Source organism: Zosterops lateralis, assembly GCF_965231275.1.
Source record: "Zosterops lateralis genome assembly, chromosome: 6".
In the NCBI taxonomy this organism is placed as follows: Eukaryota; Metazoa; Chordata; class Aves; order Passeriformes; family Zosteropidae; genus Zosterops; species Zosterops lateralis.
The window spans coordinates 54,796,730-54,938,648 of record NC_139761.1 but is presented as its reverse complement, the minus strand read 5'-3'; the positions used below and the strand labels follow the sequence as shown (position 1 = coordinate 54,938,648).

Genomic DNA, 141,919 nt, shown 5'->3' with positions numbered 1-141,919 from the left:
GTGAGCTGGTACATTGATTTCTAACAGTTTTTCCTCTGTTTTTGCAGGGTCTGGACGGAATCTTTTCCTCTGTTTCTTGCAGGGTCCCCCTCTTGTGCAGAACGGACCAGGTATTTATACATTACCAGCAAGGCAAAATAAAATACAGAACTATAAACCACAGGATCATGCTGCTGGTATTTCCAGTTTTAAGCAGTAAAGAAAAACAAAACCAAACACTCGATTTTAGTTCCTTAGAGCATCCAGCTGGTGGTGCCAAATAGTAACTGCAAAGGACATTTCTTCTGCATTTTGAATGCTTGGAATACAAACTGTTTGGAGAAAGGCTTAGATGCTTTTTAGCAAGTGTCCCTCTCACTCGCAGTGAACTTAGCAGGTCAGCTTCTAAAAGTCAACTGCTGTGTGTTTATGCCTCACACCAAGGGACGTGACCCCTTCTGCTCTGATTTATTTGGAAGCTCACTCCCTGCACGGGCTGTAGAAGATGTACATAGATGTGCATGATCATAAGCACTGGAAGATCAGGCCCAGGACATTTTGGCCTGGCTTGATGTTTAATACTTCATAAATCACAGGAAAGCTTAAGAACACATACACCTGTTTCCCTGGGTGGTGAGTGCCTCAGTACCTGGCATTTATAACTTACGTGCCCTGATGTCCTGTCCAGGCTCTTTACGAGTCCAGCCTGCTGATGAGTCAGCTTGTGACCTTCTTTTTCTGTGAAGTCCAGTAGTTAAAAGTATTTAGCTTGGAAGAAGATACCTGTTTTCAAATTTAAAAAAGGGGTGTGAGGGGGAAGTGGCAAAGGAACGCCGTGTCATGTTTCATTGGCCCAAGAGTGACCTATAAAATGTGCTGCTGAGAACAGAAAATGTGATGCACCATTGGCTGCAGCCACGGTTTGTTTTCATTCTTTTTGATATTTGATTAGAAGGGTTAGAACAGGGGGGAGTGAGTAGCCTGAAGTGCCACCTTTCCTGTGGCTCCCTGCCACCTGAGTCAGTGCTGAGTTGAAAGGGTCGTGTTCTTTGCTGCCAGGCACGAGGCAGTGAGGAATGAACCCCAGGAGGGCTGGTTTTTACAGCAGGTCCTACTGGCAGGTATTTCAGGGAGTGTTTTGCCCTGTTCTGCAGGGTGCCACTGCTCCCAGGGGGCCTCCTGCTCCCTGCTGAGAGATTGCAGCAGCCTGCTGCTTGCACAAGGCGTGTTTTGCTGAGAGAGGCCAAGCAAGTGGCAGAGTGTGACCAGGCAGGGCAGGGAAAGGGTCAGAAGGGTGACTCAGGCAGAGAGTGACATGCAGAGTGATGCAATCCAGCCATGCTGCCTTCACCTGCACCCCAGAGCTGCTGCACTCGTGGCTGATGCAGTTCATGCAGGCACAGTGACAGTTGTTTTCCAGAGGGCAGTTGCCACATCTTTGGCCACTGAAACAGAGTAAGAAAATTATATATGCTGGGGGAACACTGAGAAGGATCTGGCTCCAAAGGCATAAGATTCCCACTTTCCAAAGTAATTCCTTACTTGATTCTGGGAATGAAGGCACTTCAGCATGGGTGTTTATGGTAAAATCATTACATGAAAAGCAGTATCAATTATATTGTAAAGAAAAAAAATCATGTAGCATTTCTGATGCAGTGAAATCAATCCATGTGATTGGTTTGCTGGGTATTTTGAAAGCACCACAGTGCAGCAGAGATACCAGAAGAACAGCTCGCCCTGTTCTGAGCTCACGTGTCCAACAAGGGTGACTTTGTGTTGTGCTGAGGCATGCCTCACAAAATCTCCCAAAGTATTCCCTGTGCCACTCTGGAAGCTGATGATTTTACTCAGACTCATTAAGAAAATTAAATCCTCCTCAAAGAATTAGGCCCAAACATTCTGCAAGTGTTTCGAAAGCCAGTGGCTGCGCTCTGCCACAGTGGCTCTTGTGAAATCCAGCTGTGAGGATGGGGCTGGAGCACAGCTGGATGAGCACTCACAGCTCACCTTTACAGCAGCTCTTCAGGGAATTGGGGAGATCATTTAAATCCCCACAGAATCACTTGTTCTTCTCTTTACAGAGCCTTGAATGTGTCTTACAGTAATGGGATGCAGCAAGGAGGAAATAGAAGACAAACACTGCTGATTCTCACATCCACAAGAACAGGGAATGTGTTTTATTGGTTTTTTAGCTTCTTTTCTGTTAGAGCCAGGATTAAATGCTCAAGGGACGATTTTTTGTGTTTAGATTCAGATGTTTATTAATTCTTCTCTATGTTACAGTCTCACAAGCTGTGCGTTCGAGATAATAAAGTGAAAAATGGCTCTCACTCTATCTCTCTACAAAGTCTTTTAAGGAATAAGCTGTCCAATTATGAAATGACAGCTAAATTATTTTTACTTTTAATCCAACAACCAACCACCTGTGGCCTGCAATGTGGACTTTTCTATCCAATTACAAAATCCCACCCAGACCCATGAAGAAGGTGAAAAAGAACGACTGGCCTCTGCCCTAAACCCTCCATGTTGCCCCATATATATCACCATGCACTAAAATCTTAAATTCTAAGTTTTCCACCATGTGATATTACACACTTCTATTCAAACTACACACCCATGATCCCAGTGCTATCATTCAATTTTGGAAACCTCTTCCAAGGCCTCAGGTCAATGCAGTGTTTTCTTGGGGGTCAGTGCCTGTCAGCAGAGAAAGCCTAAAATTCTCAGTGCCCAGGATTCCAACAGGGAATATCATTTAAATCCCCACAGAATCGCTTGTTCTTCTTTTCACAGAGCTTTGAATGTGTGTTACAGCAATGGCCTGGGATGCAGCAAGGAGGAAATAGAGGACAAACTCTGCTGACTCTCACATCCTCAAGAGCAGGGAACATGTTTGGGTGCCGGGAGGGAAAGCAGCAGTGCCTGGTTCAGCTCTGGTTCTGCCTGGGCTGTGTCACTGCAGCAGGGACCAGAGCGTGGCTGCCTGTCCTCGTGGGCATGGCCACTCAGGCACCATTTGATGGAATCAAGGGGATAAATTGGACCATGGATGCAACTTCTCAAGCTCTGTATGCGCTGCCTTTTCTCCCGGGTGTTTAGTTAAATGAGGTTTTCCTTTTCCTGCAGGCCAGCAAATAGTTTCCTTTTTTCCTTTTGATGTCTCAGGACTCTGTTTTTTAGCCTGCCTGTCTTACCTTAATTCCTTTTGATAAAAGAGCCTTTTATCATGCCTGCTAAAATTGTTGGATAGGTCTATTTGCCGTGCCAGAACAAAACTAAATAAGGAGCTTTTTTAAACTTGTGTCTCATCAGTGGATTTTCACAATATCATGGCAGTGCCATGATTTTTGGTGGGGTTTTTTGGTTGAGCTCCAGCTTCCAGATTTTTTTACCTTAAAGGAAATATGAAAATACCTTACTTATTAAGCTGTTGTGTTGCTGAAAAGCACTTAATAACCTGCTCAGTTTTATGTGAAAAGCAAATTACAGGCACATTTATTGTGAGACAGCTTCAGACTAGGGCCATGATTATAAAATGCTTGGGATCAATGATATTTCATGCACAGTTGCTTGTTGTTTGTCAGCAGGCAAGAAACAAGACAGGATTACTGGAACATTTTGGATTAGGAATTTAATGACTATTTAGACACACTGACTGACTGTGCTGTCTTAGGCACATGGTGGTTTTCAACATATCTAGAAATGTGACTAATAATTTAGCCAATTACTATAAAAATTAAATGTATTTATGGGTGGGTCAGATGATCTCCTGCTTATGAGTTTTTCTAAACCAGGAATATCAGAGCTACTTAATGAGTGTGGCCTTTAGTTACTGGGAGACACCTACAATGAACACTGTATTTTAAAGGATGACTAGGAAAAAAATAGGGTCTGTATAGGTTTTTGAAAATAATTTTTAAATTAGATATAGAAGTGTAAAAAAAACCCCTCAACATTCACTGTTTTGCTTGGATGAGCGTTTTTAGTTTTTATTTTCCAAGCTGTTGTGTGGCTTGAAAACAGCAATCTATTTTTATACCTTATCACTTTTATTTTAAACAAATATCTTTGCACTCAGGTTTTCAGTTCTAACCTAATTAACACAGAATTCTGTGCAGCAAATAATGGTAACATCTCCTTCCCTTCAGACAGAAAGTACAGAAAGATACTTCAAGTAGTGCCTTGATTTTTTTCATTTGTCTAAATTTTTAGGAGCTTTTTTGACACACTGGGAAAGAACTACTATAGACAGTCTGCAAGGAATTAAGTACATATGGGATCCTGATGGGCTCTAACAATGCAATTTAGCAAGGTCAGTTCTTTTATTATATTATGACATTTTTACTTTTAGCCACTGCTCCTGTATTTCTGACTTGTGCAGCTTTTCAGGACCTTAGGATTGAAGCTTTTAATAAACTACTTTCATGTGAAAGTTTGTTCAAACCCTTGAATTTTGCACCAAAACCTCCTGAGAGGGGGTAATTTTATTTGTTTATCAGGCCTGAAATCAATGCACAAGCAAGCACAGAGGACACATTTAGCTGTGAATCTGCTGTGGCAGCAGGGACATATTGTTGTAAAACAGTTTTCATTTCATCAGCTCAGTTTTACAAGCCCTGTATCTCTGCAGCCTGGAAGAAAAGAGTTGACTCATTAGGCAAGAATTGGAAATGAGCTAAGAAGGACAACAGGAAGTGATGACTTCTAAAGAAACATCTGCACCAAATATTTCCCTCGCTGGGGCAAACGTGTTTGATTTGTGATTTGTAAAATAGATGCATTGATTTTATAAATAAAGGACAGATTCTGAACAAAGTTCAAAATTCTTAATTACACCTAATTAGGTTCTTAATTACATGATAAAGCTTGTTCCTCTGTACTGTGTTGTTCAGTATTTGAACAATTACACAGTTTTCAGACAGGCAGGAACTTATGAACTTACTATTCATACTCTGGTCTTGCCCAGTTTTCCTTCCTCTAGTATCTGAATCCTAATTGCATAAATTTACAAAACCAGCATTAATTACTGTTGGGCTTTTTTTTCCTGGTCTCATTTTTATTACAGTGAAAAGGTAAAAAAATATTTGTAAAGACTGGCATTCGTCCCTCATGCATAAATTGAATAAACCAGATTCCAGGTCCAAGCAGTTGTCTTCTTTCTCCTTTATTTCTAGAATACTTTTAATTTTTCTGTCAGTGTTTATTCTCCCTGTGAGAGAAGATGTGTATGCAACAGGGCAGAGGCTTTTTAATGACAAACACCAGCCTGAATCCAGCAGGGCTGTAGCAGATCTCCAGGCAGAAATACTCATGGAAAATAAGATAACCTTCTTAATTATCCAGCATCAAACCTAGCAGCGACCAAAAAAACACTTCTCACCTGACACTTCTATAATCTGCCCAATTTTTTTAGAATATATTTTGTCTGGACACCTTTTCCTGCTCAGTTTCCTCTTCCCCCCAACCACCTGCATAACCACACAAAACTTGTTCAAAAAATGCAACTATTTCCCCTTAAATTAAACTTCCAGTGCTTTACACAGAAGGTAAGAGGGCAGAATTTTTCAGGTGGCAAGGGCAAGGTAGCTTGGCTCAGCTGAGGGCTGCAAACACTCATTACTCAGCTTTTAAATTAAAGAGCAGCTTCTCTCTTTCACCTCTCCTATTTCTGGTGTTATCTTGATGGTTGTTACAGGTAAAAGCATCAGAGTATTTGCATGCTGAGGTGTCCAGTTTGGAGGACGAAGGTTAAAAAAAAGGAAGGTTGGAAACAAAAGAGGTAAAACACTAAAGTAGGCACTGGGTCAGGGCAGAGTGAAGAATATTTGTGTCAGAAGAAAGACTGCTATAGCCCAGTCCCTGTCTTTTGCAGATTTACTTAGTTTAGCATGCTGATTAAAATCCTTTGAGGCTGGTAGGAGTGAATAGTTGTGGATGAATTTAAGCTGATATCTGAGTTCTGAAATGCTGCATATTTCCAAGAGTCAGGTTCTCTCAGCAGCCACCCTGACTTTTTTCTTGTTTCCACTGTATCTTTGATAGATATAGCCAAAGTTAGAATTTGTTGAATATCCCAGTTCTGACCCAGGTCCTCCAACATCCCATTTAACCACTCACATGATAAAGTTATTTGCAAATGTTAAATCTTTGCAGGATTATGATCTAAAGGAGTATTAGAGCCTGATCCAGCTACTTCAGTGGCCTGCCCTAGATTTTGGTGATCAGTGTACCAGAGCCATACTAAGGGGATTAAGATGCTGCCAGTGCTTACTGAAAGTCTGGTTTGCCCAAAAGCACAGTCCAGGGTCTGACACATCCAGGGCATGTTTCGTGGAGCAGCTCACCCTGCTGGGGCTGGCACCCCTCTGATGGGTTACAGAGGCTTCAGTAGCCTCTCCTTTGCTTATGCTTTTGTAATCCAAATGCTCAGCAGTGTAAATATTTCCTCTGTGTGGCTGCACACAGAGAGATGGATTTCTCTGTGCAGTGTGTGTGAGGCCATGCCTTGGAGCAGTGTCAGGGGTTTGTGACAATGCCTGTGTGACACAAGTGGTTCACCTGCTGCAGTGACATAGGGCACCACCTGTGTCCTGTCACACTGTGACCTCCAGCCACCTGTGTCCTGTCACTTCACCTCTCTGCTTTCCCTGTGTCAGGAAAAACTCCCCTTCGTTTCACAGGTGTGGCAAGCACAACTGGGGAAACGATACAGGGAGAGATTTGGCTCTTTTTTTCTTTTACCTGCTGGCAGGAGATACAGGATGACCAACAGTGGGAGAGGGATGTCCTGAATGTCCAAGAACCCAGTGATTAAAGACTAGGCAAAAAAAACCCCAAATCTCTTGTTGTTGTGGTGAGTCCTTTTTTTTTTTTTTTTCCTGTGTGTTGTAAATCTGTTATTGCACCAGAAAGGCTGGAGGCCCAGAAAAGGAAAACAACATGCTAGATTGAAAGACTTTATGTGCAGAAAAAAAGACTTCTTTTTCCCCATGTGATTTGCCACTTATTTCTTATTTCAGACCTACAGAAATGATGTTGTCTTGTCTGATAAAATGATAGTCCTGTTATGATGTGTTATGTGGTGTGCATGTGTATCCAAGCACTTTCACACCCATCACAAACACACATTAGTTGTGCTAAGAACACTGAAGGGAAAAAAACACCCTTTTATCACTTCTCTCTTGTGGTCAAGGTCTGTGATGGAGCTGTGCAGCATATGGGCATGAGAACTTTGTGGCAGCCAGAATCCAAATTCCCTTGCCAGACCTCAGTGTCTAGTTTAAGAATACTTCCTTTATTATGTTACATCATCAGGAACAAATGATATTAACTGGTGTAAAATAATCATTCTTGCATCATACCTTTACCTTTCATCTTGGATTTCAAAGCACTTTGCAAGCATTAATCTTTACCTCCTAACCCACTAATCACATGAGTAAAGTCTTCCTCACAGAGAAGAAACATTTCTAAATACTTTTACATCCTGTTGAAGATGGGAAGAGAAGCCAAGTTTACCCAGACAGGAACTGAGATTAAAACTCAGCACATCTGCTGTCCTTGAGCATTTTTCTTCCTTTCAAATGTATCTACAGATCCAAAAGACCAAATAAATATTGATATGTAGGTGGTTTTGGTGCATATCTGCAACCTGATGCTCCTGGGTTTAAATTTAGGCTGTCCAGCTGACACAGCTCTGTTGCTGTGCAGGGACGTAATTCTGTCGTGTCACGAGTGTCACCACAGCTGTCCTGTTTGCTTGTTCCACAAACAGCTTTTCTCACAAGCTGGGCTTTGTTCAATGTGCATTACCAGTCCTGGCATAGCAGTCCAGCAGTGTTTGGAACAAGAGTAAGTCTTAACCAGAGGAAGAATCTTCTCCCACGTGGAGAACCAGCGGCTTCTAATCCACTCAATCACTCTGGACAAAGTAAACAAACAAAATCTATCAATGGGACAAGAACAGAGCTTAGCTCAGAACAGAATATTAACTGCAAGTTATTACTGGAAGATTTAAATTCTTCATAAAACATAAAATATTGCTGTGACTTTTCAAAGTCAAACATTATTTGTCATGTTCTGTGTGCTGATTTTGCCCTGATTATTGGTGTCATACTTGTTTTTGTTCAAGGGTGAACAGGCTTAGGGCCAGTGTAAATGTGGACTTACTGTGTGAGAGCCAAGAGTGTCAACCCTGTGAATGAAATTATTTCTTCTCATGGATGTAACTCTGCCACAGAAATCCAGAATATCAGGGTTTGATGCCTGCATATCCACTGTGTGTGATCCAGAGCAGCCTTTCACTATCTGCTTCTGCAAAGCCTTGACAACCCTTGTGTTTGTTTCTGGTGACCAAAAGCTGCCTCTTTGATATCATTTATCTTTAGAAGGAATAGGGTTGGCAAAAACTTGTTGCCGGAAAACCATCTGGCACTGAGGCCTTCTAAATATAACCACTTACTGAATTTACTGAGTTTATGTTTTTTTTTCTTTATATGGAATTACTTTTCAGCTACTGTACCCTTTTGGGCTCAGGCTGTTGAGCTGTTTTTTAATCTTCCCTTCACTGAAGAACAGTGTTTCAAGCATTTGACCATTTTCTTTTCCCCACTTGTAGGAGAGCCCCAGGCTTTGACCCTGGTCACCACCCAAGATGTTTTGAAACTTGCCCACACCTTTATTTACTTCAGGCTGGATTACTGTGAGCCCTGACAGGCTGCCTGCTCAGATGCTGCTGTTTTACCACAGTCAACACAATGAGAACAGAAATTCATAGTATTTTTAATTTTCAAGTCATTTTTTTAATTGATTCTTTGCATTGTGTGATGACATATGTCCCTCTTGTAATTCATTTTATACACAAAAACATACTTTCAGCTTTGATTGTAGTCCAATAATTCAGGGATATAGCTGGGATGGTTAAAGAAGTTTTTTACCAAATTGTAGGATAAAATGGACTAAAACCAGATGATATACCTGTATTTAAACTGGGAAAATGCATGGATCAGGAACTTCAGCATAGTTACTTTAAGGCTGCCAGAGGTAAAATCAGACAAAATTCGAGATGGTTTGTGAAAGGAAAATAAATAATTGATGGTAACATAAACAGTATCAGTTGACAAAGTTTTAAGGGTGATAGAGCTTGACAATGGACATGTAACCTGTATTTGTAAATGTGGCTTAGAAACACACCTGTGTTGATTGAATAGATGATTAAATTGTCCTAAGAACATTGGACATTCTGGTTAAGGAAAAAAAAAAGAGATAGAAATAGAATGTTAAATACCTGGTTAAGTGATAGTAAAGGAAGGGTGGCTGTCAGCTCCATAATCAAGCAGAAGAAACAGCCTAAATTTGGAAGTAGAAACTAGATATGTTCAAGCTACAAATAACCTGCAGCAGTAGGAGGTTTTTTTATTCTGAGGCAAGCTAGCTCTTAGTGCAATTTTTTTTTGGTATTTAGAAGCTTCTTTAATATTTCAGGCTTTTAAATTAAGGCTAAAATACTTCCAAAAGGGGTGCTATAATGCTATATACAGGAAGTACATAGTTAAAAATTAACAACCCGTGTTAGATAGGAAATCAAATTAAGATAAAGTTCCTCAGGTATTCATTTATGTATGTATCTTCCTCTGAATCCTCTTTTCCTTCTGATTATCTCTAATCTCTGCTATCAAGGGTATATTCAACCTGTATTGAACTGGCAGAAGACATGGCTCCATCCCTGTTTTTTGCTATTTCACACACACATAAATCAATTCACATCGAACTTTATCAGGGCTGGTAAAGCAGGGAATTGTTTTAAAACAATTCAATACTTTGAGTGGCTTAACGTCCAGTTTCAGTAAAGAGCATGACTTGAGATGATCCATTTACTTTGCATGGCAATTGCATCACTGTGGGATGAGGGGCAGCAGCAGCTCCCAGCCAACAGGACATAAGTGAGCTCAGAAATCATTTAGCCTGTCCTACCTACAGCCTCACCCTTTTGTCATATGTGACCAAAGTTCCCCAAAGAGCGCTGAAGATAGGGTTTTAAGTTGTTGTAAGAAAATAAGTGATTTTTCTCCCCACCCAGAGGCAGAGCTGATCCTGCAGTAGTGGAAGTGGGATGAGGCTGAATGGGTGTTAATTGAATGTGTTAATTAGTCTGGTGAACTTTTGGTGTGTGCAGAAATGTGCTCAGGCTGCATCCCTGCAGGGATGGGGACAGAGTTCCCTCTGGGGACAGTGAGGATCTTTCAGGGCAATTCAGGCACGAAGCTCTAATGTGACTTGTCACTACTTCAGTAAAGGCTCTTCTCCTGCAGTGTTTGTGCTTCTTTTGGAACTATTTCTGCCCTAATTGGCAGATTCTTGCTTCTTAAGCATTTCTTACCAAAGGCCAGCTGATACATTGCTCCTTGGGGAGGGGCTTAATTGTTCTGTCTGACAGGAAATATTTACACCAACAGCAGTTTGTTGTGTATCCTAATTTGCCTTGTCCTAATGAAGTTTGCTCCTGTGATCTCCCAGGAAAGGGGCACGGAACTACCAGTGGAGGAGATGTGAGCAAGCTGAACTCAAGCAGGTTTGCTCTTTGCATCCACATCCAAACTCAGCATATCAGGGCATGGGGAAAGTGCAAAAGAGAAACTAGACAAGTTACCCTGCACAGAGGAGACTGAAGGACTTTTTAAGAACATGAGAGAAAGAGGGGCCTTGGAAAGTAACACTGGACACCAGTGTAACTTTTTGTTCTGCACACAACTCATTTTGCTCCATCTAATCTACAAAAATGCAGTTGTATAATGACTTTTTGTTAAATAAAAGGTACACTGTTGAACTGTTTAATTATACTTTGGCTGACTTGCTTGTATTTCCAAATCCTTATTTCCTAAGAACTTTAGAGGAAATGGAGTTTTCCAAGATCTCTCTTTAATTACTTCACCTATATTTACTTGGGGAGTTTTGTTTTAATCCAGTTTCCTCCCTCTTTCCCTCTTTCCTTCTTCTTTGCCTCTTTCCTCTCTGTTGCAGAAGGCAGCACTGGCGTTCAGACTTAGGCAGTTTTCCAAATCTATTTTAAAACAAAATTTTAAATCAAAACTTCTTGCAGCTATAGGGGGGAGGGTCCCATGTCCTTGCCCTGGGTCAGCTGCAAAACTTGTGATGACATTGCAGACCCATCTCTCTGTCCACTCCCAGTAAATATGTGCATAATTCCAAGCTATAAAAATGTTCTTTTTCAGAAGTCAAGGTCACCTTGTCCCATATAGGACCAGCTGAAAGAACTTTGGCTCGGGAAAAAAGAGGGAAGGTAGGTATATCTTACCTAAGAAACATAGTTTTCCCTGGTTAAGAGAAAAGATTTAGCAAAGCATATCTAGAGTTAATGAGCAGCTTCATTATTACCATAATAATAATATCACTGGGTATCCGAGGCAGAAAACTGCTGAAATGCCCAGCAGAGATGGGAGAAACCTCAGCCTTCTGAAGATACTGAGACACACAAAACTTTTGTGAGAGCAAGTCATTGCTCACCCCTGTCAGTTTTCCACACTGAACCCCCAGGGAGCCTGCAGGGTTGTAGAAGGTTTGGTGCTTGGGACAAAGCTTGGAGCAGAGACAGGGCTGAACACATCAGAAACTGCACTTACAGCTGAAAACACGCCGGTATTTTGATTTTCCCCCTGATGTTTCTATGGTAGTTATCCTTGCACCCTTTCCATCAGCTCTGGAGCTCTGCTTTGGGGCTGGCAGTGGCACTGAGAGCAGCTCCTGCAGATGAAAGAGCAGCAGCGATAGCGCTGGAATGTGCCCTCGGCCGTTTATCACGGTGACATTGTCAGGCAGGCGACACCGCATCCTTATTTTTCCGACTGCTCCTGGCAGGAGATCAGGGCAGGGCAGGATGGGGGCACCCACTGCCGTGCCAGGCATATGCCCAAAAATGGCCTGTGAACAGTCCCAACGTGAATGAAGCTTAGTTCATGTGGAAAAGGTTTGATTTCAAAAGCCCTTCTCTCATTTGTAGATATTTACTGTGTTCTGCCACTTCTGACCTGTTTTAAGGATTTGCTTGAGAAAATGACAGTAGGATTAGAGAAAGGCTGAAAAAAAGAAAAATAAATAGAAGTAGATATCAAATCAAGGTATTTTTCCACCTGTGGATCATGCGTGTTCTTTTGCTTAATAAACACCACGGTCTCATTAACTCCAAGACGTTATTCAGGTTCCAAAGGGTCAAGGATATTCTGGGGATTTTTAGTGCAAACAGATTAGGACAAGAGGTGAGGCTCTCTTTAAGTTAAATGCCTGAAATGCCAGAAATACAGTGCTTTTACATCTGGACAAAAGGAAATACTTCTCTTTTTCTGTGGTTGTAGCCACGATGAATCATGCAGACTGCAGTTATGCATCAGTTCTTGTTTTAGGATGGAACTCCATCCTCAGTTTTTGGTAACGCTTCTGCTCTTGAAAGGAGAATTGAGAATGCTGCTGCTCTGTATTCCAGTTCCAGCTCAATATTTTTTTTTGCAGATAAATGTGCTGGAGGAGGCTCATGGATGATTATTTAAATAGCATGCATTTTTGTGCATTGAAAATGTAGCATCTCTCGTATTCTAGAGCTGCAAAATTAGCAGCGGGTTAGTAAATTAGCTGAAAATTACAATTTTAGCCAGTCATCTGTAATACCAAGATAGTTTCTTCCACAAGTTAAAAATATCAAGTACTTCTTTCTAATAATGCCCACCCCAGACCAAGGAAGGAGCAGGAGACTTGTCCATGTTACAACTTTTGGCCATTTCTTTTGAAATGTAATATTGTGGTAATTACAGATAGAAAGCATTTCACAGTGAGTGAATGAACAAAATATTATAATTCATGGGGAACAAGTACCTAAGTGCTCCCAATGACAAGGTGAACAATTTCTAACATGTACCTTTAGAGAAAAAAAAATAAAATCAGTTTAAACAGGATTTTGACTCATCAGTCAAGTTTTGAGCATGCTCCTGATTTTCTCTCTAGTTTTGAATCCCATGTTTGGGAAGTGACTCGACTGATTGGCTGAGTCATTTTCTGCTGTCTGAACAGGAAACATACTGCAAAAGGCTTAGGGGGTTAAAAATAGAACATGTTCTGAGGGAAAAATTGTTACTCAGAGAGCAGAGTCTGTTGATACATGACTGCACAGACCTTGTCTGCTGTGCACCACCAGCATTTTTAACAAAAAAATTTCCTTTTTTAAAAAATTTAAATCCCTGTAATTACTTAACACTATTACTTTACATCCTTATATTTTTTTTAGATGAATGTGTAGGAAGGGCAATCACTTTGTTCTTCTGCATAGGTAGGATAACAACTATTCCCCCATTTCAGGATGATGAATACAGAGAATAATGGGATTCCGGGTGATTCCCCTAAAGCCAATGCCCACAATATTCTGCCCACAAACCCAGAATGAGGCTCTTTTCACCCTTTTCCATCCAGCAGCAATCTTAGGATGCCTCTCTGGTCATATTGCAGTGTAATTTACTGACAAATGGATCACTTGACTGGAAAGAGCAGTTCTGTCATTGTTTAAAAAAGGAGCTATGTTGTTAACACAGGCAAAAAAAATTAATATTGTGGACAAGTAATGGAAATAAAATGAAACTCCCATAATTTACAGCTGGATCTGAAGCTAACCCAAAGCCAGTAGAAGTCTTTCCACTGACTTCATTAAACTTTGCATATTTGTGCTCAGAAGTGCTGGTAACAGAGCCCAGCCAGGCCCTGGGAGATGCTCCAAGCCCTTGTTCTCAGCTGACCCCCTTTGGCCAGAGCTGTCAGGGTGAAAGTGAAGCTACACACAGGATCAGGGGCAGGAATATGAAAATTTAGCATGAAAAAATACTGCAGAAACTCTAAACCAGAAAAGGCTACGTATAAATAATATGCATTATCATGGGGCTCTTCTGCCTCCAGGCAAACACCTACACCTTTACAAATAATGACATGCAGACATTAGTTTAGTTTAAGATGCTTATTGCTGCTTTGTAGAGTAATGTTTTAAGAAAAGCAAGAAGGCAAGACCTGGCAAGTTTCCAAAGTCTGGATATGTTGTGAAATACAAAATACAAAAATATAAACTTTCTCTCCCTGAGCACCAGGAGAAATGTACACTCTTGCTAAAAATCCTAACATTGTGCACTAGGGAAAAATGTCCTGCTCTGTCACTGCCTGGAGTAAATGACAGGAGAAGTGGCATGAAGGAAACCAGCCCTTTAACTCGAGTCATTAAAATGGGAGCCTGCTCGAAATGCAGAACTTTTTTTCTTTTTTTTTTAATAAGGAAGTTTCATCTGTGAAGTTTCACAATAAGCCACTCTCTGAAAGAGCCTTGGATAGCATTCATCTTGTATTGAAGTTCAATATGACTTGTCCATGTACAACTGAACTTTTTTGTTTACCATCTCATAACAAATATTTGCCTCTGCGAGTGAAAGTAAAAGGCCAGCGATCTCTTGATCCACCAGGAAGCAAATAAAACATTTGAATCCCGTGGAGATACTTCAAACTGACTTATTTTATTAATTCTGAAAATGCCTTTTAGTCTTTATCTCATACATTGCTGAACAGTGTGCTGGTGAATGGGTGATGGCAGATCTTGAAAGAGCAGCATAATTGCTGCTCATTAAGGAATTGCAAGGATGCAACTGAGAGAGTTAAAAAAAGGAGCACTTCGCATGCAGAAAGAAGCGCTTCCTGCAAATCAGGAAGGCTGAACTGCAGAAGGGTTTGGAGCTGCTCTGAGTTTCACAGGTCCACCCCACGTGTGAACTGCAAATATTGCCAGATGAAGAACACTTCAGCTCTGTGAGCCACGCCGAGCAATCCTGCAGCGAGCTGCTGGACCGAGTTTCTGCTGAGCAGGATTTCCCCCGGGAACGTGGCGTTGTCAGTCTTCATTTCAGCTGCTGAGGAAACGCACTTGTGCCCAGGCTTTGTTCTCTCCCCAAGTGCTGCTGGTGCCATTCCAGGCACTTAGAAGTGCTTTTGCTCTCGGTGTTCCGGCTCTTCCTCCACTAGCTGAGAGCTGTTATTTCCAAACTCTGGGTGTTAAGGAGCAGGAAGGGATACCATCCACCCTGCTGACAAATTTGCAGATGCATGACACCATTTTTTTTTTTTTTTTAATTAGAGAATACTATTTTTTTTTTCATGCTGGCACTGACACAGGAAAGCCACTGGCAGATGGTGCAAGTCTGAAAAGGTCTCCTTGCGAGCTAGGCTTGTTTGTTTGAAGTTGCTAACATGACATGTTTAAACACTAAACGGTGAAGTTCATAAAAATATTTTGCAGGTTGTCAGGAACAATATTGCTGGTGCCGTGATCCCGTGAGATCGCGTGTGCTGAGGACAGCCAGGGAAGGGACTTTTGAAAACAGGCTTGTATGTGCTGATTGTCATCATAGTTATTGTGGTATTTGTGCCTTGTCTACCTCAGTGTATCCAACAGAAGTTTGACAAAGCTGTCAAAGCAGCCTTCTTGGTTCAAACAAGATCTTGAAACCCTGAGTACTGAGAATTTTAGGCTTTCTGTGCTGACAGGCACTGACCCCCAAGAAAACACTGCATTTCATCTGAGGCCGTGGAAAAGTCTCCCAAAATTGACTGATAGAACTGGGATTATGGGTGTGGAGTTTGAATAGAAGTGTGTGATATCACATGGTGGAAAAGTCAGAGTTTAAGGTTTTAGAATATAGTAATAGATATAAAGCAACATGGAGGATTTAGGGCTGAGGCCAGTCCTTCTTTTTCACCTTCCCCTTAATGGGTTTGGGTGATATTTTGTAATTGGATATTATCTGCATTGTGGGCCATGGGTGGTTGGTTATTGCATTAAAAGTAAAAATAATTTAGGTGTCATTTCATAATTGGACAATTTGTTCTTAAAAGGCCTTGTAAAGAGATAGAGAGAGGGCCATTTTTCACTTTGCTAGAACTCACAGCTTGTGAGACTGTAACATAGATGAGAATTCATAAACATCTGAGTCCAAACACGATATCTGTCTCTCGAGCATTTAATCCCGACTCTAACAGAAGAGAAGATAAAAAACCCACAGAGGCCATTCAGCAAGCCCTGGTGTAACCCTAGGAGCTGTGGTGACAATTTGTGGGGTGGCACCTCTTTGCCAAGCACAGAGCTAATGGTCAAGGGGTGGCAGAAGATATGGTCCTGCAGAGCCTGGTGTCCCTGCAGGAGGCAGCTGCGACATCCTCGCCATCCCCAAATCCCCAGCAGGGAGGACAATGACCGTGGCCTTATTCCCTACATGGTCTCAAATGCTTGCTAAACCCCTTGCTGGGCTGTGCCAGGTGGGCTGTGGCACAGTGGCACAGGCTTTCCCTCTCTAAGCAGCGCTGAAGACGATTGTACCCTCCTGAGCTCCTCTGGGTGAGGCAGAGCCCGTGTGTGTGCACATCACCAGGGCAGCACTGAGCTTCCCTGGGAGCAGGGATTTATGTAAACCTTCCCCAAAGGTTTATGGAAAACTGACAATGCTGGCAGGGGGCCAGTTTAACCGGGAAAACTGAAGTTGACTAAGCTTGAACCACTTAATTATCCCACAAGGTTCAACAGGTAAATGGCTCTAGGCCCCATTTAAGAAACCTGGGATGAAAGGGTGGAAGCAGGAATAAGCTGCCTTTTTTTTTTCTCTTCTCTGCGATCAGATAAAAAAGAGAAATCTTCAGTGCTGCTGTAGCTGGATACAAAATTAAAAAAGAAAAAAAGCCCAGAGTTGCAGTGAGTAGTTAAAAAGCAATTAAACTTTGAAGAACATATTCCTGAGCAGCAGGTTAAGAACATGGTTGTATTTTTACCCAGCAAGAAGTATCTTTTGAGGATAATTTTCCCAAGTTTAAGGTAGTGATTAGAGAACTATAGCTCTCAAATTTGTAACACCAGGTTTGGGGAAAAGTCTCTTCTGTGTCTGTAGTGTGGGCAGCCTGGCAGTGCCAGGAATATCTTCAGGTTTAGCAGTTGTGTTGCCATTTGTTGTTCTTTTTTCTTTCTTTTTTTTCCTTTTGTTTTTTTTCTCTTTTTTTGGCAGTTGAGCAAGTTCAGAAGAAAAGCTGGTTACTGGTTTAAATAAGCATAGCATTGACTCCATCAAAATGTAGGAGGCTGGATGAGTTTCTCTTTTAATAAGAATAGTAGTGACAAATATCAATATGCACATTTCACTGGGCATAGTCACTCACCTCCTGGACCATGACAACTGATCAGTTTTGAACAAAGTTTACATATCCAATTATTTGTAACATATTTGAACCATACTAACCTATAGGCAAACCAAGTTTTTATCATTACCAACACTTCTTGCTGAAGCATGTTCAACTATAATGAACAAAACTTATGTGGAACCTATAGGTCCTCAGTTATTCCCCTCCTATTGACAGGATCCTCTGACCATAAATGGCATTAAACGTGCACAACTCTTGTTTCTTAGCAACCTTATTTTTTAAACAAAGGGGGTTTGGATACATATAAATTATTAATTTTATGCTGTCAAGACAGACAATAATGTATAACAGACAAAACTCATGCCCAGCAGTTGCTGGTTGTTTTCTATTATCTCCATAGAGCAAGTGAGAAACATTTGTGTTAGACAATTTTAACAAAAGACCAAATCCTCTTCCTGGCCATTCCTTCCTGGCTGAGCATGAGAAATGAGGTCACATCTCCTCTAACAGAGTGTCATGCAGCACAGTAAATGATCAGTCACCAGAATCTCCCAAAGTGAACTCTGGCATTGCCAAAGAAAGCACCTCCTTCCCCGAGATGCAGCACTGACCTTCTAACAAGGCTTTGCTCCTGTGTATGGAGTCACTGCAATTAAAGAAACAACTTCAGCAGCACAGACCAACTATAAGTGTTTAGCTTAAAAATGAAGGATCTGTGAGACCTGAAGGATGGCACTGAGGAGTGTTGTGGTTTCATCCTTGAGTTGGGCAAGTATGTTTGAGTGTTCAGCTGTCTGAGAAGTGGTGATTTCCCTAAAATATCTCTGCATTCAGATTTATCTTGATGGTCCTCCCTGGTTCAAACCCTCTGTCATTCTTCCATTAATGACACTCAGGGAAGTCTTTGTTCAGTAACACCCACAAAACATAAATAACATTTAATTAAATAAAGTCTCTGCTAAGATTTAATATGCCAAGATCAAAGCATGTGGAAAGTGATCTTTGTCTCTGACAGAAGGTTTCCCACAGACAAGAAATATTCTAGGTTCTTGCTGACAACACATACAGAAAAGTTAATTTGTATTAAGAATGTGTTTACAGAATGTTCCCCTTACTCACTGACAGTCACATTCTAGAAACTGTTTCCATGCAGGTGTGTGAGTTGTTTCCATTGTTTGTGTGTTTGGGTTTTTTTTTCTTCTTTTCTCACAAAATTTCCCCAACGTGTCTCTCACAGAGCACTGTGTTTTTCTCCTGATACAATCACAACCCTCTCTGCCTGTTTTGCAATGTGACAATCCCTCAAGCAGCTGGCAGTTACTGGCTCAAGCAGATGTTTTAGCACCCCAGCAAAGCAGAATCTATTTCCCAGCTGCACACAGCCTGGAATCACTTGGCTCGGAAGAGTCTACATGAACTTAAATTCCTTTATCACTTTATCACATTGAAGTCTCATTTTTCTCTGCAAAGCCTTAATCTGAAATCAAGTATGGCCGAAGCCAGAGCACATTTTCAGGGAAGGTGTTAGCACAGCAGTGCAGGAAGGAAATCTTATCAGCTTTGCTGAGCTTGGTGGGTTGGTTTTACAGAGAGTCATTTGTCAGCACAATCCAAAGCAGCAACGCTGCAAGCACTAGCTGGGGCAACGAGGCCTGATCCAAAGCCTATTGGAATCCATGCAAAACAACACTTAATTACTTGATCCTTTTCTCTCTGAAGTCAGTGACATGTTGACATTTATTTCAACAGAAGCAGCTCCATGGCTTTGATATCTGTCATGTATTTCTCAGAGTACTGACTTCTGCAAATCAAAGCAGAATCAAAAGCTTCTCTTTTTATGTTCTTTTGAGCACACAAACCCAAGCATCAGGAATGAAAATATAAAAGATCTGTGGAATAAACTCTGATGACTTAACATTGATAAAATGAAGGCTTTTAGAGGTAATCCCAAGGGTATTATAAAAACATTTCCTTATGAAAGACTAAACCTTTTAACAGCTGACTAAAAGACTGACTACAAGAAGGAAAGAAAAAGATGCAACTCTTTGTAATAAAGGTTTAGTCTACCCTTCATAATGTCCACCTTATTTGATTATCTGTCAAATCTCAAAATTCAAATACACCTTACAAGATGATACGTGCCCCATGAGGGGTTTAAAACTTCTTAGGCTTGTGACTGTTGCTTTTCAGAACTCAGAAAATGTTTCCAGGATTTGTAATTACAACATCACCAGAGCTGACATTATCCCTTAACAAAGTAAAATGACACTGAGACGTGACTCTGTTACAGGAATAAATACAGGACCATAATTTCATGCCTTACTAAAATTAAAGTGATCCTAGAGATTCTGATTCATTTTTTCTGCCTTCAAAGAATGACTTTTTTGATTCATGAGCTGAAGATTTTGAAGAGGCAGGTGCTGGCTAGCTGGTCTGTCTCTCCGTGAAATTGCATTTAGCAAAGTGTCTTAGGAAATGAATCAATTAATGCTGAATGACACAGGAGCAAGAGATCATTCTGTGCCCATACTTGGTATATTATTAGAAATTTCACAGCAGTAAAATCCTTTTCAGCCTCAGGGAGATTTAGCCAGCAAAGATGTGTCACCCAAAGAGTGAACTTTTCTAGATTTGTGTCAGTAACACGCATCAAAAAAGCTCTAATTCCTGTTTGTTAATAAAACAGAGAAAATACATGTGCAAAAACTAAAACCACTCCCTCACGTGCCCAAAACCCAAATATTTGCACGGAGGGAAGAAGGACTAATGCTGCCGGCCTGGGGGTGTGTTACTGACCAGGTGTGCTCAGGGATGGTTTGTCAGAGCTCTCAAAGGACAACACAGGGAAATGCAAACCCTGGCAGCTGGGAGGGCTGGCACTTGGAACAAGAACCAGCAACACCGAGTGTGTGAGAAACTGCTCTCAGGAGGAAGGCAGGATGATGAAGGACCCATCCCCAAACTTCCCTAACAAATGAACTGGGAGCCTCCCGTGGGAAAAAGGCTAGAAAATTAGCAGTGTATACTTCACAGGTACTTCTGTCTGCTTTTTCTTAATGAATCAAAGCGTTTGGAACTCCGCCTCAACAGACTTGTACAAATCTGTTAATGTGCTTGGAAACTTGAACAGAAATGTTGTTTAGAAGGTGTCTCACACTGGAATAGTTCCTTTATATGCTAAGGGTATTATCTGATACACCCAGGATTGGGTAGGAAGGGCTATTTCCTGCACATGTGGTAAGAAAATCCAGCTATTCCAGGCCCCAGGAAAATTACATGCTCCCACGTAAAGAATCCAGCTTCCTTTCTTCAGATCTGTTTTCTTTTCCTCACTCTCTAAAGCAAAATTCCTTTCAAAGAACCACCCTAATTGGCTTTCCACGTTGATATAAACCAAAAAGCATTAATGAAGGAAGACAACACAAACATTTGTACTTAACTACTGATTCTCACCAGAGATGAGTATGAGGAGCAACTTCAAACCAAGAGCAGGAAAATACCCATAGTGGCTTTTACATGATGCAGCAGAATGTCAAAGTTTCAGCCTCATACAAGGGTTTCATCCTCATAACCTCCATAAGGGAAGGAAGTCCTATTACCTGCACCCTACAGATCACAAACTGATATGTGATGAATTCTCCAAGTCATCAAGAAAATAAATGATTGAGGAGGGAGCTCAGCATGGTCTCCTGAGAGCCAGGCTACAACCAGGCCATCCCTCTTGCACAAAAAATTCAGTTAACTTTGAAGACATCCACAGTTCATCAAAAAGGATCAGACAAGTTGTTTGAATACCACAAGAAGGGCTTTTATTGTGCTGGATATGTAGATAGGAATCCATTTACAAGAATTTGAATAGATAGGCTTGTACATCAGGAAAGGGAGTGCTGCACATCACCAGCCACACAGAGAGATCAACATCCTACAGCAGAGTTAGCAGGCACAGCTTTCTACCAGTTAATAAGGCTGGATTGTTTTTTGTAAGGACCATTCTTTCTCCTCTCCTTACAGTGGAGGAGGACAGGCTAGGATTGAAAAAAAAATACCAAGCAGCCACACTGTTTAAAAAAGGGTTGGGAACTTGGTCTCAGGGGAAGGGGAGGCTGTGCAGCACCCAGGGAAGATCCTATTTTCCTTTATGCTTGTGTGTCCCACACCTCAAAGAAGAGGGAGTGGGTTAGGATATCTCACAGAGCCCCATGTAATGCCAGATTGGTGGTTTAATTAATGCTTCTTAATCTAATCTTTAACTGATGTGTGTTCATCTTAGCCCAGAGTGACTAGACTGTATCTCAGTTGTGCTTTCCTTTGGAGAGAGGTAGGTGTGACTGTGAATAAAGAATTTCTTAATTCTGGTTAAGTAACATCTAATGAAATATAATTTTTAAAGATGGTTGTGATAATAGTTTAGTGTGAATTATACAGTCATCTTTCAGCCACTTTCAAAGATAAAACAGTTAAGGACAATGAGTAAATAAATTAATTATAGTTACTAAGGTTCCTGCTGGTCTTCATGAAGCCCCTGATGATGCAGAGAAGTTTTGGAAGAACTTGGCAGGAAAGGGTTATCTTTTTATGGACTTATCAGCTTTTTCTGAGAGGCATGGAGGGAAGAGGACAATTGTGAAGGTGAACAGACGTGGGAGACCACTGCTGCAAGTATTTTTCCTAACCGAAAAGGAACATCTATCCTAAAGAAAGAGGTTTTGGAATATTTCCCAGTAGGAGCTAAATTCTTTCAGACTTTATATTTTCTGGGTTCTCTGGCTCTCAGTGGTGGACTGCAACTAGCAAGACTTTGTAAAAATCATATAAATATGATTTCTTTCATACACACATCCCCCTTTGCTAACTACAGATCACTTTTTTTCTGGAAGTTTGCCCAAGAGGGTTTTCTCATTTCTTGTTCTTGCCTCCTCCAAGGCTGCTAAAGATGGTAGTCTTTTAGATAACAAGGAAATGGCATGTGCACCATTATTTTGATACTCTTGCTTTTAGCACTTTGAGGAAAAAGTACAGTTAATCTCCTGAAGTTAAATCAGTAGACAAACATACTACAATTCAAAGTTAATCATTGAGTAAAACTTGGGTTCAGCCAAGCACGATGCAAAACACTAGAAGACAAATTTCAACCCAAACGAGAGGTATTTTCTACAACAAAATTCGTGCCTTAAGATCAACAAATTATTTTAGAGAGTTGGCCAAACCACTTGGGTCACTAGAGATTATGTTACATTCAGCTGTGGATGGATGAAAAGGGCCACATTCAGACTTGCTTTCTCCCCACATCATACAGAAGCTGATTCAAATTTGGCTCAGGTGTGAAAGGGTCAGAGCTGAGTCAGGGCAGGCCGGGGTCCCGCTCCCTCTGCAGCCTCGCCCAGGCCTGGGCACGGCGGGGCACAGCTCTCGATATTTATGGCTGGCTGCGGTCATAAATATTTAGGTTATCATGTCGTTAGGTGAGCCGATATGGCATCAGCTCATTCGCCCTTCCTGTTGCAGCACTTCAAGTGATTCCTGGCTGGTTTTCTTCGTTCGTTTTTCGTACAACTTCCCATCTGCCGCCGGCACGATGTTACTGGGGGAGCCACACTGTTAGCCGACCCTGAACTTTCCCCCCGCTGGTTTTCTGTTAGCCCGCTGACCGAAACCTCCTTGAACCTGCTGAGTGTGTGACACCCTTCACTCTCCCTCACACACAGAGCGCTTCAGCACCGAGAGTGAGCGCCCCGAGCTCCCCACACCGCGCTGTTCCCTCAGCGCTTCCGTACCCAGGGCAGGTGGGGCCGAAAACACCGGAGCGTCTGTGGGGAAAAGCCTCACAGGGGACACGCACCTTGCACGGGGCCTGGCCGGGCTGGGGCGGGATTGTGACTCTGCTGCGGCCGGACCGGGATGAGCTGGCCTGGTGCCGGGCCGGGAAGGGGCCGGGCCGGGCCGGGCCGGGCCGGGCCGGGGCTGGGGGCGGGCAGGCCGCGGGCCCCGCCCCGAGCCCGGGTAGGCGCGCCGAGCCAGCGCCGGCAGCATGAGGAGCGGCGCCGCCGCCGCAGCCGCCGGGTCCGCGGGACGGGCGGAGCAGGTGCGGCGGGGCCGGGAGCGGAGCGGAGCGGGGCCGGGCGGGGGGACCCTCAGTCGGGCGGGCGGGAGTGAAGGAGCGCCCTGAGCCGGGCTCTGCTCCGCGGGCGGCGGCGCTTGGGGCCGGCCGGGCTGGGGCGGGCAGTGCCGAGCCGAGCCGGGCTGAGCCGAGCTGGGCTGTGCCTGGCTGAGCCGGGTAGTGCCGAGCCGTGCCGGGCAGTGCCGAGCCGAGCCGGGCTGTGCCGAGCTGGGCTGTGCCGAGCCGGGCAGAGACGAGCCGTGCCGTGCCGGGCTGGGCTGTCCCGGGCCGGGCTGTGCCGTGCCGGACAGTGCCGAGCCGTGCCGGGCTGGGCTGTCCCGGGCCGGGCAGTGCCGAGCCGAGCCGTGCCGGGCTGGGCTGTCCTGGGCCGTGCCGGGCCGGGCTGTCCCGGGCCGGGCAGTGCCGAGCCGAGCCGTGCCGGGCTGGGTTGTCCCGGGCCGTGCTGGGCTGGGCTGTCCCGGGCCGGGCAGTGCCGAGCCGAGCCGTGCCGGGCTGGGTTGTCCCGGGCCGTGCTGGGCTGGGCTGTCCCGGGCCGGGCAGTGCCGAGTCGAGCCGTGCCGGGCTGGGCTGTCCCGGGCCGGGCTGGGCTGGGCTGTCCCGGGCCGGGCAGTGCCGAGCCGTGCCCCACCCCAGCGGCAGGTCTGGGCGCGGGGCTCCCGGAGCCCTCCCGGGGGTGAGGCCGCGCTGGGACGGGACAGGACGGGACGGGGCGGCCACGCAGGAAAAGTCAAAATAATCTTTTTCGCTCCCTGCGATTAAGGCAGGCGAGCGCTCTCCGAACGTGTCACAACAGCGGAGTGGGCTGTTGGTTCGGACGCGTCCCGGTGAGAGTGCAATCAGCGTTAACATCCTTCTCCCCGTGCCTGTTGGGCTGATTGGGGATGGCATCTGCTTCAGGTTCTCTCGGTGCTTTGAAGTGTTTGTTAACCTGTGATAGCGATTGTCCTGCCGCGTTCGCACCGGTTTTCATGTGTAAATTCGGCGTGTGACTGGAATTCAGACAGCTGGCGTGTGGATTGGTGACTGTAGGTTTATTTGTCCCTACGCCTGTAAGGTTGAGCCGGTATCAAAAAGTTTTATGTCCTCTCTCAAACTTACTGAAAAAGATCTGGAGGTCTCTGTCGACTTTGAAAACTGTTTACCAAATGAGCCAAAATGAGATCTGAGCGTGGAAATGGGACTTGTATGTAAAGACGGTCCCTTGCAGGTCAAAACGCGTGTTGGCATGGCCGGGAAACTTCATGGGAGCGTGGACTTTTTTTTTTTTTTTTTTTTTTTTTTTTTTTTTTTTTTTTTTTTTTTTTTTTTTAATTTCTTTAGAGACTCTAAACCTTGCAGTAAGGTGGAGCAGCGCAGTTAGTCTGCTGCCAGTCCCAGCTGGGGTGTAGCTGGCCCCTCTCTGACTCTGCTTTTGGTTTTGAGGAAGTTCTTAATCTCTCTTGTGACTCAGTGTCCTAATCTTTAAAATGGCTTAATAAGACTTGTCACGCTTGCCTCCCAGGGACATTAACATCTAATTGATGCTCACGGAGTGCCTTGATCTGGGAGAAAAGAGGGCATCCTGCTTCCCTCATTTCGCCACTTTATTTTGGGTGCTAATTACATTACACGAGTGGAAAACAGATTATCTGACAGCCGAACTGGAATTCATGTCTGTTATCACTGACACAGGCATTCTGAGTGAGTGTGTATGCCCACTTAGGCTTAGTTGGAGGTGTCTGGGTGTTTCTCTAAAAGCAGCAGGGTTTTTCCTTTCTGGAGGGTGCATCTGAGAAATTGCACTGAAGGAGCAACAGACTTTTGCTCCTAACTCTAGAGACACTGCACAGTTTTTCTCTGTGTATTATGAGGTCATTAAAGGCTTTAAGAATTAAAACTGTGTTGACTCAACTCTCAGCATGTCCCTGATCTTAAATTGAATCTTACGTCAGTCTCGGTTTTTGTCATGTTTCACTTCTTTAGAAATAGAGAAAACCTACAAATTTGCATCTCTCTGCTTGAAAACACAAGCTTTAGAATAGCAAGTGTATCTTTTTAAACCGTTTTACTTGCTGCTCATAGGCGAAATTAGCTACTTTACCACCCTGACTTGAATCCGTGGTATTTTTCACCTGAAACTTGGGGCTGCTAAATTCTCAGTCCTTTCCCTACTTCTTGGTTCCCCTGTACTGCGGGTCTGGGAGGCTGCCTTGTCACACAGCATTTGGCTCCTATGTTGGATTGAGTTCTCCTTTTCAGCCATAGTATTGTCCTTTCCTGTGCTAAACAGACCTGCAGCGCTGATACCTGACAAATAGACCTTTTAAAACAAGTTTGTTGGTGCTGTTCTCTTCATGGTGCTAGGAAAAAATACTGCAGATGCATCTTAGAGTGTGTGGTGGAGAAATGAAGTTCTGAAGGGAAACTGAAGCTTCCTTCATTCCACTTGCTCCTGCCGTGTGGTCTGCAGCAAGTGATGAGACTTTTCCTGCCTCGCCTGTAAAATCAGGTGAATTCTTAACAAATTAGTGTAAAGAAAAATGTGCAGAAATGGGAAAATGTTTCACTCTGAGTTTCTTTTTGTTTGTTTTTAGTTAGTTGCCTCAATGTTTCTCTGGAGTTGTATAGCATTACCAGATCCCTGACATAGGGGTGGTGCTGTTTGTGGGGAGATCAGTTTTCCTTCAGTTTCGCCTGGAATCTAGAAGTATGATCTGGAAAAGTTTTGTTTTTATTTTACTAAGAGATGCTGAAGCAAGGTTTTCTAGTCTCCTGTTGATATCCTGTTCCTCATGGAGGTGAGAGAGCCCATGTTTTGGCTAGAGATGTTTAAGTGTAAGAAACCATAAAACAGGAGAAGTGCTTGCTCTCCTGTTTCTCCATGAGTATGCTTTAAGTCTTTCACCTCTTTTCACACATACCTTGTATCTGCTCCAGCTGTCTCAGTGCTCTGCTGTTTTATAATTAGTGCCTTGAAAACTGAAGGGAAAACTTTGAAATGCTCTGTGTTTCCCATTGGGACTCTTCCACATGGCTGTGACATTTGTTGTGGGTGCTTGGTAACCTGTGTCTGTTCCTTCACCTCACTCTGATTCCCCTGGCGTCAGCAGAAAAGCTCTCTTTCCCAGTGGAAGAGGCTTTGCTTCTTAAGGGCATGGTGCGTTTTGATTCCTTTAAAATGAAGACATTTTCAGGTGTCTGAAACTGAGATCTGCCTCCCAGTGGTCCTTCTGTTTTCTCAGCTTGCTCACTTATCAGAGTCAAGGAGCTACAAAAGGGCTGAGGGGTTGCTTTCTGTGCCTGTGCTGGCAGCCTGGCTTGCATGCATCTCTATAATAGATGTGTACCTCTAATAATCCTAATCATAGGAGTTTGGTGTGTGCATTTGGTGTGTGTGAGCAAATTCTTGGCTGCATCTTTCCTGTTCAGGCTCTTTCTGTGTGAGGAGCCCGTGAACTTGAGAAGCGCAGCCTCTGCTCTGTGTTTGGCAGCTCAGCTGTGCAGGGAGGGCACACTGCTTGTTTCTCATCACTGGGACCAGTTCTAGAGGTCTTTATACAGTAAACTGACTCTTTCAGAAGTGGTATTAGTAGTTCAGGGTACATTAGACTGATTCAGGAAAATATAGGTGTTCTAAATTAAGGCTATTAAGTGTCCACTGATTCAGTGACTGTGCAGATACGCAGTTAATATTGTATTGTGACACATTCTGGAAATTGCTGTGTTTATTTTTGACCTGGAGAAGATGACTAACTCTTTCATGTATGCATAGTTACATTTACAAGCAAGTAAAAACTTACCCAAAATTATCTTTAGACTCCTAGTGCCATGAAAGGAAAAAAAATTCAGACTTGTCCCTAAATCTGAGCGGTGTGTTCTATCAAGCCCTCTTTCTGCTCTGGGTTGATAACCTTGTGTTCAGTGGGAGTTATGTCTTCAGGGGTTTTATTATCTCCTCCGAATTTTTGTGGGCAGTTTACTGTGTGGGGAGAGGAATAAGAGCAGCCCCATTCTATGTTGGGAAAGATAAGTGGTACCACAACACAAATTAGAGGATGCTACTGCCATAGCTTATACTTAGTTAAATTCTGATGGTTGTTATTTCAATGTCCCAGTAACACTGATGTAATTAGGAGGAAACTTGGGTTTGTTTCTTCTTGCTTTTGGCCCCCTAGAGCTGCGATGGCAAAACCTGGTGAGGCAGGTGGTTTGTGCATTTGTGTGATGGAAATATGTGGACTAGATTTAAACTTTTGTTCTCGGCTCTGGCACCTCCTCTGGAGAAATAATGGCAGCACTTTCTCCAATTGCTGCATTCAGCCAAGGGGACATTACCAACTCAGTTTCTAAAATGACTGTGCCTGGTATTGTATGTTGTGGAGTTTGGCTTCCTCAAAAGCAGTTTCTTTGGATCCGTTAGTCCACCATAAATCCTTCTCAGACCTTTTAAGCTCACAGCTTATTGCCTGTTTAGACTGCAGTAATGCCCAAAGGGGTGCTGCAGTTCTTCCTTCCCTACTGCTGCCATTGCCAAGCATCAGAACAGAGTTTCTGAAGCCATGGAAAAGTTTTGTTGGGAATAAGCAGGGATGCTTTGTAATCAACTTTAAATAGCCTTATGGTAATTCAAGAGATGTTAGACCACCCTTCCAGTACCAAAAGTGGCTACAGGAGAGCTGGAGAGGGATGTTGTACAAGGGCAGGTAGTGATAGGACAAAGGGTAATGGCTTTAAACTGAAAGAGGGCAGGATTAGACTGGCTATCAGGGAGAAATTCTTTGCTGTGGGGGTGGTGAGATGCTGCAACCATGATATTTTTATTATATAGTGTTGCTTTTAGAAGACCAAGGACATTAAAATACCCGATTCTGATAAGATCTTTTGTCATTTTCTTACCTGAATAGGTGGCTCCTGTAGCTAACTGAAAGGCTTTCAAATCTGCCAAGATTTTTTTCCTAGCCTATGATGTGCAAATACTGTATGATGGAGTCCAGCAAAGAAAAAAAAAACAACAAAACAACAAACCAACCAACAACAGTTTTGTAAACAGCAAAGCAGGAGTTGGAGCAGAAGACAATTTTCCCCCTCTCTTTGAGAAGACTCATGTTTGGCAGATAGTGGAATTCTTTTTTGTGTGTAATCGGATAAGAGTGTATTGCAAAGACCATAATCTGTGTTATTGGCTGAGGTGAGCCCCATCTGTTAGTGGGGATGTGCAATACCCTTGCCCTCTAAACTCATGCACGCAGGGAGCAGCACAGAAGGATTTACAGAAACAAATGCAAGCTCTGAAGGCAGTTGCTAAAAGCAGAGGGAGGAATTCAGAACGGAATGCAATGTTCTCTGCTGACACCCTTTCTAGCTGAGGAAACCCTCTGGTTAAACAAGAACTTTATAAGATACTGGGTACTTTTTGGTTTCTGCTTGTTCATAGTTTGACCTCCTTTCATACATGTTCACCTGTTGTATGTGCTTGTTATGAGGCTGGTTTTTGTTGATTGTCTTTATGGCACCTTGCACTGATCTGGGGAATAATTTCAAGTAGCAATCTGAGCTGATTAGAGGAAAAAATGGGGCTTGTGTTGGGCTTGACTTGGAGGTAGTAAATATGCAGTCAGTGCTAATCACCCCCATGTCATCATTCAACCCAGCTGTGGGTCAGACACAGGATCTGCTTGTGCACTTGAATTGCCATTGCTTTTCTCCTTTCAGAGGCAGTAAAGGAGTGAGCATCCTGACATGAGAGCTTACTTCTGCAGGTCTCATTTCCATCCCAGGTGAACTCAGAACTTCTGATGGAATGTGATATTTGGGCTTGGATAATTTATGTGAACGAGTTCTCATTCAGATAGATCTGATCTCCTGGCCTTCTGCTTGGTATTTGATTTTCCCCTTTCACTGAGTGCTGCAAATTCCTATGGTTGCTACCTATGCAGCCAACTGTTTCTGTCAGTTCAGAAAATTGTTTCAGTAATTACATGGCTGTAGGGACAGAAGAATATTAAAATCTGGTGATGGAACCCTGGGTAAGATGAGTGCAACAGTCTGGAGCCGTTTTTAAGATTTCAGAGTGTGAGTGCAGTGTGTTCCTCCCGTTTCTATGTATGGATTTTTAAAAGTAACAGCTGACACCCCTGTGTTCAGGACATTAATGTAGTTGAATGAATGTCAGAAACATGCACATGGTTAAGGCTTGGACACAAGGTCCACAGATATGAACTCTGGGTACATTCAGAAGCTGAGTCTGTGGATGTAATCAAATACCTCTTGCTGTATTTGCTCTCTGAAACTCTGCTGTTGCACCAAGTCAGCATTAGGTGTCCCAAAAATGTGTTGGGAAGAGTAAAGCTTGTGTAAGGAGCTAAATACATCGCAATGAACCTGTTCAGACAAAAGAAACCATCTTTCTGTTGTTCTGGTGGGGAGGCTGTGAGGGGGAAGAAGCATTAGGGTGGTTAACTTTATTTCTTGGAAAAGATTAACATACATTTTTCAGTGCACAAAGCAGATATCACTCCATTTGTGACCTGCTTCCTCATGAAAGTGTTGAGGAGCAAGGTTTGTCTTGAATTTGTTGCCTGCACTGCCAGACACAGCACTGTGTGATGCTGCCCTGTCCAGAGGCATGCTGTGTGCCATGGTGTATAAATAACCCTGTGTGCAGAGGGACCTGGAGACAATGTGCAAATATTTACTGATGTGCTGGACCTTGTCCTGGGATATATCTGGGGGGAGGTATCCGAGCTGCAGCTGCAGAACAGGGGTGCTGGTGTTGCCTTGGGAAGGCTGACCTGAAACAGAGACTGGACAGAGCTAAAGTAGATATTTATTGAAAGGCCTCCAGGATACACCTTGGGCACGACAAGAGCTTGACCAGGGCTACACCCACGGTGGACTAAGAATGGTCACAAAAGGGACAAACAGTTACAAGGTCTTACACTTCTGTAAGTTTTGGTCCATTTGCATATTGGAGTTTAATTGTCCAGTTACAGCTTCAGATTGTGAGGTCCCATCCTTCTTGTTCCTCCCTTCAGCCCACCCGTGTTTGTGCTTTTGGACCTGAAAGTTGTCCTTGGTCTTCAGCAGGAGAAGGATTTGTTTTGTCTCCCTGCTCTGTGAAGGGAGCTGACTGACACTTAATATGAGGCTCAGAACTGCACCCCTTGGCAGCACAGAATCTGAAAAACATGAAAGCTAAAACTTAAGGCATCACTGGTTGATGTAGCACTCCCCAGCACCTACTGCAGAGCTGCTCTGCAGGGTGCAGGGAGGCACAACCATGGAGTGCCCCAGCTCAGCCACATCTTATTTGTAGCTGGGATGCTTAGATAAGCAGACAGGAAAATAGGTTAGTGTGCAACCAGGCCAGCTCTGTGCATGTCGTGGGGGAAAAAACTGCCTTTAGTATCCCCTGTGGAGTAATTCTGATGACCAGGGCATGTATCAATTTTCAGTTTAAAGATAGAAGAGAACAGAGGGGAACAGCGTTATTCCTCTGGGATCATCAGTTCTCCCCTGGAGGTGGGCTCAGTGGGATGCTGCCCTCGGGCAGGGCAGGTTTGTGCTTCAGAGCAGAGTTAGGGTGTCCTGGCCCTGGCAGCCCTGGCAGGGAGATGTGGCTTTGGGAGATGTGGTGCAGCAGGAGCTTGGCAGAGCCGGGTGCTGGCCCCTCTCTCAGACAGAAGGGTTTCTCTCTCTGTTTCCTCCCCACCTGGGAATGAAAAGTCACTGTGGAGCGTCCAGCTCTGTATTTATGTGGGAAAGGAGGGCCATGAGGTTTATATCTCACATTATCTTACATATGCAAAAATGCAAAGGGCAGTTTTATTTTCTCTCCTTCTGTTTTCATTTTGACTGAGGAAAGACTTGTGGTTGTTTGCTGAATACATTCTCACAGAGGGCTCCAGCACTGCTGAATGCATGCACTTGGAGGGCTCCAGCAGAATTTCTGATGCTATTTCATGACAACTGCAGAAGCTTGTCATCTTAAGGCCCTATTTATGCACTTAGATACAGACCACCACACCTGTCTACAGCTACTTCTTCAGCTACTACCTGACGTAATGATTGATGGTATTAGTAACTTGTGTGTGGAAGCATCTTCAATCTCAGTTATGGAATCAAAGCATGTCTCCCAATGATTTTGTTTATCAGGCATTCATAGAGACCAAAAATAACTATATGGCTGTTTCAGAGTGAGGTGAGATACTTTTGTGTGTTGTTCACAATACTCTTCCCTTACAGAGGTTAGTCCAAGGTTCTGCCTGACACTCAGTAAAATACATTAATAACTTGATGCTGTGTTTGACAGGATTTCTTGATGTACCTTTTTCAAAGGCATCACCTTTATGCATCCTTCAGTATTGGAATCCTGGAACTGCAGGGTGGTCAGGTGGTTCTGCAAAGCAGTGTCAATATGAAACTTCTGCCTTTTGTTTTAAAGTTTTGTGCATTCTGACCCACAGCTTGATGGGATATATGTTTGTGAGGCAATTTGGCTTGTTTGAAATCTCAAACCAATAGAACTGCAAACACTGGCTTCTTAAAAACAGCTGTGTAAGTATCTGAGTGTCTCTCTTAGTTCATTAAATTACCAAGATAAATCCAGGAATGACATACAAAGTATAGCAGATTTACATTTGCACAGATGGTTTAATTTAGAGGTAAATATTAATGCGGATATATCTCAGGGTTTTGTTTTTTTTTTTTGCTTTAATAGTTCTAGTGAGCAAAGAATGTGAACCACTAGTTTTCAGTTTAATTTGCTCTGCTGAATTAGCAAAGGATGGCAAGGTTTTCCTTGCCTCTCTGCCTAATCAGTTGTTATCCAGCCAGTAGGTCAACCCACATGCAAAATTTATTAAAAGTGTGGGCAAGAGAGAGTTACTAGGATTTCTACAAAAGCCATCTTAGTTCATGACTTTGCCCAACTTTCCTGCTGGTTTTCCACAGGCATTGTAAGGTTGTGATCAGTGCTTCTGATGAGTTCATGGAAGCCATCACTACATTTAGTTTTAATAACTGTTTCTCTAATGAAAAAAAATACACCTTTGTCATACTAAGAAGCACCACTTGTTTTGAATCCAAATTTTCTAAATTTCTTTTGGGTTTGGGTTGTTGTATAATATTTAGCTGGGATATTTTGCCAGTTGCAGGGCTGAAATAAGTGTTTCTTTAATTTTGGAGGAGGAGGTTAAATCAGTGTTTTCTTCCTTTTGGCTGATGATTCCGTTGTGATTAGAAATATGATTCTGATTTCTTTGGGAAGAATATTTAGAGGAGTAAGAGCTTTTCTCTTTTCTGCCATGTCTGGGGAATTTAAACTGAAAACTCAGAGGTTATTTTGGATGTCATCACTAGAAACTAGCATTGGCAACATAAATATTACCTCTCACAATTAGAATGAAGCAATAAAAGGTAACATTTACATTAATTATTACCAAACAGATCTGTATTCACATGGACAGTCTCTGCTACATGTAGCTGCATTCCCTTTCTGTTTTTGGCAATGGGATCCACATTTCTGATATTTCTTACTTGATAAAGTTTAATCTTAAAGAGAGTATTTGTAGGCACTGTCCTGTGTGAAGAGTTGTTTTGCATCTTGTGATACGTTGGAGTTTTTTTTTTTAATCGTAAGGCTTCTCAAACTTCATTTACAACGCTCCGCCTTTCCTGTATTCACCAAAGGGTGGTAGGGGGGAGGTATGGAGAAATTTTCTTTATTTCCAGCTGGGTGGCTGGGTAATGGCATAGCCAATACGTGCTTAGTCATGTGCTGAGGGTGAGTTTCACTTGGCACACCCCGGCAGGTGCAGTCCCTCCCCTGTTCTCAGTAGAGCCATCCTCTCCATGGTGCAATTGTAGATGACTGGGTTTGTTTTACAGCAGTGACACTCTAATGATAACCTTACCAGTGCTCAGGGGAGGTGGAGACAGCTGAGCTTTTTGCTTGTATAGCATGTTTAAAAATTTCACTCAAGATACTGTGACTTAGAGGTTTTGGTCAGCGTCACTTACAAGGCTGTTGTGAACTTCTGTCAGAAAGTGTTGGAGTGGCAGTGAGATTTGGGCCAAAGGTGGTTCTTTCTTCCACCAAAATTGTACTTTAATTGGTCATTCAGTTTCTTTGCCTTTACCTGTTTCTTTTCTCCTCTAAGCCTGTATTCTAGATTATATTCTTATGCTTTTGATTTAAACTTCCAGCAGTAAAATTGTCAGCTTTGAGCTGTGAGATGCACTGGTGTGCGCAGCCTCGCAGGGATGAGAAAGCCACCTGCTAATTGTGTAGGTAGATGTTGCTAAAATCTGGCGTTTCTGTCTGGGAGTGCAAGGACGTTGTATTTATTGTATTTGAGCTTAGAAGTGGCTGTGCCTGTGCAGTCACAGTCTGTCAGAGCTGGGTGCACTGTGCCCAGGGTGTTTCCTCTCTTGCTCCACTGCTCTGCAGACCCGGAGTGGCAAAGCCACATCAGCAGTGCCTGTGCTGCACGTCCTTGTTGTGATCCTTGCCCCTGCCAGCCAGGCTCTGCCTTAAGCAGATTTGCTCAGCTGACCTTTTAACTCGCTGGGGATGATGAGAGCTGTGCCAAAGAGCTGCCAGACGAGACGGGGTGACTCTGGAGTGACTCTGCCAGGAAAGGTAAAAGGAGCCAGCCACCTAAGTGCAGCTGCCCCAGCAGCAAGGAGATGGGCTGAAGGGGTCTGTGCTTCTGTTTTTGGACAGCAAGGGTTCTCTCTGCCTACTGCTGCACTGACCTGAAAATACTGAGGTGAGCTGTTTGTCTATTGCCAAAATGCTGTGGGGGAAATGGGCTCTGAAAAAGTTGATTTATAATTAGTTGATATGCTGGATATTAGGAATCCAGTGAAGCGCTGCCTTCTGCACTTTTTTCCTAGCAATCTCCCTTAGACTCTGTTTATATATTCAAGGGCAACATAAGGAGAGTTGTAGCAGCAAACTCAACACCTGTAACCTGTACCTCTTCACAAATTTTGTAGTCTTCTATGGCAAATCTATGGCACCTTTTGTTCAGTGGAGAAAACAAGATTCTAGCCCTATTAGCTTGTCCTGCCAATCACAGAAAGCTAGGAATAAACTGTTCTGGATGTCATGGACTTACCCATTAGGGCATCTGGGAAGGAAACCTTGGTTACCAAGGCTTTTGAGGTTTTTCTCAGTGTTACCTTGTGTTGCTCCCCCAGGCAGGGCACTGGTTGTGTTCTCTGGCAGGGCTGGTGCTCAGCAAAGGGCAGAGGTGGAAGAGCCCCTGCTGTGTGTGGTGGAGGGAGGTGGAATTTGGATCGTGGAGGACAGATAAACCATCAAATGAAACACAGCAGAAGTTTCTCCTGGAAGGCTCCACATCATTAGTGGCAGCAGAAGCTCTGGAATATGTGCTCAGAAGCCAAATAACTGTAATATTCCCTGGATCTGTGTAATCTGGCTAGAGAGGAGCCCATTTTCACCAGACACAGGTTGGTCTGTCTGATGGGCCCTGTTTGAATTGCCTGAAGTTGGCAGCATCAGTGAAGAAGTTGTGCTTTGGTAGGAACAGGAGATGTGAGAGCCCTGCCCAGCTGCACCAGGAGCAGCACCAAGGGGACAAGGGGTGCTCCCAGCCTGTGCTGGGGAGGTCTTTGCTGCGCACAGGAGGTGCTGGAGGACTTGAACTTCATTGCACTGGCAGGAATGAGGGCAGGGGTAAAACCTCTCATGTTGTACCTTAAGGAAACTGACTCAGTGACTGTTGCAGTCACTTCCTTTCATAAGGTTTTCTGATTTAGAAATGCAATATGGAAATACCTGGCCTGGCATATGACCTTGCTTTTTTTTTTTTTTTTTGCTCTGGCTGCCGGAGTGAGAGTTTTAAGTAGCATCTGAGCATCTGGCTATGGTATGACTTGCACACAAAAGAAGGCACTGTTTCTTGAAATTTTTGCTTCCAGAGCTGATATAAATACCCTTTAATCTTCACCTGAGATTTAGTTTTTATGTCGACTCAATTTTTTTGTTTTTCCCTTGATGGGGGTGAGATCATAACATGCAAATTGTATCCTTTTGGACCTGGTGTGGAACTGTCCCAAACTTTTTTATGCTGCTTGTTCTCTTTGGTAATCCAAATAGCAGTTCCAAGCAATTGTTGAAGGGGATTATATATATATATTCCTGTCTATGTAGAAAAGCTGAGTTTCTATGCTGTTTTCATGGGCTTATGACCTCCCCGAGTAGTAGTGAGCTCCAAGGATGTCCTACTTTTGAAAGATGCTGCCACAAAGCCTGTTCTGTGCATATGGCTTTTGGGGCACTGGTTGTGTTGCTATTTAATCACACTGGTAATACAGTATTAGGGCATTAGCCAGCTCCTTATTCATAGTAAACTAAACCTTGATAACTGGAGCATAGATAAAGAACCGTTACACATTTCAGTGAAATAATAGTGATACTGTTTACCTTTATGCAGATGAGAGGGAGAAATCTGTGCTAATATAGAAACAGAATGAAGTCCAAGCCAACATAAGGTCTTGGTATCAGTAACAAAATGTTTTTTTTAAAAAAATTGTAAAGTGGAGAGCTAAACAGTATTTCCTTTGTGAATAGTTTAGATTCACACATTTTTCTCTCCATTCTTTTTCTGAAGATCAATTCTCTGTTTTCCTTCTTGGTCTCTATAAATTGGGGAATACTAAAGCTGTTTGAACTATATATTAAACATCTTCAGTGTCTTTGGTTGGTCTGCTCAGAGTAGGCACATTGGATGAATGGCTCCTGGGTTTTCTGATCAGCAGTTGGGTAAAAACTTCCAATGTTCTGACAGTTCCCATTCCATTCCCCAGTCCCTGCTCTTGGCAGAGCAGGCACAGTGAGGGAGGACGTGGTGCCCAGGGGATCAGAGCTGTGGGCTCAGCTAAAGCAAAACCAACTTGACCCAAGATGTTTTCTGCAAACCACTTGCCTTCCCAAATTGTTGTTTTCTCTGACAAAGCCAGTTCTAATCAGCACCTTGGGTACCGGGCACTCCGTGAACCCAGAACCAGTTAATCCCTTTCCTTTCTGAAAATGACAGGCTGCTGGAGAGTTGGGGCACCAAAGCAGCTTCAGCTCTGTCTTCCTGTAGCTGTAGGAAGAAATGTGATGCCTCTTCTCTCCTCTGCCCTGAAAAAACATGCTGAAGTGAGCCCCATGCAGTCACCCATGGCAGCATTTCAGGATCCCCAAACAGCTGTGACTGCTCCACGTAACCTCATGTCGATATATGGGAATGGAGCTGCAGCGCTGCATTGAAACTTCCTGGGTCTGTGTAACATACCTGTGATGTTTTGGCACTTAGGCTCAACTCTTTAAATGCACTCTTCACGTTGCCTTTCAGGTATGTGTGTGTTGATGCTGGCTGTAGATCATGCCTTCACTAAGAGGTTTCTGTACAGTAAAATGGATGTTGGGACTAGATGACAGTGAGAAAAGTAACTTCTTAGAAAAAATTGACATTGTCCTTTGCCTTGGCACTTAAAAAATGGTTGGATTCCTACAGTGTCTGCCCACTTACATGCAGTGAAATACAGGTACATGATAAAATAAGTTTTCCAAATGAATGGATGACTAATAAAGAGCATGATAACATCTGCATTTTACAGCATAGGTCATTCAGTTTGGGAGATGGCAGGAAGCAAATGACCATTGTCACATAAAATGGAGAAGGTGCAACCACCTCTGACCTTCAGTACTGTTCACAGGACTTAAATAGAGAATTTAAACCTTAACCTTCTGGAGTCAGGCTGTGTGATGAACAATTACTATTAAGAAGTGGTTTTTTTGGTATTTCATGGTTTCTGGTAAACTTTGCTGTGCTGGAGAAGATGAATCATAATTTAATCCTGACCATATCTCAGCTTGCCTTGTGAAAACAGTGATGCATTTGTCATCCCTCCTGTTGTTGGTTAATGATGTTCTGCCCTCAGAGTTGTTTTTTTTTTTTTTTCATTTTCTTGATGGAACTATTTCCTAGGATATTAGTCCCATGGGTGGTTTTTTTTTCTTTTTCTGGTGGATGTCCCAAAACTAATATTTCAGGATGTATTCTATAGTTCGACTGTGAGGATTTTTCTGCAGCAGAAACGGATCATGTTTTTGTAACTCTCTTGGCATCTTTATTTGGGTTTTTTTATACTTTGTTTTTCTTCATTTTTTGGGAAGTCTGGGCAGAGGGAGGGTAGAAATTGTCCTGCACATTTTCTTCCAAAAATACTGTTTCTACTTTCAGAAACTGTCTTTTCCAATCTCTTCTGGTAACTGCGGGTCCAGTTTACAAGGACAAAAAACATAAAACAGATACAAAACTAACACAGTAACTTTCTTTCTGTTTTTGTCTTTTTATGTAAATACTCCTTGGAGCAGTGTTTGGTGTTTAACCTAATCTTCTGGTTTCCCATCACCCTCTGGCTGACTTGTCTGGGTGTGGCTTCTCAGTTCCCCACTGCCATTCAATGGCTGTTTTTTGGTGGTGAATTGGCATTGCTGCTCCCAAGGAACCTATCATTCACAACTCAAAACTGCTTTTGGGTTTCTTTGATTCCTTAACTTTGTGGTTCCCATGGATTTCAGTGTGACTGATAACATTAATGCCTCAGTAAAGAGGGAAGAACATCCTTCCACAGGAAGAACTGTGTGCTACCTTGTGTTGGAAAAAAGAAAAAAAAAATTGCAGCAGTGGAATGTGTTGATTCCTAAAACTGTGTGTGTTTGCGTATGAAGTACTGCCCAGAATGTTTCATTTCTTTGATCATTGGCAAAGCAATCCTGTCTGTGTTTTCAGTGGATTAATCCTCACTACTGATCCGGAAGTCTGATGTCTACAGATGAGGGCAACTCTGCCAAATGAATTATTGTGGACTGGAGCCCTGAGGGTCTTGCAACCCCAGTGCCAGCTGTTTATTCCTCTTGGGTAATTGCCACAGCCCCAGTAACCAGAGGGACACATGCTAGAGAGCAGATATCTACAGATGCATGCTTGGGAAGATGGTCTGAAACACAGTTCTGAGAGCTGGCACATACCTGTGAAAACTAACACTGATGCTGTTCTTTTTGTCCCCCAAGACATAACCTGGAGTGTTTGCTTCAGCACAGTCATAATTCCATTTTTTTTGCTTCAAAAAACCCCAAACAAATATTAATTTCCTTTCTCATAGAAATCCTGAGGAGAAACAAAAGGCAAGCTTGCTTTAGCATCCAGTGTTCTCTGAGGGCACTTTCTGGTGTCTCCAGCTGATGTTTTTGGGCAGCTCTCAGAGAAGCAGCATCACTGCTCCTTTTTGCTTTATGGCTTGGGAAAGAGAGAGTGAGGGAACAGACAGGCTGTATCTGGGCATCAGGTGGCTTCAGGGATTCAGGACTGGTGCACTTTTTGCCCCTTGCTCCCTGCTGGGCTCCACCAGTCCTGGGCACTGCTGGAGGCACTGGCAGTCTCACGTTGCTGTGTCAGTTCATGGCCCATCCTGCTGCCCCATCCTTCTGTATTATTCCTATTCTCAAAGTGCCATAAACCAACATAATTTCTGTGATTGCTGACTAAGAGAGTCTGCTTTTTACCGCTTCATGTGTTTGTTTTCTTTTATGGTGTATTTACCTCCGTAATTATGTCCCCATGCATACAAAGGGAAAACTGTCCTAGAGGAACCGCTGCCAAGTGTGGCTCAGTTTTGTTGGTATAGCTTTATATGTACCAGGGATTTTGCTGACAGGGCTCTGTCAGCTACAGGGTATGCTTTTATTTGTCTTCCTCATGGTCACAGTTGTGCCATCTAAGTTATGCCTATGACCTGAGGGTGAGGAACAGAGAGGAGGGGACAGGGCTGTGAGAGAAGTGGGATGTTGAAGTTCCCACTGGCAGCTGGGCAGGAGTGGTGCCAGAGTTCCCTCTCCATCATCCTCCTGTGTTGTCCATCCCTGCTCAGTGTGTCTGGCCCTGCCATCTCCCTGCTGCTGTGATTTTGGGAATGGAAAATAGGGTTTTATTTGATCTCCAAGTTAGTCTGGCTCAGTGTTCCAAACATCCTATTGAAAGTAGAAAATCTTGTGCTGATCAAAAGACAACCAGCACTGCCTATTCTGTGAGTAATATCTATGCTGTTCCAGCTTGTGAGCTTGAAATTATAAGTGTTACTATAGGAAAAGAAAGGCAGGAGTTTCAAAGAGCTTAAAGATTATCCTTTAAATTGTTTTCACTGGGACTACATCTATAACATCTTTCTAGCTTAAATAACAGGTGCCTTTTCTTAAGAGGTATGCTTTCTTGTAGGCTGATGTTACCCTTCTGGTATACTGTCCTCCTTTGTTCTTGTGATTCTAACCTAGGTAAACATCAGCATAAACTTTCTACTGTTGTTTATACTGTGTTTCTCATCTACTACAACAGAGCAGAAAAAATGTTCTTCCTCATAACCAGTCTAAACAAGAGTCAGGTTTTAATATCTTGTTTATGCATAGCATTAACCCCAAATGCCTGTGGTACAATCATCTACAGTTACCTTTGAAGATGTAGACTACATGGAAACAACTTTGCAGCAGAGCTTTTAGCAGCCCTGTAAAAAAGAATTTTTAAGTACTTACTGTAACCTGCACTGTGTGTTTCTGTGGATGGAGACGTGGGGAAGCTGCTGCCTTATGGGGCTGATCTCATTTCACTTGCCCGTGTGTCTCAGTGCATTCCCACAGCGAAGCTCAGGCCGGTAACATCAAGAAACAAACTGGACTATTTTTAAAGCTTCCAGCTTTAAAACGTGTGGAATGTGACTCAGTCTGTGTGGCAGATAAAATCCTACAGATAGGCCATTCTATTTTATGCTTCCTGTGAACACATGTGAAATATCTGGTGCCAAGCCTTAGTGTACTCGTGCACATGTTTCCAGCTGTATTTTGTCGTGGATGCTTCCAGCTGCAGCAGGTTAAACGGGCACAGCAGCACTTGTTGGAAGGCCTGTGTTTGAAAAGTCTCATATAACCACTGCAAAACAAGCTGATAGTGTGTATTGTAACCTTGTGAGTTCATGGGCACACAGTGTCTCAGTAGGAGCTGTTTTGAATTCCATACTTGGCCCGAAAAGTTATTTTGCAGGCGTTCTGTGGAAGTTGGCTTTTTATAAAAATACAGGAGAGTGATCTGGCTGTTTACAGAGACAGTTTGTGAGGCTTTGCTCAGAGGCAGCTTCCCCTCATTGATGTTTCTGGTAGGACTGTGCATCTTGAGGAATGGGTTGTCTCTTTGTTGCCAGCACAAAACTAGTATTTCAGACCTACGTGCTTTTAACTAGTTTTATAAGCAAAGCAAATGAGAGCTTCACTTTTACCACAATCACATAGAGTTCTTTTTTCCTTTTATGTCATTTTTAGGACAACATGCAAAGAAACCAAACCACCAAAAAAGCTGTGTTTCCTCCAGATAGAAATGTTTACATTTAAAATGGTCTCCACAAAAACAAAGTGCATCACAGTAGAAGCTAAGCTGAAAAACTCAGGAGGTCCTGTAACATGGCCAGTTTCACTTGCAAACTTCACTTTTTGTGATGGTACCGATCTGTCAGACAGTTCAGTTGGGGAAAGAGGCAGCAGAAATACTGTATTTTTAACTGATGATATGGAAGGTCTGGAGTAGATGGCTACTATGATTACCAGACATTGCAGAACACAGTCTTCTCTTTCTGTTGTTGTTTCTAACCTTAAGCCAACAATAAAAGTATTGCGTCCTGCATGCCAAATAAAAGAATTTGTTCTTGGTAAACATAGCAGAATTAGGGCTGTATTGAAAATGGAATCAGAATTAGTGGTATTGAAATGCTAGGAATTTAATCCTTTTCCGATCTCCCCGAGGAATATGTTCTCAAGTATTAGAAGCAGCGCATTAGGGACTAAGGCAGAACTTAAGTGCTTCAAGTTTGAATTAAATTAGGGTTGTTCTCATTCCAGTGGGACCAATAAGCCAAAAGAGGTTTTTAATTTTTGTGGATAGTACCTCAAGATCTTGCTGACAAGCAATTTGTATGGTGCTGCTGTCAAAAAGCTATGTTATTTTCCTGTAATGACTCATATATGCCAACTTTACTGCTTGCTCAGCTTGCTGCTGAGAGACTCCATGTGCAGATGTGAGGCAGCTCCATACATCCATCTGACTAGAGATACTTAATGGAATTGCCCTGACAGTGGAGCTGCTTTTTTCAGTGTACTCAAGATTGTCTACAGTAGCCAAGCTTGTTTCACTGGCAGGAAATATCAGCCAAGACTGGAGACATTAGCTTTCCTATGGATACATCTGTGCCTGTGCCATTGCTTCAGCTCCTGCTTTCTCTCTGCCCCTTTTGCACTGCTTTCCTTTGAGTTGTAACAAGATCCTCACTTTCTTCTTGGGCAGCCAGCAGGCATGAGCAGCACTTCTCAGCTTTCCTTATCTGACATTCCTGTTGGCCCTGGCTGGAGGCAGAAAGGAGGCAGGGATGACTCGTGACAGTGGAGAAACACTTCTCCCCGGTGTACTCTGTGCCCTGGAGCCCTCCAGAGACTCCTGCAATGCCATGGGAAGGAAGCTGTGTGGAAGGCCAAGTTCTTGTGTGTGCTTAATGCATCATGCAGGGAACCTAAAATGGCAATTCTTGTGTCTAACCCACGGATGCCTCAGTTCTGACTTAAAAGAACTGTTTGTCCAGACTATTTCCTGCTCTCTCCTTTTCCTTTCACTGACCCAAATTTTTATTGGGCTCTGTAGCACTTCAGTGAAGTTTCAAATAAAATGCATTTTATTTTCAGATTGTGCTACTAGAGGAAGTTCAAAAGTCACTTTAACAGCATAGTTTGTGGTTTTAGCATCAGTGCTCACCTTGATGAGATTCTTGGCTCTGTATTTCATCCCTAGAGTGATCTATGTGATGAAGGAAGCAAAAGGATAAACGATAATACTCTAAGAGCTCAAGTACTTTGCCAAACACTGTTAATTTTTCTGCTGCAGGTAAGCAGTTAATGCATTGCCTCTTAGATCTTTGAGACAGTTACAGAACAGGAAACTTTAATTATAGTCAAGAATGACCCTTTTGAACTTCTTGTCCTTATTGCATTGTTTCTAGTGAGTTATATACAGTACTGCAGTAAAATATCAGTGACTCTTCAGAAAGAAATGCATACTTTTCCATCAGCTGCATATACTTAGAGCACCATCTTCAGCTCTGTCATCTGTCAACACAGTGTTGGTGCCAAAAAAAAAAAAAAAAGGAGAAAATAAGTGATGTTTCCAGCAATCCAGAAACCTCAGTAACCAGTCTCCTGTCTCATCCTGCTTTTTTGACCACAAAATGTTACTTTTTTGGAGATTATGACCTCTGACACAGCAAGGAGAAATGCTTCACTAGTGAGCAAATGTCTCTTCTGAGATGCCACTCCTCAGTTTTTTCAGTATAGGCAAGATGGGAGTGTGTTGGAAGTTCACAAGGAGAAGATGTTGTGCCCAGAAAAAATAGTCTCAGTCTCGGCTTCGTGGTGTTGAAAAAGGGAGGTTTTGAGGCTGGAGAGGGTGCCCTGCCTGTTCTCCCCAGTGGAAGATAGAGGAAGGCCAGGCCAGGCCTGTGTGTGTGCAACACCTACTCCACTCCATGCTAAAAATGTTTTTGTCCCTTCTCTTTGCCTGCAGTGGGTCCTGCCTTTTCCTCGCTGTTATCAGCACTGCCACATGCTGCTTTTCTTCTTTGCTTGGTTCAGATACTGCTCTCCTCTCTGAGCTTTGCTCTTCCCCCACTTCCCTGCTGGATGGCAACAGCTGAGGCCATAAAACTCTCCAGTCTCTGTGAGCAGAAAAAAGCACTGAGTTAACAGCTTGTGATCACACTCGCTCATCAGTTATGCCAAGAGTTTAAGTTTTAAAGGTATTTGTGTTTTATGAACACAACAGTCTGGGGGTGAGCTAATAAAACAGCGGAGAGGAAGCACTGTTTTATAGCCCTGGTGTCAAAGTCTCTGGTAGGTCTGGGTGAGGCAGTAGAATGTGAGTTGATGGTGACAGAGGAGAGCGTGTCTGGCTGCCACTCCCTCCCTCTGCCAATGTGTCCGCGGTGGGACATTTCACTGGTGCGTCCCTGCTCCCCGGGAAGCTGCACGCAGTTATTTTGAGAGAAAAGGAAAATAAATACTTTCACTTCTCTCTTACAGAAATATCTCAGAAATAAGAGTTGGGTAAAGTAAGTGTTTGTCCTTGATTTTAAGTTGTTGGGGTTTTTTTTTTAATGAGCCTCACATCCTTAGGCACATGTATATCAAACTGTTCAAGCCTTGTCGTATCATCTTGCATTGTGTTGCACAGTTATTCCCTGTCTTTCCCATGGAACTTTTGGATCTGTTGGTCCTTTTTGGACTAAGCTAAACCTGTTGTGTAGCTCTACATGGCCAAAGGCAGCACTGGTGAGGGCAATGCCAGGGTGGCAAAGCCAGGCTCCCTCCTGCTGACACACAGTTCTTGGAGGGGTTTGCTGGTTGAGCATTGAAGGCTCCCGACTGGGAATGTGCACCATATCCTGCTCTCCTTCTGAGTCAGTGGGAGTTCATGGCACTCAGCTGCTTGAAAAATTAGATCTTCTGGAAGGTGGGGCATGTAAAGCGTTTGTGCTTTTACCTTGCAAAGCTCTGCAGAAGAGAGCATGAAGCGTCCTATAAATGAAGTATTCAGAGGGGAAAACAAAAACTTCCTGACTTATTCTTGGCACCAAATATTTAATCATGACATTTGGTCTGTGAAAATGTACAAACTCTCAACATTGCCAATTTATTTTACCCACAAACCCACAACAGACTGATGATGTGCATACAAAGGTTATTTATTTTGAGCACAGACAGGGAATGTGAGTATTCCAAATTCTTCCTTATATCTCCCTGTGGAATCTCTTTAATAAGTTGCATAATATTTTTCTGTATTAGAGGATGGTAAGATAGACATGGTAGGTCTCTATTTAAATACACTGGTTATATTTTCTTTTTTCTTCTTTGAAGGAAATGCAAGCAGAGAATGAATAGTTTGTGAACTGTGTTAAACTGGGAAGCATGACTTCAAAGACCTTTCTAACAATTTATTTTGAAACTATCAGCCAACAGATGACGTTCCAAGTAAAATAACTAATTATGTGGGAAGTTAGGCAAGCATTGATTTAGTTTTTGGTTTCTTGGACTGGGAGATAATTCTTTAATAGCAAGAAAAAGATTACATTACTTAAATTTCTGAACTTGAGTCCAGGTAAACCTTCTTCTGAGGACAAGTTTATACATAACCTGTAACAATTTTCTTGGAAGATGTGAAAGCCACTTGGATACTTTCTGTGGACCTTGGCTGACTCCAAGATGCTCCCCATTAGAGATGGAGAACAAGGTTAAAGAAGGATAAGGGAGTGCCGCAATGAAAGTATTTTAGTTCTTTGAAACTTGTGTTAATTTAGAATAGCATTGCTCTTGCAGAATGTAAGGGTATTTATCTGGAATATCAGGCACAGTTTGACAGTGATCATGTTACTAGGAAAAGCCAGTGGGGCTTAGCAGGCCAAACATCATTTCTTTATATCATCAGCACATGACAAGGTGAGACTCCAAACACATAACTTCAGCATTGAGCATGTGGAGACCTGGAGATAAAATTCCTTTCTGTGCACTGGAGCACCAAACCCTTTCTTATTTTGGCAAGAGTGTTAGGAAAAGGGAGGCTCTCTGTGATTATTTGTTTTCTGATTTCTTCAGTTCTGGTGTAACTTGTAATGGTGTTTCTGCTTAGCCTGTTTTGTGCATCTACTTGTGGCAAGTGATTGTGCCAATTCTAAATTACTCTGGGTAAGCTGCACCCTTGGCCCTAACTTGTGCAACAGCATTAAAAAATCCATCAAACCGTGTTGACTTTTGGCTGCTAGTTTCCATGAATGCTTAAGACCAAAATGTCATTTGTTGTTACATAAATTCTGCTTGGGGAAAGAATCTGGACATTTGGGGTTCATTCGTCAGTTATCTAGGACTGAACCAAAAAAAAAAAAAAATAAAGAAATCCTCGAGCTCTCAGTGAAGCTGTTTTTTCTTCTAGCAGTAGGCTTGAGTTAGCCAGGTTTTATAAGTTTTTGTGAGTACAGCTCGTGACAGCACCAATGTGTTATGTTTGTAACACTTGGGTATTAATACCAACTTTTTGTGCCTGCTTATCTAGTCACCGTATGCTGGGGTTTTATGTTCATATTGTATATGCGGTTTGTGGGTTTAATTTTATCATGCAGAACCTGCTTTAATATGATCTTTGTGTTTGTCTTTTCTAGGAATAACATGTGTGGAAGTATTTGCTATTGTTGATCACCTGTACCCTGGCAGAAGAGCTCCAGCTTAATCATTCTCCTCAAGCTCTGCTCTCAGAACATGGGGGAAAACGATGATGAAAAATACAATCAAGCTGGCCAGATATTTGAAAACTTTGTACAAGCATCAACATGCAAAGGCACCATTCAGGCCTTCAATATTCTCACTCGCCAACTTGAATTGGATCCTTTGGACAATAGAAACTTTTACACCAAACTGAAATCGAGGGTGACCACATGGAAGGCCAAAGCTTTGTGGAACAAGCTTGATAAAAGAGCAAGTCACAAAGAGTATAAACGTGGAAAGTCTTGTATGAACACTAAGGTAAGTGGAGTTCAGTTTTGGATTTCATAGCTTGGGAGTTTTTAAACTTGTTTTTCTGCAGAAGCAAGGTTTCTACCATCACATACAGTGTGCGTCATCAGTAACATTTCCTTTAATATGCTGAAACTGGTTATCAACTGATTTGGACAAATTTATGGTGTTTTTCTTCTGAAAGTTCTGTAGAAATTCACAGTATATAAGAGTGAGCCTTAAAGCATCCTGTTTTCCAGTCTGTCTCAGACTTTGTCCTTTTTATACCTCATCACCAAACAGGTGTAAGATGCAAACTTCCAAAGTAGGCTGCATTCATTTCAGGCTCTCAAGAACTACTTGCTTTGTTAAGCAGGGATTTGCAAGGTACAAACTGTAACATACTCAGCAGGTTCCTCAGCTTTGTGCATTCTGTAGGAGACCTGGGCTGGCCAAATGTGTTTCAGCAGCAGTTCCTAAGCTCCTCTCTGAAAGTGCTGCTTGGAGGTCTGGGGATGTGTCTCTGTCACCTGGCATTGGCTCCAGTGGCTAAACAACAGCAAAAGACAATCCTGCTCTGTTTATGGATTGAAGTCCTTTTCCTGGTAGTGCCTTTTCACAAGCAGAATGTGGATAATTGCTCTGTGTAGTTACTGAGGGAGACGGTCTGCTTGGTTGTGGAGAGGACAGGAAATAATCTTCTTTCCACAGAACATGCAATACATATTTTGATGGAGTGCACCACTGGTGTAAATCTTGCTGACAAAACTGTACAAAATATTCTAATTCCTGCCAGTTGTTTCATCTGGCTATCACAGAATATTTCTACTAGCTTTGTCCCAAGAGCAATTCATTCATTTACTGCCAAGTGATGGCTAAGTGTTGCCCCAAGAAGGGTAACTTTTAAGAAGCTATTGGACTGTATACAAGTAGAACAGAAAGAAGGGACATACTGGGGGATAATTAGACACTAAAATGAGCAGATGTTTTTAATTAAAACTATCACTGAAGTGTTCTTTCATGGACTCGGTAGATAGGTGTAGAAAGTCTATTTCTTCTGGTTTGCATTGTTGACTGAAACTTCTCAAAAGCATGAGGGAGAAGGACAAGTTACTTCCAGTACATAGAGAGTCCTCCAGTTTTATTCATTTTTCATAAGCTCCCAATGATTATTAATGCTTTTTAAGGTCATAAGGGTCCTTAATATAGTTTTATTTAGTAAAGGAGTGTAATTGCAGCTATTTGCACTGTGTTCCTGGCAGGCTCTGTTTCTCTTCTCTCCTTTTTCCCTTCATTTCCCTTTTTGACCTGTGCTTCCTTTCTCCCCTTTTGTTCTTTGGAAAAGTCCTTGAACATATGTCATGGAGCATCTTTGTAATGAGAACAGACAGGAAAGGGAAGGAATGATAAAGTGTCTGATGATTAACAAATCATTGGAAATATTCCACATGGACCTCACCATACACATACAGCCCCAAGTCCAAACTTCCAGGGTGGCGAGTTTGACGAAGTATTTGCAACACAAAAAAGCAGTTTTAAGACCCATTTGAAATGTGAAAACTAAGTCTTCTCTCAAATGGTGGCATTACAAAACCAAGGGCTTTGTTCTGTAAACTTCCTAAGCAAAGCGATTAATTTTTATTTTGTGAGAAGACTGGTGGAAATGGGTTGGTATATAAAATTTATAAGCTGTGTAATGCTTTACAAGGTTGCCAAGGAGAAGGCTAATCAACACCTTCCACAGTGTTGAAAGTACAGCATTAGTGCCCCTTGAGATTAAAGATTTATTTTTAGTGGCATAGTGTAAGTATTTGCAGAAATGAGTGGACATTTCTATGATGCACACAGGACCGACTTGCAAATGGCTATAGAACGTCTGTATGTGAAGAGTGTGGGTCTAGATACTCCGTGAAATTCTTGGAGATGTTCATCACAAACCTGGCCCGTGCCCAGACCTGCACTTCAGCGTGTCATCGCTGATTTAACGAGAGAAACATGAATCTTCAGATTGCCGGGAATGAGAGCAGCAGCCGCAGTCTGCGGGCTCGGTGGGGATATCTACCAAACATTCCTGGGGTGTGAATCACGGGCTGCTGCAGAGCCTATCTGAGCCTGTCCCTGCAGGAGGGGAGGCTGCTGTGCCAGGAGAGGAGCGTGGACCTCCATCACTGCGGTGGTGGGCTCTTACTGCCCCATCACAGATAAGGGCTTCTCAGAAGGGCTGGCAGCCCAGCCAGTGCAGAGAGATTAGCCTGCAGCATGCACAGCACCCTTTCCCTCCAGTGCAGCTGGTGATTTTAGCCTTCTGCCTTACTGTGTGCTGTGCCAGTGCAGTTTGCAGTGGTGAAACAGGAGTTTCATCCTGGCAGCCGTGCCCAGCGCTCACCTCCGTGGGGATGCCGAGCACTGTGCAAGGCAGATCAGCCTGCAGCAAAAAACCCTGCCTGTTAAAGCAGGATCACAACTGAGGCAGTCAGCTAAGTGGATTTTTGCAGCTCTGCAAGCAGAGCCAAGGTTGCTAGTAGGCATCATTTAAAAAAAAAATAAAAATACATGACTTCAAGGCTTTAAATGAGGTTATGGCCTTGAACGCTGTAGCTGAGCCTGCAGCTCATGGTTCTTAGATAGGGCTTTGCAATCTTCCCAATCTTTGGAAGAGGTAAAGAAGATGCAGTTGGGTTCTAAATGACTCATAGGAGGGTGGGTTTTTTGTTGTTGTTGTTGTTGTTGTTTTTTTTAACAAAATGAAAATCTGCTGCCTCTTCCCAAAACCGTTTGGGTTTTTTGGTGGTTTTTTTTGCATGGTATTTAAGAGCTGAATGCTGTACTTGTTGATTTTTGTGCTTGTAAACTCTTCAGCCACACTTAAGTTACTCATTGCAATATACACAAGTTTTATACATACAGAACATTCCACTCCAGCTAAATAACAATAATCCTGTGTCTTAACTGCTCTTGAAGAACATTGCCAAACATGGCTTTCAAAGTTTCTACAATGATACAATTTCAAGCTGGATGAATAAAACTGGTTGAGCAATTTTCAAGTTGTTCAAACCCACTGCCATTTCAGAGTTGTCTTGCTGGGGCCATTATTTTCCCTGAATTCTTTGCAGAAAAAAAAACCCCAAAAAACAAACCGAGAATGCCCCAAAATAAAAGCAGAGTGCTGGAGAAAGACATGCACGGAATTAGGGCAGAAATGAGCGTTCTGAAACTGTAGGAATCCACCTGTTTACAAAACATAAACTTCTTTCAATCTTGAACTTGTAGGTTGGGAATGAGTCCTGTTCAAAGTTTGTTTCTGGGGCTGGCACCTGCCCAGTTCACCAGCATTAGAGAGAAACACAAGTTTGTACTAACCAGGCAAAACTGTAGATATCACACTGTGTTTTTTGCAAATATGTTCAGAAAAAGCACAATTTTTTTATGCTGACAAAATTTCTCTCTGTTTTTTGTCTTCTACTCATTAATGCAGAGGAGCATGGTTGGGCTCTGAAGTGATTATTTGTTTTTCAGGGTATGAAGCTGGACAGTTGAAGAACATTTAAGGTTTAATGCAGGTTGCTTTCTATGCTAGCATTTTGAATGCCAGGCTAAATTTTTGAACATGCAAAACATCATGCAATAATGAACAAGAACTCATCTAGCTAGTGTTAGTATGTTCATTAGCCTTTTTAAGTCATCTGTGAATGTTGCCTCTCTGTATGGAGCAGATTCATTACTTGCTCTTGATTTACATTTACTTTCAGTTTACTTGTGTAAATGATATGAATATGTGCATGCACATATAAATGAGGCTCCCACTGATGTTTGAGATAGGGATGAATATGTATCAGGGGGTAGGACCTGGCTCATGCTGTGCACCTGAAATTCAGGCTCTCCCATGCTTCAGGAGAGCAGAGATTTCTGCACATGGAAACATCCCAGGCTTACCCTGAGAGGAGGTGTTGGTTCTCTGAAGCATGCAAATGTAGTGTTGCCTTCCCCTTCAAAGGTGCATGCTGTTTTTGCAAAACACAGGCTTACACTTGAGAACTAACAAAACTTTGCTTAAAGTGCTACCATGTAATTATCAGCTGCCTTGGTAGAGACTGGCATTTCTCTCTGGATGTATGAGTTTTGGGAGAAACTCCCTGGTGGAGGAGGGGCAAATTCCTGGGCACAGCTTTGGTCTTCTGAGCGTTGTCTGTATTTTAGACCCCACCTTGGGCACAGTTCCTGGGCAGGAGGCTTGTACAAGCTGAGCTGCTGTTTGGAGGCTGAACAATATTAGCATAAAGCAAGGAACTAAAGTTAAGTGAAGAAGTTTTGAAAGCTGTGCATTTAAAAACATACATACGTATACTTGTAGGTATATGTGTATATGGAATGGTGTAAAATCCTAAAAAATAAATGCAATGATCTTGAAGCCTATCATAGGATCTTTTTGGTTGGAAAAGGCCTCTGAGATTGAGTCCAGCTGGTTAACCCAGCACCACTGTGTTCACCACTAAACCCAGTCACCAAAAGCCTCTCTTTCTACTCATTCCTCAACTCAGCCTTTCAGATCTAGTTTTACAATAGATGGGGTTTCCTTCCAAAAACTCCAGTTGGGAGACTCATTAAGAGAATGACTCTGAAATGGTTTTTAACCATGTTTTCAGGACTTAGGTAAGAATGGAGTGGCTCTTTTTGGTGCTCTCATGTGCTGTCAGGCTGGCTGGGACTTGGTGGCAGGGGTGTCCCTGCTGCAGGGAGGGCTCTGTGGTGATGCTTTAGCCGACAGAGAGTGTGTGGTTTCAGGGAGCTGGGCCAGGGTGAGTCAGCAGAGGAGGAGCCCTGGGTCAGAAAGTGGTTGGGGGTTTTCTGACTGAATTCAAGCTGTGTCTCCCCATTCAATCCACACTGGTGTACCCATAAAAGTGGGGGATGCTCTTTATCTGCAGACCCCTTCTGTTCCTTTTCACCTTGTCTCCATTTCTAAAGGCTGCCAAGTGAATGCCTTGGGAGTTAAGAACCCTGCTTTGCTGGTGCTGTCCTTCCCAGAGAGCTGAGAGAGGGAAGGGAGCTCCTGGTGTCGTGGGTGCTGCCGTGTTCCATAGCTGCAGGGTGATCAGCAGGACGAGCAGAGGGTGCCGGGTCTCTTGTTCTTAGGTACAAACTGGCTTCTACCAGTCCTCAGCTGTTTACAAACATCCCATGCTGCAGCCGTGGTACATCAGGCAGGTTGGATTCCACATGTCTTCTACTCCCCGCCTTCTTCTGACGTGCTAAACAAATACTTGTCTCTTAATTAAGCAAATCATCCAGCGTGTATGAACCTGCAGGTAAGGTGGCCAGATTTCCTCCCCAAGTGCTGGCATTTGTTGAGCCTTCAGAGGCAACTGGGATTTTCAGCCAGGTTTCTCCAGGGCTGTACATACCAGTACAGAAGCCAGGGAGTTTGAGTGTTCAGCTGACCTGACTGATTGCATCCCTCAAGACAAATATTTGGTTTTTAATTGAGTAATTGAATTGTAAGATGAAAGAGGGGAAAGCCAGTTATGTTCCAACAGAAAAAATATCCATATTATAATGAAAGCTGTAACCTCTTTACTCCCTAAAGAGTGAATATCCATCCCTTTAGCTGAATTTACTGATTTCTTTGAAATAATTATTGGAATGGGGAGGTTTCCAAACCTGATAATCAGGATTTATAATGTACACGCCAAAATTGTTGCGGTTATGTTAGATAGTGTTGCTATCTATCAACTTATTTTAGCTTGCTTATTTTAATAAAAAGGCATTCTGGTGAACTCTACAAAACTTGAACTAGTCAGCCAGAAGATGACTGCCAAGTTAGGAAGCTGAGTGAATGAAAGGTTGTGGCTTTTTACAAAGAGGCATTCAGCTGCTTTGTGTGTGTGTGTGTGTGTGTGTGTGTTTTCTTAAAAAACAAACAAACAGAGCTTGGATAGTCGAATCTAGAAGCTGTTGAGGTTTTTGGGAAGCTGTTGAGGTTTTTGGGAATATTAAAGGCCACATGTTCTATGGACTTTTTAAGTGGCACCTAGATGTGTTTGGTATGCTTGAAAGACAAGCATTTATTTTGATATTGGTGTTTCTTTGCTTTTGCCTTTTAGGAAGAGGCTTCTAAAGCCTTGCACTGGATTTCCATTGTAGATTTATTTTTAAGGATTTTAATAAGCAACTTCTATTTCAAAGCTGTAGAAAAATGGAACTAATGAGGATGAGTAGCAAGGAAGATTTGCTTGAGATGAGTAGAGAAGCAGTAAATCACCTATGAACATGCAGTGGAAGCACAGTTGTTGAAAAACTGCATTTGCATTAATTTCTCTAAGGATTTTTAGAGAGGGGATAGGGAGAAGCTGGCGTGATGACAGGACACACAGCAGACAGTTCTTTGAAAACAAAACCAAGTATTTGACTCTTTGTGATGTGTTTTAAACCTGAGATTGGGCCAAATTACATCAGCAAAAGCAAATGTTTGGCATGTGATTTGGTAATGAAATCACTTTATTTTCATTATCCTGGAGACACTTCCACAAACACACAGTTTTTTCAGCTTTATCAGTCATGAAAAGCCATGAAGCCTGGCCAAAGCAGAGCAATCAGACAGTCTAGATAAGGCTTTTTAGGCATGTGGAATTTCAAATTTTTTTTGCTTGGAAGGTAACGGTAACTTGACATCTGTATTGTAACAGAACTGTGCTGTTTCCCTCTCTTAATGGCTTTGCAAGTAATCGAGAGAAGGGAACTGTCCCACCCTGACCTGATTTCCTAGGTATTTTATAAAGATTCCCACAGGGAGTGACACGCAGTTACTTTCACACAAACCACCACTATTGTCACCGCGAGTGGCTTAATTATGTCTGAATGAAACAAAAGGTTCTGACAAGGTGTGTTCCTGTGACTCTGGCTCTGTAAGGCTTTGGAGCTTGGTTCTTTGGAGCAACTGGGCTGTGTCCATCCACCAGGCAGGCTGGTGTGGGAGCAAGGGGAGCTCCAGGGCAGGATGCTTTGCTGGGATCAGGTCTTTCTTCCTGCCTTCCAGGAGACCTGTGTGGTTGTTACGGGGTTGGTGCCAGATGTGGTCGCCAGGGGTTTGTTGTTAGCTACGCTTCCAGCTGCGCTCTGGTAATGTTTGTGTACTGATAAGTGAGGAAATACATAACTTTTGCTACCAAGAAGTGATTAAACACTTGGCTGCTAAACGCCAGATTTCAGACAATAAGGCAATTTCCTGTCTCCTGCAGCTGAGGTCCTTCCCGAGGTTCCCATGTCTGCCCTGAGAACGGGGGCTTTGGGGATGTGGTTGCTCTCTTTCTGCTGACAAGCAAAATTCTACATTATCTGCTGTTCAGGCCTCAGTGCAGATAGCTTTGAATGCACTTTTCATAGAAGGCAAAATACCACAGTTCTAAGATGCTGGGCAAGAAGAGAAAATGTAAAATATGTTAATAGAAGATAATTTTCTTAAGCAAACAAGAAAATTTCTGTTTGCGTTTTCTCTCTGAAATACCATAACATTGATAGCATTCATGGTGAAAAAAAGTTTAGATGGTATCTGTTGAGAAGAAAGTAGAAATTCCCTTCTAATGCCCTTGAAATTGGTTTAATTTGCTTTACTTTCTCTGCTACACTGTTTAAAGGGGGATTATTTTGTCAGACAGTGCTTGAAATTTCCACATGCTCTACAAGTCTGTACTTACATAATTTATTTCTACAAACAGCCAGGTTTCTGCAAACTTTGCCATCTTAGGTCTCCGGGATATTTGTGTCATAACCTGAGATCAACAGGGTAAAATTGCTAGAAGCTACTGAAAGATTATGAACCTTCCAGTAAAAGGAGAAAATTTGGAATATGCTGCAGAAAATGATCTGGTGCATGTAAGAACTCACACATCCAGCCACCTTGTCGGTGCAGGTGAAACCCCAGCTAAAATATTCTGTCAGATAAAGTGGAGCAAGTCCAGAGCAGAGCAGCAGGAGTGGTCAGAGCTCTGGAGAATGTGACCAACAGGAGAGGCTTCAATACCTTCACCTAATCTGTGTTAAGGAAGGCCCCAAGGGGAGCACCACGGAGTTACTTGGAGCACAACCAGAACTGCTGTGGCATTTCACCTTCTGTCTCTTGTCGTCATGCTGACAGATCAAGTTCTGATTAGCTTTTCAAAGCTTGCATTTTGCCCTGGACATTTGCTGCTCCTGAAGAGCAGCTCGTGTTTTTCCAAGGGCATGCTGTTTTTAATTGACAAACCAACCAAGAGATAGTGCCTGACTTGTCTTGCACCACTCTCTGGATTTGTTCACCTCTCTGAGATACTGTCTGAGCAGAAACCAAGTGGTTCTGCCTTGCTGCAAGTCAGCCTTGTGTTGTTTCCTTCTCCTGCCCCTTTGAAAGATTTACGAGAGCGGCTCTGAAAGGGCCTGAGCAACAACATCAAGTGTTCCTTCCTCCCGGTCCTGTCCTGCCTGCACTCTGCCTGCCATCCTTGCAGGATTTACAGTTTAGATAAAACAGCTGCTCCGGGGTAAATTGCAACTCCGATTAGAAAACATTGCAGGAGATGGCAGCGAGCTTCCTGCCAAGGACTACACACCCAGAGCAGTAATAACAAGTTACACAGATCAGCAAGCGCTCGGTGGAAGGCAAAAAACATTTCTCTCAGGTTTCTTCTCCCCCTTTTTTCTCTTCCTTGTGCTTTAGCAAGGTGGGAAACAAAGGGGTAGGATAGTAAGCCACTCCTGGCTGGTGGGGCTGCTGCTGGCTCTGGCCCAGCCATGGTGCTGCATGCCCTGCCTGGCTGGAGGCACCTGGGCTGGGAGGCTCACTCTGCATGTCAGCCCTGGCAGTGGCAGAACAAGCGTGGCCGGTGCCTCCATCTGCATTTCACCCTGCCTGGAATGCGAAAACAAACTCATTAATAGGTGTAAATAAACACCGGTCTTTTGTGTGTGTTTATCTCCCTTCTGTTGTGTCGGATGTTGGTGTGAAAAGAGGCTATTACGTCTCATGATGTACAATTTGCTGCCAAAGTTTATGTCTCCAGCTTTCTGCCCCTCTTTTTGCAGCATGCTTATTTTTGTATTTTTTCACCATTTTATTTTTTTTTTTTTGAGACTGTTTCCCTCAGTAATAAGGATTATTATAGGATAGGATTATAGGATAATTATTATTATTATTACCACCTTTGTTTTCAGGCAGAAAAGGTTCTGGAAATAAGAACTAGAGATGCTGAAATTTAACTTTGACTGTGTGATGTGCTGCTAGCAGCCTGCTTTGTGGGTTCTGTGAGTGCTGTTAACTTGCCCCCTATCAGAAGCCTTCTTAAAAATGTGCTAAAGGTAAATATTTTTAATTCTGGTTGTTTGAACAATGCAAGTCCTGCTTGCTGGCACTTTTGGATGCTGTGTGACTAAGAAGTGCTGGTTGATAATTCATAGTGTTCTTAAATTGTAAGGAAAACTGTAAAAAGTAAAGGCATTGTCTACCTGTGGTAAACTGGTTTGTGCGAGCCACCACTTAAACTAGAAAAAAATCATATCATCACTCTTTTTGGAACTGTATTTAGATTTACTAGTTAAATGTCTGTGAGTGCTAGCAGTGGAAGTGCTGTGACTTTGAAGGCTGCATGATGAGCTGGAAAAAAAAAAATATTCCAAGAGCCCAGAACTGTTGCCTTCTGGTAGAGTATTTCATTTTGAGCTCTTCTATAGCTGATGTACACTGCTGTACAGTCATTCTGCTTAGGAGAGTTAGGAACGATGGGATTAAATGATTAGGATCTTTAAAAATAAAAAAATTAAATAAAATTTAAAAATCTAGATTCTGACTCAGTCTTGATATCTAGTTCTTGATATCTAATTATTTACTCAGACTGGCTTCTAACAACTACAATTTAAATGGGTGTTGGTTAACAATTCACGTAATAGAAAAATGAATTTTAGAAGGCATTTTAAAATATTCTGTGAAATACCCTCAAAGTAACTTGACTCCCCACTTAGTTGAAAAAGCTAATTCTCAAGTGGGAGCTCAGCTTGTGTATTAGATTGTTGTGATGTTTGGTTAAAAGTTCCAGGTTTCTCTGTAGATGAGCCAGACTGAAGCAACAGGGGTGTATTTTTAAAGTTGTGTTACCAAGCTCTTGCTGTAATAAAGCCATGGTTGTTGACCAACCTGCCTGCGTGCTTTAGATGCCGTAGAGCATGAGAAATCCTGTCCTCTGGGCACCCAGCAAAGCCCCTGCCCCTGCAAACCATGTAGAGAGGATTAACCATTTTCTCTATCACTGCTCACAAGGCTCCCAAGACTCGTGGCTTGGTCTCTGCTGTGCTCAGAGGTGAGGCTCATGATGCCTTTATTCCTTTATCTCTCTCCATCAGTTCTTTATTTCTGGATGAATTCTTTGTTTTGTGATTTCATTCTGGGCTCTTTTTTGCTAAGTTTTTAAGTGTAGCCTGGGAGCACTGTCTCAGTGTGACAGACATAAGCCTACAGGAAAAAGGCCAGGTACATGCTGCCAACCGTGTTCACGGCTGGGATAGTCAGGCAACATTCTTTCTGCAAGGTTTATCTTGTTTTCCTTTTGATTGTTTAAGCAGCTGGCCAAAAAAAAAGAAAAGAAAGCAATCTCTTCTGGGTTTTGGGTGTGGGCTTGGGTTTTTTTTTTGGTTTGTTTTTTTTTTTTCTTCCCTGTGTTTTGGTTACAATGAAAGGCAGGTAAGAAATCAGCAAACACACTTAATTCCAAAGGATATTGGAGGGCTTATTTTGTGCTTTATTTGAGGAGATTTTTGGATTAAAGCACTTGCCTGGTTTCTGGAGGATATGTTTACTGAAATCAGTGTAACTTTTTTTTGTTAGTAATGTCTAGGGTTTTTGGATAACTGTAACTGGTGTAGGGCAACAGAAAGTTTCCAGGCATACTTTGATGTATTATAACTGTCAGTTGCAATTTTTTGAAGAAGTATTTTTGCAAATTGTTCTAAAAGATCTGAGATCAACTCAGCAGATTTAAATACAACAAATGCCACCTGAGAGAGCTCTTCAGAAGAGCTCCAAAGTCCTGACAGCTCTGATGCACCATGGAAAGCGCTCTTGACTTTCTAACCCCCTGAGTGCACACAGCCCCCCTTTAATGTGTGGCATAGCAGAATATGAGTTTCAGACATCTTTCATACCATTGTTTCAATTTCAAACTATGGAAAGGGTTTGGTTTTTTTAATTCACAGGTCTAATATTAGAACATATATCCATGTGACACAGAGGATGGATGGACAAGCGTGTCCAAATACATCCAGGAAAAATGAAGGCACATGCTTTTTTCCACGCAGAAGCTTATCTTCCAAAAAAGAGAAAAAAATCCCAGTAAAGATGAGCCAGATGAATGCAATAAATGTACTAATGTTTCACTTGTGGCATTTTGACTCAGTAAAACAGGAGGGCAGTAAAGATAGATCCTCTGATCCCTGGATTGTGCCGCGTCCAGCTGCGAGCGCAGCAGCTGCAGGGCACGGGGCTGGGGGAAGAGCTCTGGACAAAGTCACCCTGCCTTGGATGGCCTCAGATCCGTGGTACAGTCTTAGAAAAGATAAAAAAAAAATAAGGCCGTGACTCCATTTATGCCAGTCACTGATCTGGGAGAGGCTAAAACTGCACAAGTCTGAGGTGCTCAGCTGGAGGTACAAAGGGTAAAATGCTGGAGGGATTGAAAGCAGAAGTGGGCTCGTAGTGAGGCACTGAATTCGTGCATTGACGCAGGGCTTTGTTGCAATTAGGGATGTGTGAGCCTCTCTCTTCTCAGATGCCTCTGGACTTCCCCAAGTGTTCACTCTCCAAAATGGCCCATTCAGCAAGATCCAGCTACTCTTAATAACATTTTAAGGTAGATTTTTGGACCTATGTGTAGTATATTTAAGCAGTGTCCACATATCCCTTCGGAGAATTAGGATCTCTCATTAAAATACATCTAAGTGAATATTGTTTTTGTCAAATGACACATTTTTTAAACCTTTCTAATTCTATAAGGAGCTCATAAAATAGTACAACAGGAAAAAAATTACCCTTTTAAAGATTACATGATCTTTGTAGTCAAGTTTAATTAGCTCCTAGGTCTTCTCCACACCCCCTTTCTTGGGGGGCATTAATTTTTATTAAAAATAAAGCTTCAGCCTGTGACATTTTTAACATTGTCTGAAGTGGCATACAGATTTTCATTTCTCAGCGTCTTCCATGAGGATGTTTCAAACTTTAAATTGATTATTCAGTGGGTTCAGGGTGCATTTGGCTGCAGCGTTGTATCCGGTGGCTGTCAGTGAATTTATGTGATAAAATCTGAGGCTGCAGATGGGAGATGATGAACTGTAAGTCACTAAGTCAGGAATGTCCCACTGAGCAGGCCTATTTTTGCCAGAAGCATTTTGATAATCTAGTAAAGGGGGTGGTCTCGTGGTGGAGAAGGCTTCTGGTGGCCGTCTGCCTTAGCTGCTTATGCAGCTGTTTTTCCCTGGAGCCTTTCCAGGGGAGCTGTCGCTGCTGTTCCAGAAAATGTATTGTTTTGTGCCTGTCCTGTGTTGCAGTGCATTAAGCCCTCTCACCAATAAACACTTGTCCAAATCCGTGTAGGATGTGACCCTCTGGAATCAGCCAAATTTGTCCTTGGTGTGCCCCTGACACTTTGGCTGTTGCGCACAGGCCTGGGGCACTGTGAAAATTGTCTTCTCTCATAGTCCCAGGTCTGCTGACTGTGGAAATGAGTGTTTGCTATGGGAAAGCAAAGCACTGTTCCCTCTGTGTCCTCCTGTCAGTGGGTGGGGAGGCCCCAGCTGCTGGAGACACCTGTTGTCATGAGGATCAGGGGGCTTTGAGGCTGGTGGGGAAAGCCACCCCTTGCTGCTCCTTTCTGGGAGTGTGATCTGTGCCTGCAGGTCGACTTCCAGCTGATGGTCTGCCTAAAGGCAGTTCAGTAACCTGGGCAGATGGGTTTTGCTGATTTTTCACCAGTATGTTTGTGTATTTCCACTGAAAAAGTAGCAGTGGTGCTTCTGGCTTGGTATGCCACAGGACAACAAAGGGTGTGCCTGTCTGTCCAGCTGTTGTTGAGCTAGAGACTAAAAATAATCTTCTCTTTTTCACCTCCAAAACAACTGAAAGGCAGAAATGAGGAAATATGGGATTCCTGAAGTGATTGAAGCTTCTATCTTCATCCTAAGGACATACAGGGAGTGGATCATCATTTAACACCCTTTTACTTCCCAGGATGAATTTAATGTTTGGGTACCTTGGGCAGGAGAGGAGTTGGGGGGTTTGGAGTGGGATGACAACAGTCAGATAATGCACTGGGCTGCAACAGGATTTGTCTGCTCTTAGCTATGCCAAGAGATGCTCTTTGGTGCATCCCCCACCCCCGTGCTACTACAGATTCCTTGAGCATGGAAATGCTGAGAGCTAATGCTTTTTAAACTTTCATCAAGGTCAGGGAGTAGATTCAGCCTTTCAGTTATAGTGGATGAGATTTTTGTGACTAGGCTTTTGTGGAGTGGTATTTTGAGGTGATATTCAGCTGTTAAACTGCATATGATTTTTCCAGAATAGGATGCAGGTGCCTGGATTCAGAGGCTGCTGATTTAATAGTGGGAGAAAGAAGGGATTGCAAGAGGCCTCTACATTATCTCTCTCTCCCTTTCCTCCCCTCCTATTTTGAGTCCTGTATTTAGACATTATATACAGGAGATCATTTCAAAATCCTGTGCCTGGCACAGACGACACTGTGCTATTGGAGAGGTGACTTGTGCTGCCATTTAGCTCAGCACTAGGAATATTTCCTGGAGATTTTCAAGGCACTGCCATTCCTAAACGTACTCAGAGAGAGAAAGTAGCATCTCTCACAGTCAGACTGACCCTTGAGTGGAGTCAAGCTTAGGGGACTTACCAAATGCTGTGTGTGTTTATATTAGTAAATACAAATGAAGGTTTCTGATTCATCCTTTTATTCATAGAAGGAAGAAATCCATGAAGTTCTGCACTGTTTCAGTCTGAAAATAAATAATGCATTGTGTACTGTGCTTGGTTGTAGTGTGGGACGAGATTTATACAGAAACAATTATCTTTTAAGGAATAGCACAATACTTTTTAACAGTATCATAGATAGAGAGTATTTACTCAGCAACTTGAATAAACAACTTTTAGAAAATACACATGGGCTTATTAGTGTTTTATTGTGAAGTGCAAAAATGTCCATGCTTTACTTATTAAGTATGAATTTAAACTGAAATAGTCCTAAGTTAGTCACTAGGCAACTATTACTGCCCTGGAAACTTGCATTAGTCTCATTAGTTCAATGGGAATTTTGTAACTCGTGTTCTTTCTGTAATTTTGCCTTAACATAGGTGATGTTCTTAGGGAATGTGTTAAATTCAGTGGAGCTTCCCTTTTGACAGAAAATATTCATGTACATCTGCAGGCAGAAGATCAGCCATTTGTTCTAAGAGGTTTTCACCCAGAAAAATGTCTTCTCTCGGTATTATTATCTTGCACTAACATGGTGTGCTCTCAGTAGTAAAACAAGATGTAACATCCAACACGATACTGATTCTTCAGGCAGGTCACAGAAGTCTGGTCATGGTGTTATTCTTTCATAAGCTGCCCTGTAAAACTGTACAAGACTTTCTCATTTCATTTCCAGTGTTTGAGCAAGAAACATGCAAAAGCCCTTTGTCTGTTTTTCAGCAACTGACACTTGGAATAATTTGTAGAAGATGCTTTGAAAAGTCAAGTTGCCCTTTAGCTTTGCAGGGGATGGTCTGGCACTGTTAAAAGGCAGTTGATGTGTGAATGGTGATGTGGGTGTCAAGAAGAAGCCGTTGGCATTTGTTCATTCAGGATTGATTGTTCGAGACTCCCTTGTGTGATGCTGGCTGTCATGATCTGTCTTAAATTGCAGGAAATTAATTCCAAAAGCAGGCCCTTGTGAGCTGGGAGACTGGGATAATAGGAGGGGAAAATGGGATGCCATTCAAAGTTTGTTCTAGGCTGGCTGCAGGAGGGTTTCTTCTGGGACTCTGTTGGCAAGCAGACCACCGGGGAGTAGCATGGACCCTTCCCTTACTTAATAAAGATAGGAATACAGATGTAGTAATAATTACTTTTGCAAGAGTTTTGTGCTGATTTTGACTCCAGAAGTTTCAAAATTAGATGAAGAAGTGTTGAGAGTTAGTTCTGCACCAGCAGGAAGTGTCCTCAGTAAATCAAAGAACAAACAGCTCTGTGATGTAGATAAACGTGTTTCTGGAGGTAACCATGGGTAGTGGCAAACATACACCCATTTTTCATGGTGTCTCTAGGCAATTATGAAGATAATCTGTCAATGTCATAGGAGGAGGGGAGAGGGCAGAATTCTCCTTAAAATGCTAACCTAGTGTGTTGCAAAGCACCAAGGGAAATGGAGGGTTTTCTGTGTGGGTTTTGTTACTTGGCAGGGTCCACTATGACTACATCTCCAAAGACTGCTGTTTCTTTTTATTTTTTATTTTCTTTAAAGTTGCATTTATTTATATAATACACAGTTTGTAAGTGAAACAAACAGCCTCACCTTACCAGACCGTGTATGGGCTTTATTTGTAAAATGTTTCTAGCTGCCTGCTCAGCGTGACTGGAAACTGTGAAGGCTCAACTGAGTCGCTCACTTGTCAGAGCTCAGAGTTCCCATGTTAATCACAAGAAGCATGTGCAAAATGTCTGACCCAGATCCACCAGAGATCCTCTTCAGCTGGGCTACATATGCCCTCAGTTTTGTTCTTTTATATTGTTACATCTGTTGATTTTTAAAAAAATATTCATCATGCAGTGAAGAGTGTTCTTCTGAAATTGTGAATTAAATACGTTCTTTTTAGAGAAGCAGAGCCAAGTGGCCGAGGCAGCAGCCTAACTTTAATATCTCTGGTTAACAAAACACTTGCCTAAAGCGAAGCCAAAGCACCTCACAGGAGTTCTTCTTTCAATGGGAATTTATTAGAATTATTTATTAAATTCAAAAAAAGACATTTTTGCACTTCTATGATTTGGGTTGGACAAAAGTCAGCACCAGATACTTTTTTTGCTTAAGTTGTTAAATCTGAAAACAAATGATGACTAACCCAAGATAAATAAATGACTCTATTTTCCTTACATTGCAATGTAAGGGGGGGAAGCAGACTGGAATCCAGTGAAGCTGCAGATAGAGCCTGTGCTTGCTTTGGAGCTGCAGTCAGTGCCTGGCTCTGTGTGCAGGACACACAGGAGTGTGTCTGACCTCTGACACCATGGCCTTGGATTTGCTGTGACAAATTGGCTGTGCTGGAGCTCTCCCATCTTCCCAGACCCACCTCATCCCTCCCTGCTCTAGCCATGAAAGAACTGGAATTCATCCTGTGGGCTGTGTGAAATCTGGGGGAGGGGGTTTGGAGGAGTGGAGGGGGTTCCTAGGAGGTATGGAACAACAGCGTTGTCCAGCTATAGGACTGCTTCTAATCGGTTTTTAGTAATCACTCAAGGAAATGTAAGCATTAGATATACTTGGGGTTTAATTAGTTTGCTTTCTGGAAATCCTCTGCCTGTTAGTCTGTGAAAAATTACAGCTGTCAGCTAAAATTTGGGCAGGGATCCTCTGTAATTGTTCTGGAAGCAATTCTTCCAAGGATGTCCAAACTTAGATTTAAGCTCCTAATATGTGATTGTCCTGAGAGTGAGGATGTTTAGCTGAGTGTAATGGACAGGATGAGTTCCTTGGCCCTGGCAGAGCAGGGCACATCTGCTGAGTTCCCCTAGCATGTCCTGTTTTACATCAGTAGGTGAACCAGGCTGTTACATCCACCGTTGAAAGAGAGTAGCTAATACCATAAGGCTACTGGCTTATCGTAGGTTTGTCCAACAAATCTAGTAAATGTACACCCATTTCCTCTTTAAAATAAAAAAAGCATACACTGAGATCACTTATTTCCTTTCCCCTCCCTTTTACACAACTGTTATGCTGTTTACTGCAAGCACTTGAGAAATGCTAAATGGGGGTTAGAAATGTGCAAGCAGATGCTCAAAAATGCTGGTTTTTTCTCTTACTTCTCTTCATGAAATGTTTTTGTGTTTGCATTAGGCACAGTTTATCCTCTTTTTTAACTAGACTGAACACCACATGCAAAACAAATTTCCTTTTTGCTGATTGAAGTAAATTATTTGTTCGTGCTCTCAGTAGTGCAAGTCCAGTTGTATTTCAAGTCACACCAATAAAGTAAGTTGGAAACTGTGTGGAAGTAAAAGAAAACTCTGTGTCACACTCCTCCTTTTCTCTCTTGCCAGTGTTTAATTATTGGAGGTGGCCCCTGTGGCCTGCGGACTGCCATAGAACTTGCCTTCCTGGGGGCCAAGGTTGTTGTCGTGGAGAAGCGGGACACTTTCTCCAGGAACAATGTGCTGCATCTCTGGCCCTTCACCATCCACGACCTCCGTGGGCTGGGAGCGAAGAAATTTTATGGAAAGTTCTGTGCAGGATCTATTGATCACATCAGTGAGTATCTGAGGGCATGGGCACTATTTGGGTACAAGGTTACCAGGGTCAGAACGTTGGTGGAGGTGTTCTTGGTTTGGCAGAAAGTTCATCTGCCCTTAACCATGTGCTAGTGCATGTATGCACACAGAGAGGAAAATAAATGGTCTTGTTTAAGCAAAGTGGCAATAGAACAAGTTACACTCTTATGGAGCAGATTTTTTTGTTAGTCTGGTATGGTTAAAGAGCATGTTTTGATTATGAGGTGTGAAGAATATTGATATTTATTCCAGTATGTTGAAAGTAGACACAAATAGCGGAGTGGACTGTTATACAGGGAAATACCCTGTAAAATTTTGTGTTCTAAAACATGCTGGTTAGCAGATCCTTTAAATATCATTAAGAGGCAAACCTCTACAAAAGCATTCTAAGAAAATTAACTGAGATAAGTTTTGCCCACTAGATTGTGCTGCAAGAGGAAAAGGAGGCGGAAGGGAACAACATCCTGTGGTGGTTGCTATGTTTGTATTCATTACAGTATGAGAAATAGAAATGATACACACTTGTGCTAACAGTGAGTTTCAGTTCTCTAGCAGGCTGGTGGCAGCTGGAGTTGCTTATTTACCAAAAACACCTTTGTCACTTGCTCCCCACAGGTATTCGGCAGCTTCAGCTCATCCTCTTCAAAGTTGCCCTTATCCTAGGAGTGGAGATTCACGTGAACCTGGAATTTGTGAAAGTCCTGGAGCCTCCTGAAGATCAAGAAAACCAAAGTATTATTTATCATAATAAAGTTCTGTTCACAGCAACTTCTTTTTTGTGCCAGGTGTTACATCAAGGCGTACAAGGCAGTCAAACTCTGTTTAAAGAAGTCAGAGTTTTTTGCCCTTCTTACTCAGCCAGTGCAATTACTTCTTATTCTGTTCTGTGAGGTTACAGGCATGACAAGTATCAGTGTGACAGAGCACTGATAAATCTTTAAAATACAACCCAGGCTATGAAGCTGAGGTTTTGCACTATGCCTTCTGGCATGTGTTTGAGGCTTTGTAGGGAGTCTGGTGTGGCTTCTTGGGATCTTCTTGAAAAAACAGATTTTGATTGATAATATAAATATTGAGGATGGATTAAGTGCCCAGGGCCTCATTCTGCTTTCACATTTGATATAACTCCCACTGGCACCCAAAGTCTTATCAGCATTCTTATGCAAGTTTTTTAAGCAATAGAAAAAGATTTCTTATTTTCTATTTTTTTAAAATATTAATATTTAGGATGTAGTATCACTAAAATATTTTAAAATTCTACTGTAACTAAAACACTATGGTATTTCTCAAAGGGTCATATAGTTACAGTAGAACAGGTATATTGGTTTAAGTAATTAAAATGTACATAATTTTAAAATATGGACAGTACAAACACACAAAATCAGCTTTGTAAAATGATTAAATTTAGCTTTGTGAGTATGCTTCCATTTAATTTCTACTTAGAAGACAATTAAAAGCATTGATGATGGAATGGTATTTTTCTTCTTTTAGTAGCCAGCTCTTCCTTGCTGTAACTACATATATATACTGCCCTGTTAAGGTGGCTGTGGAGTTATTTCTGTGAGAATCAAATGCTTGATCTTGAGCATCTTCTTGTGGTGTGGCTCTGAGAGGAAGTTACTGCATTAGATGATCCAGAGAATGAGAAGTGCACCCTTTATCTCAGGGCCCTTTCCTCAGACTCTGAAATCACTTGTCCGTCAAAAAATTAATAAATATTATTTGTGTTTTCAGAGACAGGTTGGAGGGCTGAATTTCTCCCCATGGATCACCCTTTGTCAGAGTATGAATTTGATGTTATCATTGGTGCAGATGGCCGCAGGAACACCTTGGAAGGTGGGTGAATGTGTGTTATTGGCCTTCTTAGTGGTCTTTAGGGTACCTTGAAAGATCTGATTCTCAGAGGAGAACACAAAGCAGTAGGTTACCTTTCAATCCATGCAAGTCTGTGTGAAAGCTATTATTTTACGTGGTACCTTTTGGCGGTGTTGTTAAGTCATAGCTCAACTTAAAAGACATTTAATGTCATTTCTGCCTCTGAGCTCTGTGGCTCTGCACTGCCTACAGAATGCATCGTGGTGCCATTGGGCTTGCTTCAAGGTTAACTAATTATATGATGATTTAACTTGAAGGAGGCTGACAAGATACATGTTAGGAATTGCACAGCCTTTGCTGTTGTGCTGTGTATTTGCCCAGTGCTTGAACTCATGACCAAAAGGTGACTGCCAGGTATTTAATGAAGGCAGCAGAGGCATTGCTTCTTGGTAAATGAGACTGAGCTTCAGAAGCAGTTCCTTTAGAAACAATAGCAAAAGATAATAAATAGCTCCAAGGTGTGTGGGAGGAGAGGGGGTAAATGTTTCCTGATGTTAGTCACTGCTGAGAATTCAGACCACCTGAGCTGTGTTTCTTAGAGACACACCAGATAAGCTGCTCCTGCATCACAGGATCACACCTGTTAGTTAATTATGTATTTCCCTTTTAACTCTAATTATATCCATGCTAATTTCCGTTTTCCAAGTACACTTTTTCTTTTATTAGCTTCATAGTTTGTCTGCTTATTCTTTTATCTGCAAATACAGTTAATTCCTTAAATGCTGTGCTGGAAATTTCCCTACATTGTTGTCCAGCTGTCCCTCATAAAAGACTTTTAAATAGGTACTAGCAAAACCTAATTATTACTATTATCTTAGCTGCAGAGTCTGTTGAGAGGTTAATGTTTATCATCATACCAGGATCTAGAGGAGTGACTGGTGCAGTGAAGATATGTACAGGTGTTGTCATATCAAATCTATCCCAGTGAAATAATGAGAGCATATCAAGAAGCACAGAGACAAAAATTGATAACCGGTTTATTTCTTGTTGTAAAACAACATATTCTCTGAAGTCACCTGCAGTGGGCTAAAGATACTCTGAGGATACTCTGTCCTACTTCATAATTTAGTTACAGATAAGGGGAACAAAGAGATGGAAAAGCTTCAGTGTGTGATTGCAGGATTGTGGCTTAGAGGGCTTTTTTCTCTGAAAAGTGGAAGCAAAGATGAAGCAAGGCACTTCTCAGTTGGTCTCACTCTGGAAATATAACAGTTAAACCACTGAATATTTTTCTATCACAAATATCTGTAAAAAGTCTTACTAGCTGGTAGTGTGTGCGTATCTAAACACTGATACAGAGGTTTCTGTTTTCATATCATTCTCTGCTGCTTTTGACTGCTGGTCTCTTCGGTCTTTTTTCATGAGCTGTTTACCACCTATATAACAAATACCTAACTTGCCATTTAGCATGTTGAAAATGTCTCCCTCCAGTGAAATCGACCTATTCTATTTCCAGACATACCGAAAAAAATTTTCCACGTTTTTCTTTAGTCATAATTTTTCCTTCTTTTCCACCCAACCATTTTTTAGTGAGACTTTATCTTGAATGCAGTGCACCTCTAGTTTTGCAGCTGAAAATGGGGAGAAAAGACTCTTCACGTTCAAGGGAATTTTGGAGGCATGGTAGAATCTACATACGGCATATTGTTTGAGGAAGTGTAGGAAAGATACTGAGCTGCCTTGAGCTGACCCCCCTTGAAAGTCCAGTCTGAAGTTTGCAGTGGTTTTAATTCCTGTCTTTGCTCTCCAGGCTTCAGGAGGAAGGAATTTCGTGGAAAGCTGGCTATTGCCATCACTGCCAATTTTATAAACAGAAATACAACTGCAGAAGCCAAGGTAGAAGAAATTAGTGGGGTTGCTTTCATCTTCAACCAGAAGTTCTTCCAGGACCTGAAAGAAGAAACGGGTGGGTGCATCCTCATTTGTTCCACTACCAAATACAAGAGGCAGCAGGGGTACTCTGTGTGCCAGGTCACCCTCTTGTTACTGGTAACATCAGTTCTAAATAATGTGTATAAAAAATTTCCAAGTGATAAAATGTTGTTGATGTCAGAAGCTTGCAGATGGAGATGTCCATTTATGGTACAGTGGGATAGTTTTTTAGCTTGGGTGTTGCCACATCATGGCTTGTTTTAGTGTTTAAATTTTTCTTAACTGCAAAAATGTCTGCTATGTTGAACAAATTTGGAAGAGCATTTTCAGGGCCTAGAGATTTTCCCTTAAGACATGATTTGTTTTGTTTCTATCCGTTCACATGCTGAACAGCTTAAACCCTTTGAAAAAGTCTCTGCCCTTCTGGGAGGAGTTTATTCTTGCTTTTTGATGTGTGGAGCTGATAAACTGAGAAGAACTAAAATCTGCTATAAATACTAAAAATATAAACTGTGAAACACATCTAAATGGAAAGGGGTTTCAGAATAGTTGCATTCACTGTCAGTACACTAAATTCTATTCTTGATTTACAGCTGATTTTTAAAAAATATTATTGTAATTGAAACCACACCCCCTGGTCAGACCCAATGCCAGAGCCCTAGCAACCCAAAAAACACTTTGTTGCCTTGGCACCCTGTTCTACCTCAGGAACTGTTAATGCTGTGGCTGACTGGCTGTCCCTGAAAGAATGCTGAATAACTTTAAACTGTGCTGAGAAAAGCTTCTGTTGGGTGGGACCAATCTTCTCTGTTGTTTTGTTTCATAGCATTTTGCCCACTAATCCTTCATCTCAGCTGGGAGAGTGAATGCATCCCAAGAAGGAAAGGCACCTGCCGGGATCAATCCCATGTCGTTAGTAAATGACACAGGCTTGGTGACAAATGTGTATCTCTTTTCAGGGATTGACCTGGAGAATATTGTTTACTATAAAGACAGCACGCACTATTTTGTGATGACAGCAAAAAAGCAGAGTCTTCTGGACAAAGGAGTGATTATTAATGTACGTAAAAATGTTGGTTAAACTCTGTTTTACTTACTTGGCACAGAGTAAGTGTGAACATGCATAAACATTGCTGCATGTTAAAGAGGGTGTTTATAGGCTTAAACTCTTCATTCAAGTTCAGGTCGCTTGGATCTTACTCTGACATTTTTAGAATTTGCTTTTCTCTTCAGTCAGCTCAAAGTTCCTTTAGAGAACTAAAAACAATACTTCCTAAATTAATCACTTTTGAAACTGGCTGAAATGGGATCTTGACTCACCTTGTAAATGCATGGTGGGATCATCAGAGCAGAAAGTAAAAACCTCAGTAAGGGTGAACTTAGCACAGATATGTCCAATTTTATCAGGCAAATAAGAAAGCATAAAAACCTAACCTAAGCCAAATTATAAATTCTCTGAAGTGGGTAAAATGTGATAGAAGAAGGCTATAAACATGGTGGCCTGACCCAAGGGATACTTGGGATTTTGAGGGGTTTGTTTGTTTGTTGGGTTTTTTTTGTTTGTTTGTTGTTTGTTTGGGGTTTTTTTTGTTTTTGTTTCTTTGTGGGTTTTTGTTTGTTTATTTTGCTTCTTCTGTAAAATATAGGGTTTATTTTCTTTTGTTTCTAAAAAGTGTTACAGCACCACTTAAATTTCCCTTCCTGGAAACCCAAGAGAGGGCAATTTTTCTTACAAAGTAAGACAGTGCCAAAGCAGCCAAGTGTAATTTCCTGAAGGAAGTACTTGTGGGGAGCTGCCAGAAGGGCTCTTGGCTTTCTGATGGGATCACTTAGCTCATTGCCATGATTCCCTGCCCTTTTGGAGGCCAGGGGCTTCCAGGGCAGAGCTGCTCTCCATGAACAACCAGGGTGGGAGAGAGGAAGGGCAGAATCCCCTGGGGGAGAGTGGCTGGTGGGCCCTGGGCTTGTGGGGCTGGTGTTTGTAGGTGGGGCAGTCCCAGGGCATCTGTGGGGAGTTTGGAGCAGAGGATCAGCAGCTGTGGCTCATCAGAGCTGTTTTCCTGACCTACTCAGCTCTGAGTGTAAAAAAAAAACAACCACCCTCAGTGTGTCTGGAACAACTGGGCTAATAGCGGTTCTGTGGTATCATCTGTGATTAGGGGTCTCATCCATGATTAGGCTGGAAATAGAACCTGCCTTATTAATAATCACTGCCTTTAAGTAGAATGACCTGTAAAGACAAGGTCCTTGACCACTCTGGCCAAAAAAAACCCCAACCCCGCCCAAAAATGAACAACAGAAAAAGCTGCTACGATCCAGTTTTGAATGTGATGTTGTTACTGAGATGTCGAGTCAAACCTTGAGGCTGAGCCCCACATGTTACAGCATCAGTGTTCCTGCTCTCCTGTGGTTTCAGATGTCGGGTGCATGTGTGCAGAAAAGCCTTGCAGTGATGTGGATAACATCTTTTGATATGAGGGGAGTAATGTTCTGAAAACAACACATAACCAAGGGAGGAGCTATAATCTTCTATTGCAAGCAAAGCTACTTGTGCAGTGTGGGCAAGGAGAGTTTCTGTTCGGGGCAGTACCTGTGTTAGTGCATTGGCTTTTTGGAGGAGATGACAAATGTCACTTGTTTCTTGTTGCTGTGAGGTGTGTGGCTCTCTGTCCTGCAGTGAGACTGCAGTGTTCTAATTCAGACAGGATATTGGAGCCTCTCATCCCACATCCTTGTCTCCTTGCAGGACTCCATTGATACCGAGCTGCTGCTTTGTGGGGAAAATGTGAACCAGAACAATTTACTGTCCTATGCCAGAGAAGCTGCTGACTTTGCAACCAACTACCAGCTGCCTTCCTTGGATTTTGCAATTAATCACTATGGCCAGCCAGATGTAGCAATGTTTGATTTTACCTCCATGTATGCATCTGAAAACGCTGCGCTGGTGAGAGAAAGGCACAGACATCAGCTCCTGGTGGCACTTGTTGGAGATAGTTTGCTTGAGGTAAATCTTGGAATGCCCTCCAAGTAGTATTTTCAGGTTTGATCCAGCCATTCAGTCTACCCTCCAATATAAAATGTCTTCTTTTACATGCCCTGATACAGTGGTATCTTCTTTGGAATAGACTTTTTTTCCCCTTTTTTTTCTTTGCTCCTTTTTTTTATGCCATAGTCTGTCATCACTAATGCTTGGCTGGCAGCCTCTGGCTGAGATCCCATATTGCTTTGTGCAAGTTGTGTTTCTGTCTGAAAACTGTGAGCTCCGTGTCCTCAGCTTGGGTGCATGGCATAATTTTTACTGAATTCCATCATAGACAAAAACTTGATCCAAATTATTATTGCAGTCTCTTTGCCTTAGTATATTCCCTTTTTTTTTTCTGAAAAGTGTATGGTGCAACTTTTTTTTTTCCTAAACCCATGCTGACAGCCTGAGGCATTTGAAAAGAATAGTCCAAAACAAATTTAGGAGGTGAGAAGGGCGTAATTTTTTTTCTTTGGATAATTCTTGAGTCTTCTTTTTTTTCTCAGCCTTTACCTTTTGAGGCTAAGAAATTTGTTTTTAAATACAGAAGTTAAAAAAATGGAAAAAGTGAAAACCAATCTTTTTTCCCCTCTACCTAAGACTTACAGGAGAGGCACATGTAAAACCTGCAACTGTTGCCTGTATTTTATTTTGACTCTTTCTGGGCTATTTTTCCAAGACGATGTGAAGCCCTAGACTCCAAATTTGCATTGAAAGTTACTTTTTCAGTAAGACCTTAAGAAATAGAAGGAATTAAAGGGTAAATTCTTGTTGCAGCCCTTCTGGCCGATGGGTACTGGCTGTGCAAGAGGGTTCTTGGCTGCCTTTGACACGGCGTGGATGGTGCGGAGCTGGGCGCAGGGGAAGCCCCCGCTGGAGATCCTGGCTGAACGGTGAGTGCTGCTTTGCTCCCCAGCATTTCTGGTGTTTCAAAGGGCCACTGCAGTGCTAGAAAGCTAGAAATCCTGCAGTGCATTTCAGAAAGCTATCGGGAGAAGAGTTATTAGGGTTTAAATCACTGATTTATGTCACTTAACTCTGATCCTTAAAGAAGTAAACCAAAGAGACCTTGTATTGAAAAACCCAAACCAAACCTCCAGCCATCTCAACACCTGTTTTTTTAATAATAATAAAAAAAATTCCTAAAAGTAGTCTAAATAAATTCTTCAACACTAACAGCTTTCAGGGTTGGTCTCTGTGGTTTTAACTCTGCAGTTTGGCTTAGTGGTGCTTTCTTTAGGCTGATAAATATGTGGCAAAAGAGAATTGTTCTAATGCTGCAGCAGAAGCTTTTTTTGGCTGGAACAAGAAGATCTGTTGCTGAGTACAGCAGCAGACCTGGTGTCACCAGGGTTTGATAGTTGAAGTTGCTGACTTAGGTCCTGCTGGCAGCCACCCTGCTCTGCTACAGCTGTCCAGGCTGTTTTGGGGCAGATACGTAATAGGAAGAGTCATGGTTGTGGGAATGCAAGCAGGAGCTTTACTAACTGCAGCACTTTGATAAGTTTTAAGATAAAAGCCTGTGGGATGACTCAAACACAGACTGGTCCCAAATGGAAAATTGAGCAGCATAGTAAAAAAAGCTGTGGTGGTTATAGGAATTGCAGGATGACAGGATTTAGTCCTGTTATGTGGTAAAGAAGTTACTCCTTGAGTAGATGTTAAAGCAAAACCAGATGACTGGATGATGTAACCTCTTTTTTTTTTTCTTCCCCCTTCTTTTTCTTGCTCACTTCCTGCCTCAGGAAAATATGGGCATAAGCTCTACGTGTCCATCTTGTTGTCCTTTTTTTGTCTGGCATCCTTCTGTTGAGTGGGGATAAGAAATGGGATGGATGCATTATGCATTTAGTCCATAACACTTGTCCTGGGAGAACCAAAGTAAGGTTTAGGCAGCTGCAAAAAAAACCCCAGTCTCTTTATATAATAAATATTTATTTTAATACATAACTCTTGCATCTTTTTCCTCCTCAAGAGAGAGCATTTATCGACTCTTGCCTCAGACAACCCCTGAAAATATTAATAAGAACTTTGACCAGTACACCATTGACCCGGGAACAAGATACCCAAACTTGAACTCGAGCTGTGTTCGACCTCACCAGGTCAGTACTTAAAAGGCTTGCTTGTGAAATCAGTTCTTTTTTTGTCAAGGGTAAATAGAGCTACAAGGAGTGTATAAACAAAATCTCCAGGGGTCTCCTTAATTTAGAACCAGCTGCTGATAAAGTTAACCTGGAAACAAAACTGGGTTTTTTTGTCTGATGTTATGCTGGTGATTGCTTTTCTTTGTAGGTGAGACAATTATATGTTACCAATGAGCTACAGCAGTGTCCTCTTGAAAGAGTGAGCTCCATTAGAAGATCAGTGAACCTCACAAGACAAGGTGAGTGGCATCTCCTGCTTGCTGTGGCTTAACATCTGTGGTCTTCTGAGCGCCCAAAAGCTGACTGAAATGTTTGCTCTCCTGTTCCTGCAGAGTCAGATATTCGGCCTAACAAGCTTTTGACGTGGTGCCAGAAGCAGACAGAGGGATACAGGAATGTTAATGTCACTGACCTGACCACCTCCTGGAAAAGTGGCCTTGCTCTGTGTGCCATCATCCATCGCTTCAGGCCTGACCTCATGTAAGTGACATCTCTGGAGCTCCTTGGTGAGGCATTTGTCAAAGAGTAGTGTAAGACCAGCCAGAACAACCCTGACACTCTGCAATGCCCTTCTGTGGCTGCTTTCTGCAAGGAAGTGCACACCGTGGCCAGGGTGGGGTTGGGGTTGCTTTGTTTCTTCTGTATGTCCTTGCATGCCATTTAAAATGAAATAGATGTGCTTTCAAAGAGCTGAGAAGGTTTTGAATCGTATGATTTATCATGTTTGTGGGAGTTCTGTGTCTATTTAAAACGAAATTGCAGTTCTGGGGGAATGTGTAGGGCTGCGTTCCCAGATCTCTGGAGACAGGTTTTAGTGTCTGTTTGAAACCACAGCCATGAAGCACAGTCCTGAGTCACAGAAGTGCTGGGTGAGCCTGCAGTGAGCCATCCTCTGTGTGTTGTACTGGTTGCTGCGACTGTCAGATAGGGAAACATTGGACTGTGGAGGTTTTGCACAACTCTGTCCAGGAGAGCACAGAGCCCTTTCACGTGGGCACAGCAAGGGCTGGACCTTAAAAAATTAACTGCCCCAGGGGTTGAGTGTAAGCTAGCATTCCCCTTTGGCACAGTCTCTGGGGTCCTAGTGCTGCATGACCCAACCTCATGCATCTGAATATTCTGTAATGTCCCATAGTTAGATATAGGAGGGTCAGTGCGTAACACGAGTCAAGAAATGGCACTGACTGCTGGGTGCAGTCAGTGAGGTGATTCCTCTTCCCCCCAGTCTCCAAGACGTAGTGGATGCATTCCCCTGTCTTCCTACAGAGCCTTAGGAGTCACACCTGAATTACTGTCAACCTCCTTTTATTGTGGATGGATGAAAGGAAAGATTGAGCTTTTTTATGAGGTCTGATAAATTGGAAAAAATAGGAGTGATACCTAGGGTGCTTGCTTGTACAGTTTTGCTAGAAGAGGAGCTGAGATTTTAAGAATAGGATTTTTTTTTTTTCCTTGGTTTAGTTTAGAACAATTAGAATTATGGATGTTTTTAGGGGAAAGGGTGCAGAAAGCAAAGTAATCTTTGCTGCCTGTGGAAAACATGTTCTCTGCACTGCTCTCTACAAAGTCAATACATTTATCTTCCTGAGCTAACAGACCTCCTGCTGTTCAATTAACATTGTGTTTGGATCTTGTTGGCTTTTTGTATTCAATGAGCCTGCGGGAGGACTTGGCCAGATGAAAGCCAGGCAGGCAGGAGGGAAGGCTGCCAGTGACAGCCCCCAGCTCCAGAAATGGGCAGTGGGTGGGTGAGAGAAGAGGAAAATTATTCAGGGATTCAAAAACTCACATTCCACTGTGAGGAGAAAGAAACTACCCTGCCTGGAGCTTTGTAATTTATTCACATGTTTATTTTAATAATGAATTTTGGAAGCTGTTCAAAAGATCAGAGTCTTAGAATAGGTCCCATAGAAAACGGATTAGGGAGTGGATAACAGAGTTCCAGATGTGTGATGTACTTATTCAGTGCACTACTAAATTCAGTTATGACCTTGACAGGAGGGCTCTGTTTAAACCCTGTGTGTAACACCTTAAAAAAGGAAAGGTGATGCCTATGCATGTGTGTGCATACACATATAATGTGCTACTTCCATAGAATGCTGTCCTATATTTATTCCTCCCGGCTTTGATTTATAGAACTAATTGACCCTAAGTAATCTGTTGGTAATGGGCGAAGTCTATAGTAGTTCAGCTGTATTTGGAGAAGAAGTTTTCTTAGTGTTGCAGTGTGGTGTGATGGTCAAGGTGCTGTGATCTTCGTGGTCAGAAGCCTCTAAAAAAAACCACCTGGTTTGACGGGGGGCGGGGGGGCACAGGCACTCTCAGGAGTAGAGTGACTAGCTCTTTTTAAAGCTGCCTGAGCTTTAAAAGCTGCCTGAGAAGCAGATCCATGCTTGCCATCTCAGGTGATGCAGGAATCTTTGCAATCTTCAGGAGAGCTTCTTTATTCAGAGAAATCTGGAGGGGAAAGAACCAAATAGCCCCAGGGAAGGGGGACTATATAGGGTAACCAGGGGATGGGGTTTCACAGCTTGACCAATGGGGAAAGGCATTGGGAAAGGGACCAGCCATGGAAAGAATCCAAAAAGAACCAAACAGGAGGGATAAAAACTAGGAACAAGGGGAATAACCAATAGGGTACAAAACATTAACATAGAACTGCAAAGGCTTATGGCTTGAAGCATTTTGCTCACCCTGAGCTAGAAGAGTCTCCCAGGGCAACTTCCCAAAGGGAAGTCACTGCTATCTGGGGCAGCCTAGAGGGTGCATACTCTCCAAGGGAGTGAAATATCTTCTATGGGTAGCCTAGGGACCCCCTCATCTTAGCACTGCTGAGGAAGAATTGCATCTCTCCATAAATAGGAGGATCTTTTTTTGTGGGACTACATCAAGGTCCAGTTCAGTGAAAAAGCTTTTAAGTTACATTTCTGGCAGAGCCAGTGTTCGTAATATGGAGATTTGTGTGAAGCTCTTCCCTTAGGCACTGCGTTGGGCTGTGTATCTTTGACCCAGTGAGATCCCAGTGCCCTCACTCCCAGTGCTGCCGGCACCGCGTGTTCCCGGAGGGAGCAGGGAGAGATTGATGCCGCTGTGCTGTCCCCGCAGAGACTTCGACTCCCTGAACGAGGAGGACGTGGTGAGGAACAACCAGCTGGCCTTCGACGTGGCCGAGCAGGAGTTTGGGATCCCACCAGTGACCACGGGCAAGGAGCTGGGCTTGGCTGGGGAGCCCGACAAGCTGAGCATGGTGCTGTACCTCTCCAAGTTCTACGAGCTGTTCCGGGGCACCCCACTGCGGGCTGTAGGTGAGGCACACCTGGGGAGGTGGCAGCCCTGAGTCCAGGCTGCTGGCGAGCACTGCTCTTGAGCCAAGAGGCTTTTCCCAGCTGGGACATTCCCTCATACCTCAGGCTTAACACAGGAAAGGCTTGATTGAAGACCACAGTTTTGTGGGTCTTTGGTGATTTCAGGGAGTAGGAGCAGCTGGATAACTGCTGCTTGACATCATGAAGGTCATGTATCAAGTTATTGATGTGATTCCCTGACTGCACACAGTATATTCATGCTTGTGTTTTTCTCTTTCTTTTTTTAAAAAAGCCACACTGCATTCTATTCTTACTGTTCTTACTTCTATTTGCCTGTGTTTCTTATATATAATTGCTACCAGCACTGAACTGGAAAGCTTTGGCTTAGTCAGAATAATTTAAAACCAAATCTAAGTAAATATCCTAAGCAGTTGTTTTTTCAACAGATGCTGATGAGAAGCAAAATGGAGAAAATAGTGATCTTGGTTCAGCAAAATCATCAAATTTCATCTTTAATAATTATATCAATTTAACGTTTCCAAGAAAACGAGTACCAAAGGTGAGTTGTGAAACAAGACTTGTCCTATGAATCTTTTTTTCCTAAAAAGATGAAAATAAACTTTCAGGCTCAGAAATAAGGGGCTTATATATACATGCTATAAGCATGAAAATTATGCTATAATTTTCTGACCTATTTCTACCTCTAAGAAAGAGTCCTGTAGCTCTGTATTCCTGGAGTTAAATATCCAGCCATTCTATTGTATACCAGTTTGAATAATCAGTGTTGTGCTAGACTGTTTATTGATTGGGAGGGAGTGCTGCTTTTTGAAAAAAGCAGAGATTTGCATCATTTGTGGATGCTGTCAGGGTTCTGAAAGGAAGCTTTCCAGCTCTTACAGAGGAAACCTGCAATGGTGACAAACAGTCGGCAGGTTGATCAGCAGCTCTGGGATAACAATCTCTTAGTCATGCCCATGTACTTTTCTCTCTTGGTCACTTATTAATGAAAACTTACTGACAGGCCCTGTTATGTCCCTGTATGATAAAAAAAAATCCATGCCCATACGTGCTGTGATTAAGGACTACAGGGCCTTGAAGCTTTGCAGAGGCCCGAGTTAACACATGTACACATCTACTGCATTTATCAGTATTTTAATACACTGTTTTTTAAATTTGTTGCTCTCTTGTAGAAATGTGATTTCTGGTTTTTTTCACCTGAAGAATTGGTCCAAAATTTCCAGATACATCCTACACTGACTTTTGTCTTGAATATTTTCGATCTGCAAACACGGAATTTTTCAAAACTGGTGGACAGTCAATTGTGCAGTAACTTCAAGTTATCCTTGTTAGGCAATGTTTTTTTTTCTGACGCCCACATGTACAAAAACTAAGTGACATTGTTCCCAGATAGCCAAGCAGTGAGAAACCAAACAGGCAGAATAAACTTTGCTTTTTCTTGTGGGTGACTTCTTTAGAAGAAAAAACCTTTATCGTGACCACAATGTTGTTTTTCAACGAGTTGTTTGCAGAAATAAATGGACTTTTAGCAGTGGGGAGAGCTTCCCATTACTGAGCCATAGAGCCTCTGATTAACCTCCTGTCATGAAATAAGTCTTCTGTCATAGCAGGAGCTGGAGTTCTTGGCAGCACATGAAAGCACGAGGTGATTTGTTTGGAGGGCCCCTCTGGTTTCACACCATGGGGGCTCGTTGGAAATGAGAAGTGGAAGTGTTATTTCCCAAATCAGCCAGGGAAACAAGGCATTTTGTGCGAGGTTTTGCAGCTCTGTCACGGATGGGCTGTGAAAGCAAGCAAGGTGGGTTAGGACAGACTCAAGAGTGCCATAACCAGCTGGAACCAGCTGGGAAATGAAGCTCCTTAGAAAGCAACTGCTTGAGTCCAGGGTTTGGCTGTGGCTTCAGTTTTAGGATTTTTTTCCCCTGCAAAAAACTGGTGCTGAGCATTATCCATGTGTGTACATATCAAAAGTTCTGTCCAGGCTTTAGGAGAGTAGAGTGTTGCTAACTGAACTCTCCATGGCATGTGGTTTGTCCTTGGGTTGGGCTGGAGGAGGGATCCTTATCTGGGCACAGGCTGTGGGAGACCAGGAAGTAGGGCCTGGAGCTAGTGTGGCTCTGGCTGTTCTGGCAGCCTGTGCTGAGCTGGATCATGTTTTCCATTCTCCTCTGAGTGTCAGCCCGGCTGGAGAGGAACTGAGATTTCCTGTGCTCCAGACTAATAAATGAAAGGAGGTGTTTACACAATGCAGGGCGCAGCCCTTTTGGAGTCCTGCTGGGCAATTAAATTGCTTTGTCTTTCACTTCTTTGTCAGCATGTTAATGAGAGTCCTTTATGTCAGATTTCTGAAAGGTAGCATCTTGCTTGCTCCATTCACTCAAGCGAAATCTGCTTTTATGTGGCCCAGGCTATTATGCAGAATACATTGTGCTGTTCTGTGTTCACCCTCTCTGGGTAGACAGATGACTGCAGGTAGTGCAAAGCTGGGTTATACTGAGCTGCTGCTTGAAAGGCAACACAGCAAAGCAGACAAAGTAATTGAAATTTTGTCATCTTGTTCTTCTGGTGTTTGCCCACATGTTGTTTGGGATTACTGGACTTCACTGCATAATGATTTATTACAAATAGTGTATATGTAAAAAGGGAAGCCTGCATTCTTTGATCTTTCTCTCTTTATTCCTTCTTGGGGTTAAGTTGACTGAGCAGGCACTAAGTTACAGCGTGGGCAGATGCAAATAGGTGGAATGTAGTTTATTGGTCATAAATTATCACTGTATATTCAGTCTTCACAACTGAATGTTCTAAGAAGTGATCAAAAATTCCAAGCATTGACTACTTTTCAAGTTTGTGCAGACTGAGTATGAAGTATTACTGATTTGTGTGATCTCTAGTTGAATAAAATAATGAAATATGTGTGTGGCTCAAGCACAAAAGGAGAACTTTGGTTGCTTAAGTATTGTAATGTTCAGCCAGAATCAGAGAGATGAACCTTATGAGGGAGACAGACCTTTAAAGCAGCCAGTAATTGCTCAAAAAAGGAAGTATGACTGTTCCATGAGTTCGTGATCTGCAGACAGATGGGTTAAAAGAGATTTGGGATTTACAGTGAAAGAGTGAGGGAGTTTCTGGATTTTGTTACATCTCTGGAAAACAGTGCAGCCTAGGTGAAAATTAATGGAGTAACTCATGCTGCAAAACCTTTTTATTCAAGGATGTGTTAGTGCTTTATGAATTATAAACTCCTCAGTACTGAAAGAAGGGAATATAAACACCCAAGTTATAGGGCCTGTGTTTATTCAGCACAGTGCACGAGCCTGTGTTCTCACACCCTGGAGTCCAGTGAGAGCTCCCAGTCAGGGGCTGTGGGACAGCTTTTACTGCCCTGCTGTAAAGGACTGCACCAGGAGCAGTCCTGCTGGGCTGGGGAGTCTGACAGGGCAGTGAGACCCCCTCATGCTGGCACTGCTCCCCTGTGTGTGCCTGGCTGAGCACAGGCCAGACCTCACCTGCCTGGGGATGGAACTTGTTATCCTGGGAGGAGCTGCTGGGGTGAACTTGGGAACTGCTGCAGTAACTCATGGAACTTGTTTTGGCTTTGCCCTTTCAGGCTGAAGGGAAAACAGAAGAAAGCGAGACTAACAAAAGGCGTCGGAAAGGACTCTTTGGTGTTTTTGAGCAGGTTGGTGTTCAGTGGTGCCCACCTGTGTCCTGTTCCTTGATGGGCACCAGAGCTCAGGAAACAGAGGGAGTTGGGGGGCCAAGATTGACCTTTGGAGTTTGGCAGGAGAAAAAACTCAAATTTCCTGTGGCATGCACTAAAGATGAGCTAAATTAATTTAAATCATTCGGAAGGGAGTAGAGCATTAAGTAACTTGCACTAGTTTTTGTTCTGACACAAGAACATTTAAGGTATTGGCCTTTTTTTTTCCTTTTCCTAACTCAGGTATTTAGACAATTTTTTATTTCAAGAGTTTGCATTGCAGCTTGGTTTCTAGCCCTTCTCTGATTAGTCACCTTTGCAACTCTGCTTTATGAATAGCAGCACTGATTAATGTTCCCTTTTACTGTACTCTGGGACCCAAGAAAATACTTTTTGATTACTTTTGCATGCTAAACATGTCATTTTAGTATACTGCAGACTGTATTTCCTTTCACCCTTAGCTGATAAAGATGTTATCTCTCTCCTCCTCTCCCTTGATGAGTGTTGTAGGAAACCTAAGAAAAACACAGTTTGTTGTTTCCTTGCAGTCTTCAGGCTTTCCAACCCAGGGGACAAACAGTGGGAAAGAACAGAGTGATGGCAGAGAAGGAATTAACCAGAACAAGGTCAAATCAATGGCAACTCAGCTCCTGGCAAAGTTTGAAGAGAACACTTCAAATACAATTCTGAGGAGACAGGTAGGACATAAATAGAACATGAAAGTCATCTCTGAAATTAAACTATAGTCCCTCCTTGTGAAGGTGATGCAGATTTCCAAGGGAAGACGGGTCTGTTAGGTGTTTGAAGTGGCTTGTCTTTCTTAATACTGTATGCAAATTAGACGTATTTCCCTCAATACTTGGTGAACAAATGCAACTCAGATAGATTGACCAATGCTATAAATATATTGTTATGTGTTACAGTGTCTAGAAATCTCATGTAAGTCGTACAGTATTGCAGAAGGCCTGTTGTTGCCTATATTTTTCGAATGAAGGACATTGCATATCCTGTGGAGTCTGTCTTGATGGAAAGTCTAGGAAGTCTCAAAAGGAAACCTGATCTTTTGCAAGATGTGTCTGGCTGTCATTTCCATTCCAAAACTAGGCAGAGTGGAACACGTTTGTGCATGGTACAGCATTTTCATGGTTTGTTGTTAGTGTGACTAGAGGTGTTTCAGAAACAGTCCCATGCTGCTGGGGTAGTGGGGAGAAGCTCGAAGTCACACTTCAGCCAGAAATAGTTGGAATCAGCAGAGTTTGGATCTGTCACCTCAAATATCTGAAGGAAGGATGAATAAAGTGTGGGTGTTTTGACAAGGATGGTGACTTTCTTAATTCTTCATCCTCGTATCTGTTTGTTTACTTGAAGAATTACATCCTCCAGTAGTGTAGGCTTTATAGGTGTTCAGTGACTTTCTCTATCCTTGAACCAAAGTTGTTTGCACACTACCTGGCTACTTGTCAATGCCCTGAGCTTTCTGTGTGTGGTAAGTGGCCAGAGATTTCCTTGGCCATGCTGAAGGAAGTTATTCTGATTATAAACTCTGTTAAAAAGTACTAAATGTGTTCAACTTGAAGTATATTGATGGTAGAAGTTGCTAATAAAATGGGTGGGTGGCAAAATCTGCAAAATGTGTTGTTAAACTTCATAGTAATGTGTCTTTAAAAGCAGCTTTTATTTCTTTCTGCCTCAGAAATTCTTTGAGTCCTATTTACTGTCTTCCTTTTTTTTTCTCTCCTTCACTCTGTCTTTGCAATTTTAAAAACGCTTTACAAGGAGCTAACAGATAGACCAGCCCTGCTCTCCTCTGACCCTCCTGTTAATCCTCGCTTTGCTAAACCTGTGGATCCAAGCCTTTTTCCACCTCAACCCAAAAGGCAGGTAGGAAACTCCTGTGGGTAACACCTGGCAAGCACAGTGTTTCTCTTACTGCTAGGAACTTGCTGCTATTGCAGAGCTACACAAGATACAAAGCAGTACTTGGATGGAATCTGCATAGTTCACTGGCACATTTAGCTGAGAATTGTGAAAGCCACATTAGAATTGTAAGGATATTTTACACCTGCTTCGGCAGATGAGAAAACTCTCTGAAAGTGTGGAAACACCATGAAAACATAAGTGCTGATTTCTGTGTTACCACACCTAGGCTTCAAATTGTATGAATATAATTACACAGCTACATTTAACATGTGAGAAAACTATAGCAGTACCTGAAGATTTGTGCATGTACTCGATGCTTTGTGCTATTGTAATGATAAGGCTAAAAGAGAAACCTGGCAAAAATGTCTAAGGTAAAAGCTTGAGCATTGAAAAGCTGATATTGATGCCCAGGTGTTTTATTTCTAAAAGTAGAACTTGTGATAAGAATTTCTGCTGAAAGCTCTTTTGCAGCATCACATATATGGGGAAAATTTTTTGACAATGTAGTTTAAATTTTTCTCTTAGTACTTTCACTGAAAGCAATCTCATTTCAAACAGTATTGATATTCACCTTATAGCAGAGTTTTAAATTGAAGTAAACATCCTGCAATGGCACTTCAAGAGCAGACTGCAGTGACATGAGATCTGTGTTACTTGTGGAAATCTGCAGGTCAGGAGCTATTTTGTATGAAAACTCAAATTCAGAGATGTGTTCTGAATTCCTCGGAAAATACCTTAAATCTGAAATACATTACATACTGATTTGGGTCAGAGTAGATCTAGAACTATGGCCAGAACTACTGTTGAAATCCTCATAAATACAACTAGATTATAAGCCTAGTTTCAGGCAGGTGTGATGCCAAAAAAACTCAACCCAAAACCTTTGCTGTAAACCCTAGAAGATGTTCTACACTGCTTCTGTCTGAGGTTGTTCACAAGAACTCACAAACATAGAGAAGGATGTCGGGGCCTGCACATGTTGTTGGACTGATCTATTTCAGTGCATGTGCACAAGCACCAGCAGTGCAGTAGAAGGTGTGCAAAGAGTGATGTGAAAACATTTTATTTCTAGTTATATGCATGACTGTGCCGCGCTTTCGGAAGCATCCTTAAAAGCTACAATGTACTGCATGGTAGTGCAGAAAGCAGAGTTTTGTTCACTTCAAGTGTTTCCCAGTTTCAGGTGGTAGCTAGGAGTGAACACGAGGTCAGGGAACCCAAACAGTCTTTAAATGGTTCTGCTCATATGGCCAGGAGAGCAAAGACTGTGCACAAAACAGATCCCCAGCCCAGTCTGTCAGAAACCTCTGAAAATCTCGCATCTGCCTGTTCAGCTGCCTTTGTACTTTCTGGAGTGCTTGAGCGTCTTCAGCACCTGGAGGAAAAAATGAAACAGGTGACAAGCAACTTCTTTTCCTTTCCTGTCTCTTAACTGCCTGTGATAATCTGTGTACTGTGGTTTTGCTGCCTTTGCTGGCTTGTTCTTTCTTGACTGTAGGTTGTATTAAGACAATAAGATGTCTTTCTGCAAACTTCTGTGTTCTGTTGATGGATGTGGTTTTAACTGAAATCTCTCTCTTTCTTTTCTTGGCTGTCCTTCCCTGGCTGTCACTGCAGAAAAGAGCTCAGACCATAGCAAATAGGGAATTCCATAAAAAGAACATTAAAGAGAAAGCAGCACATCTCGCCTCAATGTTTGGATACATGGAGTTTCCAAAGGTGAATTTTAAGTTTTGCACCTGAAGAACTGCTGAATTGGAAGGTGTATAAGAATTCATGAAGGGAAAAAAAATTGCTGTGGTTTTGGTCTTAATTTCCTTTCATTCTGTGTGGATCTGAAAAGTAATGTGGATTCCACTGAAACTAGTAAAAAGTGTTGTTTAAATATTATTGCATAGTTTAATTGAGGTAAAACAATCTGAATCATAAAGCTAATCTTAGTACTTTAGCAGGAGAGAAAGGTGTTCAAATAATCTATGTCTTGTGCTTAAGCACGCACTGCTGGCCCATAGTTTCTAGTCAGTTGGTGAGCAGTGGTACTTTGTGCACTCTGGTTTTCCCTGGATTTCATTATGCTTTCTCCCAGCACTATCTTACCTTACTGCTCACTGTGAATAGTCCTATTTAAGAAAATGGTACAATAATATAATTTACCACGAAGGTGCCATGATGATTTCTGTGGGTCCTTGCTGTGCAGAGGTAGCGAGAAGAGTAGAACTGTCATTGTTACCTTTCTGGTTTTTTTGATGCATGACTGTGAACTTAACCTGTGTTGATGTCACTGTCTCTTGGATAACTCTCCTGTTTCTGCTCTACACAGAATAAGCTACCTACTAAAGGCTTATCCCATTCTCAGCCCCCAACTCCCTCTTGCCCTCCACCTCATCATTCAGCTGTTGCTGCTTCATCATCTGTTGGTTCAGCTTCCTCTGCTGTTTCTTCTCAACAGGTACTCTATTAAGAGATTTTTCGTATAAAACCCAAACTTGTAAACTCAAGCTGCTTGAGAAATGGCTTGGATGGAAGGTGCTGGCAGTAGACCTGTTGTATAGGTTGTAATTCACGTGTAAATCAAGCTTTCTGTTTATACTGTTGTTAGTTCTGCATGTTTGTAAGAGAAACGTCATCGTCAGAGTTGGCTCGGGTAAAAGCTGAAGAACAAAGCAATTGGTTAAGATTTTTTTACTTCAATTCTGAAAATTTTGCATTGCTGCTTATTTTAAATGATCTGCTGTTGGATGATACCAAAGGCATGCTGAAGAACCCTTCACATTATAAAGCAAACTGGATGCTGTGGGGTTGGTTGGTTTTCCTGAGTGGCATTTTTGTTTCTTTTTGTAAGAATATCTGTCTGGTCTGCAACAGAAAACCTGCACAATGATGGTTATTTTAGCCACATCTTAGAATTGTATGAGCGTTTACCAATACAAACATTTTATTATTTTTTGTTTAATTGTTTGTACTTTAAACTTGCTTCTGTGTGTGAATAGCTAGAACACAGTTCTTTGTAACAGCAGACCTTATGGAGAGGAAACACACATACTCTGAATGAAGGAGATGACACTTCGGTCAGAGATACTCAGTTCTTCCTTCTGAGGCTGATGTTAATGGGCTGTGTTGCAGTCACTGCCTGGCTCCCAATCCCCAGGGAAATACAGGGGACACAGCCCTTCAAGGACACTGCAAGCTCAGCAGGTGCCTCACTGCAGTAATCCCCTAATTCCCTTCAGCTTCTGAATAATTCCTTTGCCTGGATTTTCCTCTTACTTTTTATGACCCAAGAGGTATAACATGTGATGGGTTTTAAGCTAAGTCATGGTTTCCAGAAGACTGGGGGCTGATGTTCATCTGATTTGAAGAACTATTGTGACTCTGCAAAGGGAATTAAAAAATAAAACCCAAACCCAAGCTATCTGAAAAGCCCTTTAGAATATGAGAACGAAGCTTTTAATCATATGGAAGCTCTGTGAGCAATAATTTCATTATTTCACCATCTCTTCTTGGAAAATTTTTGTCCTGAGCAATCTCTTTTTTCAGATTTTTTAAAAACTGCATTTTGTTTAAAGTGCCCTGACAGCCTTGATGAGTTTGTATTTAACTGCTGTGACAGTAGCTTGTTGTGACTTGGTTTCACTCAGGCTGAGTTTGGCTGAAAAGTGCTTTTCTCTAGAGATACTGGCAGAACGCAGCACAGCTGAAGCAAGAAAATCTAGTTCTGTCACCAGCACAGTAAATACGTGTTCACCTCAGTGGGTAAATATTTGGCTGGTTAAGTAGGACTGCATTTACACTTTGGCAGATCTACATGCATGAGCATCTTGATGCCTGCATACACAGCTCCATGTGTTGTACAGGCTCAGGGCCTCTTGAACACTGTGCGTTTCATAGGTGTAAATATGGTGCATTTTGTGTGGCATTTTGGAGTATTTTTAAACACCAGCTCTGGTAATGATTAGGTGATCTTTTACTCCTCCTGTCAGGGGCACATGTGGTAATAGAATCTGTTCCTGCCCTTTCAATATCAAATTGTTGTCCCTGTGTTTTATGATTGCGCACTCTTCCAAATGTGAAAATTTTATCCTGATCTATAAAACACTGACTAAATGTGCATTGCTGTGTAAATAAAAATTCAACAGATGCACAGTGTGCATTTTCAAGTGCTATTCAACAGTACATTTGGATCTCTCTACTGTGAATATGTACCAGGAACTGCCTCAATTTGAGGGGGTTTATGGCTCTCAAAATCTGTATTTCTAGCCTCTGTTCTGAGAATTATCATTAGCTAAGTGTAGACTTCAGTATCAGAAAGTGTTTTGGAATTGGTAAACCAACAGGAAGAGCTGCTGTGTGTTGCTGTCCATGTTTCTGCTTTTTCCCCAGCAGAAAATCAGAAGGCAATAGAAGTGTGTTGAGTTCTGTAAGGCATCATGATATATGACCTGTAGGTATCAGCAGCCTCCCATGGTGTTAAATAGCTAGTGCTGTCATTTTAATTTCAGGTGAGTTCTGAGGTTGTTACCAGACATGACAGTCCATTGCAGCTGTTGAGTTTTCCTTGGAACAGTATTAGTTACAGGGACACAGTTATTGAAAAGAGTGGCTATGAAATCATACTGTCTAATTACAGAAACTTGTTATTAAGTCTGAGTCCTGCAAGAACACTTGAAAATAAGACTCTGGGACCTTATTGTTTCTTTCAAGACATGCAATCATTACAACTTAGTAAGAATTACCTTCTGTGTGTAATATGCCAACAATAATCAAAAGTACTTTCTAGCTTCAATCAGCTGTCAGAATTCATGTAGCTGGAATTATGAGTTAGCATTTACTGTGTTACAGGCTGGGCTTTGGTTAGTCCTGTTCTCTGCTGGAGGGTGGGTTGACCTTCAGAAAGCTCTGTTCATCTGAGCTTTGCAGAAGTGAACCCAACAGAGTGTGTCCTAAGAACTGGGAAGTTTTTACAGTCAGTTTGCTCCCTGCAGAGCTTGGGCCAAGGACTTCCCTTCAGTGACGTGACTCTTAATTACCAGCATTAAGCAGGGCTGGGGTGTTTCCTACACTTAGTGACTTATTACTCAAATGTTGTTTATCTCAGAGGGAAAATATACGTAGCAGCATGTACCAAAAGTAAATAAATCACCCTCAAAGCAAAATAAGACCAGGAAAATCATTAAGGATATGAAAGAACAAAGGGGAAGCATTGTATGCTTTTGGAGACAGAGAGCATATTTCCTTTGTTTTATGAGAATGCTACTGAGGTTTACTTGGCTGGCTGTGCAGTTCTGAATAATAACACAGGGAAATAAATACAGAAGGCAGCTTTCTCTTTCCATGGTAATAGCCATCCTGGTCAACCTGCTGAAAAGCAGTGTGCCACTGACAGCTCAACAGTCTGAGGAAATCACAGACGCTTGGGATTTTTAAGTGTTTTCTGGTTGTTCCCTGAAATTCACTGTAAGGTCACTCTTTAGGATTCCTGTTCGGCAAAGGCTTTAAAGCTGCTGGCACAAAGCTGTCTGAACTGTGAGCAGGAGCCTGTTCCATGCAGACAGTGGCCCCAGCATTGCAAAGCTCTGTGTGACTTCAGTACAGCAGTGGCCTCAGGGGCACCAAGGACGTTCTCTGCAGTGGCTTCAGGGGCACCAAGGACGTTCTCTGCAGTGGCCTCAGGGACACCAAGGACGTTCTCTGCAGTGGCTTCAGGGGCACCAAGGACATTCTCTTCCTGTCTCTGAGAGTGGCAGGTGCCCTTGGGGCTGCCCTGGTGGATTCTCATCCTGCCGTGATGTTTCTGGTTGGTGATTGAGTGGCACTTGAAGAGAATGCAACAAAATAGTTCTTTTGGAAGGGATGTACAATAAACATCTCTTGCCCTGACCAGATCAGAGCTGACCAGAAGTTGAAGCATGGTTTCAAGGGCATTGTTGCTAAATTAAATTGAAATCCCATTTGCTTTTACTTGGAATGTGAATCCACGTTCATTACAGGAACATTTCCTTTTAATAACATTTTTGAAGTGTGCATAAACATGCAATTTTCTTGTTTTGCCTGCTTTAATATTGGCATAGATTGTTCCAATGGGTGGAGAACAGAAATCAGCCAACCTGATGAATGTCAAGGTGTAGTTCAGGCTCAAGGATACTTTTCCTGAAATTCAACTACTTGCACTTTAAGCCCAGCCTTGTTATTTAACTGATTGCTCCAGTATTTATCTAGTTCAAGGAAAACTTTCTGCTTCAACTGACTTTGAGCACTTTCTTTTACCATGGAGCTTGTGGACAGCAACTTGTACCTGGCCCAGAAATTGCTCAGCATATTCAGTGGTGCAGAATTTGGGGAGGAAGATGTTTTTATTCCATGTTCTTAAACAAATCAAAGAAATGTCCTTTTCCCGTAGTAGCAAGTAGTACCTTCTTGTAGTTGTTTATAATTTGGTGTGCCACTTGGGACAGCATTGTGGTATGTAAGCAGCAGTTAACTTTGCAGTTTTTACCCACAAGTTGTCCAGATATTGAATAATATTTTAAAGTCTTTTTATATTAAACAAAACCAAACAGGAGAGAAATTTGACCCTTAAATGGCCTTTTTAGTCTTAACATGTATATTTTGTACCTGCCTGGATATCAAGTTAATTATGAGATAACTTTGAAAAGATAAGGGGAGCTGTAAAGAGTTGGACATAATCCCTTGAATTTTTTATCCATAGTAATTTTTGACAACACATCCACAGTGCAATATAAGCATTTTTAATTTGATAGAAAATGCTTTAAAAATGTTATAAAGTCTTCTAAATACTGTTGCATTTATATTTTTTTCTCCTTTCTTTATGGTAACTTTCTGGTGTTTTAAAACCTTCAGTTATCAAGACTTGAAAATTATTTCACTGAGAAGAGGGGAGATTTCCTTGAGATTTGGGCTCTCTGAGATGCAAATGGAGTGTTAGATAGTATCTGTCCTCATGGAAAAAACAATGCCCTGACTTCAGAAGCAGAGTATACCAGGCCCCTGGCCAGAGCAGGATGGACCTTTGCTGTGTTTTCTACCAGAGGTTGTGAGATCTTACATTGACCAGAAAGCTGAAATCCCAGTCACTACAGGAAATGTGATTTAGGGTAGAAAATATTTCTGTAAACCTGTGAAGTCTTTACTGTCTTTTTTCCAGGACCAGAGTGCCTACCTCCTTGATACCACTGGCCCAGTCACACAGACACACACTTTTACCCCGTTCCAGTCCCCAGGCAGGTGTTTTGGCAGGGAAGCACGGACCATGCAGCCATCAGTCTGTCTTCTGTGCCTTTGGATCCACAGCCTAAGCAACTGCTGGCTCCTTGCAGGCCTGATTGATACATTTGGTTAAAAACAGTCTAGCTTTGGTGGCTGCACCAGTGTGATGAAGCAGATTAAAGGAGATGCTTCCCTCTCATGAGCGTGGTTTCTCCAGTTTTCCCTGGCATTACAATGGGGAGAGGGCAAATGGTTGCCCTGTGAGCACCAACAAAGCAGTTCTGTGTGGGACTTGGCTCATGTTTTCCTAGAATATTCCCTGAAATGTCACAGTTTTAGGGACTGTTAATGCGGAGTTGATCCCACCCCCGTTCTGAAATGTAACAACCAAGTCCCAGAGAAGTTGAAGTGAACAATAGAAGTATTTTCATGTCAGAATGTCCAGCTGAGATGGCCAAGCAGGGGCTCCCAGCTCAGCCTTTCATGGACACAGCAGGAAGCCTTGAGGGGAAGCATTTGCTTCCATCAGGACCTTCTCAGTCATCCTCAGGAAAAAGTCTGTGGATTGCACAGAAGCCTTCTGTGGCCCCAGCTGGACCATGCTGGTCATGCATGAAGATGCTTTTGCTCTGCTGGACTTTCCCTCTGCTCTTTGTCCTGCCTTCCTGTATTATCCTTTCTGTATTTATCCCTATAAAAAATTCAATGTTTGCATGTGTCCAAATCATTCTCGTCCTTTTTTGTCTTTAAATTCTCTTTCAAGGGTCACTAAAGCTCTTCCTTCTATTCTTCATCTTCTCCCCCTTTCCTGGTTAGATGACTGTAGGAAAGGTCTCACGTGCAATTGGAGCTGTGGCTGAAGTTCTTGTAAATCTGTATGTGAATGATCACAGGCCCAAGCCACAGCTTGAACTGGTAAGACTAAACCCAGTGTTCCCAGAATGCCATCCTGAATTAAGACCTCAGTTGTGAAGCACTTGAAGCCTTGTGAAAGGCCTAACATTTATTAAAGAATCAAGTGCACATTGGCACAGTATGCTGATGGAAATGTTGCTCGCCATGTCTTCTATTTATATTCCTGTTACTTGACTGTGTGAATTAAAACTTCAGGAGGCTTTTATTAAATGCAATTACTGTAGAATTAGTAATAGAAGACAATTACTACTCAGGGTGGCTTCTAAAGAAAGTTTTGTGCAGTACATGCTTATGCAGTTATTTTTAACACATGAGTGCTGAATCACTGTGCCTCCTTTTGAAGAGGGCTGTTTCTCAACTCTGACACTGTTTCATGTTGAATTCAGAAGCGATCTCTGGACAGAGCTGCAGGTTCTTGCCCTATTCCTCACTCTCCATCTGCTGCCTCCGCTGCTCAGAGCTGTCAGGTACTGGGAAGCCAAGTAAGGTGTTGTGTTGTGGTGATGACACTCTACTTACCAGCCATCACTAAACTCAGTTGTTTTGGCTTCAGTGTAACTATCTGATCTATTAACACCATGGTTTTAAGAACACATCTGTGTGGTTTTCTATTTGCATGGTTGTTTGTTTGGAAAGATTAATGCTCTAAAATGATCCGTCAGAGCAAAATGGATTGCTAATGGCAGATCTGGAATAGAAGTGTCAGCTTTTAAGCACAAGACTACGTGACAATGATGATAGTGTGTTCTACTTAATATTAAAAAATGCTTCCAAGGCTGCCTTTTGCTGGCAAATGAAAGATGAGTTGTGTGGACTGTGTGCTGCTGTCTGAAAGTGCCTTGGACTTTTCCTCCTCCATCCCATATATGGTACTCTCCTGTGGCAGCAGGGATGGTGGAAGGGGAGGGACATGGTGATGGATGTGGCAGGCACAACACACTCACCTGTACCTGTAACCAGCCATAATACAGTAATGCACTGTAGCTCCTCAGACTTGCCCCTAATAAGAGAAGTCCAGTGGCATCTAATCAATTTCTACTTCACTTTTCTGTACCTTTTGCATGTATATGTAAGAGGGGATGAGATTTGTGGCAATTAAAGAATGTTAATTACCAGCCTAATTGCAACAAACTTTCAAAATGGCTTCACATTGTTAATATGGATTGTATTTTGAATGTGTTAAAAGTGTTCTGAATGTGCGTGGTAGGAAACCAAGTGATTTTTAAAGCTAACCAACCCCAGGTTGGGCTGTGATCTTGGGAGGAACATAGCTGAGAGGGGAGGCACGGCTGTGGCAATGGGTGAGGTGGTTCAGACAGCAGCATTGAAGACTGCTTTTCCTCCTGGACCTTTAAGCACAAGCCTGCATTTTCCTCCAGAGTGTGTCTGAACTGAGTCTTCAGGGTGTTTTATTGCTTGGCTGCCCATGCAAGTCTGCTGTTTGAGGCTGGTGAGGTGTGCATTCACTTCCTGAGAGAGAGACGAGCCCCTGCGCCAGGACAGTGCAGGGTGGTGAGGGAGCACTCAGGGATGATGCTGCTCTTGGACCTGGGTAGTCAAAACGTTGGTGGACTCCCAGAGGGAAACTGGATGCAAGTCCAGTATCAAAGTCACTCCTTTAAAGTCCTTGTAATGTCTGATTTATTAATTGCTGCATAAACCTACAGAATTGCAAAAACGAGTAATAAAAATGCTGACTGATGCTTACTGTAATTTTGCTTGGAGGATGCTGTACAACACTTCAAGTAGCTAAAGCAGCTGCCCCCTTCATAAGGAATTCTGTCTGGGTGTATGGAGCCACAGCTTTATATTCTGTTTTTATCTTCGAACAGGGTTCTCTGCGAAAAGAATTCCCCAAGTCCATCGGGGGGAGTGACATTTGTTATTTCTGCAAGAAACGGGTCTATGTCATGGAGCGGCTGAGTGCAGAAGGCCACTTCTTTCACAGGGAGTGCTTCAAGTGTGAAATATGTTCTACAACACTCCGCTTAGGAATTTATGCCTTTGATGTTGATGAAGGTAATGTAGGAGCTATTTAGGAGTATTTTGAAATGTCTGAGTATTGGTGCTTTCACTGGAGCTTGGGAGAAAGATCTGGCCCGGTAGCACGGTCAGGAGGAGGTCTGCCAAATGTGCTGTTTGTGTCCCTGCTGATCCTTGAGTCCTTGTACTTGCAGTCGTAGTCTTTCAAAAGAGTTGAGTTATGACAGAGCTGAGCTTTAAATGAAGAACTCCTCAGTGGAAAATAAGTTGAGTGACCAAAGTGCACTTTGTCGAATCACAGGTCAAAGTGAGGAGGGGAATAAAGGGGTGAGGTTTCTCCAATAATATAGTGTTATTCTTATCTCCGTTTAAAACTGGCCATTAAATAATGTGATCTATAAAGACAAGCCATAATAGTGGCAGATTTACATGGATGCAGGGAATGTAGGTTATTTCTTTTAAGATGTTATGGTCAGGAGTTGAAAGCAGTAGGACTGGCCAAGCACAGTGTAATTTATTCCAGGCTCTAGGCTGCTGTAGAACAAGAAGTTCAGATCTTGGGTGCTTCAACGCACCTAAATCCTGGGGTTTTCCTTCTTTTTTTTTCATTTTAGTTTGGAATGGAATTATCAAACTGAATCAAAATTCCTTTGCCCCTTCCAAAGTATTTGAGTAGGTCAGAATATTAAGCTTTTTCTGCTTGATGTCTTGTGTTGGTTTGTGACTTTGTATTTATGGGATGTTGTTTTTTTGCTGTTAATTAATCTTATATCTGAAAGATAGATAAATGACCTTGTGTTATTGAACTAATGTGCAAATCTATAAAAGAAACCTATTCAGAGCTGTTAATCAGAGTCAGGGCCAGGTTTCCCATTCCTTTTGCTGCCCAACTGTTCATTATTCTGGTTTTGTATTTTTATAGATGCAACAGTGATTTTTCAGTCCATATATATATAGACACCATATCCTATAACTGACTTTTCCCTCTTGTAGGTAAATTTTACTGTAAACCTCATTTTACGCACTGCAAAATCAGTACAAAACACAGAAAGAGGAGGGCAACAATACAGATCCATGGAAAGGTATGGAGTGATTTTATTGCTAATACAATCTTGAGGCGGCTTTATCTGGGGCAGGGTGCAATTCCTGTGTGTGTGCGTGTATGTTTTCTACCTCATGTGCAATGAAATCAGTGCTAAAATACTTGATACTCTGGGTTCTGTGAGTTTGGTGTATTTATCATCTGGTTCTCAACAGAATTTAGCTTTTCTGTGCAAAGTGAAGTTGAACTTAAGAGCAGCTGGAAATAAAAACATACATAAAGACTCGAAGACAGTAGCAGAAACTGGGCTCACATTCTTCAGAAGCACATTTAACACTTTTTCATTTTTTCAATGCTTTTTCTAAGGAGGCGATAGACGCGTGGAAGAAAGTGGAAGCCAAACCCACCGAGATCACCACAGAAAGCACTTTGTCCACTGCTAGCAGTCCAGAGGACAGGTCCCCAGGTATCCTGACTTCCTTCTTACGGGGCGCGCTAAGCTGGCCCCTACGGGTGACCAGGGATCTGCTTGACATTCCCAGCCGCCTGTCTAACTGGATGCATGGTTTCCTGCACGCTACCCACCTCCATTTCAGGGACAATGCATATAACTATACCTACCTGTACGAACTCCTGAGCCTTGGGGTGCCGCTCCTCTGCGCTCTCCTAGAGGTACTCACTCACATGTACCGGGAAGCAGAGCTATCACTTGAAAACGTGCTTGAGTGGGTGAAAAGATTCTGTAGGGTTTGAATCCTGCTGCGTGTCTTGCTCAGTTGGTGCCTTTCAGATTTTCAAAGATAACAGCCTGGCTATTTTCTTGAGAGGGGGATTTTTTGATTTGGAGGGTTTTGCCTTTTGTGCCATTTCACACGTGACTTCATTGAACGGTGGATTCCTCCTGGCAGAAGCGAGGTACAATCGAAATTTTCTATGTATCATGTACTGTATGTTAGAGCATGAAGGATAGTGTCCAAACACATTTCCAGAACATGGAGTCAGATGAAGGATATTTTCTAGATTATTTCCCTCCTGTTTTATTCTGTAATCAGACCATGGGAGAAGATGGTACAATTTTGAAACCATTTTTCTCCCTCCCTACTCTCCCCAGCTTTTTTTTTTTGCTTTTTTTCAGTTAGACCGAGAAAGAATGTGTGTTCTTTCAGGCATATCTCTGACAAATGGCTGGGTTTTGAAACCTGAGTATGGCACGTAGCTTTTTTTTGTTTGTTTTCTTGCTTTCGTCTTTGCTCTGGGTTATGAGGTTTATAACCTGCATGAATATGTTTCAAAAAATCATATACATAATTCACATTGCTCCTAGTCATGCCTTTTACATTGCTTTACATGTGATGGATACCTTTTGTTGATAGTAGGTATTATCTGTTCTACTAATTTATTTGAAGTTTTTCAATAAATTTGAAGAGCAAATGATAGTTGAGTGAAGGCTTGATTAAAGTTTTAAGTCAAAGGAACTGGTAGAAAAAAGTAGACCAGACACTCTTCAAGTCAAGGCTTCCTAATTTGGTGGCTGATATGAGGAGTATCAATTTATGGAGCATTCCTGTGTAACTGAAGTCACTCCTGTTATGGCTCTGAGCAGGCACTGCTCCCAGTGTCTTTTGGAATTTTTTTTAAAAACACAGGTGTAGAACAAACATCAAAAGCCTATAATTGTATTCTTAGGCAATAACTTCTTACTTGGGTAATTCATTTCAACTTGTGCAGCTGGTGACAGAAAGGTGAAAATCTATTATCTGGAGCAGCAGATGAGTACATTTCTTTCAGATGTCCCTCAACAAGGTCTACCTTAATCAGAAGGTCAACCTTAATCTGTTAAACAGTAAGGACACAGTAACATCCCAATGCTCATTACTTTCAGCCTAGTTAGCCAGCGAGGTAAGCATGCTCCCTGCCTTTCAAGTATTTACTTGTATTCAGAAGTTTACCAGGAAATAGGTAAATCCTTAAACATGGCAATATGTGTAGCCTAAAATGAAAAGCATATGTAGCATTTATGTGTAGCCAGAAGAATTTGATGTAAACAATAGGAAATACTGTTGCATTCAGTTAGTACCAAAATTGAGGATCACCTGCCAGTGGTCTCAAATGACTGTGTTGCCTTTGGTCTGGCAGCTCTTGGTGTTTGTTGTTTTGTTTTGTCTTGATTTGATTTGATATAACATGGGAAAAGATTATTTGAATTGTTTTGCCTCTTAGGTATGAAAAGGAAATGTGTCTGCTGTTTAAAATAAATGACAAACTGGATCTTTCTTCTAGATAGTTTGACTTTCTTTAAACTATGAGGATGGGCTTTTCACATTTTAGAGTGGTTATGTATTTTGGGGGAGGAAATTGTTATTTTTATGCACAGAACTTGAAAAAGTGCTTGAAGAAAATTGTTAGATATAAGGTAGCATTCCTTTCACATAAATTGCCATTAATGCTCAAACATATATTTGGCCAAACTTTGCTACCATGTTGAATGGACACAGCAATAATTGCACTTACATGGTGGCCATCTGTATATATGGTATCTGTACCTTTCTTTCAGTATTCAAAACACCTCACTTGGAAACACTGTATTATTTTTAATCATTTGGTAATGATAGTAACTGTGTCACCCTAAAAAGGAGACAGTCTGCAGTGTGGTCACTCTTGCAAAACAACAAACTGCTGAGTGGTCAAGCTTCCAAATTTGGGCTGCCATCAATTTTGGTTTCAGTTTGTCAATACGAGAGTCTTTAGGAAAACTTCTTCCTAAAGTTTTCTCCTGCTGTTTACTACAGCAGAGTGAGCATAATGGTAAATGTAGAGGAAATGGTGATGTAGTAGGAAACTTGGAAATCTCTGGCCAATGAACTTAAACCAAATGAATCTTACTAGTAGAAAGTGTAAAAATAAGATTTTTTTTTTTTAATTAAAATATGGTGTTGGTTTTATACAGATTTGTATAATGGGGCATAAACTACATTTCCACAACAGAATTCAGGAAATTGCATAACAAAAATGTTTTCCTGATCAATCTTAATTGCCATGCACATTACACTGGGATTTTGCAGATGATTCTGTTGGGAGGGTTATTTTATTGGTATCACTCCAATTGGTCAATTTTTTGACTTCTTTGTCCTACTGTTCTGCTAGCAATACTCATATCTGCTTGTCCTCATTGGTAATTGAATGAAAAAAGGGCAGTCTCATTTTGGCCAGTTATTCTTTGTACCTGTGTGATCTTCCTGATGCTTTCCTACGTAACCAAGTGAAGTTCTGTGTTTTCTTCCCTGCTGTCTTCTCTGCCAATCTCCCTCATTGCTTTTAGTCCAATTCAACATTCCGGTGCTGCACCCGCTCACTGGCTGAAGCCTTTCTGCTCTCAGGTGATTTTTTTTTCTCCAGTTCCAAAATTACGTGACTAACCCTGTTGTTTGACAGCATTTCGTTGTGTGTTTTGGGTTTGCTTGTTGTTTTGGTTTTTTTTTAACTGTTGGAGCAATCTGTGTGTCTGGTATATTAATGGAGCTTTGGCATGATTATTTAACCTGTTGCTGAGTTCACAGTTTTCTAGAAAAGGTAATGTCTGTGCTCTTTGTAAGGAATGTTTTTCTCTCTGTGTCTGTGCATGCGCGCTTCCCTGTGCCTTTAAGGTAAGTTAGGCAAGTAAAGGGTTTCTTGAAAGAGCTTGTTAAAGCCTTATTTCTTTCAAATAACTGAAGGAAAGATTTAAAATAAAGTCAGAGTGTGATTACCCAGCTGATTCTCGGGGTTAACATGAGCACCCATTTGCATCAAGCTCACACACTCCACGAGCAAGCAGTGTCTGAGCACTTCCCTGCTTTCCTACTGGAAAAGTGTGGTGTAAAAGGTTCTGTAGAAAAAGTAGCCAAAACGATGCAAATTCTAGTCTTCCACCCCAAGTGACATCATAGGCAGGCCTAAAAGTGCATGTGGTTCTCAGGGTGAACCATCAACATGCCAAGTTGCAGAGTGCTTTGGTTGGAGTGGTTTTATTACCTGGGCCTTGTTTGGCACTCTGAGGAATGAGTTTATCTTGCTGCACAAAACATTGCCACCCCTCTCCACGACCAACTCCCACCATGATTTTGTAGGTGTTTTTCACATAAGTTCCAGTTTGTATAATCACAATGTGACAGTCTAGAAGGGGAAGTGAATCCCAGCAAGAACCAAGGGCTCAGGCTGATCAGAAAGTGCACTGAGTCTGGCTGATGTGGTCATAACCCACCTGTCCCCGCCGAGGATCCCTCTCAAAGGGAAGGACCCTTGGGAGTTATCTTAGGAGCAGTTTTAGGAGGGGCCAAACACCTGCCATTTGCCCCATTTCACATGCCTCAGGCAGGGATGTGGGTATTGCTCCTTATCTTGCTGGTCTGTACATTTGCATGATTCAGCCAACTGTATTTATTTGTGTGGGTATCCTAAAATTACTTGATGGCTCTGAGAGTCCCCACGCTGTGCCCACACAGAATCTCTCTGTTTCAAGGATCACTTCCTGCACAAATGGCTGGGATGTGACTCCCAGGGTATTTCAGGGCTGCAGTGTGTTGCTACAAAGCTCAGCATGCTTTATTATGAAGGTCATGACATAAAGGTCTGCCATTTCAAACCACTTCCTATTGCTGTGTTTTTTACTCTCTGTTGCAGAGTCTTCCTTGCTCTTCCTGCCCAGTGAGGATTCTGTCCTTCTCCTTCTAAATCTTCTGTCTTCATTTTACTTTATAATCTTAACTGAATATTTTTATTAAATAGTTTTTAATTCTGTATTTAAATTTTCACATGGAAATTCTGTATTTTGCACACGGTGAAAATTGTTTTAGCTTTATTTATGATATCTGCTGTAAACAAAAAATAAATGTAGTTCTTTATAAGTCTCCTTGTTTCATCTCTTCCTTTTATAAAAAATCTCCTGGGTACAGAGACTTCATAGTGACTTCATGCTGGTTTTGCACCTTCCTCTTGTGGTGGATGCTGTGGTGTTACCCTGCTGGTGGCCTGAGCCAGAGGCCCCACAGTGTCCCTGTGGTGGTGTCATTGCATGTGTGTCCCTTGTGGAAGGGATGCACATCAAGGTCCCTGGGGAGTTATCCCCTTTGCTGCACATCCAGGGTGACTGGTGCTGGGATTTACCTTTCCTGGGGATGAGGAGCTGGTGCTGGTGGGCATGGGGCATACACAAACAGCACTGTCCTCCTCTCTCTGGCCTCTGCTGCCTTTCCTTACACTATTATTTTACATATTAACACATGTCATAAAGGTAATAAGCTAATGTTTTTTGGATTTTATGTTGTGTTCAGGAAAAGCAGGTAATAAACCCAGGATAAATCTTTGCCTTTGCTGCTCGCTCTGGAGTGCTATTCCCAGTACCTTCTGGACCCCTGGAAGCTGCAGCTCATGGTGACTCAGTGCCTGTTAACAGTTGCCTTGCTTTATTTATTTGGGTTTTTTTAAATTTTAATTTTTTGTATTTTAAGATGGTGGTGGAATTCTTTTTAAACAGCAGGTTCTCCAGATGAGCTTTCCTAAGTCTTCCTCCCCTTCATTTTCTTTCTTTTGCTTATTCTGCAATTCTTAAGCTATAATCTCTTCCTTTGCATTTCAAAAAAAAAAAAAAAAAAAAAAAAAAAACAACAAATCCCAGAAAGAATAGTCTCAAGAGTTTAATGGAAAGACGGTGTGATTTTATGTTTTTTAATGAATTGAAACTGAGCCTCACTGGGGTTGTTTGAATGACAGAAATTATTTTTTCTTTAAATTGTTGCTAAAGACAACATTGCCAAAGAAGAACAAATGTTATTCTCAATTAAGTATTCCATCTTCCCCACCAGAGGAAAAACCACCAGGCACAGTTATAAGTTTGCTGTCTGAGGGGGAGATGATATCCATGAAGAAAACATGGGGCAACAAATACCACTGAGGACAATACTTGGCACTTAATTGTAACAGATAGAGCAATTCTGGTAAAACTGAATTTACTCTTCGCACAGTTTACAGCTTTAGGCAGAGGCGGTGGCAGGGAAACATCAGAGGAGTTTTTTTGTCTGCAGAAGGTGATGATTTGTTTGGCACTGAAGTGTTGAGCAGTATCAGATGTTTATTCTGTTCTCACAAAGTTTCACTCATTCCTGCTAAAATACCAGTACAATAACTTGGAATTGGGGTAATGTTAGAGTCTGGATTTATTTCTCCTGGAGATGCAGAAGGCCCAGGCAGTCACATCACTAGCCAATGCTGTCAGCAGAGGGATTTTACTTTGCACTTGTGGATGAGGCAGGATACAGTGTGTGGACAAGAAATAAAACAGACAAAATTATCAGCATGAGAGGAGGAAGTTTGTCTTAGTTCCCTCAACCTTGGTCAAAATTATTACACAATAAAACCACATGTTCTGCTGCTGGTAGTGCTGCTGAAGGGAGAGCCTGGTGGGTTAAGGTCTGTGTGATGTTAATAAGCTGGTTTGGGACTCCTTATGAAGTGCAGGAAAAGGGAAAAAAACTTGCCAAAATTGCACTTCCTTAAGAAGTGCAGGGAAAGGGATTGAAGCCAAATTAATCCTCATTGAAATCTTGAAATCAGAGAACAAAGCCTAACAAATGCTCTGGAAAGGAGATATGATCAAATAAAACCAATTGAAAAAACACAGAAAATTTGGAAATGGAGTGATTACAACCAAATGGACTGAGATGAAATGAGGGGCAGAGAAAAGGACCAAAACTTGCCAAAATTACTCCAAATCCTGAAATCACGGAAGACAAATGTAAGTGAAGATAGAGGAGAAGAAACTACAGAAATGAAATCTTAAAGATAAGAGAAGGAAAAAAAATCAGAAAGCAAGCAAAAACAATAAAACTGAATGGAATGACAAGAAGTGTGAGCAGGAGACCTGGATCTTCCTGTTGCTCTGCCCTGGAGTTCCCTCCAGAGGCTGGGGTGCTCCCAGCTCCGGGGCTGTCAGCAGTGTCCCCAAAGCTGGAATGCTGTCTCCCTTTGCAGAGCTGCAGTTGTTTAAATGAGAGGCAGGCAGGCTGCTCCTCTGGGCTTGCCCTGCCCTGGGACTGGGTGCCTCCCCAAAACCTCTGGGTTTGGAGCAGGGGACACCAGTGCCTCTTGGCACAGTTAATGCCCTCTAAGACCTGATATCACAGCTGCCATTCCAGCATGAGAAGGACAGAGGTGATGCTGGCAGGCTCAGGAACTGCTCTGTCTTTCCTCCTCTTTGCACAGCTTCAAATGGGTTCTGAACTTGTCTGTCGCCACAAGGGCCATTTGGATTGAAAATAAGTACAGAGACGTACCTATTTTCTTTATTAAAGTTCTTTTTTTTTTTTTTTTAAATGCCAGGCTAACCTTTCATTCTCAAAGCCAGGCAGCATTAACTGCCTAGGTGTCTGTTAATGAAAGTCAAACATGTCAGCATTCACTAAAGGTAACCCACCTTTATTATAATTATGCTAAGCCTTTAAAATTAAAAAGGTCTTACGGGTTTTAAACATACTTGATTTGAATAGAAGAAAACAGACAAAACTTCTTAAAATTGCTGAAATTCAAACACCAGCCTTTCATTAACTCTACCAAGAAGAGTAATTTCTGTTCCTCTGAGTTTCTTCTAAATTGCTACAGCTGTAAAATGCCAGTGAAAGTTACTTCTGTGTGTCTTCCAACTTCAAGCAAAGACTATGGTTTGCATTTTTCCACAGCATTATGGCAATTAGTTACTATAATTGGCGTTAATTCACTTCTGGCTCACTCATTCTTCACATTCCAGTCAAAACATTGAGTTTTGAAATGCACTGAGTTCTGCAATAATATTTATGTTTTTGAAGACATGACATGTTTGCAGATGACTTGAGTTTTTTTCCTGAAAGATCATGTCACTGAAGAGAAGACATTATGTATTAATGCCTGATGCAAGTATACGTATTAGTCATGTAAATTTTTCCCCAAGTCTCTTTCCTTTTCTTCATGAACTGTGCTCACATTAAAAAAAAGGGAGGCTTTAATCTCATCAGGTGGTGGGCTCCAAACTTGTTTGAAATGGATGGAACTTCTGAAATGCTTATTTTGAAGTGTGAAATGATGAGATTTCCATGTTGCTATAGTATTGAATTTGCCCTTTCAGCATTTGTTCTGCAGGTATTCATTCATTCATTTCCTCACATCTTTGTTTTAAGGGTTTTGGTGTTTTGAATCTGTATCCAAAAACACTATTTTGACAGACACTGAAAACTGAGAGTGTTGTTGCTGCACTCCAAATTCATAATTAATACATGCCTTAATATACCAGACTAACACAGATTGCTCTAATTAAATATATATTTAATCTAAAATGATAGAAGTAGTGTGCTATCATAGCAGGTTTTGTTCAAGAATCAGTTTTTCCTAAAGACACATATTCGGTATATGTAATAGGTTTCCTCTAAGTTTATTTTTTTCTCCTTTTTCTCTGTTAATTTTTGTTCAGTTTGTATTAGCACATAAATGTGCACTGTCCCTTCAGATGCATTTAGAAATCTGGGGGGTCTTTGTCTGGCTTTGAGAGCTTCAAATTCCCTGGTTATATTTTGAATTCAGAAGTGTTTGTTTACAAAGTGATGGAGAGTTGGAAGAAGTACTTTGCTGCTGAGGAACTTCCGTAGGTGCTTGCATGGGCTCACAGGAGAGTGGGAAGAGACAGTCTCCTGGCAGGGGCAGGAAGAGGGGCCTTATTCCTGCATCAGGGGTGGAGAAGAGGGGGCAGGAAAGCCTCTGTAGGCAGTGGTGGTTGGAAGCCAGGCAGGTGATCTGGTCCTGCTGCCTCAGGAAGCTCAGTGCCACCCCATGGATAATGGGAGCAGCAGTTCCCTTTACTCCTTGCCATGTGTTAGCCACAACAAAGAGGAAATTGCTTCTGTTAAAGTGTGAAGCAAGCATGAGGATAAAGAAGGGGAGATGTGGCAAGAACTGAAATCTGTGAAGTGTCAGCCACCATACCTTTTGTAGGAATCCTTTTCTGAGGGCAAAACCCTGCCTGTTGGTGTCTCAGGTGAGGTGAAAAGTTGAAGGTGGGACAGTTGAAGGTGGGAATGCTGCTGGAAGCCTGATAGCCTCCTAAGGCACATCTGTGGAACACCTCAGTGGGATGTCTTCAGTTTCCAGTTTCCTGACACGGGCAGTGCTCCCATGCAGCCTTGTGTGTTTTTGAGTTCAGGTTGCAGCTTAAGCTCTGACAGGTCTGAGCTTGGGTTTCACTCCTGTGGGCTGCTGAGCCCTGCGTTTCAGCAACACCAAGGTCTAACCAAGCTGGAGGTGTTTCCCCATTCCCTGTGCCAGTCCCACGTGGGCTGTGCTTCCCTGGAGAGATCTTTCTGCTCAGGACCTCGCCCCTGAGCTCACCGGGTTCATTTCAGCTGTACTTGCACAGCTCTGGTGCTAACACACCTTCTTTCTGTCCCCACAGCTCTCCTGAGGCGCTGCTGTTTTGTAAGCTGGACTCAGCCTGGGTTTTTTTTTGTTTATTGCACAGTGAGAAGGCAGGCAGTAAAGCGGGCTGGGTGTGCTGCAGATCAATTTGTGGTCTGCTGACTGAATTTCCTAATGCCGGTTTGTGATGCCAGCTGGTGTTTGCTTTCACCATCAGAGCTGCCCACGTTTGTGAGTAACTTCACTTCGGCTCCTGTCAGTGCCTGAGTCAGCAGCTCCATACAAGGCCAGGCAGGGTCCACTTGCCCTGTTGGATGAGTGATGAGGTGACACAGTTTTAGGGCAGGCCAGGAGCCTGGGGATTGCTGGCTGGGAATGCAGGATGCCAGTGTGGCTGGAGCCTTTAGTGGGGCCACTATGCTGTGTGAGGCAGCTGCACAGCAGGGAGGGTGAGCCCTGTGCCAGCCCTGAGTGGCTAGGGCAGTTCTGGGTGAGGGCAGTTTTGGGTAAGTACTGTTGTGCTACTCCTGCTTCACAGCCCTCAGGGTGTGCCAGAGGTGTCAAAACATCACATCCCGACTGCAGGCTGGGACAGATGATTCCAGGAGGTTTCATTCTTCCTCCCTATCCTGCAAACAAGGCCCACAAGGAATTGTTTCTTGTCTGCTTTTCCATAGCTGTGGAGCAGGGATGGAGCTGCCTGCCCTTGTGGCAGGGCTCCCTTTTACTGGCAGCAGCAGGCAGGGATAATTTCTTGTCCTTTTTGAGGGCCTTGCTAAGAGATCTCCACCTGGACAGCCACCAGACCTTGTGTTTGGTGTGTGGGGAGCCCCGGCCTGGGCACACCAGGAGTTCTTGGAATTGTTTTCTGGGCCAGCCTTCCTTGAAAATACTTTGTTCCTGACCACCAGTACCTTAAGTGTGTTGTGGGCCAAAGAAGAAAGGTAGATATAATTTTAAAATTTGTTGTTTGCTGGCTCTGCTTGTGCTTTTCATCTGCCTTCAGGAATGTTCTCTGGGTTTGTGTGAGTCTTCCATACTTGGGTTGGCTTGGCAAGGTTTGCTCTCCCTTTCTTCTTATGTAGGGCTCCCGTTTGCTCTGACTCACTTTAGCCAAAACATCCCACAGGATTTGCTTAAAAACGAATTCCCTTCACATGACTTAAAACCAGCTAAAGAGGAGGAGGGAGGACAGATGTGAACACTCCTGGCTGTTTGTGGCCCAGCAGCATTGACTCCATGGGCCTTGGCTGGGGATTTTTGGGGGAGCATCTCTGACCATTTCAGCCCATGCTAAAAGGACAGAGGACAGACTCCTGAGGGGAACTGCTCAAAGCCAGCTGGTGTCTGGCACTGCTGGCGGGGAGGTGAAGGGTGTTTGGCCAAGCCCAGGCCTGGTGCCATTGCGGGCTGCCCCGGCAGGAGCTGGCGGGTTCCCAAGGCCGTGTCACCTCCGTGCCAGGTGGCAGTGGGGTGATGTGGCTTGGCAGATGAGGCCAGGAGCAGCCCGGCCGGGCTCAGGCTGCCCTTAGAGCAGGACTCGCAGCATCCCCTGCCCGTGTCCTGGGGCTGGGGGCACTGAGTGCTGCTGCAGCGATCTGCGCCTTACAAATGGTAACAGGAGAAGGTGTCGGAGCCCTGGGTGGGCAGACGCTAAGCCCCTTTGGAAAGAGCCGCTTCTTTGTCACGGCTGCTTCTGGGCACGTCCCTGAAGGGGACCCATGCCAGGGACTCCCGGGGGACTGTGGTGTTTCCATCAGCTCAGCAAAACCCATTGTCATCGCCCCTCCGAGCATGGCAAGCCTTCAGAGCTCTGAGAATAGTCATGTAGCCCCTGCCTGTGACAGGCAGCACAACTCAGACATGGAAGGTCTCTCCACTGCTGTGCTGTGTTGTCAGCTTTGCCCTCGTACCCCAGGAAGAAAGGCAAGCCAAAGTATTAGCAAAACCTCTTGAGACCCCAGAGTCCCTGATCCCACATCTCAGGAGATTCCTTGTTTCTGGGTGTTGGGATGGCTTTGGCTCTCCCCACTGTAGGGAGGTTTCAGTGCCGTGTTCCTGCCTTGGTCACAGAGCCTTTGCGGGATATTGATGCTGCATTAAGGCCCTGTGGGATGCTGAAATGCATCCAGGCTGAGGTTGCCATTGCAAAAAGTTATTTTAAAAAGAAAAAAGGCAAAAACGCTTTTTAGGTATTGGTGGATTATCACTCTGCAAGCAGTGTGAATTTTACAAGCCTGTCATTGAGAGAGTCAGGGTTGCACTGAACTTGGAGTGAGCAGAAGAGCCACACTGAATTTGCCTGCTTTTGGTTAGCAAGACAATGCCTTGAGCCCATGAACTTCCTGAAGAGCTCAGCCAGGGAGAGCATCTCCAGAGAGATGGAGGGAAAGGTCTTTTATAATATCTTTATCTCTCCCTGCTGCATCTCTGACTAATTTGAGGCCTGGTCCAGACATTGCTGTCTCAAATGCAAAGGTGAGCTGGCAGAATATTGAATTAAAACACTTGATATGACAGTTAATGAAGAGAAAAACTATGTTTTACTGGAAAGGGGTTTGTATCTGTATCAGTCCTTGGGGTCTGCAGGGGCTCTTTGGCCAAACCCATGGATTGGAGGGAGTTTTGACCAGCCCTGATCTCTGGGTGAGAGCCAACCCAAGTACAAGCCCTGCAGGCTGAAGCCTTAGGAATACTTCTTGGTTATCACAGGGCTCAGCTAAATCCTTGCCCTGTAAGGAAAACAGTTGTTTCTCTGCCCATGTGAGGAGGATGAGGTGAGTTTTGAAATGCAGACAAAGGAGAAATTGTTTTTATCCACATTTTTCATCGTGCTTGAGTGGGAAGGTCAGATGAATATGTGATTGTTCTGCTCAAATCACTGGCTGTGTTGCTGCTGTTTAAGTAGCTGAAGGCAGCTAAGCTTCACTGCTTGCATAAAAAAACCCTTAAAAACCCCAACCACCAAACAACCCCCCCCCCCTCCACAAACCCTAAAGTTCTTTGCTCGAAATATGCACATCAGTCAAAAACTTGGTCAGGGTTGTGGATGAGAAGGACCATCATATGGGGGTGACAGCAGAGTAAGGAGGAAGTTAACAACAGCTGGAGGAATAGAAGACATAAATTCCTTTAATCCTCTCAGCAAGTTGGAGCTGTGTACATGCAGACCCTACAGGAACACCCCGAGCTGTGCTGGCTGCAGGACCTGAGGGCTCCCCTCAGCCCAGCACAGGACGGCCCCAAAGCACAGGCAGGATTTGGGAATTAGCACACTGGCTCCTCGGCTGGCTCAGGGAGCTCCATCGCCCAAAAAGGGCACAGCAGTTGTTGTCAGGAGGTTTCCACTTGAACCACTGCTGAGGGACTCAGGTGGCATGTGCTGCCCGTCCCCATGGCCGTGCTGGTGTGACAGACCTGCTCTGACACCTTCCCATGCCTGGCTTGTCCATGCTCCTCCAGGCCCCTTCTGTGGGTAAATGGAGTGTTTTGGCCAAGGATTGGTAGGGACTCCAATCCAAATTATGCTGTGGAGCAGGCAAATTCCCTGCTGGAGGGAGGTCTTTAGCATGGTGAGGCACAGGGAGTAGGAAATGTGGCGGGAGCATGATGGAAATGAAGTAAGACCTTACGCAAATGCTATTTTGAGGGACTGTTTCCTGAGGACTGGGGTTTCCTCTGGGAACGTCCCGTGCTGCCACGCAGAGGTCAGTGGCACAGCACCACTTTGCACAGGCAGGAAACAGGGCTGTGCCCTTTCCATCCTGCACACAGGATACCTCTGCAGTTTTTACTTTTTATAAAGCTCCCTTCCTCTGACTCAGTCTCTTGGATTCTAATAGAAAATCTCCTGTCCTGGAGAGGAAATGATTAAAGTGCTGGAGCATCTCTCTTATGAGGACAGGCTGAGAGATTTGGGCTTTGAGAACAGATCAGGGGACCTCAGCTAAGTCCATCAGTATCTGGAGGGAGGGTGAAAAGAGGGCAGAGCCAGGCTATGCTCAGTGGTGCTGAGCAATAGGATAGGAGGCAATGGACAGAAATTGGTGCACAGAAGGTTCCACCTGAACATGAGGAAGAACTTTACTGTGCAGTGGCTGTGCAGAGGAACAGGTTGCCCAGAGAGGGTGTGTGGAGTGTCCCTCACTGGCAATGCCCAAGAGCCAGGCACAGACTTAGGAAAGGACTTAAGCAGCAGCAGTCTGAGGTCCTTCACTAACATTCTAAGGTCCTGGCAGTCTCAACCTGCACTATGATGGGAATCAGGGCACTGAGGTTTACAGCCTGGTTTCCACCCTGAAGTCAGAATTCCAGAAAATCAGGGTCCTCCTGCTCAGCCCTGCTGATGTCTCACTGAGGACCTTGGTGGTGCTGCAAGGATGAGTGGCTGTTCTGGATTCAGGGAGAGCTGTGAGGCTGGAACTTTCTGAATGACCTGCTTCTAATTTAGCCTAATTTAGCACCTGTTCAGGAGCATAAACATGTGCCTCACCTTTGTGTAAGCACTTGGGCTGATTCAGCAGAAATCAGTTCACATAGCTTTTCTTCTCTAACTAGAAAATAAGAGCTTTAAAGAAGTCCCAGGTTTCTTTTTGAATGCTTTGTTTGTATCAGAACATAACTTCTCCTTTTGGATCCTCCTCAAACACGAGCGGCAGCGTGGCCGGTGGCAGAGGTGCAATGGTGGCTGGCTGGATGTGTTTGCACTGCTGGGGGGGAGCAGGTAATGATTGCCAGGTGGGACCAGGCCTGTGGAGCTCTGGGATTTTGTTTGGATTGGCCACACTCCCCCCACGGTGCTTACACAAGGCTGGCAGCAGCACATCCTTGCTGCTTGAACTCACTCTGGACCCCGTTGTCCTCAGGGATTGAAAACTCTGTTGCATTTTAGGAAGGATCGGTTGGGTGGTGTAACATCCTCAGAGCCTACAAAAAACACCCCTGATGATGAGGGACATCTGGGACATTTCTGCTTTCTGTTTGAGCCTGTTAGCCAAGGGCAGCCCTGGGGTGAGGGACAGAGGTTCTAACATTAAACTTTCAAATGCCCTGCAGGATATGTGAGCCAGTGTTGGAGTTAATGTGCACATGTGGGTGTCCCATGCACTGAAGCACCAAGATGGTCCAGTCTCTGCTTCTGTGGAGCTGAGTGCAACGTAATTTATTCAATTTATATGTCACACTACAAATACTGATAAAATACATTAGTAAGGAGCGGGTTTGTTGTCAAATCCTAGAGTGGTTTGGGTGAGAAGGGACCTACAGAGGAGTGGTCCATCCCCTCTGCCATGGGCAAAGGTGCTGCTGCAGGATGCTGGTCTTAAACCTGGTTGGCATCACTGTGGATATAAACTTGCTCAGAAAGAGCTTTGCTGTTTCAAAAGCTTCCTGAGAGGTTCAGCTTCTGGGTGCAGGATTCAAGAAGGGGAGAGATTGTGATGTCAGAAAGAAGTTTACAAAAAAAAAAAAAAAAAAAGAGGACTGCAATAGGAAAAAAAGCAAGCACAGAAATTTAGCTCTTCGGAGAGGTAATGGTGCCATCCATCACTGTCATCTGGTGTCCTGGATGGCACCCTGAGGTCCCTCACCAGCTCTGACTCTTACATGTCCCTAATGGTTGGAAACTGGATGTGCAGCAAGCTGATGCAGAGGGACGTGTTTCTTGGAAATGTGTTCACGTTCAGGAACCATGCTGGGAATCACTGTAGGTAGTCTGTCTGTCTGTCTGTCTGTGGGTTTTGATGGTCTCCAGCTGTGTGTCTGTTAGTCATAAACATGTTTTCTCCTCTTTCCTGTTAGCGTGGCAAGGAAAGCACAGTGCGTGGGGTGGGAAGGACCACGCTGAGTGTGCTAGCCATTGGCAAAGCTGACTTTCTTTAGCAGCCACTGGAAGTGACCCTGGGCAGTGTTTATTGCCAGCACGGGTACAGAATTTATAGAAAGAGCTGGCAAACTATTATTTGTATTTGCTTGCTCTGATTCTCATGTAAAATGCACCATCTTTTAAGGAGAAAGTTGAGTTGAAGGATCTGGGATTTACAAATTGGCTCAAAACACTGGTTCCTACTTAGCTGCTGGAGCCCACATCTTTGGGTGGGTGGCCTGGCTGGGCCAAACTAGAAGTCAGACATAAAAATCAGAGAGGTATGAATTTCTTCCCATCTCCCAGAGGAAATGAAACCTCTGCAGTCAAGAAACACGTGGCTGCTGTAGTGCTATTGAGCTGGATGTAGGGCCTGAGCACATTCAAATAAAAACTTGTGGGGAGAAGGATGAGGTGAGTGCACTCCTGCAATTAATGGAGGCACTGCAAGTTAAACAGGAGTTCAATTGATGTTAACTAGATGGTTTGCTCCAGTAGATGAGAAAATAAGCCATGACCCAAGCTTGATATTTTTCCCCCACTTAGACAGGTGTAATTTAGAGTGCTGAATTGGATGCAGTAAAAGCACACCACACACGGGCAGTGAACCAAGCACAGGTACTCCCCTGGAGCTTGTCATTTGTCCCTTCTGCACCAAGCCCCAGGGAACTTTGCAGCTGATGTGCTTGTATCTACTTGGGTGGGAAATTGTGGATGGATAAGGTTGCTCAGAAATTAAGGATTTCACAGGGAGAGATGATCTCCTGTCTTAATCACTTGGGGTGAATGATGGAAAAGTGGCTTTATTCTTTATTCCCCCTGCCTGAATGTGAAGCTGAAGGATAACGCTGTTCAACTGCTGGGATGCTGCTTCTTTTCACAAATCAGGGTCTGTCTTTGCTGTAAGCCATCAGCATATAACCCAAAGAGCCTGTGTTAATTTTGCTCACTCCTGCTGTCTTAAACTGACCTAAACTTGGAGTGAGATGCTGAAGGTTCAGCCACCCAAGAAAGGTTGGTTCACCTGCCTCCTGCCACACACACAGGTCCATACGGGGCTGGAAAAGAGCCCATAAATCCCTACTGGTGTGGCACTGCTGCCAGGAGGCACCAGGCTGATGTCCATCCCTCTGAGCAGTGCCAGGACCCGCAGCTGCAGGAGCTGAGGCTGCTCCTGAAGGTTCCTCCTCTCTGGATCCAAACTGAGGAGCCCTGACAGGGCTGTACTGGGCTGGAGGGATGTTTTTGCCATGCCAGGCTGTCAGTGCACACGCCCTGTCTGCACCTCTGGGTACAGCGCAGGACCCCGGGCAGAAACCAGCGACCAAGGACCACTCAAATGCAGGGGTGAGGTGCCCCATGGACTCCCTCCTGCTCTAACAGCCTGCTGTGTCACCTTTGTGCCTTCCCAGGCTGCTGCCTGCCCATGGCTGACGAGCCCACCTCCCCCAAGAAGGCGAAGAGCATCCCCGAGCAGCAGGAGCTGGAGCGCTGGTTCTGCCCCCCTTCCCCCGAGTGGGCCATCGTGAGGGTCATCCCCGAGGAGGAGATGGCTGAGCACAACCTCCTTGCAGTTCGAGTCATGGTCACCAGTGATGCCAGCAGGTACTTCAAAATACAAGTAAACCCGTAAGAGCGGGTTGGTTTTCTCTGGGATGCTAAAGAAAATCATAATAAAATATAGTACTGGATGAATGTACAACTAGGTGGGGGAAAAAAAGAACCAAGCAAACCCCCCCCACAAATGCTCAGAACAACAACTGTTCTTAACCGCAGCCATAAATCCCCACAAGGCCCATGAATCACTTTGCAGGAAATCTTCAAACATTCCCATCCCACACAGGGGCCTGAATCAGAGGGATAAACATTGCTGTGATCAGCTTGGGTTCAGCTCTTGGAACGGACAGTTTTTGGTACGCAGGGATTTGGGCAGTGGGTGTGCTGTAGCAAAAGGTGCATCCTGTGACATGGCCACCTCCCACCTTGGGCCCCATCCTGCAGCTCCACACCCTGGGCCTCTCCTGGGTTTTGAGAGCCTGCCCATCCCTAAGAAATCTGAAATTTAATGAACCTTGGGGAGCTGTCAGAGGAAGCCCAATTTCTACATACTCATTAGAATATATTCGCTTTAGGGCAGGGTTCTCTGGCAGTTTGTTCCATCTAAAGATTAGATTGATATCCCCTGAGTAAAGCACTTTTCCTTACTGAGAATTAAAAAGTAAGAGGAGGAGTGAAAAACGAAAAGAAAAAAGGCAAACCCAAAAGACCAACTTGCAAACACTGCTGCTCTGCAGGGAAGCTCATTCAGAGTCCTGGCACCCTCTAAATACCTGCTTGTGGTGCTGTGTGCAGCTTTTGGAGAGCAACCTGGCTCTGAGAAATGCAACTTCTGCTATTCTCTGAGGTGGCTGTGACTGGGATTTGTGTCTGTGAGTGCTGGGTGCCCTTACAGGGAAGGATGAGCCTGTCCATGAGGACATGGAGAACACAGGGAAGGGCTTCCTACCTGTTTGACAGCTCCCCTGCAGAGCATGTGCTGGCATCCCCTGCTAACACCCTGCAGCTGCCAGGGCATGCAGGCAGTGAGGAGAGCTGGCTAATCCCCCTGATCTGAGGGATCAGCTCCTTTCCCTGTGGCGGGACAGCAGGGCCCCTGGCTCCCTGCCAGCAGGACGTGGCACGAGGGGTGACAGCACAGCGGGTGTCAGTGGCTCTGAGGTGAGCCTCCCACTGTCCCCTCTGCCTGCTCCAGCAGGACAGCCCCTGTCTGAAAGGGGGGACAAGAGAAATAGCAAGTGACAAGTGGCACTGCTGAGCTGGCTGCAGGGAACTCAGTGGGACTGGGAAAAGGACCAGCTCAGTGACACAGCTTTGCAGTTCAGGCTTTAGGTACTGTGAATAATGACCCCTGTTCCAGCAGAGATGAGAGGAGAAACCTCATGCTATAGCACTTACCTCCTTGCTGGCCAAGGAAAATACACATTTTGCTCTTTAAAACAGAAAGATATCAATCAATGTTAATGGCAGGGCTTTTTCTTTTCTTTAGTGTGGCATTCTGCCCAATCTCAGTGTGGTATCTCTCCATCCACACAGGGTCTCAGCTATCAAAGCCTTCATATATTTATATTTTTACATATATATGTTTATATCTATCTGTATGGCTTGAAAGTCAGCTTAAAAATTGTGTTTTAGCATGAAATTCAAGGACACTCTGATTCAGCCTGCTGAGAGAGCAGTGCACCTGGAGAGGTGCTCCCTTCCTTCCCTGCTTTCCTGCCTGCCCTGGCCTCTCAGCACTGCTGGTTTCATCTAGGTGAAGCTGGGGGCCAGAACTGGTGGGTGCTACCCAAATATGTGGCTTTATACAGCCTGCAGCCTCTTCATCCTCCTGGGCTGTGCCCTCCTGGCCTGTCACAACAAAACTCTGCTTTCTGCTGTGTAAACACAGAGCAGTGTTCTCCTGCCACACCACCAGGACTGCTCACAGTGAGAGCTCCTCTTTTTTTGAGGCACAGCTATTAATCATCACAGTAAATCTAAGAATTAGCTTGGCCGTATTGTTTGCATTCAAAGGAGGCTGAGTGGGATCCTGCTGCACTCATTTATGGCAGTGGGATGTGGTCACATCAGAAGGGCTGACGCTGTCTGTTCCCTACAGGCTGGACTTGAGAGATGAAAGAAATAGCCTGATTATTAGAAAAAGGGCTAATAATCACCTCAAAGAGTTGTTGTGCCCTGAGGCAAGGTCAGGATGTGCATGTCATCCACACGTGTGTTTGTGTGGTGGATTTTTAATTACATTTACACAAGGGGATGCCATAATCTGCCTCTGTGATCAGCTCAGGTGCCTCCCTGTGCTGCTCAGTCTTCCATGGGCTGGCCCAATGGCTCCTGGGAATGAGGAGAGTTTGTTTCCTACAGACACATTGTGCACGTTTGAAGGCTGCTTAGGTAGCTTCACTCAGTCCTCTCTCTAGACTTAGGCTTACAATTTTCTCCATCTTCTGGACTCTGCCTTGCTTGCTGGGCCCGTGGCTATCAATGGGACCTCTTCTCCAGGCTTCTTTCTCCTCTTATTTTCAAAAACCTGCAGGAAAAATGTGAAAAGTTTAGAGTTTTGACCCTTGTGCATTGTTTCCAGGCCAATCACAGCATTGCAAATGCTGTTTCCCTTAGTTCATCCTGCTGCATAGCCTTGCAGGCAGAAGTACCTGGCCTTGGTAACTGAGCAGTGAGGGGTTTCATCCCAAGTCCCTCTCAGCAGCACTGTGACTCCATAGTGCCTGTGGGTGCAGATCCAGAGTCTGATGGGAATGGGGATAGCTCAGCTGGGCAGCACCTACAGCAAATCACCATCCTGTCATCAGGGTGATGAAAGAAGGAAAATGAAGACATCAGCTCTGGCTGCCAAACACCATCTTCCTCTGAGACACCCACACTGCTGTCAGTGCTCATGCTGGTGTTTGTTGCACCCCCTGACATGTCCCCTTCCATCTTGCCCTTTTCCCTGTAGCTCTGAGCTGGAGTCTGATTTCAACGGGGACTCCTCGACCTCGGAGGTGAGCGAAGGGCAGTCCTGGCTGCTGGAGCCCCCCGCCTGCTCCAGCCCCATCCAGAGGTGGGCTTCGCTCATCAGGAGCCCCACTGTGCCCGAGGAAAGCCCCAAAACATCCAAAGTCGCTGATGGTAAGCAGTATCCTGACCTGGGGCTGCTCCAGTAACTTCTCCTGCACCTCTTCTGAGGGTGCAGGTAGGACTGGGGGAGACTTTTCAAAGTCCTTGCAATGTGGCCAGCTTGTCTTTTTGGGCGGGGGTTCTGCTTTTTTGGTGCTGTAACTCAGGCTCCATTTCCACGGTGCAGAGTAGCCTGGAGGAGTTGTACCTTGTGCTTGGCTTGCAGGGGTGAGATGAATGTTTTCTCACCTGTAAAATGTTTGGATGGTATATATTAGGCAATGCAATATCTGCAGCACTGCCCAGCAAGGGTGAGGCTGGGAATCACTAGAGAGCTCTGCTTGCAACAATTTAGGTTTCTACAGGGAGCTGCTGAAGGGTTTTGTAGCCAGTGAAAGCACAGGGAGAAAAAAGCATAGCTAGCAGGGAGGTGGGGAGAGGTTTGGGAACAATCTGCCTCCAAATGGAACGAAATTTTTTTCTGGAGCTGGTCAGAACTAAAAGATGTGCTAAGAACAGCCCAAGACATTGTTCTGCAGAAAATAAAAGGCCACCAGCATTCATTTCTTCCCATCTCCCACCACCCCCACATCCATATATGCATTTTTAACCCAAGCAGAAAAGAGGGGATTTTATACATCTATTTAAATAAACTCTTGAATAATGGAGCCTTTGTTGAAGGCAAAAGGACAGCTGTGGACCCCAAAGCATGCCCAGCAGCATGTGGCTCCATGTAGCCGCTAAAGGATTTTATCCTTTTTCTTCCCCAGTTTTCAGCCCATCCCCGGCTGCTGAGGTGGTTTTCCTGGCAGCATCCCGTGTGTCGGTTTGGGATGAGTGAGAGGGTTCCGGAGCTCCTCTCTGGGAGCTGCTCCCGCATCCCGCGGCGGGTGCGCGCTGCCCTCTCCCGGCTGCTCGCAAAGCTGACCCCCTGCCGCCGGGAAATTGGGGCTTTGCTCCTCCACTCTGCTTGGTTTTTTTGCCCACTCCTCTTCTGCCTTCTGGCTTTTGTTGCATTAGCTGACCCTGTGTCCCTTCTCTTTCTGCTCAGCACTCCAGAGAGCCAACAGTTTTCAGTCCACGGCGTTAAATAAGTATCAGAGTTGGAGGAGAAAAATCCAAACGAGTGAGTAGAGCCTGAGAAGTGATTGCATCTTCTATTTATGCTGTTTTCCTGTCTTTTAGTCGTCTGTTTTTCCTCCTTTCCTTTAGAATTCTTGTATTTTTGAGTCACTAGTTGAGAAAACAGAGATCTAAAGCACACCAAATGTTTCTTTCCATTTCTTACTCTGAAAAGATCAAACTCCCTTTCTGTGTGACTGTTCTCTGTGTAACTATACCTATCAGCAGGTGGTGTCCACGTTCATTCTCCAGGTAGGAACACACACTCCCATCCCAGAGCTGCATATTTTGTCTCTAGGCCTGTCTGCACTGATTGCCTTGATCAGATGGGAGAACACTGAGTCTGACCTGGTATCACTCATTAGAAATGCTCCTGGAGGTGCCTATTGACACACTCCCACAGGTGCTCTGTCACCTCTTTTCCCTCTTGGGAAAAAAACCCCAGGTAATACTTCTGGGTTAGTGAAAGGGGGAAAGGCAGTCTCAAGAGGTGAGCTGGTGAAAATAAGTGTTAGTGGTTTTTGTCCCCTTGCAGTTTCCCTTGGTTTGGGCTGACCTGTCTTTACCTGTGGGAATCACACAGGAATGCACTGATTTTGACAGTGATTGTGCTCTATTTACTTCTGAAACAGAGTGTGGTCACCCCTCTCAGCTGAGGCTGCATCTCAGTAACCTTTTTCCTGGGCTGGAGTCCCACCAGTCAAGTCACCCACCTCAGTTTCACCCACCTCGGTTTCACCCCTGCTGCTGCCTGGGGCTGGATCACCCTCCTGCCTCGGCACAGCCCTCAGCAAGGCACACACTTGGGCTCAGCAAGGCTCCTGCTGGGACTGGCCCAACCAGCGTGGGGCTGGGGGAGCTCAGCAGCACCCTAGAGCCCCTCAAAGCTCTGCCACAAGTGCTTTTGTGCCCGGGAGCTTGGGCTGTTGGCAGACTGGGATGTGAGACATGGATGTACAGCATCATCTGGATGGGATCTGTCCACAGGACTAGGTTCCACAGTTTCTGAGCATGGAGGAGTGGGATTTGGGAATGGTGGTGACAGCTGCTCTTTAACCCTGCCCCAAGCTGACTTCTGAAACAAGGGGCATTTCTGCTGCTGCTCAGGGTCCCATTTCAGAGAAAGTATGGCTCTGCTTCTGAAACAAGTATGATCCCTGTGTCCATGAAGGGACCAGTGCTCAGTGGAGGCATTTCAGCTTGCTTGCTTTGAATTCACAAGAAAGCTTCGAGATTATTTGCAAGTACCCACTGTGGGCTGAATTTTTATATCTCAAATGATGAGATAAGGTGTGCATTTCCTCTCCCTGGCATCAGCCTTGCCTTCAAGTTGGGTGCATGTGAGCACTGTCACTACCCACCCACAGTCCCCTGGAGTCCTTGGGTGCCTCACATGTGGGATAACTCAGTAAATCTCAGTAGAGCATGCACAGGGCTATTTCATGGTCCTGAGAGGAGGCCCCCACCAAGCCCTGTGAAGGTCTGTCCCTGGAGAGGCAGCTGTGGCAGACAGGCAGGGAGGACAGGGCTGCATTCCCTGGTATTCCCTGCACCCCTGAACCATGAGGCTTTGCCAGGCTCTGTCCCACCCAGGGGAGGGCTCCCCCATGCCTGGGATGAGAAGGTGGGATAGGGTGTCCTCAAAGTCTCCTGGCATCCCTGTCAGCCTTGGCTCTGCCTCTTGAGTACTGTAAAGCATGTGAGAATTGGCACAGACATCAGAGTTTGGCTCCACCAAAGGCTTGGGTTTAAAGCCGTGCCTTAATTGATCTCAGTTTTTAAAAGGTCAATCAATAATGATTCTTGATCTAGGTTTCAGTGTGGGGTAAGAAAGATTGTTAGAGAGGAAAGCAGAGAAGACTAGAGGGGGTGTCACTCTTAATTTTGACTGATTTTCAGCTCGTTCTCAGCAAGGGCATTACTTAATGGTTTGCCAATTAATTTTGCCATCATTTTGTTAAAATCTTCCGTGGGCCTCAAGGGCTCTAGAGGGAGCTAAAAGCCTTTGAGAGGGAAGCAATGTGCTGCATGAGTTTGCCTGAACCTCAAGTATGCTGTTAAAATGAGGTGTAAAGAACAGTCAGCATACACTGGGAGCAGAATAAAGGGGTTTTTTACTCTCTGGAGGAAGACTGTAAGTCATAGTTTCTATATTTAATCCAATTTGATTACAGGAATTCATATGATCATCAGTCACATGAAAAAAACCTCTGTCTCCCTTTCAGACGTATTTCCCCAAACACATATGTTTCATAAACAGCACGGTGTAGGCAGCCAAGGAGAGGAAATCAGTGTCATGGCTATATTGGCTGAAAGGCTCAGAGCAGGATATTACCTTTCAAAACCTTTAATCCCCATTGCACGGCCACAGGGAACGCCGTGCTCTTAATTTATCTTGGGATTTTGGGCCACGCAGATCATGATAGTGCCCTAGGGAACTTTTTTTTAAAAATCCTGTTTTGAGAGCAAAGCTGAAAATACAGGTTCAGCATCTTGGTGGGAATGAACCCGTTTTTCCTGTGACAGATGGGGAGCTGTGGCTTCGTGTGGAACAATGTTCTCACATGTGCAGGCCTCGTCTTTGTGAGCCTGCCCACAAGAGCTGGGGTGGGAAGCAATTCTCCCCATGGGCACGAGCAGACCCCCTGGGCTGGGGGTTTTGTGCTCTCACCAGCCTTCTGACTGTCACTGCTGCAGCACTTGCATTCCCCCTCAGTGTCCTGAACCATTGTATTTGTTCCTGCCAGGAGGCTCAAGGCTTTAGTGGATCAGGCTGAACCCCCCCTGGCTCACTTATGCAGGTGGTGGTGGTGATGGCTTTTTTACCCTAATTGTGGCTTCTCATGTTTTCCCGTGGCTCAATTACAGAATATAAAGGTCAGCCCCTGGTTGCCATCCCTGCAGGAGCTCCTTAACAGGCTCCAGCAGAGTGTGTCCCTCCAGTCTTGATCAAACATAACAAGTTGCATCAAGATTGGGTACAAATAGATGAGACACTGAGAGGAAAGGAAACTCAGCCTCCCTCCCTGGCTCTGCTGAAGTCCACATGCTGGAACTGTCCTCTCTGTCACTGGAGTGTTGCTTTTGTCCTTATGCACCTTTTAATCCCCAAGTAAAAGAACCAAAGTTTGCATGGATTTCACAACTATGGTTGGATTTGGGAGTTAATAACTGAGCTGTAAATATACTTCTTGTGTTATAGCTGGACATGATAATATCTTGGATCAGGGATACTTTCATTTTTCCAAAGATTATTTATTATGTAAAATTTCCACAGGCACCAATAGTGGAAAGTTCTCCTGCCTCCCTTCAGATGCAAGTTGCCTCCTTTAGGAAATAATTACCTTGCCTGATCCTAGGAGAGCCCCCATCCCACTGCCTGTTGTGCTGGCTTGGGAGACCTTTTTCTGTCCTTATTGCCTGCAGGTGGATGCATTTCCCATTTTTTCCCTATTCTGATGGACAGCCCTCTCAGAAGTCATCCATTCTCTTCATTTCTTGGAACTACCCAAAGTTCAAAAGTCACAGGTTGTTTTGACTGCCTCTGCTTCTGGGGCCTGAAGGCCCTCTAAAGAGGACTGGTTTTCCAGAAAGATTCCTGGAACTCAAAAGCTGCTTCACTACATCCAGCCAAGAAGAGGAAGCAGTTCAGGTCCACTGCTGAAAATATCAACATGTGTTTGGCGCAGCATGCATACGCATATGTGAGCAAGGCCATGAACTTCAATGTTGTAGGTCAGTTCTCCAGGTTTAACTCTATCCAGGAGGCTGTTCAATCTTCTACTCTTCTTTAATTGCAGACTTCACTTAAGACAAATTCAATACCAATGGGAAGGTAAAAGTCTTGTCTTTTGCAGGCTTTCCTCTGCTGTCAAGCAAGAAACCTGGGCTACACGGGAAGGACAGCTCAGCCAGCTGCCAGAGTGCTGCTGCAGAGGAGCACTCCCAAACACAGGTACAAAGGAGAGCTGTGCAGAGCAGGATGTCTGTGAGTACTCTTGGGGCATGTCTGCTCTCAGCAGGCTGTTCCTGCTCCTTGACATAGTTTTGGTCCTCACAGTAACCGCTGAGGTTGGAGTCAGACTTGTGCTGTACATAGGGAAGAGACTTGGATTTGATGTAACCACTCCCAAATCAAACAGCTGTGAGACTCAGACCTTGATCACATGAGGAGTTAGCCACTCATCTCTTGCACCAGTCATAAAATCACAGAATAGTTTAGGCTGGAAAAGGGCTTCACATCTCCCACTGCTCAGGAGCATCTTCTGTGTCCTTCAGGACCTTGGATTTTCGTGTTATTTTCTGGGGGGGGGGGGGGTTATTTTTAGGTTTTTTAAGGATGAGGAAGGGTGGGCCCGCCATGAGTGCAGCACTGCAGGAGGAGTTGTGGCTGACCATCCCACGCAAAGGGCAGCATGTCCCTGGACTCCCAGAGCCAGGTGGATCAGGGACCAGCCCATACCCTCCATGCCCTGGACAGTTGTCCTCGTCCTTGGGTTAAACATGACTAAAATTGCTTGACCTCAGGGCCTGTGCTAGGGAAAAGTCAACTTCTCCACATCCACAGTGATGGCTGAAATCCGGTGCAGGACAATGGGGCCAGGAAGGGAACGTCCCAGGGGAGCAGAGCCCCACAATGTTGCCTGGCCATGAGGAGAGGTGGCTGCATTCAGCTCCTCCTGCTCTACCAGCACTGCTTAATGGCCTTCTTCTTACTCTAAAAAGTGAGGATTAAGAGGGTGTCTATTTGTTTATTGTGTTTCTTACTTTTTTTTTTCAATCCAAGATCCCAGCCAGTAACAATTTTAATCATCAAACAGAAGCATGAAACAAAGTGGAATCGTTATTGCCTTACTTCTGATGCTTCTGGGAAATGAAAAGTCAGACAGATTAATGGCTTTGCCCATGTGAATCTGGGTATCTGGCACAGAAGTGGAAGCAGGAATTCAATCTTCACACCATCCATTATCACATAGCACTGATGATAAAATGCCTTCCTTGTAAGAAGGAAGGAAGAACTCCAGTTTTGTTCTGCTGGCTACATAAAGTGGATATTTATCCTTGTTACTATCTTCAGCAGAAGATTTTGGTGGCTAGAGTAATTAATTTAAACCTTTACCAAAGGAAAAATAATCACAAGAGGGAAACTAATTGAATTGTTTTAAACTACCGTCTTACATTTATTATCTTTTCCGTGTCACTTCTTCCATTTCTACCTGCACTATGTAAACATGCAATAATAGAAGAACATTTGGAGAGGATGGACAATGGTCTCTTTTTCTTGCTCAAAACTCTAAGGTGGTGCAACTAGAACACACACAGGAGAACAGAGCAGATTTGCTCTTGTCTGTTTTCCTGGAAATAGGACTGTTTCTTTCTAAAGGAAATATTAGAGGTAATTCATAAAGACATGACAGATTCTTAGCATGAATAACATTATTTTTAGACTATTAAAATTTCCAGTAGTATTAGATCTCTACTCCTAGAGAAATATTGGCCCTCTAGGGAGAAAAGCTTTTCTCACATTATCATCTATGTGTGTATTTGTGTATAAATTAAATATTATGTTAAGTACTATTATGTTAAGATTGAAAAGGATTAAATATTTTATGAAATAGAAGCAGTGTTTTATGAAACAGAGCAGTGGTTTTATATCCCAAAAATATATTTTTTAATGCACTTCACAGTTGACTTCTTACAAGAAGCCATCAGAAATTCCAATAGGACATTTCAAACCCTGCAGCCCAATATTTCAAAGAAAAGGAAAAGCCAGGGAGGTGCCTGAAGACACACATTGCTATGTTCTCCACTCTTCTTTTCAGAGCAGCACCACCACAGGTCCTCCACACACCTCTCTTGGGAATGGGATACTCTCTGCTGATTTTCATGAGCCTGAAGACACAGACAGTGACACTGGGACACACTCAACCTGGGACTGGAAGAGAAAAACACGGAAATACACTTCTGAACCAGAGCACTTGAACAGGAAGACAAAAACGCTGTCATCTCTGGATTTGAAAGAGAAAGATGGCAAAAATACCAGGCACCCAGGAGAAAAGCTTGAGCAAGAATTAAAGGAGGCAAAACAGAGGCTGGGGCTTCGTACTGGACAGCAGCCCTTGTGTGGCTCCATCAGGACAGACTCAGGTGGGAGCAGCCCAGGGCCTGGAAACAATGGAACCTTGGAGAAAAAGGATACTGGCTGGAGAAAAGAAGTGTTCAAACGCCCTGGTTGTCCTGGGCCTCTTTTACTTGCAGATGGTGCTCCACCAACTCCATCTGTGGACACAAAGGATTCTCTGAGGATTGCAGATGTGGTTTCCAGGGAGCATGCAGCTGGCCAGCCAAAATCCCCACTGAGGCTCATAGCCAATGCTATCAAAAGGTCCATTTGGGAGCCTCTAACCTCATCTCCAGAAGGGATAAAGCAGGACTCGGACAGCAAAGTCAAAGCCTCTTCAGAACAAGCCTTCTTCAGCTTCCCCAGCACTCCTGGGTATTCCCTAAGCCAAAGGAACAGGAACAACAATAATACTCAGTCACAGGGTCCTAAAGTAAGGGAGCGGGCAGGAAAACACATGAGAGATGAGAGCCCTTACTCAAATCCATCTCATTCTTCTGTGGGCTCTGAAGGGATATCTCTAAGGGATTACAGGGAAGAGGTATCCTTCACACCCTACAGGCCTTCCAAGATAACCCATATACCTCAGGAACCAGCTTGCAGTAGGATGGAGGAAGTCCCAGGACTCCTGGAAAAGTTTACCTTTAAAGACAGTCCTCTAGGAGCTCCTTTGGATGAAATATGTATCCGTAAGAAAAAGTCCACTCTTCTTTCATCAGAGGTCAAGAGCTCCTTCAAGGACAGTCTGGATGACTCTGCACAAAAAGGGTCATCTTTCAATAGAGTGAGAAGCAAAGCTTGTGAAAGGGAACGGAATTCCTTGGTGTCATCTCTGCCTACCATTAAGGACCATTCTCCAAAAAGGTTGTGTTATCCTTTCACAGGTGAGAACCCCAATAGAATTACTTTGTTGTTGTTATTATTACTGTTGTTGTTATTATTATTATTATTACTACTACTATTGTTATTACGTAACACTTAACCTTTAAAGGACCTGTGGGTGACCATGCAGGCACACATCTATGGTGTACTATGTTTGATTTCTAGTTATTTTCTACACAAGGAGACTTAATAAATACATTTCGTGGCTAAAGTTTAGGAGTTGAGGAGGAGTGGATTTGCAAGCAGAACCTGTTCACTGGACCCAAGTCTGGTTTGCTGCTTGCTGCTGTTGGGATGTGATTGGGTCAGGGAATTGTCCTCAAGAAGTGGAAGGGCTGGAAAGGCAGAGTGGGATGCTTGGAAGGGCAGTTCCTGTAGTGACACTGAGTTGTGGGAGGGGGACTAGAGCAGGCAAGCAAAAGGACAGGCACCAAAAACTCCATTTTTTTTGCAGTGCAGAGCACATTTGCTTTCCCTCCCATGAGGAACCAGAGACTGAAGCAATATGGTTGCAGCAGCAAGAAGCTTTGCTCTGTGTCTGTGATTCCTTAGCAGGTGTCTCCTCAGCTCTGCTGTCAGAGTGCGCTGTGGACGTACTCTTGGGAGCTTTGCAGTGTCATTAATATCCCCTTGTTCTTTAATCTGAGAGGAGAGAGCACCTTATTGACCTCCTCTGACCCATTTGTGAGTCTATCTGGGCAGTGATTAAAAGGCATCAATTTTCTTGTTTGCTTGCAAGAGCAAGGTTGGTATTAAAACTACAGACAAGCCCAAGAAATATTGATGCCAGACCAAGAGCTATCTTGAGCATAGGCTCAGAAAGAATTAAGTGCAGCACAAATTCAGGTGTGAAATATGAGGCATGAGAGCTGCACCCACCTTTCTCTGTGATCCATCTTTCCACTGCAGAAAGTCTCAGTTATTTATCTAAATAACCTACTAAATTTTGTCGACACACCTGTTTGTCTGTTGCTTCATGAAATTGCAACCCAAACTGTAACCACAAAATAGCTGCTGTGCCTCAGCAATAAAACCTGTATGTAGAATGTGAAGTCACTGAAATGCTCCCAGTGAGCTGCCAGATCCTTTTGCATCCCTTCTGCTTCAGCACTGCCACACATTTGTGAGGAAGATACAGTACCTAAACCACTTGATCTGGAACCCATTAAAACTGAGAGTCACTCCTGCTCTCATTCCTGAATTTTCGGATTGGATCCTTGAAGCATCCTTAATCCAACAACTCAGAAAACCAGGCATTCCCATTGAGCCAGAAGATGTTGAGGACTGCACTGAAGCCACAGAGAGTTGCTAGTTCACACTTCTCACTGTGTTCTTAAATGGGAGCCCTTTTCAGGGTCTGCACCACATCACTGCCCATCAACTAAGCCAAACTGACTTTGCTCTTAACTAAATGCATTACAATAATTGGTACGTTGTGCTCATACTGAAATGGGAAAAGTTCTAGCAAGGTTTGAGTAATGCTATACTTTATTTATGCTGAAAATAATTCGAAAAAACATGCTGGTATAACATGTGGCATTCCTCTGCTGTTCAAGCCAAAGGAGAAATTATTTTATTACAATTAAGAGAAATTAAATTATTACAGTTATTGAATATAGGCAATGCAAAGTTTGTTTAGGAAAAAAAGAAAATGAAGCTCTAATCTAGCTATTTTTCCAATAATCTGTTATCTTCAATGTTTCAACATTGTAGCTCTATGAAGTTTTTAAAACATTCATATCTGAGTGAATCTATATAGAGTAAAACTAGTAAAGAGCTGAGTCCTGCATGGCCCTCAAAAATGGCATTTCTGTCTTGTACAGGCACTTGTCAGAGGCCTAGCCTTGACAAACTTTAGTCATGAAGTGATGACAAGCTTTAGCCCACACTTCTTGTTATTATTTTTCTCTCTTGAAATTTACCACAAATTTTAAAAAAATTCTTTAATTAAAACAAACAAACAAACAAAAAACAACTCCCAGCACCTTGCAGAAGCTGATTTAATGAGACTACTCCTAATACTCCTCTTGGCTCTTTGCGGTAGGGCTTTCCTATCCTGTGTGGGGTCAAGCTTGATCTGTGCATGTATGGTTGGTATTGCATTGCACTGGTATTTTCTCCCTCAGTGGCTTGTGGATCCAGAGAATGAGCTGGGTGATAAAAGTTCATGGGCTTGAGATGAGCCCTGGCCAGCTCATGGCAGAGAAATCCCCTGGGGATTAACCAAATACTTAGAAACCACTTCTGATATTTAATATGTTCTTTCCTCCCATCCCTTCCTGCCACGTGCTCAGCCCCCAGCTGAAGCTCAGCTTGAAGAAGCAATCCTCACAAAAATGAAGAATCTTTGCAGCAGATTGCCTCTGGTTCAAACCTACACCTGCAGTGGCACCTTCCACATGGGTCATTCCAATTTCTGATGTCCAGCCTGATTTTAAGGCTTTCTGCTAAACACTTCCCCTCTGTTTCTGGTCCTCAGAGCCACTTGGAAGTTTGGGGCTGTGCAGAAATCCAGCTGCACAGACAACTTGTGTGAGACCTAGACAAAACTCACTGAATTAATGGGGGCTCATGTAAACTTTTCAGTGAGAGACTCGTTAAAAAAAAAAAAATCCAAAGTTTACCTGTAGAATATACAGCTGTCCACAAATAACAATGATGGACTTGCTAAGTGCTCTTCCAGATTTTTTATTTACTGCACAAATAACTTTAAGGCTTTTGTCCTCTGATGCTTCCTTTGTGTTCCAACCTGCAGTAAAACTCACCTCAAAAAACTGATGGATAAAATTGTTCAATCAGATGGCTAACAGTTCTCTCCTAAGCCTACTTGCCCTTTTGAAATTCAAAAAAATGCCAAAGTGCCATGTTAATTACTGATACTTAGGGCAGGAAAACCAATTCAGCTAATGAGAAAATTTAATGTGCTGTGAACTCATTTTGCTGATTTTGTGCACCCTCAGACTGGGAAGGGATCACTTGCAAATGTTGCAGGTTCCCATTACTGCACCATTGTGCCCCAGAAAGTCTGTGTGTTCAGAGCATTCTGCTCAGTGAGGACACTGCTCTTGCACTGATTTTGTATTTTAGAAGGGGAACTGAGGCACTAGAAGATTAATTACTTGTGTAAGACCACATGAGAAATCTGTGGAGAAGCAGAGATCTGAAACCAAATAGCCAAGTCCTCTCTTTCTACTGGTCTTTCTACTGGACTTCTACTGGCCATTCTTTCCATTTCCTACCAGCTTCCATCTGGTTTTGGAGATATGTGTAACTTCATCTCTCTCTTTTGCAAAACACTGAAGTTCTTACAGTGGTCAGGATTAACTCCCATGAGTTTTACAAAAATATGCAATCTTGGACAGTCACAGAGGAAGCCAACAGATTAATACAGCATTATGTTATCAAAACAGTTCCTGCTCCAAGCCACTCTGTGTATTTAGGCTGCAGTCACTGCCATGACACAAAGACACCCCAGGAAAGAAAGGGAAGCGAGCTGTGACAGGTAGATTGACACCAGTGGCGGGTTTTCCCCATAAATCTCCAGGACAAATCTCCAGGACAACCAGTAGTGCTCCCATATGTAACACAAGGAATCACCTCATGAGTCTCTTCACTTGACACCTCCCTCACTTTCCAGAGGACCTCAGGTTTCCTGGGAAAAGGAGTACCTTGGATGTTCATGTTAAAGGAGAGGTTCTCAAAGGCATTGCACTTTCATCTGAGGTCTTGTTCCATGGGGAGGGAAAGCTCAGGTATAACATAAGCTAATTTGGAAATTAGGGAGATGCTAGAGTGCTCAGGAAAAAAGAAATATTTAATAAATAACTCCCAATCTGAAGGAATGAGATACCTGAAAAGTCAACGTCCAAGTCTAGAAGACTTGAGTTAATATTTGGAAAAGAACCTATGTTTTTGAGATCAGTTCTGTAGCAGATCAAGCTTTAAGGCATGGCATATTTAGAGGCAAATTATTATCATCTAACTTTAGTATTGCAGTTCTAAATTTCAGATTTTAATGACTCAGTAAAAGTCCCTAAGTTTGAACGTTTTTGTGTTTGCTTTGTCCAAATTCTCACAGCTGTTGGCCAAATTCTGCCTATCCTACCCTGTTTGGTTTGAGGGTTTTTTTGGGTTTTGGTTTGGGGGTTTTTTGTTGTGTGTTTGTCTCACTGTGTTGGAGCAGGCTGCTTCTCCTCCAGACCTTGTAACGCTTCCTAAATTATTGATATCACCCAAAGGGGAGGGCAGGGTTAACTTATTCCCAGCATAGCTGAGAGAAGAAAGGGAGCATGTAATTGCTTGTGTTTCCAGCCCTGCCAGGCTCAAGGTCTGCCTTTTGCATATTGTGGAATTTGATTTCTCCTGTGGCGTGACTGCGGGGTAGTTACTGCAAACCTCTGGCTGCACAGGGAAAAGCAAGGTGGGGAAGTTGCTTGTTAAAAGAAGCAGTGGCTGATGCTCCCCACAGCTGGGAAAGGCTGAGGACAGGTGAAATGTAGCTGGATGTGCAGAGCAGGGTCAGTGTGGCAGTGCTGTGACCACGAGTCCCTGGCAGGCTCCAGGCAGGAGCTGTGTGGCTTCTCCAGGCACTGCGGGGCAGGCAGGTGAGGGCAGGCAGCTTGGGCACGTCTGGAGCTCACACCTATGGGGCTGGAGACCCACCTGGAGGGCTGCTGCACCTCCCTGCCCAAGGACCTGCACCCCGAAGAGGGTGACAGGACCCAAGTCTGCTCCACTGAGCCCTCTGAGCTTGCAGCTGCACTGAACACAAGGACTGGGCACTTCTAAAACTGAGATGGCTAAAAAATACAAAACCAGAATCTCTGCCTCAAATTACTTGTATTTGCTTTTATTGCTTTACTGTCTGAGATGAACACGTTTCACAGATCCTGAGTTTAAATTAGGGCTAGAAGCAAAACTCCTGCTTGAGCCCTGGGACCCAGAGCAAGGCAAAGAAGAAACATCTATGCCGGGAGAAGGGGAGGTGATTTTAATCAGAATACACCTAGAAAGCCAACTGTTGCCTTGTAGATACAAAGGAAAACTAACACAGTTAGCTTTAAGTAATGTACATTTCCAAGATGCCCAGCTGTTAACCATTAACCCCGTAGCAGGTTGAAGCATAGGGACAGATGTTCCAAAAGCGGCTTTATTTTCTGAAATGAAGAGAATGAAGCTATGCATTAGACAAATTAAGAAGAAATTCAAATATTTACACCCACTTGAAACAAGATGCTGGAAAAACAGGCATGATAAAATTGCTGCAATTAAATGTAATTTAATTTATAATTCTGAAAGCATGCTTCTTCCAAAGGCAGACTTTGAGTTTTCCTTATGGACTGTATTGTTGTGATGTATGGATTTTCCTGACTTCTTATGGCATTTTAATCAACAGCCCAATGATGTGATAATATTCCTAAAGCAGAAAAATAAGTGACGTTTGTTTAGACATAATTAATGAAATATTTATGTTGCATGAGGCTGTGTGATAAAGCCCTGTTCTCTTAGTCCATTTGCTTCTGATTACATTTGTGATTTTTTTATATGACCAGACATTCTGACGCCAACTATTTTACACTGAGCAGATGTCATGTAGTAAAAATGGGTGCCAGATGCTACAAGCCACATAAGGGTAATTTGTTTAAGAGCTGGCTCAGACTCTGTGCATTCAATTACGCTCTATAGTGAGCTATATACAATCATTTGGGTAATATGGCTAACTTCAGATATACATTTTAATGAATGTTGAGTGCATTCAGAACAGCGTGCTACATGCAGGGTGCTCAAGGAATTAATTTATTTGTTTGTAGTACCTAGAAAAAAATAAAATAAAATATACGGCCAGACAGTTTTTGACAGGGATCAAAAATTTAATTAGCACAGTCAGCTGAATTTCCAAATTGCTCTAGGTGCTGCTAATTAGAACTCAGGGCAGGTGCAAAGTGTCTGTTTAAGTTAAAAGAATAGTATCTTTTGCTTCACTGACCATTTTGGTTTTGTGTTTTAGGGTATGAACATGTACCTGTCAGAAGACAAGCTACTGAGTATTCTACTTCATCCTCTGATGAGGAATTTGAATCTAAGCCTTCATTAACCCCCAAGGTAATCTTGAGTTGGAAACAGAAAGGTTTTTTCCTTAGCTGGGCTGTATTTAAAATTCATCATATGATTTTGATCTAAAACACGCAGCAATTCCTCGAAGTGGGGATCCGAACGTTGGAGGTTACATGTCAAGGAGAGAAAATACATTAAGACAGATGAGCATCAACATTTCTTTTACCTCTTTGGATCTTCAATTCCCCCAGGTTATACCAGTGCTGACAGAGGAGGTCCTAATTTGACAAACAGACATGTTTCACTGAAGCCACTTTGAAGCTGATTCTTAAGCGACCTTAATATGTGGCCCAACAAGCAAACTATTGAAAAAAATAAACCAAACAGATGCAGATTTCCTTTGGGAGAATACAAATTGATTTGAGAAGCGCTGCAGGCAGGTTGCCTGGAAAACACTCTCTTTGTGGCTCACACACTTGTGCTGATTAGGATAAACACCCAGGCCCTGTACCCTGAAACTGCAGGAGCAGGAGCCGAGGGGGTACAGCACCCTGAACCCTTCATACCCAGCTCTGATGGGAAAGAAACACAGCTTTTATTGTCTGAATAGCTCCTCAGAAATGTGTTTATCTCTTTCCTGTGCAGATTATCAGTAAATGTAATTAATAGTATGAGGTGGCCTTTTGATTTGCTGCCTTTGGGGGTGGGGGGAAGAGGAAGGAAAACAAAGTACTGAAAAACACTGAAAGATATGAAAGGTAAGTGGGACTTTGAATGGAAACAGAGGAACCAAAGCACAGCAATGTGTGGCAGCACTTGTCCCCAGTGGCTCTGTGTCAGGATGTGCTGAGATGGCAGGATTCTTCATTCATCTTTCCTGTCACGGGAAAGACAATCTATAGTACAATAATGTTATGGTGAATTAAAGAGGGTTTAAATAGAATAGAGAAAAGAAGGGAGACATGGGAGCAAATTGGATAAAAGCAACAGCAATTCAGGCAGTCACAGGGAGGGCAGGACCAGGCAGGAAGAAGGCAGAGCTCCAGGGAAGCTGCCAGAAATGGGAAGAAGGGTCAGCTGTTGCACATGAGCAACAGCAGTGATTCAGCTTTGATGCACATTCCCCACTCAGTGTACTACTTTCAGCTGCCTCCTTCCATCCCTTTTCATGGCAGTTCTGGTTGCTGTTTTGCCAGAGCCACCATTTGTATCTGGCAAAACTAGGTGGGAAAAATTTTAGTGACCTCCTGGCTGGTGAATTTTTTTAATTGTCCAGTCAATGGTGCTCATGTATCCTGCCCCCTCAAGAATGGGAACACCACAGCCTTGAAGCACTTCAGGACAGCTTGGGTCAAAGGCAAGATGGAGCAATGGCAGGTGATTCCCTGCCCAGCCCTGCAGCATGTGCTGTCCTGATCTCCTGACAACAGCAACAAGTGCCCTGGGGAAAAGCAAAAATCTCTGTAATGCAGCAGAGAAATGGTGTTAGGGAAGGTTTCATAGGGCTTCAGGTAGTGTCCCATTATGTGAATTTACCACTTTCTAGCTATAGCAGTGGAAATGAGTCAAATTTCCTTAAACTGGCGCTTTCCTCAGCCTGTGTATAGTGGGGTGTTGCTCACAGTCAGCTTTGTGATTTGGAAACGTTTTATTGACACTCACTCAGGGTTGCCTTAGGAGCTTGTAATGATTTATTATGATGTAGCAACATTTACATGCATAGCAAACACATGTAAATGTTCCTACATGGATGTTTCCCTTTTGCCCCAAGCAGCCTGCAGGAGCTCCCCCTGCTCTGGGCAGGGGGTGGGGTCAGACTGTCCCCAGGAGTCAGTTCCAACTTCAACTGGGGGGAGCTCCATCATGCTGGGGGAGCTTTGAGGAAAGCTGCAATGGCATACTTATGCTTTGATTGCCTTTTTCTTCCCCTCTGTGTCTTTTATAGACAAAAAGGGCTATCAGAAAGAGAAGGAAGCTGGAGAAGGAGACAAAGCAGTTGATTAAACAAGAGGAGCTGAAGAGGCTTCACAAAGCACAGGTGAGAATGTAGCTCGCAGATGTCCCCTTTGTCTCCCAAGAGTGACTTGTAAGTGCAGGGGTACCCAAAATGGGCTCTGCACCTCCCCTCACTCCTTAGTGTGGCTGACAGCCCTCTGGGCTGAAATTCCCCCAGCCAGCAGCAGCAGGAGGAAGGTCCATGTGGCAGGGCCCTGCATCTCTCTGGGGCACAAATCCATGTCAGTCTCCAGAGATCATAGTTTTGTAAATGGACATGAAGAACAAGAGGAAATAGTGACTGATGAGAAGAGAAGAGGGAAAGAGATAGAAAAGGGAAATAACATCAACCCCGTAGAATATAAGAAAATCAGCCATTACCTCTGTGCATTACAGGAGGATACAAAAATACAGGGTCTCTCCCTGCCACAACAACAAAAGTGAATATTTTTTTTTTCCTAATGAGAAGAAAGTCACTTCATTTTATACAGTCCCTGCTCTTCAGAAAATGCTAAGCTCTGGACTCTACTGGTGTATTATTATTTCCAATTAGAGTTTAAGATTTGTAAATGCACTTCTGCACAATCTGATCTCAGATGTATCCTATTTAATACAAAGGAAGAGAAGCTATGTTTTAATTTTTATCTGAGAATTGGAAATTATCTCAAGGTAACATTAGATGCATATGTGACTACTCTTATTTTAATGCTTTGTGGAGACAATCAAGTCCAAACTTTTAGAATGATCTTTTGTATTTGTTAGGCTGTTGCTGAGGGCTTGGCTTGGAATGCCCTAACACACCCTGAAATAGGAACTGCTGAGCATCTGTCTTTGACATTTCAACCTTTAAAGGTGTTTCATGCTTTTTATCCCCCCCACACCTCTAAAAATCTTACTTCAAAGGGAATGGACAATGGATGTATAAATCCTTCCTGAAGTGCCACCGAATTGTCACATATTAGCTATTAGAGCCTTTTCTTTTTGGGTCCAAAGCTGGTGATATATAAAAGCAAACCAAACGAAATCCCATGGACAATAAAATAGCCAGCAGAATTTTCCAGCTGTAAACCTTCCCTATTTAGATGAGCTTTACTAATGTAATATCTCAGAATATATGTCCCTGAATATGAAAGTAGTGACTTTTTATGCCTTGTGAGGAGACACACAAATGTTATGATCTCTCTTTTACTATGGGAGAGCTAAAACTCAGAAAAAAAGTGAGGTTCTTTTGGTGCCTGTGATACTCACATAAAATTGTGATGGACACCTAGTGGTATATTTAAGTTGCTCAGGTGCCTGGTACACTCAATGAACCAGCAAGAGCCAAGACTCCTCCAAGACCTTTCCAAGCTGTTTCTCTAAGCACTGAGACCATCTCTTGCCTTTGAGTTTCGAAGCTGGGTCTGTAGCTTTTCTATCATTACATTTTTGCAGGCAGTCCAGCGCCAGCTAGAAGAACTGGAGGAAAGACAAAGAGCTCTGGAGAAATTTGGTGTTAAACTGGAGAGAGAACTAAGAGGAGAAGCAGGTACACAAAGCAGATTTCTCTTGTTTGGTGGTGGGATTTTTAACCTGTTCCGAACCAGAGGGTTTTAATGGTTGTCGTGGAAATAGTTTGGTGCAAAATCTGTAAAGGAACAATTAACTGGCAGGACAAAAATTATTGATAAACCTTTTTCTCAAACTCTCTGTTTGCTCCAGCACTTTTACATTGAATGCTTTAAATTTTCTGTTGGTTATCACAGATTTGGAATTATTGACAACACTATTGAACCTGAATTTACATTTCTCCCAACACCACCCCACCCCCCTCTTTTTTTTTTTTTTTTTTTTTTTTTTTTTTTTTTTTTTTTTTTTTTTTTTTGTATTTAAGTCCCATCCTGAGCTTAATTTCATCTTGTGGAGGGGACCAGTGAGGTTTCCAGGAGCTGTATCTCAGTTACCAAGCCAGCAGCAGCCCGTGCCTAGTAACGGAGTCCTTAATGACTTTCCTTGAGTGTGAAATGCCATTAATATGATTAGAGCCAGTGGCCATGCTATAGCAACAGCAGCCTGCAGGCACACACACAGGCCCCAACAGCACAGCATTTCCCCCAGTGGGCAGAAGGTGACAGGGGTACAGGGGTGTCACCCCGGCCCTGGCCAGAGGCAAGGTTTCCCCTCACTTGAGCCAACACTCCCAAGAACCCAGGATTTTGGGATCCTGCCTCTGGCCAACCTTGGCACTGCTCCCCAGCACACACGGGGTGAAGCAGAGGGAGAAGACTCCCAGAGGCTCCTGCCAGGCTCAGAATGGGGGTGGGAGTGTGAACTGTGCCCCTAAGGGACTTCAGAGGGGGCTGTGGGTCTGTGCTGAAGGGACTGACAGCCTGAATGTAAATGTGTCTTTATTTACCTCCACTTCAGAAAACTGAGCCTTCTGTTTTCCTGACAGGCAGTTGCACAACACAGAAAGCACAGACATGTTTTGGCACCTGATCTTGTTGTTGTCTTAACCAGGCAATTCAGTCCAACCCCTCCATGCTGGCCTTTTTAATGCCATATTTCATAGCAGCTCTCAACCCTATTCTGACACTGCACTAATCAGTTCAGCAAGAGAGTATTTGCCCAACTTTTCATCCTTATTAACTGATTCCCTAGAACTGATCATGTCAGTCTATTCCAAATTTTATTTAAAAATTTATCATCTCTTTTTCTTAAATGAAATCATAACCCTTTATCAAACAGCACCCCCCTTACCGCCCGTGAGAAAGTCTTGCTAAAAAGAGAATTTGGAGAGTTAGCTTTCTTTCTTCTGATTTGTATAAAGGTGGTTGTTTTCTGGAAACCTTAAAAATATAGAGGGACAAGAAGCTTCTAGCTCTCAGGATAGACACAGGATAAATGGCCTAGAGCCACTTCTTGTTGTTGCTGTTTTGACAACCGCATTTCCTAAAGAAGGCTGTCTGCCAAGAGATCGATGCTTCTCATTCTCTTACCATCCTTGGTAATTGGATTGCCCTCATTAAGGTGAAAGTACGGGTTTTTTTCTCCCTGTTGATTGTTTGTGTGTAGGTGGCCAGTTACAAATAGGGCAGATACTGAAATGTAGGATGTTACTCTCTCTCTCTCAATAACTCTTCTGGTGCAAAAGCACGAAGCCACGAGTTCCCCAGACAAAATGTGAGTGCTTTGTTGCTCGTAGTAACATATGTGTAATGATGCAGGAATTGGTGAGTTTAATATTCTGTTCAAGCTTCCTAAAAATAATGAGCATTATTGTTTAATGAATGACCAGTGTTTATTAGGTTAAGTTGTATTTAAGCAGGTCTGCGCTTATGCAATTCAAGTGATTTAATAGGTATTATTAAGGTAATTAGAAAACGATCACAGTTCAGCAATAATATTGAGCTGCAAAGGTTGTGAATAACCAAATTTAGAGGCAGGCCTGCAAACACCAGTCTTCAGTGACATTTACGCAACTCTCCTCTAATAATTCTGTAAGCCTGGGATGAATGGCCTCTTTGTTAGGGGGAGTTATTCATTAGCTCCTCAACTGAATTAGAAGAGAACATGCGTGGGTGCGAAACAACTGCCATGAAGACTGATGAGCAAAATGAGGTTTTGATGATCTTCTAATTGTAGTGACAAAAATTCATGCATTAGAAAAAAAAAAAAAACAACCCAAAAATGACTCCCTGAAAAAAATCTGAAAAAGATGAGGAGAAATAATATCAGTCCTATGAATAATTTTTCCTATTTTTGTTATTTCCTTTATCCTGCCTCAAAATATCAAATAATAAATCACTGCTGTACCGTTGCTTTGTTTTCCACTGACATTTGTGAAGGCTTATGGAGAGCTTCTGCCTACAGGAAAATACAGAAATAAAAATCTCAAAACACGTTTTCCACTGAAATTAGCATAAGGGCTCAGTTGACTAAACAAGCCATGAACAATGATGGTAAAGAAGAAAGCCTACATTGAGAGAATGTTAGGAAATGTCTCCATGCTTTGGAAGGTGAAAAAATATCTGCACATGTTGTAGCCAGGTTTTGATTTCATAAAAAACATATCTGAGGCATCTTGGAATTTTCAACAGGGTCAAAAGAAATCAGTTGCAAGCCTGCAGAAATAAGGAATAGGAGTTTTAACTGTACCTAAAAAGGTGCAAACTGGCCAGGATCCTTCTACTGTGTGATGACTGAATGGAGGGACAGTGAAGCATCAATCTGGAGAACAGAAGGTTCAGGTTTTAAGAGGAGTGTTCAGTAAATACTCCTCCACAGCCTGCACAATTCCCTCAAAAGTGATAAAAACACAAATACCTGTGATGTAATTAGAAGAATGTCTGATTTTCAAATGGATCTCAGTAAGCAGAGCCTCGGGTAAACAAGGAGGAAAGGTTTGCTTTAGCAATGCTGTAGGGAAAAGCCAACATGGCTCACAAAACAAGCTCACAAACTGTTTTCTCTCTAACCTATAGAAAGATCTGTCAAAATCTGCATTATCCAAAATGCTTCTTTGGTTCGTTATGCCCTTGGAAGGCATCAAGCACACCATCAGGCTCAAATAAGTATTAACATTGGTAGTAACAAACATTTGAAAACCTCAGGGGAAAAATGTCCCGGGGAACACTTAGGGGACATTCAGTGGGATGGAGGAGGAGGCAAAACAAGAGCTACTTTTATTTCACCTTGCACGGAGGATTGTGCAAAAATTAATTTTTTTTGCAAAGTGCATTATCTTTGCTTACCTCCATCAACCTACAATACAGTCTTTTATTAGATATACAGAGCTTTCAAAGTGTAAAGAGGAAAAGTTAAAAGAAGGAATATTTTTGCCTAAACAAGGAAATAACAAAAATGGAACAGTAACCTTTTGTGTCTGTGCTGCACTAATGCATTACAGCAACTGCGGTGTTTTTACTGACAGTAAAATCGATCAAATTTTGATGATGCCACCATTTCTTATGGTGGCATACAAAGACCTAAGGCTCTGAACACTAATGCTGCATCCCTGAATTGAGAAACTGGGACTGCTCCCGCAGTCACTCTGAGAAGACACTTCTTATCACCACTTGTTGACCTGGAAGATCCCACAGGAATATATCCATGACTGCCAAGTTGTAATGGAATCAGGCAGGAATTGAAGAGAGACTACTCTGCCTTCTCTCACAGTTTTGTCCTCCTGTTTCATGGTAATTTCCAGTTGGGGTCAAGTCCTGATGACAAACTGCGGACTGCACCCATGGCAGTGTGACTCCTGTCCTTGGTGTGGGGCCCAGGGAACTCCTCCAATGCTGGCAGGAGGTGCCTTGGGTTCCCTGGGATGATGGTGTCTGGGGAAGGCACGCAAAGGGGCTGGTGATCCCAAACACCCAGCTGTCCTCCTCAGCTCAGGAATTGGCCAAAGGGCCTCACTGGGTGGCATTGTTGCTGCCCCAAGGAGATGGGCTTTAAACTGCTGCTTTTGAGTGGAGTCAGACCCTGGCTCTGACCTTAGACTAAGGGGCAGCTGGAGCTATAGAGACAAGAGGGTAACTCCTGGGGCAAAAAACAAAGCACATTTCAAAATGACAACAGAAAGGCATCAGAAACACTGCTGAACTGCCCAGGAGTCTGGCTGTCTCTCCCCTTGGTAATCTAGTTAAATGATACTCTTGTAATTGGTGTCTCTGGAGCTTTAACCTGAGACCTTTTGGGTTAAGTTTCAGTGCTCTCAGTCATATAAAATAAAGGTGTAGTCCCTCTTAAAGTAGGAGAAATCATATAGGCTTCTATCCACAGAAAACCGCCAGGCTGGTTTGTGGGGATTTTATTCTTGGTTATGTAGCATTGTGATGTAAAGACTGAGGAGGAGAGAGCTTGTTTCCCTGTCTGCTGGCAGTACTCCTTTTGCTTCATCCTAAATCTGGCTATTCTCTGCTTCCAAGTGTGGTGGGGAGTGCAAATACCACGGGCTGGGGCAGGAGCATGGGCTGGCTGGTTGCTTTATGCTTCTGAAGGTGCCAGTGTGTCCCTTGGATAGTAGCCTCAACCTGGAGCAGTGTAAGATATTTGCTTCCCACCAGTGATCACCATTTAGTGGCAGCAGGCAGGAAGGGGAGAACAGATGTGGGAGGTGTGTTGGCAGTGCCATTGCTGTCGCTCAAATTCTGCATCGAAGGGAGGTGGGGTGGCTTTGTTTTGAGAAAAAATGAATGGAAAATGTGAAGTCATGAGGATGTTAAAAAGGACAGCAAGGAAAAGAAATCCATAGGTGCTCTGACTTGCCATTTTAAAACACCCAGGGGTTGTTCACTGCCAAAGAATTTTGTACAGAGGGTATTTTAGGAGAGTAAAGGTCCTTACCCGGTGAAAGAGATCCACCCTTTTCTTCAGCAAGGCAGAGACAAGCTGTGAGCTTTTTGGGAGAAAGGCTGCCTAGCAGTGATTCCTTGGCCCAAAGTGTTATAAAACCACCCAGTAATCATAGACTTGTCATTCAAAGCAGATGCAGATTTAGAGGCCAGTTGACAAGTGAAGGGAAATTTGTGCCTGATGTCCACTGGAAGCAGGGATTAAGTTGCTACTTGCCGGTGTGTGCATCCTGAAGGCTAGTGGTGTTAATGGAATATCCACCTAGACACAGTTCAGCTCTGAAGCCCAGTTTCAACAGAGACACTGTCTTCCCAAAGGCAGAGCTAAGAGACAGAAATAGTGCCCATTAAAGTCTATGTGATTATTTGAAAGGAAAAAATTTAGGACAAAAGTGTTTTAAAATCCAATGCATCTTTAGCTGCAATAAGCCACAACTGTCAACCAAAAATAGACAAAAATGTCATACCTGCTGTATTCAGCCATTACTGGGGTAAGTTGCATACAGCAAAACCACCTCCATTTGAAGTCATGTAGGCTTACACAGGAGGACTATTGAAGCAGAATTTAGTTGGCAAAAGCATTGGAAAGAAAGCTGTAAAGCACATCTAAATCTATTTCACACAGATTCAGGCACAAAGGACGAAAATCAGATGCTACATGAATGGTTTGAGCTGGTCATGGAGAAGAATAAATTAATGCGTTATGAGTCTGAGCTCCTGATTATGTAAGTAAGGACAAGCATTAGTTTTAAAAATGGGGAGGGGAGAGGGAAAAAAAAAATGTACTCACAACACACCTGAACACCTTCTTGCATGCTGCATTTGAGACAGCTAAGGAACAAAATCCAGAGTAGCCACAACCTGTTTTGAACATAGATTTGCAGCTGAGGCCCCCTCGTCCTTCTCTCTCATGTGGTTCAAACATTTCAATTCTGTATGATGCTCTGAACCAATGTGGCACAGCGATGCTCTGCCTTCACATAATGTGGGTCTAATGAACACCAGGGCACCTTCTCCTAGGGACAAAAATAGTCTGACAAACTCATCTGTTTTTATTGGACATAGGAAAAAAGATCTAGAAATTCATTGCAGCCATGAAACAAGCAGCTGCACCAACACAAGAAGCAAATAAAACCCACCTCAGATGCCACTGTTGTGGCTGGTGGAAGCAATGTTTGCTGTAGCTCCCTCACCTCACCTCCCTGCAAAAACACTCAAGGTGGAGGTGACTCCCAGCTATTTTCTCCACTATTTGTGGGCAATGTGGGAAGGTGATGGGAGCCTCAACAATCCCAACTTACCCCTGAATTTCCCACCTGTGCAGGCTGCTCACTGCCATTTATCATTTCCTTATTGCTCAGCCCAGCCCTGAGCTCCAGCTGCACCCCAGTTTATCCCCAGCTGTGCTGGGGGCTGAGCCTTTCTGGCCCCTTGTCATGGAGTGCTGTAGTAGCAATGCTTTCTTCTCACACTGCCTGTGAGTTAAAAAGGCAAGAGTGGGCTGCTTTTAGTGCTGCAGGACACAAAATGTTGTTGTCTGGATGTGTTCACGTGTTAAATCCTTTGCCTCCTGGTGAGGCCCTTCATGTGTGGATTCAGCCCTATTCAAAATTACACTGTGGGTGCCACCAGCAAAGCACAGATGGTTCAAAGCCTCAGGCACTGCTGTGTGTGTGGGAGTTTAACCCCATACATAATGTAAAAGGTGGCACTGGCACTTCTGGAGCTGCTCTGGAGATGTTGGCACAGGCAAACCTTTTAGTGTTGGCAGCCCAGGAGGAGAAAATACCAGATAAACAGAATGCAGAATCTTGTAATTGAGATCATATTAACATGCATGTCTTCACTGAAAAAAAGCTGCTTCTTTAACATACTTTTTGCTGCTCCCAGAGCCCAAGAGCTAGAATTGGAGGACCACCAAAGCAGGCTGGAACAAAAGCTGAGAGAGAAAATGGCCATTGATGGTAAGTCAGAGGGGACAGTGTGCTCCAGCCCACCAGGACAGACCGTGCCAACCCTGTTTGCTCCAAAAAGAACCAGGGTGGCTGAGGTTCATGTGCTCCCTCTGAGAGCAGCTCAGCCAGCAAAATGTGAGGTCTTCTCATCTGATTCCTGGTGAAGACAAGCTGAGCTGACCTGCCCAGTTCTACACTGAGCTGATCAGAAGCACTGCACGTGTAATTGCACTAATTGTGCTCTGCAGGCAGCAATGTCCAGCTGATGGTGGACAGCAATGGAAAGTAACTTCTTCAGTCACCTAAACAGAAGAGGTTATCTGCTCTTATGCAGCATTTGATGGCTACCCCAGTGTTTTGGGACTGCTTTGAGGTATTTGGGATTACAGGTTGGGCTTGTCCTTTCATTTGGGATTTGAAAAGGAGCATGGGGAGGAGCAATGCTGGGAGAAGAGTGGTTCCATACCACTGAGTACCCCAAAATATCCTGTTGTGTTCTAGGCATGTGGATTGCAAGTGACGGCAGTTTTCAGTACGTTTTCTGAAAAATGCTTTCCATTTTCTTACAGGTACTACATTTCATGTTGGGATTTTTACCTTAGAAGCTAAATTCAAACTACAGCTTAATTGCTTCTATAATTACGTAGTGCTTTCCCTATCCCTTCTAGTTAAATTTTGTTAAAAGATCTACTCTAGACCCTAGGAATCCTAATGGTCAACTTCAAATGGCCCAAATCCAGGAGAAAATTTCCCTGAACTGTAACTTTAACAATACTAACTGCTATTGAGTGCATTTGTCATTGACTATAATGATAATTCAAGCTGTGCACTAACAGCTAAAATGCAAACAGTGATCTGGTTCTTAAGCTCTTTTTTGTCACGTTTTAGACAGCCTTAAAGATGAGATGGATCTGAATGAGGAGGATGAAATTTTTACCGAGATGATGAAAGTGGTTGAAGAAAGGGACAGACTCGTATGTGCCTTAGAAGAGCAGAGAGTGAAAGAAAGAGCAGAAGACCAGCACTTTGAAAGCTTTATATTATCTACAGGTTATCAGCTGAGCAGGATTTAAACAGCCACATGCAAATAAACATCCTTTCAGCAGCATTCCCTATCACAGAGATACAGTCTTCTGGAAAATGAAGGAATCCGAATTTGAAATCAGCTTATTTGGGAAACACGTCATTTTGTTATCAAAAGCTTTAAAGCAGTTCTTTTGCTTATACCAGAGACAGTCATTTCACTGTCAGCTCAAAGGATCTCTGGGATACAGATTTGGACTGAATTTGCCTGTCTCATAGGCACCAGGGTCTGTGAAAGGGAAATCAGAGCTCCATTATTCTCTTGGAATTTTATTTTAATGCTGAGAGTAGAGTTTCTGAGGGACATGATGACATCATTTAGTATTTCTCAGACAGCCTTACTCTCCATCTGTTAGTCTGAATCTCTGTGTGGCTTTGTTAATATTTTGGCACAGCCAAGCCATGGTCAACTGTAGAAAAGTCAGAAAAGAAGCATCTCATAAAAATAGGGTTAGTCTTTATTTCTGGTGGAGGAAGAGTCATTTGACTAATGACTACATATAAGCACTTACTAAAACTACTGTAAATGCAATGTCAGAAATTAATTTTTCAGGTATTTATCAGTTTTATTGCACTGCGTATTTTCGAACAAGAAGTTTAAGCAATATTAAATCCCTGCATTTTTTAAAATTATAAGGGAATATCAAAAGGGTGACTATCCTTACAGCTGTTACATGCTCAAAAAAGTTTCTGTATATCAGAGATTAAGGTCTTTAAAATAAGATAAAAGATAGTTTAAAAATAGTAATTCTGACCCAATTGATATTTATAGGGCAGACTTTACTATGACAAACTTTACAATTTCTTCATAAAATACATCACAAATTGTATTGTTGGGTGTGATGAATGGTATAGCAATTAAAGACCTCCCTGAGAATAATCCCATAAAAAACCTGGAAAAAATGTTGAGTTTTTAATATCAACATTTGAGTTGATATTATATTGAGTGTATTTAAATTACATTTATCTTGCTGCTTGGTAATACATGCATATTTTTTGTTTAAAGGGACCATCTCCTATCTTTTTTGTACATGCATTTGTAGGTATTGACAAAACAGCATGCAGAAATTCTCCTCATTTAAGTAACTTCTTAAATCTGAGATAATTCTGCAATTTAAGAATGGCAGTATTCCCAACTGTATGTGTGACGCACTAGATGTTCAAACTGGAAAAAACAAGGGGAAACTGAAAGACTGGTTTGGGTTGGTTTTTTTTAAAATATCATTTTACCTCGTGCTCTGAAGATTTGATGTTCTCATTATTTTGTGGATGGTGCTAATTTGCAGCATCTGCCTATGGTACAGCCAAAGATAGAAGCACTCCTGTTAAAAAAGCTTTAAACTGGAAAACCTCTTGGTGAGTACTGGTAAAGTAACAGACATACTGGATCCTATCACAATAATTTAGGAGTTATTTTCAAGGGATTTGGGTTTTTGTTTGGGATTTTTTTTTCTTCTGTATTGCAAGAAATTTGAAATACCCTTTCTAAAGGTAAAAGCAAGTTTTTGCTATTGGCCACACTTAAATAATATATCTCTGTTGGTGAAAGCTTTATACTATTGCTCTGCAGTATTTATTTGTATTTATTTATTAGACTGTTTAGAGAGGGCAAGAGCGTCAGGTTACATTTTACAATTTGGATGTTGTCTCTGATTTTGATTGAAAAATGTGTATTTTTAACTGCTGTGTACAGCAAAGCTGTGCATTGTAGAGTAGACAGCTTTATAGGTTTGGTAAATAATTAGCAGTAAAATATGAATTAAGATTCTAAACAATGTTCTCAGTGACTGTAACTTGAAGGGATACCCTTAAAACACAGCATTCAGGGCTTTGACATATAATTTGTCCTTCATCACAGTGAAAAGACATGGAAGAATCCTTAAATGTGTTCCAAAATAACCACTAGACTTTTTTTCCGCCCCTCTCATTCATAGGCTAAGCATACCTGATCTTCAGATGACATTTTTACTGAGATGGATTGCAGTGATTGATTTTTTTAGGCTAACTCTATTACTTAAGACTGACACAAAGTAGGAGAGACAGAGCAGCAATAAATATTTTCATTTTCTCTGTTGAGATCTGCTGGTATTTCCAGTTTTGTGGAGAAGATTTCTGGGGTTTATCACTGTCCCCAGTCCTGCCTCATGCAGTCCTATAGAAAAAGACAGTCTAGGAAATGTCATCATTTTCTCTGAGAGTCATAATGATTTCAAGGTATTTTTTAAAAGTTTGAAAACAAAATTCTTAGATCTTTAGACAGGAGAATTCTGCAGAAATCTCCAGTTATATCAAAGATTGGGGTTTTCACCTCACTTTTACAATTAAGAAGTCCATTCATATTAGTGTTGCTATTGTAAATAAACCCTGAGGTTTCAGTTTACAGCAGATACCTGTTCAGCTATAAAACCAAACTCCAAAGGGTGCTTTCCCTTTAGTTCCAAAGATCTGCATTCTTGAGAGTATCAGAGTCCATGGAAGCTGAGGGCCATCAGAACAAAAATATCCTTTGCTAAAGAAAACCATGCTTTTCTGCATGCCCTGTGGTTGTTACACATGCTCCACCCAAAACTGTCTGCTCTTGGGTGGAAAAACCTGTCAGGCTACTGCTGCCCTCCCTGATATTAAGTACCTCACAAGATTAGATCCAAAAATAAACTGTGCAAGTGATTTAGAAAATCATAAACTCCTAAGTAATTTAAAGCAGGTCTTTGTGTATTGTGAGAGTAGAGAAGGGGGTTAAAAAAAAAAAAAAAAGAGAGAAGTTATGTGCACTGTTCACAGGTCAGTTTTATGGTTGGCTTGTACTAGAATATTTAAACACTGGTTTTGTTATCAGTTTTCTTGCTGCTCAATCTTTTCTGTTACTTGGCTCACTAATTTATAATAGATTTGTTCATTTTTAAGTTCATGGCACTGTCATTTCGGGGTATAATGTGATGTGCTGGAATGTACCGAGTGTGTCTAAATGGGTTGGTTGTGAGAAATTTTCTATTTGAAAAAATAAAGTTCTGTCTTACTCTTTGAAGTCCTCAAATCATTTCCATAGAAATTTCTCTCCACTGACACCTACAGCGCTACGATGCGTGATGAGAACAGATCTATAGGTAAGAAATTAAATCATCTTCTGAACTCATGTACTGGTAAGTAAATCACAGCATCTTGCAGTGCACAGGTTCCTTTTTTAGCTCAGAAATAGCAACACTCTGAGGTTAGGGGGCATCTTTAACAGCAGAGATTACAAACCCCAGGAGACCAACAACTTCCACACATGCTTACACAGGAATTTACCAGCTGGTTTCCTCGGGCTTGACACACAAATTACAACAGCTCCTTGAAGACTTGGAAGGAAAAGTGTTGATTAAATGGTGATCAAAATCTAATTCTCAATTAGTTGTCAATTTTCAAATGCCACTAACTTTACCTCTATCAGGTAATCTGGTTTTGTTGCTTTCTAGCAGTGGGAGAGTCTTACTGACCAAGACACTGTGCTGCCCAGGGGAGAGAAGAGGATAAGCAAGACTGGGGCCAGCACAATTGTCCCCTGCTCAATGACTCTGGACTGACTGGTAGGTCTCTCCTCCTCACAGGACAGATGGACAGCTATTTCTCTTCAGAGGTCCAGATAATTTCTGGCATTTTTGAACTGAGATTTTTCCCTTTAAGTGTCATGTCATTTCCCTTCCATCTTGTAGACTTTTCTGTCCCAGGAGCAGGGTAGAAATGCCACCATAGGAATTTACCGAGGCTCTTCTAATCACAGTGTGTGTGCATACCTTCCTTGTCCCCTGCTTAAAAGATCACAAGACTAAAGAAACTCAGTGTTTAGGGACATGGTTTAGTGGTGGATTTGGCAGTACTGGGTTAATGGTTGGATTTGATCTTAAAGATCTTTTCAAACTTAAGCAATTCTGTGATTCTATAAAAAGCTTGGGA

At 43.1% G+C, this 141,919-nt stretch overlaps 1 protein-coding gene across 2 annotated transcripts; it reads left to right on the top strand.

The window, feature by feature from the left end:
- Positions 1-23,130: 23,130 nt before the first annotated feature.
- Positions 23,131-140,982, top strand: MICAL2 (microtubule associated monooxygenase, calponin and LIM domain containing 2). 2 transcript variants are annotated; one of them, XM_083864309.1, is made up of 36 exons: positions 23,131-23,272; positions 45,599-45,959; positions 63,241-63,448; positions 64,084-64,200; positions 65,203-65,304; positions 67,094-67,249; positions 68,175-68,275; positions 69,962-70,219; positions 71,015-71,130; positions 72,213-72,339; positions 72,530-72,620; positions 72,714-72,861; positions 75,487-75,686; positions 76,133-76,245; positions 79,312-79,383; positions 79,953-80,102; positions 81,181-81,285; positions 82,502-82,720; positions 82,942-83,043; positions 83,645-83,773; positions 89,365-89,463; positions 89,850-89,930; positions 91,296-91,482; positions 92,440-92,528; positions 92,855-92,954; positions 109,175-109,367; positions 112,276-112,448; positions 113,488-113,562; positions 117,416-117,513; positions 119,381-120,563; positions 126,569-126,663; positions 128,561-128,653; positions 130,045-130,138; positions 135,574-135,673; positions 136,839-136,912; positions 137,792-140,982. In XM_083864309.1, the coding sequence occupies exons 2-36, from the start codon at positions 45,696-45,698 to the stop codon at positions 137,974-137,976; spliced, it is 5,697 nt and encodes a 1,898-aa protein (XP_083720435.1). In that variant the 5' UTR covers positions 23,131-23,272; positions 45,599-45,695; the 3' UTR covers positions 137,977-140,982. The 2 variants fall into 2 exon arrangements, with proteins under 2 accessions (XP_083720435.1, XP_083720434.1); XM_083864308.1 differs by lacking the exons at positions 81,181-81,285; positions 82,502-82,720; positions 82,942-83,043; ... (12 more) ...; positions 136,839-136,912; positions 137,792-140,982 and having other exon boundaries at positions 92,855-95,401.
- Positions 140,983-141,919: the final 937 nt, after the last annotated feature.

Bases quoted from the DNA above. Each gene is read 5' to 3' on its own strand.
- MICAL2 (XM_083864309.1), top strand. From the start codon at position 45,696: ATGGGGGAAAACGATGATGAAAAATACAATCAAGCTGGCCAGATATTT. The intron at 70,220-71,014 runs GTAAATCTTGGA...TTCTTGTTGCAG, and splicing joins TTGGAGATAGTTTGCTTGAG to CCCTTCTGGCCGATGGGTAC. The intron at 120,564-126,568 runs GTGAGAACCCCA...TTTGTGTTTTAG, and splicing joins GTTGTGTTATCCTTTCACAG to GGTATGAACATGTACCTGTC.